The sequence below is a fragment of the Leuciscus leuciscus genome, assembly GCF_965113295.1.
Source record: "Leuciscus leuciscus genome assembly, chromosome: 3".
NCBI lineage: Eukaryota > Metazoa > Chordata > Actinopteri > Cypriniformes > Leuciscidae > Leuciscus > Leuciscus leuciscus.
Window position 1 is genome coordinate 37,387,149 of NC_138727.1, and position 144,179 is coordinate 37,531,327.

At 37.5% G+C, this 144,179-nt stretch overlaps 6 protein-coding genes across 23 annotated transcripts in view; 1 reads left to right on the forward strand and 5 right to left on the reverse strand.

Annotated features, from left to right (window-relative positions):
• Positions 1-1,975: 1,975 nt before the first annotated feature.
• On the reverse strand, positions 1,976-29,304 carry arhgef7b (Rho guanine nucleotide exchange factor (GEF) 7b). 2 transcript variants are annotated; one of them, XM_082164723.1, is made up of 22 exons: positions 28,815-29,304; positions 27,279-27,359; positions 20,839-20,923; positions 20,314-20,447; positions 19,876-20,077; positions 17,275-17,363; positions 11,138-11,232; positions 10,961-11,056; positions 10,723-10,845; positions 10,421-10,559; positions 9,022-9,081; positions 8,714-8,860; positions 7,930-8,016; positions 7,409-7,487; positions 7,201-7,334; positions 6,437-6,658; positions 6,150-6,243; positions 5,251-5,340; positions 4,012-4,179; positions 3,528-3,627; positions 3,285-3,339; positions 1,976-3,181 (listed from the first exon to the last, which is right to left on the reverse strand). In XM_082164723.1, the coding sequence occupies exons 1-22, from the start codon at positions 28,977-28,979 to the stop codon at positions 3,059-3,061; spliced, it is 2,568 nt and encodes an 855-aa protein (XP_082020849.1). In that variant the 5' UTR covers positions 28,980-29,304; the 3' UTR covers positions 1,976-3,058. The 2 variants fall into 2 exon arrangements, with proteins under 2 accessions (XP_082020849.1, XP_082020848.1); XM_082164722.1 differs by lacking the exon at positions 4,012-4,179 and having other exon boundaries at positions 28,815-29,292.
• Positions 29,305-31,940: 2,636 nt separating this feature from the next.
• Positions 31,941-54,915, reverse strand: eif5b (eukaryotic translation initiation factor 5B). The gene is made up of 24 exons (XM_082164720.1): positions 54,804-54,915; positions 51,267-51,386; positions 47,901-47,979; positions 47,114-47,765; positions 45,930-46,141; positions 45,699-45,849; positions 45,525-45,617; positions 45,364-45,450; positions 44,545-44,613; positions 44,126-44,439; positions 43,934-44,041; positions 43,748-43,858; positions 40,905-40,972; positions 39,971-40,112; positions 39,764-39,895; positions 39,454-39,636; positions 38,153-38,314; positions 37,912-38,043; positions 37,613-37,744; positions 34,481-34,557; positions 34,238-34,402; positions 33,691-33,829; positions 33,386-33,547; positions 31,941-33,124 (listed from the first exon to the last, which is right to left on the reverse strand). The coding sequence occupies exons 1-24, from the start codon at positions 54,836-54,838 to the stop codon at positions 33,017-33,019; spliced, it is 3,633 nt and encodes a 1,210-aa protein (XP_082020846.1). The 5' UTR covers positions 54,839-54,915; the 3' UTR covers positions 31,941-33,016.
• Positions 54,916-55,891: 976 nt separating this feature from the next.
• Positions 55,892-57,178, reverse strand: lipt1 (lipoyltransferase 1). The gene has a single exon (XM_082164969.1). The coding sequence runs from the start codon at positions 57,020-57,022 to the stop codon at positions 55,904-55,906; it is 1,119 nt and encodes a 372-aa protein (XP_082021095.1). The 5' UTR covers positions 57,023-57,178; the 3' UTR covers positions 55,892-55,903.
• A 1,888-nt stretch (positions 57,179-59,066) lies between these two features.
• On the forward strand, positions 59,067-94,698 carry pnpla6 (patatin-like phospholipase domain containing 6). 14 transcript variants are annotated; one of them, XR_014204558.1, is made up of 34 exons: positions 59,067-59,150; positions 65,020-65,102; positions 70,631-70,687; positions 71,177-71,264; positions 71,398-71,569; positions 72,052-72,192; positions 72,312-72,471; positions 73,656-73,736; positions 74,018-74,146; positions 74,243-74,323; positions 74,450-74,579; positions 76,228-76,302; positions 76,896-76,999; positions 77,618-77,785; positions 77,920-77,997; positions 78,556-78,761; positions 79,111-79,242; positions 79,881-80,004; positions 80,116-80,305; positions 80,520-80,669; positions 81,314-81,377; positions 81,467-81,635; positions 82,338-82,732; positions 83,284-83,440; positions 83,565-83,681; positions 83,885-83,954; positions 89,448-89,564; positions 90,763-90,911; positions 91,107-91,259; positions 91,416-91,532; positions 91,628-91,715; positions 91,823-91,989; positions 92,096-92,980; positions 93,151-94,698. XR_014204558.1 is itself a non-coding variant. In XM_082164705.1 (34 exons), the coding sequence occupies exons 2-34, from the start codon at positions 65,058-65,060 to the stop codon at positions 92,174-92,176; spliced, it is 4,062 nt and encodes a 1,353-aa protein (XP_082020831.1). In that variant the 5' UTR covers positions 59,067-59,150; positions 65,020-65,057; the 3' UTR covers positions 92,177-94,698. The 14 variants fall into 14 exon arrangements, 11 of the variants coding, with proteins under 11 accessions (XP_082020831.1, XP_082020830.1, XP_082020832.1 ...); XR_014204559.1 differs by having other exon boundaries at positions 93,235-94,698; XR_014204560.1 differs by having other exon boundaries at positions 92,096-92,978; positions 93,245-94,698.
• Positions 94,699-99,013: 4,315 nt separating this feature from the next.
• map2k7 (mitogen-activated protein kinase kinase 7) lies at positions 99,014-112,872 on the reverse strand. 2 transcript variants are annotated; one of them, XM_082164727.1, is made up of 12 exons: positions 112,700-112,872; positions 109,956-110,003; positions 106,794-106,938; positions 106,634-106,700; positions 106,427-106,540; positions 105,333-105,452; positions 103,459-103,566; positions 103,155-103,334; positions 102,827-102,907; positions 102,264-102,406; positions 102,116-102,161; positions 99,014-102,013 (listed from the first exon to the last, which is right to left on the reverse strand). In XM_082164727.1, the coding sequence occupies exons 1-12, from the start codon at positions 112,821-112,823 to the stop codon at positions 101,873-101,875; spliced, it is 1,317 nt and encodes a 438-aa protein (XP_082020853.1). In that variant the 5' UTR covers positions 112,824-112,872; the 3' UTR covers positions 99,014-101,872. The 2 variants fall into 2 exon arrangements, with proteins under 2 accessions (XP_082020853.1, XP_082020854.1); XM_082164728.1 differs by lacking the exon at positions 109,956-110,003 and having other exon boundaries at positions 112,700-112,870.
• A 2,855-nt stretch (positions 112,873-115,727) lies between these two features.
• The window catches only part of pkn1a (protein kinase N1a), a 48,715-nt gene continuing 20,263 nt past the window's right edge, over positions 115,728-144,179 (reverse strand). The window contains exons 1-22 of one of the 3 annotated variants that reach the window (XM_082163509.1): positions 142,654-142,956; positions 134,165-134,465; positions 133,533-133,681; positions 130,815-130,935; positions 128,122-128,267; positions 127,135-127,348; positions 126,836-127,030; positions 126,056-126,165; positions 124,866-125,009; positions 124,633-124,708; positions 124,262-124,391; positions 123,237-123,324; positions 123,075-123,151; positions 122,878-122,953; positions 122,692-122,783; positions 121,017-121,193; positions 120,352-120,414; positions 120,193-120,269; positions 119,926-120,068; positions 119,738-119,845; positions 119,538-119,618; positions 115,728-118,694 (exon numbers count right to left, since the gene is read on the reverse strand). In XM_082163509.1, coding sequence (XP_082019635.1) covers positions 118,491-118,694; positions 119,538-119,618; positions 119,738-119,845; positions 119,926-120,068; positions 120,193-120,269; positions 120,352-120,414; positions 121,017-121,193; positions 122,692-122,783; positions 122,878-122,953; positions 123,075-123,151; positions 123,237-123,324; positions 124,262-124,391; positions 124,633-124,708; positions 124,866-125,009; positions 126,056-126,165; positions 126,836-127,030; positions 127,135-127,348; positions 128,122-128,267; positions 130,815-130,935; positions 133,533-133,681; positions 134,165-134,465; positions 142,654-142,743 — 2,862 coding nt within the window. In that variant the 5' untranslated portion in view covers positions 142,744-142,956 and the 3' untranslated portion in view covers positions 115,728-118,490. Of the gene's footprint in view, positions 118,695-119,537; positions 119,619-119,737; positions 119,846-119,925; positions 120,069-120,192; positions 120,270-120,351; positions 120,415-121,016; positions 121,194-122,691; positions 122,784-122,877; positions 122,954-123,074; positions 123,152-123,236; positions 123,325-124,261; positions 124,392-124,632; positions 124,709-124,865; positions 125,010-126,055; positions 126,166-126,835; positions 127,031-127,134; positions 127,349-128,121; positions 128,268-130,814; positions 130,936-133,532; positions 133,682-134,164; positions 134,466-137,418; positions 137,803-142,653; positions 142,957-144,179 lie in introns of those variants that run through there. The other 2 variants (XM_082163510.1, XM_082163511.1) reach the window with 2 other exon arrangements.

Sequence of the window (144,179 nt, forward strand, 5' to 3'; positions counted from 1 at the left end):
ATCTGTTTGTGTGTGGTGTGCTGTCTTTGTCACATCATGGCACACCACACACTATAGGAGCAAAACGCTTAAATCTAGGATTTTTTGTCCTCATGTTTGTGGTCTGTCACATTTTGAAAATCTTATAAGATGTAAAAAATCTTTTGGTGTGTACCCAGCATTAGCTTTGAATGGCTTTGACGCACATGTAGGCTATCTAACATGTCCTTGTATTTTAACAAAATAGCTACTCGCAATAGACAATAATAGACCATAACATATGAAAGAGAACTTACCCGGCAGTGCAAGAGCATGACTGGTCCACAAGGCTGTGCTGGTTGCATTTGAGGTAACTTACAGGTCATGGGGTTTCTCAGATTTCGCATTAGCCTCGATAGTAGTCGTGTCTCCTTCATTGCGTATTTTTATATTTTGAATATATCCCTCCACTGCATATACTGTAACCCCTTTTGTCTCGATCTGGAGGATATCGCGGAGGTATTGCTCCAAAAAAGGTCATTGACACGCACGGGTATACCTCTTCCCGTCATGGCAATCTGTCGCGCTGGTCGTGTTTGACCATTTGTTTGTCGGACGTAGCAACAGTAACTAAGGGGGGCGGGGCTCGGCGAAAGGCTAATTGGCTGCTTCAAAATGACAGTAACAAAAGTTTCTTTGCGAACTCTCCATTACACTGTGCCTCATTTACAAAACAAAATGTTCTGAACAAACATGTAATCCTCCAACGCGATCCGGGATGCCATTAAAATAAACCATCAAAGAAGCAAATGTTCTTTCACTCTTCCATTTGTCCTTTTGACAGACTCAAGTGCACAACGAGTTGACACAACGCTCACATCCAGGCTGCGAACGAAATCTTATACTCTCTTGAGTATGTACTTATTTTAAACAAGTAATTACTTCACAACCGCTAAAAAAGTACGTTCTATATAATATAGTAAATGTAATCTGGATGTACTACAATCGCCATGTTGTCATTATCATGTGACTTACCAGTGTCAATTACATTGCTTCACTGCGATTCATAAATCCTCTCTCCCGTGGCCTCATGGGATAGTAAAGTGTCCATCGTATGTACACTTCAGAATCTCAGCGTAAGTAGTAGGGCATCCGGGTACTTTTTTGTCTACTCTTTTGAGTACTGTGAATTCGGACATACTTCTTTTGTCACACGCTGTTTTTTGCCAACTATATAGTTGCCAACTGTATAGATACAGCCATAGATATCATATAATAAAGGCTAGATGTCTCGTCCGCGCTGCTGGCCAATGGAGGTAAATAACCATAACTTGCTAAATTTTCAACCGATTTTCGAATGGTTTGGTTTGTTATAAACGTCAGAGATGTAGTTATGACACTGCATACTTATCAATAAATATATTTAAACATGTTCAAGCATCCAGAATTATAGCCACGTTAATAACGTTTGTAAGAAACCAAACCGTTTGTAAATCCATCAAGATTTCAGCGAGATAAGAGGATTTGTGTTCGTGCTGATCACTCACCTTACATCAGATACCACAGAGCTCGCCAGAAAGCTTCCCTGTGACAAGATGGCCGCCGGTGATGCCGTTCGAGACTCCGCCTTAAGACATCTAGCCTTATGGATATCTATGGATACAGCCCCAGTGTAGGCAAATGTCAGCCTTTAAGCGACTGAATGCTAGTGGGCGGGCCTATGGTGCAATGATGTGTAACTATTTGTCAATGACTTGCTCTGGAGGCAGTCATATGCAAATGTTTTGCCCATGTGACATCACTGGTCACCCAATATCAAAACGAGCTGTTTTTGGAGCTTGATTAAATAAATACTTTGTTTATAATGAGGACATTTTAAACTATGAAACTTCCAGGATTGTTTTTGTTTTTTTAATGGTACAAAGACCTCTTCGTACATGTCAAAAGATCAAGGCATATCTGATTTCTCATGTCATGACTAATAGTGCAAGAAAGGAATGAGACAAGCACAAATACCTTTTAAAGAGTCACAGTAAGAATTTGTATTTATTTAATTAAATCAGCAAGAAATATAGAGTAAGACAGCGAGAGTGCTTTGGGAAGAGAAAGTAGTCGAGGTTATCTGGAAATTTCACAATACACAGTCATTTTGCAGTAGACAATATTTCATTTAAATACATAAATTAGACAGACAACATAGAAGACTCTTAATCTGTCAGTTCCTAACCACAGATTCAGTGTTCATTTAAAATAAATCTTGCATACGGTTTTCTTACAAAGGTTCTTTGAAATGCTGACAGAGCTAGAAATGCTGACAAAATTCTGGAAATCTCTTTTTCCAAAAAAGGCACATTTCTGAGCATTAAATACAATAAAGGATTATTTCTGTACAAAACAAAAATCTGTGAATGCACAATTAGGGTTAAAGGACCATAATAAAAGTTTAAAAAAAAAGATTCAAGCTGCAAGGTGCAAAAGATCAACCGGACGAAATTAAAACTGAGGTTATTGTAAAAGCAACTTTGAAATGTAACCATTTAAGACTAGTTCCCTCAGATTTGTCTCCAGTATTGCATTGCAAGGTTTTCCATTGGAAAAATTCGACTGAATGTCATCACTTATTGAACATATTGGCTAATGATTCTAAAAGTCAGAGGACGCAGGCAGTGATGCAGGCCTGGCAACATTTGTAGGTACAGTGTGTCTATCATCCCTGAGACTCCCAGTTTTAGACTAGGAACCAATGACATCTGTGACGGTGAACTAAGTGATCGAACTGCAAGAAGTTTTTTTGGCAGATTTGCCAGACCACATCTGATCCGGTAGAAACGAGAAGTATGTTTCTGCTAGATGATGTCTAGCCTCAATACATTTCCTTATATCATTAGCATATCTGAAAATGGGTTAAACTAGATACTTGGCACTGGCAAACAAAAAAAGGCTTTAAAAGGATCAGGTTCAAAAAAGGCATACTACTGTGACCGAGGGGATCAAGTCCAATTTTGTCACAATTTTTACAAGCATTTTTGGTCAGGACTTAGGAATACACAGAACACACAATTATCAGATGTGGTTTTCATTTCTAAATGCACAGATGGGATCACAAATTAGTCTCGTCCCAGGACGGGTCGTTCATACTCTTTAACACTTTCCTGACAATCTTCTCCAGCTCTTTCCGTGCCTTTTGTTCTTCTTCAAGAGTTCGCTTCATTCTCTTGTTATCCTGGTGATGTAAAATCAGAGCATCCGGGTCACGGCACCAGATTTAGACTTTCAACAAAATGGCATCACATTAAGCATAAAGGAACATTTGCGTGTGGACTGACCTGCTTAAGTTCTTGAACCTCATCCCTTAAGGCATAAACTGTATCCACCAGACTCCTGCAATGAATATCCAGATGAAAAAACCATGAACAACTACAAGACAATTAACTTTTTTATGTGCAACATTATTGTAAGATTAATCATGATAAATGATTGCATTAAACTGAGAGCCCAAATGTCAATTCCGCAATATTTTAATGCAAATTAAATTAATGCAAATTAACTGCATAAAGCTGTGATCGAACCTTTCTTCGAGTACGGTTTGACCATTGCTCTTTGTCTCTTCCACAATGATTTTCTCCTCCTCAGGAAAAAGCATATGTGGCCCTGGCTCCTTCCTTGATCCTGAAAGAAGTTTAACAATGTAAGGTTAACAACTGAACTGTAACTGGTTAACAGACTCATTGACAGACTGTCAATTGTACATATATCTTTATAGATTTTACTCTCTCTTTTTTTCAGTTTTAGTTAATTATAGTAACTGAATCGTACAGAATTTTAGGATGGGGCACTATTAAATGTGAATGCTTCTGTCCTATGAAAGCCATGGAGCAAAAGCAGTGAAAACATCTTTCTTGCTCTTTCATGTCAACCATCTCTTCAATATGTTCCCAACTACAACTAACTTATATTAAAGCCCTCAAAAACGGCTCGTCACTTTCAATGCAAACAAAAGAAAAGAAAAAAGTGTTTTAATTTTGATGTGTATATACGAGCAGCAGCTCTTACGGGACATAGAACCAATTCTGTTAGTGTGAGTTATCCATATAGTGTCATAGTCCGAGTCTTCGGATTGGTCAGAGGGAAATCCGCTGCTACGACAACCCACAGCATCCACATACGATTGGCCAACATCAGCCAGCACATGATTATGCATCAAATCAGTGCCCTGCCATGCTAATCAGGGATGGGGAAATCAAACCAATCATATTGGAGAGGACGGGTGGGTTGAGAGGATGGACCAAACCAAGATGAGTAAAGTGAGGGACGCCCAATAAATTATATATAAGTGACAAAAGGAAATAAAAAAATATAACAAAAAGCAATAATAATGGTAGGACAACATAAGAGAGAAATGGGTGAAAAAGAAAGGAATGAAGGAAGGGAGAGGAAAAGAGACAAAGATGCATGTTAAAAGAGCAGAAAATATTAGATTGAGCAACATGGTAGAGAGTCAACACACATTTAAATAGAGAATGCCACAAGAATTTTAAAAAATAATCAAAAGATGTTGCAGTATTTTGCAGACATATCGAAGAATTTTTATCAGAGACTTCAGTGGGACTTAAAATATGGGTCTTCTAGCCCAAACACACTACCGTTCAAAAGTTTGGGATTTACAAGATTTTTTAAAAATGTTTTTGAAAGGACTCTCTTATGCTCACCAAGGCTCTATTTTATCAAAAATACAGTAAAACAGTACTGTTGTGAAATATTATTACACATTATTTAAAACAACCGTTTTCTGTTTTAATATATTTAAAAATGTAATTTATTCCGGTGATGGCAAAATGTTATTTTTGACAAATGATGACAAAAATTATTTTTCAGCATCATTACTCCAGTCTTCAGTGTCACATGATCCTTCAGAAATCATTCTAATATGCTGAATATTGCTCAATCAATGTTGAGAACAGTTGTGTTGCTTAATATTATGTCAAAACTGAATTTTCTTTGATTCTTTGATCAATAGAAAGTCTTTACTGTCATTTTTGATCAATGTAATGCATTCATACTAAATAAGGAAATCATTTCTTAAAAAAAGAAAAATAATACTGACCCCAAACTTTTGAACGGTAATGTATATTTGAACCTTTAAATTGGGCCAAATTTTTTTGGCCGGTATTATGTGGGATGTTATATTTCCTTCACTCATTACACTCGTGTCACACAGTCTGGGACTGAAGTGAGATTTCAAAGAATATGAAAATCACAAGAGAATACATGACACACGTAAAGAGTACATACTTGAGTTGAGTGTTTGCCGTGTTTTAGCGCTTGTGCAGTATGCTTCGATCACTTTCAGGATCTGAGCATCCTCCTCCAGAGCTGCAGTGCCTTATGGGAAACAAGAAGTGCACAAAAGATGTAATTGATCAGGTAACACTGTGAGATGATTGTAAAGGGAATGTTTTCTTGCAAACAGTAAACACAGAAAGCCATGCATGTGACGTGTTAGTATAATAAATACGTCACATGCATATGTGAAAACTAAGGGCCTGTTCACATCTGGTCATTTCATGCGTTTCCTCTGTCCGATTAAGAAAAGACTAGGTGCAAAAGCCCTCCGAAACGCTTTCGAGACCGATTTAAATTCGATCACTCAAACCACTTCAGAAGGTGGCCTGAGACGCTTTCCAAACGAAGCTGGACAAGTGTAAATGCATCTAGTTGTTGAAACCACATTTTACTTCTCCCAAAATGTAAAAAAATGAACGTGTGAGAGCATGTTATAGGCTGTATGACATGTTATCACCTCAGCAAGCCGACGTGTGAACCGCTTCAAATGAAATCTCGGACGCTCTACACAAAATCATCTTCATTAAAAGTAGTGAGACTAAATGATCTTACCAGTGCTGATGCCGCTCTCTCTCCTATTGCGGTCTGTAATCTTGAAATTAGCTGATGACAATTAAAATGCAGTTGCTTTCGTTGACCTGAACGCCATTAAATTTGCATATAGCGCAGGGTCAGATTTATATCCATTTTGCGGAGACACATTTATGTGGCCAAGTGTAAATGGAACCGTTTTAACAAGTGAGATCGCTATCCGATCAGTAAAAATACGAAGTGACCAGGTGTAAACAGGCCCAAAAAAAGAACTTAAATTAAACACTTAATTTTTTATAGAGTCACGAGTGTCATACTTTTTCTCACAGCAAATTCCTCATCAGATGGCTTCCTCTCAGATTTTCTTTTGGGCAGAAGCTTCTTCATGCTTTTGGGACTTTTACTGAGATCCTGAAGACATACGGAAATTAGACGCAAACATCCAAATAAAACAGAAAACCTCCATTCAAAATAGGTTTATTTAATAAATAATGGTTAGCTAGTACATCATTTGTTTCATATGTGTGTATCATATGTGAATCACTGTACACATATTGGTTTATAGCTAGTCTTGTAAGTGTGTTAACATACAAATAACATCTACCTCTTTGTAACACAATGCGGCTGAGGGTTTTAGGGGCGGAGCAGGTCGGAGGCAGCTGAGACTCCACGGCTTCTGGGTTTTGGGGGGTTCAAGGGGCCCCCACATCATCCCACTGTGAGGAGTTCCAAGTGAAGAGAGATGAGGAAGAGTGTGGTAGACTGGAGATCCGCTTGTACTGCGATTCTCTGAGTGTCTGGACGGGGTGAGAGGGTGAGACGGCAGCTGAAAGGGAAAGAGTAGATCAGATGAGTGACTGAATATCACTGAATTCTGTCGTTTTCAATATAGGTAAGACTTCGATATTTTTTTTAAAGAAATTAATACTTTTATTCCACTAGGACGCATTAAATTGATCAAAAGTGACAGTAAAGACATTTATAATTTTTTTTTTTACATTTTCAACATCAAAGATATTGTATCACGGTTTCCAGAAAAGCACAACTTTTTTTAACACTGATCATAATAAGAAATGTATCTTGAGCAGCAAATCAGCATATATGATTTCTGAAGGATCATGTGACACTGAAGACTGGAGTAATGATGCTGAAAATTCAGCTTTTTCATCACAGGAATAAATTACATTACTATATATTAAAATAGAAAACAGTTATTCTACATTGTAATAATACTGTCCTGTATTTTTGATCAAATAAATGCAGTCTTGGTGAGCATAAATATTTTCTTTCAAAAACTTTAAAAGATTTGACTCACCCCAAACTTTTGAACGGTAGTGTATGCGTTTGTGGAAAGTGCATGTTTCTCACCGTATGGCAGGGAACATTCTGTGGTTTCAAGTTGCTGGTTGAAGTGCGTTTGGTCTGGCGGTGTAGATGATCCACCCAGTCCTGAAGATCTTGCTGGTTATTACAGATTACCTGGATCCGCTCGATCATACTTCCTGCATGCAAAAACATCATCAAATAGCAATATTAACATGTAAAAACCATGAGGACAACTGTCTGGGAGACTTACCAGATATTTCAAAAGCATTTTTTGTGGTGTCACTGTCCTCTATTTTATTAACAGCCATTCCAGTCAGAGGAAGCTTCCCCTGCGTAAGTCAATCAACCAATAAACTGTCAACATTTTAGAGCATACATGACCAACTAAACAGCCGATATTCATTCTGATGGAGTAATATGAGACAACAGCGTAATAGTAGAATAATATGAAGTCTGAGATCTGGTCCCTCCAGGATTTTGCAATCTTGTGATGAAATGTGAATTTATTAAATTCATTACATTATTTAACTGGATACGCAAGTTTTACATTTTTATGAACGCAATCATGTAAGCTGTGAAAATTGCTAAAAAAATATTACAGCAATGGACAATATTATAACTATTATATTGTCAAAAAAGCAGTATCAGTAATATTTCTAGTGTCACCATTTGACTTATGCATGGGAGTGCCAGGACCACAAGTGATTTCAGTAATTATGCAAAAAATATATATATAATTATTATTATTTATATAACAGCAAAATAATTTACCTGGTAAATGAACCCACTCATTCGAGGACTGGCAGACAACATGAGAAGAATGTGAGGAAACAGCAGGAGGTATCGTTCGTTTTTCTCCTGAGGAAGCAGAATATTACAATAAAGATTTCATTTTGACTTTAACATTTTCATTTTACTGAAATCAAAATCAGTAAATTAAAATCTTTTACAATGCTCTTATTAATATGGATGATATCTGGATCCTCTTAAACCAAGTTTTTAATTCAGGGGTCCATAAAGAAGATATGAAACATTTGGAATACGTTTCTAACTATTAACTAACCAATGATTTGTTAATTACTTTAAAAGGCATACTATGTAGTTTTCCGTTTTTCTCAAACAGCGCCCTCTAGAGTCACTGTGGAGTACTTGTATTTAACGTTACTGTCGTAAATACCACTCACGCAGAGCCGTCTCTGCACTCTTCCGACCGCGCTTTCTTGCTTTTCTTCGTCGACTCTGCCATGATTCACGTCTGAAATGTGTGCTAGTGTCTTCCATAGAGGCTGCTTCATATGTTGTTGATGTATGTGATGTCGTGCCATAAAGCAAGTCGTGATTCTGACGAGATTTGGCGGGGCGCCACCTCCATTGCTAGTTTTGCCAGCGGCGTCCCCCCCTGCTTTGCTATCGGGATGATTCGCGTTCGATGATTAGCTGTTATATTAAGGTACAAATCTTGCATAGTGTGCCTTTAAATGTAAATATAGCTTGTTACACTGGGTGTCCCTGATGGTTGTTTGAATGCTTAAAGATATTATTTGATGACATTCACCTCAGCGCCGTGGTTCTGGATGAGGACTTGAGACATGTAGAGAACCGAGCCCAGGGTCTTAATGCCCTCCCCTTCCCAGCCCCGAATAGACTCCATCAGAATCTGCAGCTCAAGCTCCTTCCTCTTCCTCACTTCCTGACACTGGGCCTGAAGACACAACAATAAACACACACAAATAAGCACAGCATCCCATCCTGAAAGATAACGTCACTCAGACAAACAGCTCATCATCATTCTCACACAGCTTTCATGCTTTAACACTGGTGAAAATCAAAGAAAATCCATGATGTTGACCTTATAATACTCACCGAGAGATTTTTAAACACTGTCATGCTCTTCTGAATGTCTGGATAATCTGGATGAAGCGCCTGGGCAGAACAAAGGAAGAATATGAGTGACTTAAACTGGTTTACTCTATGTTTATTCACACTACCAATAAAAAATTTGGGGTCAGTGAATTTTTTTAAAAATAAATAATTGTATTTAGCAAGGACACAATTAAATTGATCAAAAGTGAAAGTAAAGGCATTTATAATATATATCACATCTGTATCTTTATATTGCTGTTCTTTTTAATTTTCTATTCATCAAAGAATCCTCTAAAATTTTAATTATAGGTATGTCAGAGTTTGAGTTTTTTTAATACAAGTAATAATTTTATTCAGCAAGGACACAATAAATTGATCAAAAGTGACATTTATAGGCAGGGGCCGGTTTCGCAAAGCTATTTTAGACCGGTCTATAGTGTAAGACAAGTCTAAAATTTGCTCATAGACTAGTCTAATGCAAGTTAGACTGTTTCACAAAAATAAAGACTGACTTAATTTAGACCAAAAAAATTAGACACCTTACCCCCAGGCTAACTTAGGTCTAAGACTCTATGTTACCTTGGCAACCAGCAGTAACAATCAGTTACATTACAAACAGCCCCCCAAAAAAGGGAAAATGGCTCATAATTTAAACATTTCTTCTTGTTACTACATTCTCCGCTAAATTTCCCAAGTAAAATGTCCTTGTAACTGTTACACTCCTCCAACAAACACATATTTTCCGCTGGGGTAAACTGCACTGAGCGGTTGAATGCTCTTACTCGATCCGCCATGTTTTTTGTTTTGGAAAGTGTCTTAATTTACCCAGAATGCATTGCAGTGTAGTCCTACTTAAGATAGTCAGAGTCTTAAGTGCTTTGTGCAACGGTCTGATTTAGAGGTCTATCTGAAGTCTGACTATCTACTATATCTAAGCCATAGTCAAAGTCTATCTTTGTGAAACCGGCCCCTGCTGGTTTCACAGACAGGGCTTAGATTAAGCCAGGATTAGGCCTCTTGAGACAAAACAATGGCAGTAATATATTTTAAGATACGTCAGTGCAAGTTGCTTTCAGTATAAACAGTTAAAACATACATTTTAGTCTGGGACTAAAGCCTTGTCTGTGAAACCGGGGGCTAATGTTATGAAAGATGCTGTAAATGCTGTTCTTTTGAACTTTCTATTCATCAAAGAATCCTGAAGAAAAGAATGGAAATGTAGCTGTCATCACAGGAAAGAACTGCATCTTAAAAGATATTAAAATAGAAATCTGTTACTTTAATGTAACTTCTTTCAAAAACATCTTTGAAAAAAATCTGACCAATCCCAAACTTTTGAGTTTTTTAGTGTGCATACAAACTTTTAGTGTGCATACAGACAGTGAGAGCGGTCCAGTACCTCCATGTGCCGCTCCATCTCTTTCAGTAGTGTGGGGTATTTCTCCAGTCTCAGGAAGGGTTTGCTCAGGCCTGTAGTGAGTGTGAGGATTCCAGGGGTGTTCGCACCTTTACTTTCCATAAACTCTCCTAGTTCCTCACTGAAACATGCACAGATGCAAGAAGCCACTGAAGTCATTACAAATGTTGCATAGACTGTATTTTTGACACACACACAAAAAAACTTTGCCATATGTTAATCATCAATGGCTGTGTTGTTTGTGGACATTTCTAGCATCATGTGCATTGTGTTGTGTTACGCACCTGTGTTGTGTGAGAACGTTAACCGCAGATGGATGGTTGGAGCAGTAGGTCACGTATAGACTCCTCATCTGAGGAATGAGGGACAGGAAGAAGCCTCCTATTCTCTGCTGACTATCTGGAACTCTGCAAACAACACACACCTCATTTAGAAATAACTAATGATAAAGCTGAACAGAGCTGAATTCATAACTACCACTAGATGTCGCTGTTGACTGATTGAATGAAGGAGAACTCTTACTTGACGCTTTCCTCCAGTGAATGCACCAGTGTCTGCTGGAAAGAGCTGATCTCCTCTAGATTTCCCATGATGTGACTGATATCTGACACGCTGAGCCTAGAAAGAGAGAGAGAGAGAGATTCAGTATTCACCTACTGTCATCTCTGTTTATGTTGGACTCTTGGTTTGTGTTCTTACCTGTCGGTGGGCTGCAATGCTCTCAGATACGTGGAGAGGAGAGTCTGCAGCTCTTTACAGTATTCGGTCTCAGTTTGTACAATATTCTGAACCACCTGTGCATTTAACATAAACCAACAACAGTTACGCATGTGCGACAGCTAAAATTAATATTTTAGAAGAGATAGATAGATATTAACAGTTGTGCAAACAATGTAGGACATAATATTAAATGCCTAAAGTACCTAATGGAAGCTAATGACAGAGAAGTATACATACATGCATTATATAAATCTATAATGATCTATAATAAATATTTACATGTAAATTGACATGGCTGCTGCTGATCCTGAGGGTTAAAAGCATCAGCCTCCAGGGAAAAAAAGGGGTAAGTATATATGATTTGTCTCTTATTCTCATCCTAATGCTCAACATTCAGACAACGATATGTGGGAGAATGAATATTATGGTGGTAAACCCTTAAAAAGGAGAAGCACTTCACGCTGCACTTGTAGAACTGACCGGTCAAAAGCAAAGAGACTTGAGTCCATTTCAACTTGCTCATTATCCTCGCAGACAAAATACTACAGGCACACAGAGAACAAGATGACAGAACTGGGCCAGTCCTTGCATGTCATGATAAAGTCTGATTTCAGTCTAACTTAAGATTTAAAGACATCTCTGCTTGTGCTGAGCTATTTGACCTCACTGAATACATCCTGGCAGTTAAAACCTCACAATGTCACAATAGAGCCTAATTCTGTCCTCAAACAGAGAGGATGAACCTTGAAATGCAGCCAATAACTGGCACAGCGAAAAAGCATAATCCACACAAGCTGAAACAAATCAAACATTGAAACTTTTTTTTATTGTTAAGGTTTTGGGTGATATATTCTGCAGGTTATCTAAAGCCGCGTTTCCACCGAAATTACCCGGAACAATTTGTACCAGGAACTTTTTTCGCCCCAGACCGGTTGCTTTTTGCGTTTACACCGCGGTCTAAAGTACCGGGAAGGTAAACTGCGCGCAACTGCTCCTCCCAGTCTGCGACGGACAGTAATCAGTTTTGAGCGCCACATTTATAAGTATGGAGGAGATTCAAACTGTGCTGCAGTTATGTATTGGTTTAGGTAATTCACAAAACAAAATAGACGAGCACTGATACTAAAGCGTGTTCAGAAAGCTCGTATGCGTATAAAATTAGACAACGTATGTTATCAGTGTTATCATGTGAGATGCCTGGGACGAACGCGCAAAAAAAATTCCTCTTTCGCAAATAAGCTTAAAAAAAGCCCGAACCCCGTCTATCAATCATAAATAGTGAATAGTCTTGTAAATAGTTGTTTGTTACTAACCTCAAAGCGCTATTTCAATCCTGTTATAGTAAATTTGTAACATGGTTTGGAGTGCCTTGCAATAGATGACAATGTGTAAACATAATGACTTAATCATAAAAGCTGTGGCAGAAAAGAGACGAGCACTGATAAAGCGTGTTCAGTAAGCTCGTAATGCTAACGTTAGATATAAAATTTGTATGTTATCAGCTATTGCGGACATTGACCGTGAGATGGCTGGGACGAACGCGCAGAAAGTTTCCTCTTCCACAAATACCCTTAATAAAGCCTGAAACTCGTCGCCAGTCCACCAGTTTTTTTTTATTAAATTCCATATTTGCAGACAGACAACTCTTACTGCATGAAGCCACGACACGAACCGCAATAGATTTTTTAAAAAGTGAGGTTAAAAATAAATAAAATGCTGCGTGGAATCATCCAACCAAAATGCGGCGTGAACGCAACCAATCAGCTTGTGCAGCGCACAAGTCCCACCCCTGAAAGTTCCTGAACTTTGAAAAAGTACTACCTCATGAGCAGGGACTATCGGAGGGGGAAATATTTACCCGGAACTTCATTTAGACCCTGGTTCCTGCGGTGTAAACACATCGAGTACCAGCCCAAAGTCCCTAGTTCCTGGGGAAAGTTCCTGCGGTGGAAACGCGGCTTAAGAATGGTAAAAAAAAATTGAGAGGCTCAAAATATATATATTTTTTATATCATATATAATATAAATATATCATTTCTATATATATATATATATATATATATATATTTTTTTTTTTTTTTTGGACAAATAATTTTTTTTTTTATTCAATTCAAATTACAAAATTAATCCATAGTGATATTTGTCTATCAACATATTTTAGAAAATATATCCATGCTGATTTTTTCATCCATTTAATATTACCCACTTGATCAAATTAATCGGCAGAAAAACATTTACAAGACCAACCAATGTAAGATCTAGTTACAATGCAGCCATAAACTAGCTGAAATATTTAATAAATAAAGATGTAAGGGATGAGAAAGGCGTAGAACTTTTAACATCTAAAAATCTTTCATAGGAGATCTGCTTCCACATAGTGTATGTGGGCTTGAAACTTGAACTAAAGATACAAGAAATAAGCTTTTTATGTTGCAGGATTGGACACATTTCAACAGCCTCATCTTGAAAAATTCCATTTTTACCATCTGTCCCTCAAGAATTAACCAAGACCAAGTCAAAGTTTGTATGTAAACACACACACGGGACAACCACTGGCATAAACACTGGACACCTGGAGATGACAGCCTGACAGTTACACCCATTACAAACTGTGTCTTTAACATGAATCTCCTCCCCTAACGCTGCTGTAAAACACTGAACTCCGCCTGACCTCAATCTCTCGTCCAGCCTGAAACACGCAGACATACACTCTTCATTTTCAGCCAGTCTGCCTTACGCAGTCTTTAGAAGAGTAGGGTCCGTTAAACATGACACGTAACCAACACAGACACACAGACACAGACAGCGCAGGGCCTCAGGCACAGCTGTTCCCCTGGTCAATGAGATGGAAAAGATGACCTATATTACAGCACGACAGAGAGACAAACACACACACACACACACACACACACACACACACACACACACACACACACCAGTGAGAACTGATAACCAAATACAGACATTCATAACAACACATTTACATATGAATATGCAAACATAGGCCCAAACACACAGGTTTTCTATATCAACACCTCCAAAACACACTCGCAGAACTAATGTGTTCACATATTTGTTTTTCTATCATAGTGGAGGCTTTCCATTGTTTTAATACTGAGCTAATGATATGATTTCTATCTCCCAGTACCCCCCTAAAGCTAACCCTCATACAAACCTTTCCACGTTTTCAATCAAGATTGTTCATTTACTAAAGGCTGGAACACACTTCACAACTTTTAAAAATCAGAACAGATTTTAAAATACTTGGCATCACACACTTGCTGATTTTGTAAATGGTTTAAGAGAAAAACTGGTCATCTTAGAGGAGCACACACTTCCAGACTTTCAAGTAGTCCCAAACACAGCAGACTCACACAGAAACACACGCCCATTGCTATGAAAAGCATGACAGATGAGAAAAAAAAAAAACCGAGCCAAGCGCATTTTGGATGTAGACTCGTTCAGTATGGACTCCATCAGCTGCCCAAGATCTGCCAACTATTGTCGACTCATCTCGACTGCAAAAATCAGAGCAGAAGTCGTGTAGAGTTTACCAGCCTTAAGTCATTTTCTTCATGCAGATTGTGGACTGATCTTCACAATTAAATGTTGGATGTATAGTTTATCCTACTTTATTATCTGCATAGAATACACTCACATAAAGCAATATATTCTATACCAAACCTTAACTGTCGGTTTTTGTTTTGTTGCAAAATATAACTATTTTATTGCCCAGCTCTTTATATAAAGTTTACATAAGTTATATAATTTCTTTATATAAAATATACAGTAGTGGCCAAAAGGGATTTTGGGTTTTTAAATGGCCTTACAAGTTTGATTAAACCATAAAAATATGAGAAATATTTTTTAATATTACGTAAAAACAAAACAATAAACCAAGTTATGGTATTTATCTGAAAAACCCGCAATTTACCCGCAATCTACAGTTGCAGGTTTTATTTACCATGTAAAAAATGGTAACACTATACAATAAGGTTTCATTTGTTAACAATTAACATTAGTTAACATCAACTAACATTTCTGAAGCATTTATTAATCTTAGTTAATGTTCTCAACATTTACTAATACATTATTAAAATCAAAAGTATCTGTTAAGATTAGTTAATGAACATGAATTAACAAAGAACAGTTTTATTTTTAACAACTAATGTGAACAAAGATGAATAAGTACTGTAACTAATATCTTGCTCATTGTCAGGTCATATTAGTTAGTGAATTAACTAACCTTAACTAATTGTAAAGCGTTACCCAAAAAATGCATATAAAACCAAAAAGCTAACAGAATTTTTTTTTTTTTTAATACAACATAATTAGTTATTAATATTTTGTTGGTTCTCTCTCTCTTTTTTTGCACGTCTTCATCATTTATTTTTGTATGGCAGCTCGGCCAAAAATTATGTCTGCACAATTTGGCACGCATCACTTTTGGCCATTACTGTAAGTATGTATAACTTTATCCGCATACATACAGTATCCTTGAGTAGCGTGATATATACTACTGTATATAACATTTCTCAACTCCTTGGTTGCTTGTATCTTCGCAAAATGTAAACTATATGATCGCCCATGTCTAATCTGCTAAATGCGACTATTAAGACATGAATTTAATAAAACATTATAAACATTAACATCACGATTTTCTGTAAAGCTATACAATCCTTGTGGAAACATTTGGTCCGCACAATTAAGGCAAAGCCTGACCAACACACACACACACACACACACACACACACACACATTAATAACGGCTCATTGGGTTTGCAGAGGCTCAGAGGGAGGCTGCTGGGACACGTCACATGAGGAAATGGAGCACAAGAAAGGAAACGACGCACACGCATACACATATAAATGACCTGAAATTACATTCATTAGCAGAATAGCCATTGTCAGGATACTGAACTTGTGTCTCTCTTAGTTAATGACATAAAATCAAGACCAAACCCGGAGTAGCATCTGCTGGTGGGTGTTTAAACTTGGATTATTAACTCTTAAGTAACTCTGGTTTGGCAAGACTTTTAAACCCAGATTAAAGCCTTATGACTATAAATTCAAGGATTATTAGTCTAAAGCCAAGTCTGGGAAAACCGAAAACGTTGCTTCAAAATAACCCTTAAATCGAATATCCTCGCAACGCACCGTTTTATGCACAACGTTACTCAAAACATTCACCACCATTCAAAAGTTTGCGGCCAGTAAGATTTTTTAAAAACAGTAATATTGTGAAATATTATTACACTTTAAAAGAACTGTTTTTTATATACAGTACTGTGCAAAAGTCTTAGGTATGTTAATATGCATCATTACTCTTCAGTATCACATGATCCTTCAGAAATCAGACAAATTTTCTGATTTGAGGCTCAAGAAACATTTCTTATTATCAATGTTGAAAACAGTTATGCTGCATAATATTTTCTGGAAACAGCGATAGAAAGAATAGAATTTATTCGAAATAGAAATCTTTCCTAACGTTATAAATGTCTTTACTGCCACTTTTGATCAATTTACTGCATCCTTGCTGAATCGAATGATTCATTTCTTTAAAAATATATCTTGCTGACCCCAAATGTTTGAATGGTAGTGTATATATATTGACTTTATTATAGGCATATTGATGTTAATGTCAATAAGAATGGAAAGAGAAGGATTAGCCAATAGTATTTACTTAAGTCGATGGCGCTCCAGTTTAAGTCTAAAATAATTCATATCATATTACCCTGTTCTAACATTTTGGGTGTGCAGTGTAATGTCCAAACAGCTCTGGGGAAGTCCAGTAAAACAGACATAGGGATGTTTTATAAAAGTATTAGATGCTAAAATTGTCTTCCATCATGTGCAACAAGTCTGTAACATTCTCCAAAAACCTGACCCTTTAAAAATGACTCATAATGCAGCTATAACAAATCGCATTGTGATAGCCTCCATAATTTCTAATATCTTTAAACCTTAGTCTTATCTGTCAGGTATAGTCAGGGTTGGTGGTGTACTTGCCTATTTGGTTAGGGAAATACTGGTGCAATACAATATTCTGCACACAAATAATCAACTGGTTCCACATGGGAGGCGTTACATGCAACACTAGAGCACATCTCTCTTACCACATTATAGTAAGTCTTGCAAAAGTTAGTGGTCTCAAGGCCCTTGGGCGGACTCTTCAGTGTTCCAGACTTGGGAGACACAGGTTTGTCTGTTTAAGAGAGCAAAAACAGAACAAAAGGTAAGAAGGTCACCTTAGACCAACATCTGGAAGCATTTTGTTTCTGTTATTGAATATTAAAGTACATCTCTCCTGCAGTGAGCAGTCAGAGCAGCAATATTAGATTTAGATATCTAGAGGGGGAGATGTGGGTTTACAGGAAAACATTATACCTCTCACGTCAGTCTGAACATTTCAATCCATATGGTTCATTTACACTGATATCAGTAACATAATGTGTGAACTTCCAGGAATCATCAATATCAACTTGAACATTCCTCATCATGCTTTTTGCTCATGCGAACAATCAGATCATTAGCTACGTTTTCATCCAAACTTGTGCGCAAAATTGGAATATGGCATAAAACATCAGCGAATAAAGCAGAGTTTCCATTCCATGTGTTCAAGAGAATAAAATCGCCACTTCCTGTGAAATTGATGCAAAATATCTGTAATAAAAATGGCAGTTGCTGCAATCAGGTAAGCATATTTTCTACTGCTCGTACTTAGAGTTAGAGATTTGAGCAAATCTAGTTTTAAAGGACTAATTCACCCAAAATTCCAATTTTGTCAGCATCCATTCATTTACTCTTATTTCGTTCCCAGCCTGCAGCCATTTATGAGATTACATGAAATCAATACACTATTAATGTCTACTACAAGTGATGTATTTACCACAAGTAAATCATATAAAAGAGTCTGGATCACTAAGTGCTCAGAGAGTGGAGTGAACTGGAGTGTGAAGCCATATTCAGAGGAAAAGGGAAATGGTGTCTTCTGGCCGCTGCACTTCCTGTCTTTGTTGTTAGATTGTGTTTCCTTCCTGTTCAGCTCTGGATGTTCAAATTGTGATGTCATCCTAAACTATTTCCATTCAAACTGGGTTGAATACACATTAAGGCCATTTCCCTACATGCGAGGGAAGCATCTGTTTGGCATCATGATGTGTATATGCTATTTATGTTTGGACTGGAGAGCGAGGGTCAGAGGTTCTGTTTATACTACAACATGCATACACTGAGATAAAGCTTCGTAAGAGCTGGTTATTTAAAATATACAGTACCTACAGACATTAATACTTTTATTCAGCATTAAATTGATCCGTGAAGAATCTATTTCATTTTTAAAGATTTCTATTTCAAATAAATGTTGTTCTTTCTATCTTTCAATTCATCAATGAATCCTGAAAGAAAAAGTATTAGTTTCCACAAAAATGTTAAAGTCCCCACGAAATCAAGTTTTTTGGCTTTTGGTATGAATATATTAGGCTTAACTGATAAATTCAGTCAAACTGAATAGTTGTGATTTGCTGATCTTTCCTTTGCGTCGGTTTATCGGATACGAAAGAAAGCACAGAGAGGACGCTGCTTATTATGGTTTTGATTTAAGTCATTCGCTATAATCCTGAATAAAAGTTTTGTCATCAGTAAGACATTACAACAACACGTTTCATTTTATTTAAAACACAACACTGCAAATGACAATGTATACATTTTTAACTTTACTCAAAAGGATGAACTGAGAATATAAGAACAACAGTGTGACAAACAATGGTACATTTCATTCCTAATTCTGTTTACACGAAACACTGCACATTATCATTTGTCAACTATAACTGTGGTAACTAAGTACTTAAACAGGATAGAAATAGCTTATTACTTCTAAATTAGGATTTTTTTTAAATGTAAAAATCTTGATAACATTATAAGTGGACCTCAGAGAACATTATTTATGTTATGTAATGTAATGAGAGAGGGGGGGGGGGGGGGGGGGGGAGTCAAATCTTAAGTACAACTAGATCAGCAGAGTTTTGAAGAATTTGAGTAATTTTGGAACAATCGGGTCTTCAGATGAAGCGTCCTACCAACTACTCTTTTTATTCTCAGGTTGTTGCATTGTATCCAGCACCTGAACATGGAATGGATGAGCACACATATTTCCCAAGTAAGCCTGTAATGGTCACATAATCTCAGTTTTGGCTTTTGCAGAGAGCAGCCATTCAGTTCTCTTTTGGCACATTTTCATTAAGCCCGTAAGTCCTCCTCTAATCGCCCTTTTAATGGCATGGACCTGGACAGATTTTACATTCTCAACTCGTAGTGCCTCGTAGAGTCTCCAAATAAAAAAAATTTGACTTTAAAAAAAAAATATATCACTCAAATATTTTAAGCTGGCTAATATGTTGACAGCCTAACAAGCAGCTGCCCATTGCAATTTTCTGATCATACACATACTCAGCAGGTCTTTTATGAAAATATTATTCTAACACTAGGACACAGAAGAAAGGGAAATGGGGTCTATAAAATTCTCTGAAAGTTCCCCTATCTCGTCTGCTTTTCTTGGCAGTCTGTGAGAGGAGTATGAGTAAGACAAATCCCTCTAAGTTCACCTTGCTTGTCTGATGTTGCAAGAGCCTATGATCTGTTGTCTTCCCCTACAAGAATTTTTCAGGGTTCAACTTTTAAGTAAAACTTTTAAAGGTTTAAAAGTGGCAAATACTAACCAGAGCCTTTGATCTCTTTGACATAGTTGCTAGGAAACCAGCCGCTCTTGCCATTGAAAGACCCCTCCCACCAGCCGCCATCTTCCTGCCGCATCACCTGGATGATGTCACCCTTACTGAAGGACAACTCATCCTCATTGGTCTGCTGGAAGGTAAACTTAGCTTTCACCAGCACCTGAGGGACACTGTTTTCAGACATGTCCTAGAGAGAAAGAGAGGAGAAAATACAGAGAGCCATTTCTAACAGTTTCTCATTCAGCGTGTGAGGATTCAATTTTCTGGCGTACAATTGAGTTTTTCCACTCAAAAACATGTTGCACGCAGATAATTGAACAGTACCTTTGACAATCAATCTTAAAATAATTTCAGTCTGTTTTCCAGGAGCTTAGAAAAGACATTTTATTCTTCATAAGGGTGTGGAGTGGTTGCGATTCTCACCAGACTGCGGTACTGGTTGTTCTTGTGTCTGGATGATCTCCTGTTATTGGACGAACAGTTGAACGAGTCAAAGGACTTGATCCGCAAAGAGGACGAGTGACGAGAACACACAGAATTACTCCCACCACCAGACTCTACAACCAGAGAATAATGATCAACAAAACACACACAGATATTTAAATAGGGATATTCCAAAGAAATGTATTGTTTTTATATACAGCTAGTTAAAGAATTATCGGATATCAGTATCGGCCAAAATGTTCATATCGATGCATCCCTAGTACATTCTCAAAAGGAGGTTTTGAGATGTTTTGTCAGATTTAGCTCATTTCTGGGTACAAATTTGTCCCTAAAATATGGTTAAGTAGGCGCACACACACACACACACACACACACACACACTTAAAAATGACTGTTCTCACACACAAACACAGCTAGACAATGCTGGTAATAAATTAATTGACTCATTTTGCAAACTTCCTGTCAGACAGCTCTGATAATGCAGGCGTGTCAGACATATCTCACCTGAAGTTGCTTTGTTGAGTGCAACCAAACAATTCAAGACCTTGGAGAAGTTCTGGCCCTGAAACAAGTCATTGGCCTCAAACACCTGCAGAGAGAAAAATGCCACGATCACATAATGCTAAAAACAAAAACGTGAATGAAAGTACAGAATCTGCTGCTCTTAGGTCATGCTGGTAATCTTATCCTAAAGGAAATGAAATTATTTAAGCAGATGATGGATTGTAATGCATGTCATTTAATGCTACATATGTAAATCAGGAGGCCATATGCAAAACAGCAGAACAGTAACAATCATTCATAAACGTATGTACATATTCTGCAGAATTTAATTTCCTTTCCCAAATAAAACACAAGTCAGCACATTGCAGAAACTTACAAACACTTACGATGAACTTCTCTATCAAATGTGTCTGCTTCACTGAGGGAATATGGGAAGGGAAGGTGATTTTGCTAAGCTCAATGTTTGTGTGTGGGTTTCTGGCTCTCAGACTACCTGCTGCTCTCAGGGCCATCTGGACACATAAGCTCATCCCGAGCAAAATGAACTGCCCCAAAACTGGCCTGATCCGACACCAGCTTGACTTTAACTCTTCAAAAGATACATGGTAATTAGATGGAGATGGAATGGGGTCCTTGATCTATGTCCACACACAAAATGTTTCCTGTTTGATCAGCTTGTTTGCATTTCACTATGATTATTAAAATTTAGGAAACCAAACATTTTGGTAAAATAAACCTATGAACGGTTTACTTCATTGCCCAGCTAGGATATTTAGATTTTTTTTTTTTTTTATGCTGTTTGCAAACCATTTTACTTCCATATTTCCATGTAAAACAACAATGAAACACTTGATTGATAATTTATTTAGCATGTAATTTGGGTTAATTTGTCTTAAAAGTAACCTGTAACTTTATCAAAACAATTTTTCTGCTATGTTGATTGGAGAGATTTTGTTTAATTTCATAAAACGAACAGCCTACACTTTAAAAGTTCAAAAGTTTGGGGCCAGTAAGGTTATTTAAAAATAATAATAATAGTAATTTTATTCAGCAAGGACACATTAAATGACCAAAAGTGACAAAGACAATATATATTTTTTAAACATTTTAAATGATTTCTATTTCGAATAAATAATGTTCTTTTGAACTTTCTATTTATAAAAGAATCCTGAAAAAATGTATCATGGTTTCCACAAAAATATTAAGCAGCACAACTGTTTTCAACATTGATTATAATAAGAAATGTTTCTCGAGCATCAAATCATCATATTAGAATGATTTCTGAAGGATCACGTGACACTAAAGACTGGAGTAATGATGCTGAAAATTCAGCTTTGCAACACAGGAGGTCTGAATTACATTTTAAAATATATTCAAATAGAAAACAGTTATTTATGAATTGTAATAATATTTCACATTATTATCTAAAAAAATAAAAATAAAAATCTCACGAACCTCAAACTTTTGAATGGTAGTGTACATTAACTAAATTTGACACTTTTGCTCCATGGGAATGTAGCAATCTAAAAACAGTTTACAGTTATTTAAAGGAACCGTATGTAAGATTGTGGCCAAAACTGGTACTGCAATCACTTTCAAATTACTGTAGAGCGGTGTATCCCCTCCCCCTCCCCCGACTCGAGGTTGCCAGTTAGGCTGCAGGATCCAGCAGGAACGTAGGCTGCTACAAGGAGCTTCCAATGGCAAGTGACGAGTCCTACACAGTACGTTTTTTTTCGGACTTTGTCACGACGTATTTCGGATTCATAACGAGGTCTTTTAGGTTTCGTAACGTTAGACATTTTTTATCCGACACGTTTGTAGCAGCAGCTGTGGTAACTAGAGCAGAGCTGGCAACCCGGATGCCGAAACACTACTGACTTCGTGATTGGTAGATAGGTGGAGGGTGGAGCATCAGGCCAAGACACAAGATGACAACATCAACATCAGTTGAGGGCTGCAAATTCACTTTTAAATGACAATATCCTGGCCGGACTACTGTTGTCAGTGATATAAGTATTTGAAATGAACATGATTTCTTAATGTCTAGTGACATATCAGGGCCATTTTATGATTCATTGAAATACATTTCTTACATACGGTTCCTTTAACACAAGGATGAATTTATCAGGATAAAGCTTCTTTCATCAGTTTGTATCACTGAATTAAGAAATGTGTTTATTTGCTCAAATGAATTGGGTGAACCAAATGAACACAAAGACATTTCATTAATATTCAGTGCTTGATACAAGCCTAAAGTCCAATCCCCAACACTCAAGCTCCATCAACAATCACACACATCTGAGTCTACATTACATCATCTGCCATCACTGTAGTGGAATTAAATTCCCTCCTGCTCTTTCTCCTTAAACTAGCCACACCATTTGAAAAAGTAGATTTAGTGGAGTGCCTGCCTCTCTTCATTCCGGCCTGTGCCAAACCCCACAACACGATTAATGAGCTGGCAGCTCTGCCCATTCAAACACACAACTCCATTCGCCACAATAGAGGGCTTGTCTGAACCTCTCACAGCTGGCTAGAAGAACCGAAGACACTGGCACTCATGAAACACACAGTTACACACACACAGAGCCATATCCGTCCCACACAACAACACTCATATAGAGAAACAAATGGCGCACATAGCAACATACGCAGACAGCACCTCTGTTTGCTGAAAGATCTCAGTAACACGATCACGCTGACAAACATGAAAGGCCGATAATAACTATAAAGATATAGTTCTAAAACTCGTTCTAACACACAACACACAACTCAGGCCCGTCGCCGAGGGGGGGGGGGGGTCATTAGGGGGCAGTGCCTAATCGGAGCGCAAGGCTTACCTTCCCCTGGCCACGGGCTTGTCGAATTTTCATATTCATTTGCCTGCTAAAAATACTGTTTCCCCGTTTTAAAAAAAAGGGTGATTTTTCTCAGAATTTAATATGAACTCAAAATTGCAAGTTATAAATTTAGAGTTGTGTCATATACAGTCGCATTTGTGTGTTATAAAGTCAGAATTGTGAGATAAACTCACAATTGTGAGAAAAATTCCCAATTATCTTTAAAGAAAATTTGTATTACATGGCGAAAACAAGCTTCCATTAGCTTCTGATTGCTTTTAGAGGGAAAAGCTGTCCATAAATGCTGGTCTAGAATCAGTTTTCTCCGTAATAAAAGAATATTGGCGAAACCCCGGTTGTTTTGAGCGGTGAGTGGATTAGTTCTAAGAGCATGCAAACCCTCTCGTTACAACAAGCAGTTAGGCTATGTAAATAAGACATTATTGTGCATCATCTTTACTGATAGCCTAGTAAATAGTTTTAAAGGGGAAGTGCATATCTTCATGGTGTTGGTCCGCCTATGACCAGAAATTTAATATTTTATGTTTTGGTGTTGTTTTAATATAGAATTTGGTCTATTTTAGTTATATTAGGCTAAATATGGGATGTTATTGTTTTGGTGACTGTCTGTTTTGTAGATCATAAAAAAGTGCCCCCCCCCCCCATTCTATATGTTCCGGCGAAGATCCTGACACAACTATGGCGATAAAGGTACAGAGAAACGATATCACTTTCAGAACAAATTTTTCCAGCTAATAAATGATAAAAACAACAAAAGCATATCAGAATCCAACAGACTTTAAGATGCGTTTTGATCGATCGGATCACAAGTGGACGACGCTAAATACAGGTGTAAAGGCGGTCTAAAACGTTTTGAGCCTTTCCACTTTCGACCACTTCCAGAGGTAGTCGAAAAACGCATTCGACCGGATTACTTTCTTAGTGTAAACGTTCATGTGGTCGAATGCATTCGAACAGCCACAAAATACCGCATTCTCTCCGCCTACTGAGTCTGACCTAACGTGTAAACGAAAGGTGTGTTTGACTTGAAGCAGCGCTGCGCAGACCGATCGGTGTATGACATCATATGCGATGAGAGCAGACATATCCGTATGCTTTCGCATCGCTCTCGCGGTACTTTGGCGTCATACATCGATCGGTCTGCGCAGCACTGCATCAAAGCCAAACACACCTATTATCAAGTGGTATACTCACTGCAGAGTTAAATGCTCTTCCTCTCTGGATGTCATGAGTTGAGCTTAACCTAGTCCAGCTTCACCTCTGTGGATCTAATGGGTGGAGGGATTTGGGTTATTGTTAGGGTGTGGATGGACCTTCTAGATCCGCCCATTACGGCCAAATTACATCCAGAGAGGGGAGCTGGACTTCACACTCCACCCGTGGCTCTGCAGTGAGCAGCCGCTCAACATTATGGAAAGCACATTAGTATGACGGGATTTAAACTTTGTCGGCTAAAGACACAAGTTTGGTTTGAAGACGAAAAACATACCAAGCACAATGTTCTCTCACCATTCCTGATTTCTAACACACACTCACAGCGTTCGGTGTGGTCTTGCGGATATCAGTGCAGAAACAAAAGCTGATGCTCTACGTATATTTTTCCGCCTCCAGTCCGTCTCCAGTCGTGTTCGTAGCCAATGTAAAGCTTTTTCAGATCTTTCGATCTAATGGACGAAATAATTTCATTATTTAACTATCTCCGCTGGTGTGTGGAAGCTAATATAGTTTTCGTTCTTGGTGTGAACGGGACTTAACAAACACAGAAAAATTACTGTTGGCTTTCCTAAAAACACTCAAGAGTGACAAAATAAAATATAACATTCAAAGATTCAAAACAGCTTTTACTGACGGAGCAGCAGTCGTTGAGAAAAGCGTCATGAAACTAACACGTTACCATATTATATCTGAAAGAAATGCATTACACAGCCAGTGCAAGACTTCGGGCATTGCAGTAAATCAAAGGTCATGTGATTGCACTGTAATGTGAATAATTTATGGCTGCATACTGTGCTCTGTATGGCACGCTTTTTCAAGAAAAGACGTGCAGTCGCCTGTACAGACATAGAGAGCTGCAGGAAAGAATGGGTAGAGCTGGATATGAATCCAACATTCAGGCATAAAAATAGGTTCAATAAAAGCACTGCTTCAAAATCCAATAAAATAACAGCGTGTGGGTGAGGGATCTGATCCAATCTCACACCAACACCTAGTGGATTAGCATGAAGAATGAGCTGCCAGAACGCCATGTTTACAAACATATTACTGCTATAGTATATTAACACTGATATTTTTGTTACAATACACTGCAATTTTCAGCAAAGCCCTTATCTTGATAAACAAGTCTGGACGACTCTGGTTAATTTTTACCTGGAATTGAGAATTGCCAGAAGCAACACCCATTAACAATTGGCTACACCCTGTTAATTACTGAAGGGAAAGTGTTCATTATGAAATTTTAAACTCAGATAAAAATTGGACTATTTACGAATGTAATTCAGCAGTCCCTGTTTACAACAGATTCACTAAGATCACTTTTCCGTTGCAAAATGTAAAGTATATTATTGCACAGCTCTACAAATAAATTGGATATATCCAACTAGATCTGCATAAATACAGTACAATCAAGTACAGCTACTATATAGCAAATAAAGCTACAGCTTGATTGTTTATTTGGTTGCAACATTTAAACTATATTATCGGACAGCCATATATTTTAAGTTGGACATATAGTACATCCAACTCTATCCTCAAACATACAGCATACTAACGTAAAGCGATATATTTACTCTGCAGAAAATCTTTACAAAATGTAAACTATATTATCACCCAGCTCTTATCTGTTGAATCTGACTATAATAAGGTATGAAGATATTAAAAATATTAACATCCTGATATTCTGTAAAGCTGCTCTGAAACAATGTGTATGGAGAAAAGCGCTATAAATCAAAGTGATTTGATTGACATGCACATCATTTCAGATTAAGGTCCACATTCTGTTTTATTCTGAAAAAATATTTCATATGCAGGTAAATCAGCATATTGTGAATAAACTAAGGCATGTACATTATTTTCTTGAAATACTTGCCGTTGGGATTTATTGTCACATTTGCGTAATTTTAACTCAATTAATTCTCATTTAAGTCTGCGCTTTTAAATAATTTATTGCTGATGATTTTTATTTTAATGTTTATTTATTTATTTTTAATTAAATCTGTCTTCAACAGCTTGACTGTTCACAGCTGTCAGTACAGCAAGCTTCCTGGACATCTACAAATGAGACATTGTTCTGCAGAAAGAACATTAATGCAATGTTGCATAAATCATTTAAGGAATTGTCACGGTTAAAAAAAAATTTTAAATACCACAATAACACTAAATACCACTGTAACCTATGTAGTAATAACTCTAAAACCAAAACACAAAGGATTAGTCTGTTCTCAACCACAGCTGAGACTCAGTCTGGCGACCTGATTTACTTCAAACCACACAAAGTCACTGAATCAATAACAGAAATATACATGAGAGCATGCAAATGAAATGACCAACACAGAAGCACAAACATCATGCAACACTCACCTCTACTTGATATAATGCACAGCCTTTCACAAACTCTCTGATATTACTCAAACACTCGTCCTTCCTCGGGTCCTGATAGATCTGAAAATGAACCGAACAGATCAATCCTCTCACGAGCCGTACTTTTAAAAAGGTTTGTCAAGAAGTAAACAAAAACGTATGCGATTACGCCATTTGTTTATATCACAGATCATCGCCCCGCTCCAGCAAAAAGCCACTTATTCTCCACAGGGAAGTTGGCGGAGGAATAGCGGAAATGACGTGCTCTATTAGCTTATGGTTGGGTTCAGTGAGAGGGGCATGTTGGCACAGGCAAACATTACCTGACCTGTCAGAGCAAAGTCTAACATCTTCTTCATGATGGGCTGCCTGTAACTATGCGACTTATTGTTTATACAACAGAACGTTTTCAACAATAGCACTGAACATTTTAGTGCAATATTACATATTCCCAGAGTTTATCACAGTCTTAAGTCATACGATTAATGTCAGCATCGAAGATTGTATTGCTTGTAAATTAGAATACATTTTTACCACACTGTCTGTCAAGACTGTGGTTGATATATAATTCACAAAACGTTTTTGAATTATTAATTTAAATACAACCACTTAATCATTTATATCATATGTGAAAAAAATAACCGGCAAAAATAAGGATGCTCAACGAGAATGTATTGTTGAAATGTGCTCAAATGAAATCCAATGATCTGCTTCCTTGGCAGATTTCTATTTATAATTAAAAATCTCTAATTATAAATCGTGTTCCACCACCGACACGTGTTAATATAAATATTTAGGAAAACATATATAAATAAATAATAAGAAATAATATTTTAGACATGTTTGCGTATTATTTGTTCACTCATCAGTTCTTAGACATGTCCGAATTATACGGTTCGATTCAAAGAATCAGATTCGTGAACGATTCGATGAAAAGATCCAACCTAAAAGAATTCTTTCACAAACCGGACATCGTCGTTTCCTCTCTCTCTCTCTCTCTCTCTCTCTCTCTCTCTCTCTCTCTCTATTCAATTCAGCTTTACTGACATGACAAAAAAAATACATTTTGTATTGCCAAAGCATTAAAACAGCATATGGTTTAGAAAATCTTAACATTTAGTAGGTATATAGAGAAAATAATAATAAGATAATAATCTTTCTCTCTCTGACAGAGTCAATGGCGGACGACTCGTATGGACGAATCCCAAGGTTAATTTCCGTTGATATGTTTTCTGCCACACATCACGTGCGTTCATTATTCCTGTAATCTCTTGTCACCGCAGATAACACGAGGACTTCTTTACATATTTTCTATTGATCCCCTTTCTCTCAGCTGATATAAATAATAATAAAAACAGTCGTATTTTATTGTACAAACGTACACTGGTTCATCATATAGCGCGTGCAGTGAACACAAAACGCGCGCGCGAAGACAAATACAAAGGTCTGTGTGTCACATCTGTGTTTTTGTGTAACTGTGTAATATTTACTCGAATATGAAACTGCATGGACTTCATGAGCACATTAACAGCTTACCGTATAAACTGTACCGGGTCGCAGTCGTTCCAGTAGTTTACACAAAACCACTCCATCTCTGAGAGATGCCTGTAAAAAGCCTTCAGGATCCGATAGTGTCTTTTTGGGTGATTCCAGGACACCCAGCGTTATTAACCATGTGATGGTCTGTTCCGCCGAATTCATGACCTCATGCGTCCAAAGCTCAAACGCGATAATCCTCAAGCAATCGAATATGAAATCTGTATGGAATGACAGCAGAAATCCTGTGTAGTCCACAGCAGCAGCAGCAGGACATTAGGAGCCAGGGCTCTGGTCCCTCCTTTTTCCCTGGATGTTAGGGATGACGATTTGTTTAGGGTTATCTGGCAGGTCCGGTTTCCCTAGCCTCTTCTTTTCATCTGGCAGGATGTCAGCAAGTGTTAAACCAAAATCAACAACCCACAATTGTTTTCCGCCACATGACACCCAGTTCAAGCAGCCTGGGTCGCTGAATACATGAAAGACTTCAGAAAAAAACACACTGACATATTAGGCTTTCAGGAGCATTATACTGAATATATGAAAGACAAATATTTTTTCCATCACACGCCCACAGGTGGAGAAAAACACAAACTATAAACACAATCTTGAGCAAAAGCCATATTTGTATTGTCTACAGACCCTGCTTCCATAAAATTCAGCGCTTTGTTATAAAAGACGGATCAATGCGTCTAAATTTATTCAAAAAAAGCGCTGATGCCAAGAATTACTCCATTAAAATCCAAATGTACCTCTAGCGCCCCCTGCCGGATTCCCAAACCTTTTTATTTATTTATTTACTTTATCGGAATGGTACGAAGCTTGGTGAATTGTTCGTGGTCAAAAATGACCGCATCGGAAATTAATGGGAGACGAATTTCATCTATTGGAGACGTTTGGTATTGCGCACAAACAAATTCTTACTTAGAGCTATTTAAATTTTTTTGACATATCAACATTTTGGAAAATTCCTAAATATAAACATTTCATATAAAAATTTAAAGTGGTATTTTTGTGCATTTTTCATAACAAAACCTTTTAGGCCTATAACTTTTTTTAAGTTCACCCTTCTTTTTTTTTTTTTACTTTAGCAATAATCTGCCAAGTGTCGTCTTTAAAAAGAGACCAAACTGGATTCAAGACTTATGATAGTTTAGGAAATTTCATTTTTATGGTCCATGCTCAAAAAGTGAATAAATGGATTATAACTACTGCATAAATATAATTTAGTACCATTAAATAAAAACCATTATCAAACTATAATATAGTACAACCATTTCATTGTACCAGAACAGTACCAGAGGGTTCATACACATAATAATTCTATGTGCTGTAATGAAGTGACTAAAAATAATATTTTATACAGTGGGGAGAACAAGTATTTGATACACTGCCGATTTTGCAGGTTTTCCCACTTACAAAGCATGTAGAAGAAGTCTGTAATTTTTATCATAGGTACACTTCAACTGTGAGTGAAGTCACATTGTATGATTTTTAAGTAATTAATTTGCATTTTATTGCTTGACATAAGTATTTGATACATCAGAAAAGCAGAACTTAATATTTGGTACAGTAGCTTTCCTGTAGCTCAGTGGTAAGAGCATTGCCCAGGGGATTACACATGCCTATGTATAAATGTATAGGATAATGCAATATAAGTCGCTTTGGATAAAAGCGTCTGCCAAATGCATAAATGTAAATGTAAATGGTACAGAAACCTTTGTTTGCAATTACAGAGATCATACGTTTCCTGTAGTTCTTGACCAGGTTTGCACACACTGCAGCAGGGGTTTTGGCCCACTCCTCCATACAGACCTTCTCCAGATCCTTCAGGTTTCGGGGCTGTCGCGGAGCAATACGGACTTTCAGCTCTCTCCAAAGATTTTCTATTTGGTTCAGGTCTGGAGACTGGCTAGGCCACTCCAGCACCTTGAGATGCTTCTTTCTCCTTAGTTGCCCTGGCTATGTGTGTTTCGGGTCGTTGTCATGCTGGAAGACCCAGCCACGACCCATCTTCAATGCTCTTACTGAGGGAAGGAGGTTTTTGGGCAAGATCTTGGGATACATGGCCCCATCCATCCTCCCCTCAATATGGTGTAGTTGTCCTGTCCATTTGCAGAAAAGCCTCCCCGAAGAATGATGTTTCCACCTCCATGCTTCACGGTTGGGATGGTGTTCTTGGGGTTGTACTCATCCTTCTTCCTCCAAACACGGCGAGTGGAGTTTAGACCAAAAAGCTCTATTTTTGTCTCATCAGACCACATGACCTTCTCCCATTCCTCCTCTGGATCATCCAGATGGTCATTGGCAAACTTCAGACGGGCCTGGACATGCGCTGGCTTGAGCAGGGGGACCTTGCGTGCGCTGCAGGATTTTAATCCATGACGGCGTAGTGTGTTACTAATGGTTTTCTTTGAGACTGTGGTCCCAGCTCTCTTCAGGTCATTGACCAGGTCCTGCCGTGTAGTTCCGGGCTGATCCCTCACCTTCCTCATGATCATTAATGCCCCACGAGGTGAGATCTTGCATGGCGTCCCAGACCGAGGGAGATTGACCGTCATCTTGAACTTCTTCCATTTTCTAATAATTGCGCCAACAGTTGTTGCCTTCGCACCAAGCTGCTTGCCTATTGTCCTGTAGCCCATCCCAGCCTTGTGCAGGTCTTCAATTGTATCCCTGACGTCCTTACACAGCTCTCTGGTCTTGGCCATTGTGGAGAGGTTGGAGTCTGTTTGATTGAGTGTGTGGACAGGTGTCTTTTATACAGGTAACGAGTTCAAACAGGTGCAGTTAATACAGGTAATGAGTGGAGAACAGGAGGGCTTCTTGAAGAAAAACTAACAGGTCTATGAGAGCCGGAATTCTTACTGGTTGGTAGGTGATCAAATCCTTATGTAATGCAATAAAATGCTAATTAATTATTTAAAAATCATACAATATGATTTTCTGAATTTTTAGATTGTCTCTCACAGTTTAAGAGTACCTATGATAAAAATTACAGACCTCTACATGCTTTGTAAGTAGGAAAACCTGCAAAATCAGCAGTGTATCAAATACTTGTTCTCCCCACTGTATATAAACAAATAATGTAAGTATAAATTAAAAAGCCTACAACAAACACTATCATGATGTATACTTAAATTTTTATTTCACCTTTTCCACATTACAGCTGGTTATATACATTTTGGGGGAAAAATTGTCACAAATCTTTGCTGTCCTCAGAAAAAGGGCTCTTTTTCCTTTAAGCAAAATATAATCTAGTATCCATTTAATTTGATGACATTTTGTAAGCTTCATCTGTGCATTCATTATCACCAAAAGCAAAACAAAAGGACAACAATGTCTATAAATAGGCCATCTCTTTATTGTTGTTGATTTTCATATATCAATCTCTGAAATGACATATTCAAATTGATTAAGGGAAGAGCCTTTCATCCAAGTTCACACACCCAAGAGAGGGAGAGGAAGAGAGTCAATCTCTGGCTGGAGGTTTTTTTTTTTTTTAAAAAAGGTCCGTTTAAGAACTGTACTCCAAAAACGAATGGAAAAAGCAGGGCAAAATGAAAATACTGATAATGTGACTTTTTATATATATATCTAAAATCCTGGTGTAACCTCCAGCAGTCATTCATGAAAGCCACACGGTCTTCAACTTATACCTTTCGATTTAAACCTAAATCTAAGGTCAGACCTCAGGCCCAAATCAGCAGCTCAAGTTTAATCCAGCCATACAATGAACTTTGAGATGGTGGAAAAAAAAAGAAAAAAAAAACTGGATTGATCAGAGAGAACAGGCACATTTGGAATAATTGTAAAGGTTGTCTAACATTTTCTAACATTTGTCACTGTTTAAAACAGTGGTAATAGTTTCAGTTTCTCACAGAAAAACATTTTTTTCCTTGCTTTCTTTTTTTTCCCATCTTTTTTTTTGTTTTTGTTTTTTGGTCTCCAACACTCCCCACCACGCAAAAACAGCTGGAGGAAAAGGGTAGTGGTGTGAGTTTTCTCCCATGCACACACGAGGAACGAGTCCTCGATACGGGACTGTGCAAGGCTGAGTGTCAGAGTACGAATGTCCTTAAATGTATGAGCAACACTGATGACTCCATAATCACGTGACCTTTAGGAGTGTACAACGTATAGCGTTTGTATGTGTGCACGGGGGTCGTTTGAGATCTAAAATCAGTCAGTCACATGTGTGTTCAGATGATTTCAAAGGTTTTCTTCAGTTCCATGATTAACTGCCAGTCTGATTTCTGCATCTCGTCTCTGAACCAGTTCTTCAGAGTGTCGATTGACTGACGGGTGATCTACAAGAGATGCAGGAACAAATGTGCATTAGATAATACCAATCACGTTTAAGGGGGCAGCAGATTGAATACAGACACTATTGTAGTAATATCTGTATACTATTATAGTATTTATTCATATTTTGAATTAACTTTTATATATTCCGTTTTTTTTGTTTTGTTTTGTTTTGCTGGCGGGAAAAGGGTCAACAAAAACAACACTATGTCTTGGCATCACATGAGCTCCGGTGGCTTTATTTCAGGATGTAGGAGAGAGCTTACCTTGCTAACAATGAGGTCTACAGACTCAAAGTGTCGGCCGTACATCTTGGGTGATTCTCCAGGAATTGGTTCTATTTTCACACAGATCTCCTGTCCTTTCTTAGCGATGTCTACAGATTTGTGATTTATTTCAATACCGGTCACAATGCCAATGTCTACAAACTGAGAAGGAGAGAAAAATGTATGCAAACAATAGCACTACATATTTGATTTTTACCGTAAAATAAAATGACAGTAGAGGAAAGCAGTTTCTCTGCTTCTTTATTTATTGAGCATATAATGTGTAAACTGTCTAAATGTCTCACCCCTTTGGTGGGCACACACACCGGAGTGCCTGTTCTCAGAACTCCAGCATCCACAATGACGCCCATGACAATGGGATCTCTGGAGTTGAAGATGAACTGGGGCAATATACGCAGCTTACAGGGAAACACGGCTAGTTGTCTGAAAAAGAGAGAAACTTTCAAATATTCAGACTGCAAACATTCAGGAAAAATTATGTGTTTTTTCAAAGTAACAACTTTGACACAGTCTTTAAGAACCTAGGCTTGTTTGTGAGGAGTTAAATGTTAAAACGTACACTACTATGGGCTCAGTTCTCACTATGTGGAAACTGTCCATTTCTATTCAACAAGGAATTGTGAAGTAATATATCAGTGTCCACAAAAAACAGCATTTATTTGAAACCGAAATCTTTTGTAACATTATAAATGCCACTATTTATAAATGTAATGCACTCGTGCTGAATAAAAGTGTTAATTCTTAGTATGAACTAAAAAAAGCATTAACTTTTGAACTGTAGTGTATTAAATTGAGAAAAAAGGGTGAGGATGAGGGCAGTAGATAACGCACTTGAACTCATCCTGTTTCTGTTTCTTGTAGTCTTCTCTGTATTTGGTGAAGGCGTCAAACAGATGGTAGATGATCTCAGCGCTGAAAATGCGCACGCCGAGACTGTCAGCCATCTCCTGAGAATCTCGCTCTATTTTCACATCAAACGCCAGGATCACTGCATACCTACAGAAAGAGAGAGAGAGTGATTAGCATGATATAATCCATAATAGGAGATAATGATGTATCACTCAGAATACATACTGTTGATCATGCTCCAACATAGTAGAAGCTTTCATGACGTCTTTCTTGTGGACGGGACCGATGTTGATGCCAGCATACTGAAGGACAGAAAGAGAATCTAAGAGGAGATGCAAACAACTGAAACACTACAGCTCAATTACACTGCAACAAGCTCAACGGAGAAAACAAAAACAATGATTATTTTGGTAATCAAGTAATCGGTTGACATTTTGACGATTAATTGAGTAAACTGATAAATTTTTTTGCGGTAATACAAATAGACCCAAGCGAACAATAACGTGTAAAATGACTTAAAATACATATATAATAACAAAAAGGCAATAATTACTGGTTCAAATAAAGTATAAAAATCAAGTAATCATAAGGTTTTAACACTGTTAAAATACATAATGTAATATACATAATATTAACAATCAACTTATGTATATTCCGTATTATATCAAATTTCTGCAGAAGGTGCTAACTGATTGTGATTGTTGTCATATTTAGATATTCTCCTGTAGGTTTACGTTACAAATCTGGTGAAACGGCACACGTTGTGTTCCCAGATGAACGTTATAAGCAACCCAAAGTCGCAGCATACAGGGTTCCTGCAGGTTTCAGTTAGTCAAATTTAAGACCTTTTTAAGACATTTTAAGACCATAAAGATTGAAATTTAAGACCTACACGACGCATTGCCAAAAAAAAAATATTCAAAATCAAAGAATTAATTTTATTTCAATGAATTCAGTAATTGAAAAAGCATTAACTTAATTTACAGATAAAGCAATCACATTAGTAACCTTCCAGACCCAGCAACGCGTGTCAGAGAAAAGAACAGAATCAGATATAATTTTTTTTCTAGAAAATTGTACTTTGCATATTATAGGCCTACTGTAAAAAACACATAATTAGTTGATTTTAGTTGATCATAGTTGATCATAACTAGAGATAAAATGGCATGAACATTTCATTTAATTATTATAGTACCAAAAATGATCACTGTTATCACAGAATCCTGTTCAAAAAGTACTATTACTACACAATGAAATCAATTCACCAAGTTTTATGTCGAAAAACAGAAAATAACAAATTAGCATCAATACGCACTAACATAAACATTAAAATAATACGATTAAAAATGATAGCCAGATTTTAAAAGTGTCTTGCAACATGTTATATACTAACATGTACAAGTTCAAATAAAGTTGACAAAAAAGGTTTTTATAAAAGATAAACCTCACATATTTCAGACTTCATATTTCATATTTCAGACAGAAAAAAACTCTTTTGACTCATTCTTTTTATAAAAAATGATTTACTGACATTTACAATACACTTTAGCTTATCTTTTATTATTAATAGTAAAATTCGGTCCGATTTTCCCGTGGCGTCTGTCGTTGCTATGCAACCAAGCCCTGCGCTCTCCACAATGACAAAAAAGTTTTAGTGGCTAATGGATTTCCAACGCCGAAAAACGCTTACTGTAGCTCTGCTACAAGATTTATTTACGGAGAAGAGAAAAACACCCGTAGTGTTTGGGTGCACCCGCATCCTTCATGTCTTTTTTCATGTCGCTGCGCCTGGAAAAAAACGAGCGCGTCGCTTACCGCGCGCCTACATTTGAATGAACTTGAGCGCGAAAAAGACGCGATATGTGAACTGCCTCTTGGCGAGCGACTTCGATACTTTTTTGCTACGTTGTAATAACTTTCTGCGGCCAGCGTTTCTGGAAATGAACGAGGGTAAAATCTTTTTTAAGACCTGACTAAATGAAATTTAAGACCGCGGATGAAAATCTGCCTGTTTTTAAGACGTTTTAAGGCCTTAAATTTAAAGTTCAGAATTTAAGACTTTTAAAGACCCCGCGGGAACCCTGAGCATATGCAGAGATGGAGTTTGTTAACCGAGCTGCAAAGACGCGCTCCGCGCATGCAAATGATAACAGTGCAACCCTTCGCTATGAAACCCAAATCGTGTCAGACTTTATATGCGTTCCCAAGCGCACGTTATTGGAAACCCAAACAAACAGCACATGCAGAGACTGAGTTCTAGTGGAGCAGCATTTACTGTGAACGGAGATGCTCTGAGATACATAACCTGCACATATATGTAAATAAATAAAGCATCGCACTTCACCAAAACCCGCAGTGCATATACTTATTTAATTGAATCACTTTGTGATTTCACAGTAGTGAAATATATATAATGCTTTATTATGATTTTTAAATGGTTTAAATATATCGTAAAGCCTTAGAAAACTGTCTTATAACGCTGTTCATGGATTCTCGTCCTTGGAATCAGGTCCACTTAAATCAACACGTAATTATATTAAAGATGACTGTCAATACATGTAGGGTAAGTGCAAATGCCTGTATAATCTGAGCTATCAGGCTAATCGGGTATCTGTATGCTATGCTAGTACATAAGCTAATACAGAAATGAATGGTCTTTATAACAGTTCAAACAGCATTTATCATAACATGATTTTGTAGGAATTGTAATCAGGCGCTAAAGAGAGTACCTATTAAAAGTAATTTGAGCCAATGAGATCGCTTGGAGTCCTAACAGAGACCCGATTTCAAGGGAGGACCTGATTTGTCACCACACAGGTTAATCGAAACATAAATTGCAATCAAGATTTTTAGTACTTGAATTTAATCATGGTGATAGCCCTAAAAACAATACTTTAAGATGGCAGCCAAGATGAGAGTAATGCTGATTATAAATATATTTGCATTTAATACTTTGTACTATTATATATGAAGCATAGTACATTATATATAATCTTACTAAAACTTGACTACTTTGACCAATATTTGTGCACCATGTATTGCTCATTAGAGTAAGATGTTACCATCAAATACCAGCAAATCTGGAATCTTTCATTTGCTTCACGTGAGAAGAGAGATTTGTGCGTCACACAGAGTTGCCGCCAATTTAGGGTGCGCTAACTCACTCCCTCACTTACTCTGCCACGGCAGACAGGATGTGGCCTTAGAAGGCAACTGCTTATGTAGGCAGCTTGCTTGGTTTTGAAAGAGCTTAGATACAACACGCATCGCAAAACCATAATAAATCCAAGCAAGTTCTTCAATAACCGATTAATAAAAAGGGTTTTACGAGAGTGTGTGAGGTGGTTGAAGACTTACAGGCACTTTGGATGTACGCAAGTACTCCAGTAGAGCCTCCAGAGAGCCGAGTGTGGAGGCCTGCACATACACACCCTTCTCCTCCAGCTTTATGGCATTCAGAGTCTGTTTCAGCTCCCGGATCAACTCGTCCTACAAAGAGCAAACATCAGGATGCAGGAAAGCTCACCAATGTAGCAATTAGATTAACAGTTATTACTGACTTGATTATTGTATGTGTGAGAAAAGAGGAAAGAAAGAAAAGTACAGCGTGTTCTTAAAGGGACACAACTGATTGGTTTGTAGAAGAACATGGTTACCCTCAGGACAGGAATTTCATCCTCTTTATGAGCGACGAGGAGAGGCAGACCTGCCAGTGTCTTCTCCAGATCTTTCCCCAGGATCTTCACACCCTGAGCCGTAGACACTTCTTTATGCTTCTCATATGGATTCTGTACACAGAGTGAAGGAACATGTAGCATGTGATCTAGTGAGACAAGCTCAGAGCTCTATTGCAACATAACGGATATGGCGAATTAAATATATAATTGGGCATGAGACCTTTACTCGGAGCTCTTTCAGGGGTGGAGGGAGGAGCAACCCTCTGATCTGAGTGACGATTGGTCCATCCACACCAGGGACGATAATGGTCTCGCCCTCCCGCAGACAACCATTGATCAGGATCACGTCAATCGTCGTACCCATGCCAGGCAGAGCTTTTACCTGAGATATAGAATATGGACCGTAGAGGTTATATTACAGCTAGGATCCATGGGTAAAAAGAAAAAAAAGAAAAAAAGTACCAGACACAAAAATTTACTTTTCAAATGAGGGGCAACTATTTGTTTCTTTCCCTTTATAAGGGCAATATTTAAGTACTTGGTTAAATTTACATATTTGACACAAGACAACACAATTACTTATATCAATCAGAATACTATAGTATAGACAGTTACCAATAAAATGAACAACATCAACAAAAAACATCTTTACATTGCAAAGGTGGAATAGAAGCTGCATCTGACATGGCATTTAAGGCCCAGATATAATATCATAACATCATTTTTTTTTTTATCAGGCCAAAAAACTAATGTTTGTTTGGAGTTCATTTCGGCAGTTTGAAACAGCTTGACAAAGCAAACTTTCTGAAAAAAGCTCAGGCTGGTAAACTCCTTCAAACTACCATTGGTCTGTGGTGGACACTGGACAGCGATTACAATATTATGACAAAAATCATTGTTGTCGATCATTACTCTTGAGATTGTAATAAAGAAAATTAATGTTGATTAATAAAATATATTTTAAAAAGTTGTGTGTTTGGGGAAAGGCACATCATATTCTGGCTAGTGGCTACACAGACAAAACAAGCTAAGAAATGTTCACACATAAGAAAATAAAGACTTCACATTGGTTATTTTAGTAGCATGAAAAACTAAATAGCTAGTCAAACTTGGAATAAATTATATACAGAAAGCAAACAAAGAACATTCTTTATCACTGAAGCGGTCCATGATTTCAGTCTAGCGCACGCTACGCACTCAAATATAACCGCTATAATAATGTAAACGGTCTACACTGCAGAATCAATGTACTTGCCTCATATCTGCACTTAGTTGTTTATTCACAATTTAGGATGCAGTTATTAAGGGCGCACACCGAACAAAGCTCTGGCCTTTTCAGCATTGACGAATCTAAATGCCTCTGATTGGCCGTTGCGTTCATATACTCAACAGAAATGTGTGTGATTGGTTATAATGCTCAATGCTGCAAACAACTTGTAAAAGGAAAGCCGTTGCAATGTGGTCAAATCTAAATGTAATGTCATAATCAACTCATTAAAGCTTTTCCTTTTGACCACTTACCTCCATGACCTGTGCCCGAAGTTCGTCACAGTGAGCCAGTCGGCGGGCCAGCATGGTTTGAGTGAGCTCAACCAGCAGGGCGATGAGGTTCCCCATCCCATCACCCGAGTGGGCCGAGGTGGGAACCAGGGACACAAACGTACGAGGATCTTTGTTCTCGTAGAACAGGGCGGCATTAAGACCCTGAAGATTGAAAGACACACACAAGACAACATTTAAGCTAAGCTCACTTCTTATACATGTTAAAGTCAACAAGAAACAGCATTTGCAAACAACATTAAGACTATACAAAAAGATCGAGACAACAGACCTGCTGCGCGAACTCTACGATGACAGATTTAGCCCTCTCATCAAACTCATCCTTGGTGTTCTTCTTCTGCTTCTTCAGTGTGGCCACCACGTCTGTTTCTGGACTCTTTTTCCAGTCATACAGACGGTCGATCTGACAAAGAAACATTAGAATTCAAATACTTGTTGTAATGATCAGTATCAGCATTCAGTAGTCACTATCTGGTACCTTGTTAAGTGCTACTATGAAGGGGCATTTCTTCTCCTTCAGCAGGTTGATGGACTCGAGTGTCTGTGGCTCTAAACCGTGCATGATATCCACCACCAGGATGGCGATGTCACACAGAGAACTACCCCTGTTCCTCAGATTACTGAAGGGTGGAGGAGAGTGCCATTAAACATACAAATACTATACAACTAGAATTCAAAAATTCAGTGTTGACTGGTATGGATTTTCTAAGTTAAGTTTTTTTTTTTAGTTTATAAATATACACACACATAAACCATTCAAAAGTTTGGGATTGGTACGTCTCTTATATTCACAAAGGTTGAATTTATTAATCGGAACAAAAATACTGTAAAACTCACGATGTAACAAAAGTGTTTTTTTGACTTGACTACCCTCCTTGTATTTTACGTATCAGGGATATTTGTCTGACATTTCTTACATTATTTTGTTTCCACTTATTCTGTATATTTAAATGTATACCATACTGTTGTTTCACTTTTGGACCTCACGTTGGTTGAAGTTTAGGCTTTATCAGAAAATGAAAAAAGGTATACATAAAAAAAATCCAGTGAAACAATTTATTACAATGTAAAATAACTGTTTTCAATTTGAATAATATTTTAAATATATTAAAATGTCATTTTATTCCTGTGATGGCAAATTTTCAGCATCATTACTCCAGTCTTCAGTGTCACATAATGCTGCTTAATATTGTGGAAAACATGATTATTTTTAGTAATCTTTGAAGAACAGAACTTTCAAAAGAAACAGCATTTGAAATCTCTTTACTGTCAATTTTATACATTTAAGGGATTCTTAAATGTATTAATTTCTATCTTAAAAATTAGAAAAAAACTTTTGAATGGTAGTGTATATATTCTGTCTATCACTTTTCCATGGTGCGCACACACACACACAAAAGTATAGTGTGTACCTGAAAGACTCGTGTCCAGGTGTGTCAATAATGAGCATGCCAGGAATCTTCACACTCTCCAGCTCAAACTGATAAAAACATACAAACACCAGGGTTCACTTCATACACATCTTTACCAATACATTTCCATGACTTTTGAGGCAATATTCATGACCTAATGTTCCATGAAAGTCTACGTACACATGTAAAATAAGAATACAAATCAATGTTCAAATTTATCATAGTATATCTGAACTAAAATGAATGACTATTAATGCTATTTGTTTGCTTTCTATTTGTTTTAATAATAAGAACAAACTGCGTGCAACTGTCCCAGATGTCCCAGCTGTTGATCACAAGATCAACAGCTCCTCCAACACACGATTACTCTTCAAGACATTCAACTCTCTCCTCTGTCCACCTCCACCACCTCCCGCCTCCTCCTTAACTGCTGACAATTTTGCGACCTTCTTCACCAACAAAACAACAGCTATCAGCAGTCAGTTCTCAGCTCCACACACACAGGAACCCAGACCGACCCCTTCCACAGCCAATACCCCTCTGTCCTCCTTTTCTTCGCTAACCGAGGAAGAAGTATCTACACTTCTCCTCTCCAGTCACCCTACCACCTGCCCGCTTGACCCCATCCCCTCACACCTTCTACAAGCCATCTCTCCCACACTTCTACCATCACTCACACACATCATCAACTCATCCCTCCACACTGGCACCTTCCCTACAGCATTCAAGCAGGCTCGGGTTACTCCATTGCTCAAAAAACCAACGCTAAACACATCATTTGTAGAGAATTACAGACCTATCTCTCCTACCATTCATTGCGAAGACACTTGAAAGAGCTGTCTTCAACCAACTAACATCCTTCTTGTCTCTAAACAACCAGCTGGATGTCAACCAATCTGGCTTCAAGAAAGGACATTCAACTGAGACTGCATTACTGTCAGTCACAGAAGCCCTACGGATCGCAAAAGCTGCTTCCAAATCTTCAGTCCTCATTCTCCTGGATCTGTCTGCTGCCTTCGACACGGTGAATCATCAGATCCTTCTGTCCACCCTCTCATCACTGGGCATCACAGGAACTTCACTCCACTGGTTTGAGTCCTATCTCACAGGTAGGTCCTTCAAGGTCGCATGGAGAGGTGAGGTATCCAGAGCACATCAGCTGACCACAGGGGTTCCCCAGGGTTCAGTTCTTGGTCCCCTCCTCTTCTCCATCTACACCACATCACTGGGACACATCATACAGGCAACACGGTTTTTCCAACCACTGCTATGCTGATGACACGCAGCTCTTCCTCTCCTTTCAACCAGATGATCCCACAGTAGCTGCACGGGTCTCAAGCTGTCTGGCGGACATCTCCACATGGATGAAGGAACATCACCTGCAGCTCAACCTGGCAAAGACTGAGCTTCTCGTCCTCCCTGCCAATCCATCTCTACAGCACGACTTCACCATCCAGCTAGAGTCATCATTAATCACCCCATCAAGATCGGTCAGAAATCTTGGAGTAACGTTTGATGACCAGCTGACCTTCACAGATCACATTTCAAAGACAGCTCGATCATGCAGGTTTGCACTGCACAACATCAGGAAGATCAGGCCTTTCCTAACTGAGCATGCAACACAACTTATCGTCCAGGCCCTGGTCATCTCTAGGCTTGACTACTGCAATGCCCTTCTGGCTGGACTCCCAGCATGTGCGACCAAACCCCTACAGATGATCCAGAATGCTGCAGCTCGTCTTGTCTTCAACGAGCCCAAGAGGGCCCACGTCACTCCTCTGTTCATCTCTCTGCACTGGCTACCTCTAGCTGCTCGCATCAAGTTCAAGGCACTGACGCTTGCTTACAGAACTATCACAGGCTCAGCTCCCTCCTACTTTCACTCACTCCTACGAGTCTACATCCCTACCAGACACCTACGATCGGTCAACGAGCGACGTCTCGTGGTTCCATCACAGAAAGCCACAAAATCACTTTCCAGAACATTCTCATTCACAGTTCCATGCTGGTGGAACGCTCTCCCCACCCTCATCCGGAATGCAGAATCCCTGACAACATTCAAAAAACAGCTGAAAACCAATCTCTTCCGTGAGCACTTAACCTTATAAAAAAAAAAAAAATAATAATAATAATAATAATAAAAAAAATAAAAATAAAATAAAAAAAAATTCCTTTCCCTTCGAAACACCACTTATCAGGCTTATGCTACTCTGAATAATACCTGAACTTCATATTTTGAGCACTTCCTGCGTTGTTGTTGCTCTTGCCTCTTTATGATGACTCGCTGAATTTAGTCCTAATTTGTAAGTCGCCTTGGATAAAGGCGTCTGCTAAATGACTAAATGTAAATGTAAATGTTACTCCACGCAGATAACATAACGTCACGTGACTGAATGCCGAATGCTAAATATAGTAATTTCCCCCCTCATTTAGGCTGATGTCACTTGAGGAGCAAGCATCCAATATACTGTTACACATGCATATTTTTCTCAAGTTTTTACATTCACTTAAGGCATAACTGATTTTGTTCACGTAAATACTCGCAAAGACATGCATTTTGACAATTCTTTTGTGTATTAGGAAGTTTAAGCGCAATATGCCACGAAAAGAACTCAATTTGGCCCTGGCTTTTGACACTGAGCTTTTTGCGAGGCGGCTTCATCTCTTAGAGAGCAAACACGGTACAGCTGAATCACCCACACTGTTTTCAAATCACTGATTTGATCTGATATTCTGTGTGGATTCATTTATCCATCTAACCTACATGCTATGACTGTACAGATTGTACGGACGCATGGGAAAAAAACTGAATGAGAGAATGTGCGTTACAGAAAGATACTCACATTTTTCACCATCTTGGTTTGTTCTAGAATGGTTTCCAGGGGCACATTTGTGGCTCCGATCTGCTGTGTGATCCCACCAGCCTCACCATCCTGAACATGTGTGTGTCTCAGCTGATGGACAGAGAAGAAAACAATAATAAACACACAAAATCCACACAAGTCCACATCAGTCACTTTAAAACGCACCTTATCCAGGATTTTGGTCTTCCCTGTGTCCACATGACCCAGTACACAAACCACAGGAGAGCGGAGCTTGTCCAAATTAATGTTCTTCAGGTTTTCCTGCCTTCGTTTCTGCACACAAAGGAAAACATGATTGATTTCAACTCCACTGACTAAAATGTGCGTATATCTGTACAAAACACTGAGTATCTGTACCTCTATGCGCCTCTTGGCCTTGTCGTAAAGTCTCTCCTCTTTGCTTCGGTCATCATCCGAATCGCTCTCGCTGCTCGACTCTGAGCTCGGCTCTTTTCTTGCTTTGTTTGTGGTCGTCTTGTTGCTGCTGTCTTTGTTGTCCTCCTCATCCTCACTCTCTTCCTCTCCTTCACCCTCTTCTTCTTCTTCCTCCTCCTCATCATCCTCCTCCTCTTCATCCTCCTCCTCTTCCTCACTGCCATCCTCCTTGTCTTCAGCAGGTTTTTGTGTAGCTGTAGTGGGTTCCTTCACCTCGATGTGAACCTTCTTCATCTCTGAGTGCACAAATGTCAAATTAATCAGAGTCCGTGGAAATCTACCACCAAATGACTTTGATTTTAAAAGATATGCATCTGTGGGACAGGTTGCTTTAACCCCACCTTTCTCCTCATCGCTGGCCATGGCCTCCCAGTCGTCCAGATCAGCAGCCTCTGCCTTTGGCTCCTTAACTGTAACAATGAAAATAACAATTTTAAGAAGCCATCATACTTTCTTACAGACATACATTTATGAACAGACAATTTTACTGTATAGCATGCAATGTCACGGAATTTGGCAAATTTTGGATTAATAACTCAAAAGTAGGGCTGCAAAATGTATCATTCAAATTGCGATATGGAATAGTGTCAGTAGTTATTAAACCACAAAAATTACTATCTGCATGTCAAAAACTCAGAAACTCAAAGGTCTTCATGACAGAATGAAAAAATCAAAGTATGGTTAACATGAAATTGCGATAGAAATATATTACTCTGACTAAAATGTACTTCTCAAAATAGTAGTAATAATAATAACAACAACAACATTGATTTTAGATGATTACTTTTTTTTTTTTATATTGAGGAATAACAAAAAACAATATTTTTACATTCAAGTTTTAATTTAGTTTTGTTTTTTTGTGCCGACTTGACAGACCTGATAATTTTTTGTAAATTATTTTTTATATTTTGATTACATTTAAAAGACGGATTCAAATGTTACATTTTCCAATTTCAATTGATCAAACACGCTGTTTAATGACTAAAACACAGTTAAACCATTAAAAAATAATAATAAATAAAATAAACAGAAAACAGAATTTAGGGGGAAAAAATAACAGATTTTATAGGGCCCTACATTTGAGAAATCAAAGTCAAGCTTAATACTTTTCATTTTAAACCTAAGTAAATCTATCAGAGCTGGCTGTGATTGGTCGTTACCTGGCTCCGCATCAGGCTTGTCTACTTCCATCTCTGTTGTGATTGGCTGAGGTGCCTCTGATGTAGGTGCTGTCACTTCTGACGTTTCTAATATAAGCCAAAAAAAAAAAATCTTAGGACATTTGACTTTGATCACAGCAGGAAGCAAGTCAGGATCTAACCTTCAGGAGTCTGTGCTGTTGGCTTCTTTTTTCTCTTGTCAGAGTAAACCGGCTTCTTCTTTGGCATTGCATCTTTGGATGGCACTTCAATACCTGAAAGGAAGCCAACGACACCACCAGGTCAAAAAACGATCATCATAACTTCATCATAAGCACTATGAGTCATGTTCTCACCCTGAGCCTGCAGTGCTCGTAGTGTGGCTTCAGCTCTGGCTCGAGCCTCTTTCTGGGCCTTGGTGAGGAGTTTTCCCTCCTTCTTTAGTCTCTCTTTTCTCTCCTTTTCCTTTTGCTTCTTCTTCTCCTTCCTCTCGGCCTCTAGACGCTCCTGTGGATGAAGGTTTCAGAGTTGAAGGAACCATACTCATTTGACACCATGATCTTGAGTGACCGTGTCTTTGCACTGACCTGCTCCAGTCTCTGAGCCTCCATCTCCTCCAGCAGCCTCTGTTTCTCCTCCTCTTCTCTTTTGATTCGTTCCTCCTCTTCCTTCATTTTGGCCAGGGCCTCCTGCATGGCTTTCACTGTCGCTTTGCTGGGACCCTTTTTCTTGTCTTTCTCCTCCTTTTCACCTTTCTTCTTCTTCTTGTCCTTTTTCTTTTTATCACCCTCAGCCTCCTCTGTAGAAAAGCAGAGGAGAGAGAGAGAGAGGGAAATTAGTTGGAGAATAAAAAAAACACTGATCATGTGGGCTTGAAATAACCCAGATGAGCATCTTAGATATCAACCAGTGTGGCTTAGATGTTATCAACTAATGTATGGTCTTAAAGCTTGGGACTTTGTGATGTATTGAATATTCACAAATAATCATGATGCCTTTCATCATCATTTAGAGCATGTTTGACAATTTAGCACTCCTCATCTAATGACTTTAATAGTGTTTGATTTAAACTTCAGTAGCAGAATTGCTAAATCCTACAGTTCAATATTTTGAACTGTGACAGCTAAAGACATTAATAATGGTACAAAAGATTTTTATTTCAAATAAATGTTGTTCTTTTGAACTTTCTATTTATAAAAGAATCCTGAAAAAATGCACAAAAATAAAATAAGCAGCAATAACGGTTTTCAACATTGATAATGATAAGAAATGTTTCTTGAGCACCAAATCAGCATCTTAGAATGATGATAAAATATATTCAAATGTGATAACATTTCACAATATTACTGTATTTTTGTAATTAAATAATTAATTTTTCACAATATTACAACCTTGGTGTGCAAAAAGAGACTTCTTTCAAAAACAAAAAATATATACATTACTGGCCCCAAACTATTGAACGGTAGTGTGCGTAATATAAATTATTTTTTTTACTGTATTTTAACTCCTGCATTGCATATTTAATAAATGCTATGTTATCACTGAGAAAAAAAGTAATACAAACAAATAATAAAAAATACACTTTTGAAATCATTCAAATCAATCAGAAAATACCTGAACACAAATATGTGAGATATATATATATATATATATACACTGTATGTATGTGTATGTATGCATGCATATATATACCCATACATACAGACAGTATGTATTATAATACACATATAGAAACACTCCTGAGTGGACAATGTACTATGGAAAATCTGACCTTCTCCTTGGACATCAGCTTCATCCTGCTCCACTGAAGCTGCTGTCTCTAATGTCTTGCTCTCTGTTGAAGGTGTGGTAACTGGTTTCCCTTCATCCTTTTTTGAGGCCTCTTCCTCTTTTTCTCTCTTAGCCCTCAGCTTGGCCCTCTCCTCCTCTTTCTTCTTCTTATCCCTCTCTTTTTTCTCTGCTTTCTTCTGGGCGGCTGTCTTCATCTTGAAGGTCGGGTCTTCTCTTTCGTCTTCCTCACTCTCTGCTTTGGGTTTGCCTTTACCTTTCTTCTTCTTGCTTGAGGTTTGAGAATCATCATCCGATTCGTCATTGTCGACCGTTCCTCCACCCTTCTTCGCACCACCATCTTCATCATTCTCCTCCGAGTCAGACCCGCCTTTTCGCCCGCCTTTCTTTTTAGCCTTGGGTTTCTGTCGTGACTGGGAGCCCTCGTCCTCAGAGTCTGAAGCAGGACCAGCAGGAGCGGGAGCCGCCACCGTCTTTGTATCTTTCGTCCCGTGCTCGTTTTCCATGTTGTTCTGACTCTGATCTTCATCACCTTCCTCATCCTCCAGATTCGCCTTCTTACCCTTCTTGGCCTTCTTCTTGTCTGCTTTCGTCAAGGTGGGCTCAGGTTCAGGCTCTTCTACTGAATCGGATTTCTAAGAGGGAAACACACGTAGGGAATTGCTTTCAATGGTAAATGACTCTACTTATAGTATCTGCACTATTAAAAGAGGGAGGAAAAAGAAAACGTGTGCTGAACGTGTTTATGGGTTTGTGTTACTAAAGAATACCTTTGCTGTTTCTTTTTCTGGTTTTCCTGCTTTCTCTTCTACTGACAGCCTCTCTAGTTCTTTCTGGATTTCATCCTCACTGCAATAAAAAGAGGTAATCAGTTATTTCCAAACATTTACACTACTGATATTTTCATGCAAATTAATACTTTTATTCAGCATTTTATTCACATATTAAATTGACAGTAAAGACATTTATAATGTTGCAAAAGATTTCTATTTCAAATAAATACTGTTCTTTTCTATTCATCATTAATACTGAAAATAAATGCAGTGTTTAAATGTGATAAGTGTTTCTTGAGCAGCAAATCAGCATATTAGAATGATTTCTAAAGGATCATGTGACACAGAAGACAGGAGTAAGGATGTGGCAGGGCTCCAGAGTGTGACCAAATGGTCGCATTTTGGAAAAAAATTTCTTCCCGGTGCGAGTACATTTTGTTGGAGGTCACACTGGTGCCACCACCACGTTGCCCAACTGATAAGAGCTGCCATTTCTGTTGCATATGAAAAACATCAAACGGCAAATGTGAGGAAAGCAGAACGAAACCTTCTCGTTTTGAGCTGTGCAGCGCGGAGAGTTTATCAGCTCAGATCAAGTGAGAAAGTGTTCGAATTCGCCGCAGTATCGCTGCCAGATGTAGTGAGAAGCATTCAAATTCTTTGTTTAGGGATGGGGCCGATCCGATCCAGTATCGGGACCGATACCAGCGTAATTCACGTATCGGATTTTCCCGATCCAACCTGCGGAGATATCCGATATCCATGAGTCATGTCTGCGCTTTAACGTTGTCTGCTGAAATGACTCCAAAAGTGATTCCCGGCGGCTTGTCTGCTAGCTGGCTGCAAACTGCGGAATAGATTTCCTGAACGGAGGTGCGGCTCAATGAGACATAGAGTTATGAGACACGCCCCCGCTCAGGAAATCCATTCCGCAGTTTGCGGCTAGCCAACAACGTTCGCTGTGTGGAAATACTTCACACTGAAAAACACCGCAGACGCAGAGCAAGACAGCAAAATGCAATGTTTGCAAAGCCGTAATTCAGAGCTCTTTGAAGCTCCCTCGTGTCGTACAACACAACGAACGCAATCAAACATTTAAAAAAGCACCACGTTACTGTGCGTTCACACCAAACGCGAATAGCGCGTCAAATTCTCGTCTACCGCGTCTAGTTGGACGCTTGAATATTTTAATCCATTCGCGCGTCCAGAGAAAAATTGACGCGCGTAAAAATCCGCTTGTCTGTTTGCAAGATGCTGATGTTGATCGAGCATTCATCGAGTTACCGCATCGGAGCGAGGATCACCCTTCAGATAGTGTGTGTGTAAGATGTTTACACTTGCACTTTTCTTATATTTCAAGACTCAAGTATTTGACATTTTGGGAATGTAATAAATATTGACATGACAATTTATTTGAAACCCTTACAGTTGCATAACGTTATTTGTTTTCAGAATGGGATTTTTCCTGTTAACAGGATTTCCTGTTTTTCTGACATCCTTTTCTGAACTTATACTTACCTCAAGTTGCCTTTTGGGACATACATGCATACATACGTACATATCATACTTGCCTGTTGAGAGAAGTTTATTTCAGCATCATATAAAATAAACAATAATGATAATAATAATATTAAAGCAAACACAGCTCTGGTATCGGAATCGGCCGATAACCAAATTCAGGTATCGGGATTGGATCGGAAGTGAAAAAATGTGGATCGGTGCATCCCTATCTTTGTTATAAACTATAAACATCAGGGGCCGTATTCACAAAGCATTTTATCTTACCACTAGGAGTACTCCTAAATCGCACTAAAAGATTTTAGCTAGGAGTTTTCTCTTAAAAGTTATTCACAACGCCTTTCAGACCTACTCTTAGTAAAGAAAAATGACAACTCCTAAACTAAGAGTGAGTCTTTGTTGCTATGGATGACGTCATTACTCATGCACGAGCTTGACTGAAGTGACCACCTTGATTGGCTGATGATTGTAACGCAAACGCGGGAATGATTCCAAACAGCTCCCCTACGATGATGAGTGACAGGTGACAGGTCTGAGAATGCGTGCGCTACACAAGAAGTGCGAAGGACGGAAGATGATGAATAACTGAATAAATAGCCTAAATGAATAAAGAGTAAAGCAAAACAAATAGCCTAGTAGCCTAATGAAACATATGGATTGATACAATATCTTTGCAACATTATTGAATTAATCTGTCACTATATGCCTCTGCCTACGTTTGCAAAGAGAAGAACATTTTAATTTGATTCACAATGAAACGTTACAATTAGTTTACATGCAATGAGTAGCCTAGTTTTGGTTGTTGTTGGTGGCGTTATTGCATCCCTAGTTATGCCTACAATGCAAAATTGTTCCCTCGCGATTGGAAGCTCCTGAGCCGCCGCATACGCATTTCAAAACATCGCAACATGAAATGCCACAAAAAGCAGTTTGTGAATAAGTCTTAGTGAGTTAGGAGTCCTCTCGACTTCTTTTAAGCTGTCCCAGGCTTAGGTGCTACTTTTAGGGCTAAAATGCTTCGTGAATTACTCTTAGTCAAAAAAATTAGGAGTCCTAAAGTTACGAGTGACACGCCCATTATTTTTAGGAGTTGCTCCTAAATTCGCCAGTTAGGAGCTACTTTTAGCCTTAAAATTCTTTGTGAATACGGCCCCAGATCAAACAGTGCTGACGTTGAAAGTTATAGAAGTCTTTACAGTCTATAAATCACCAACATTCACCATGGATTTAATGTAGTAATGCTAACTGTAACCATGGTATTGTGGCAGAAATAGTTGAATGTTTTTACATTATTCATCTCAGGGTTCGTACAGTTGTGGTCAGAATTATTGGCACCCCTGGTAAATATGATCAAAGATGGCTGTAAAAATAAATCTGCACTGTTAATTCTCTTGATTTTTCATTCAAAGAATACGCAAAAATCTAGCCTTTCATTGAAGTAAAAGAATTGAAAGTGGGGGGTAAATCACATTATGAAATAAATGCTTTTCTCCAAAACACATTGGCCACAATTATTGGCACCCTTATATTAAATACTTTTTGCAAACTCTCTGAGTTTTCCCCTATAATGCCTGATGATTTGGAGAACACCTGACAGGAAATCAGAGACCATTCCTCCATACAGAATCTCTCCAGATTCCCAGCTCCACGCTGGTGCTCCTTCAGTTCATCCCAATCATTTTCTATAGGGTTCAGGTCAGGGGACTGGGACGGTCATGGCAGAAGCTTTCAACAATATTAAATAAATCTTGACCCTTAACTATTTGAGCAGTAGGTTAACTTGTTAGGGAAAATCTCTTTAGGCTTATCAGCTGTCAGTGTTGGAGGAAAGAGACGAAGACTTACTCGTAGTCTTCTTTCTTTCCTTTCTTTTTCTTGCTCTTTGATTTGTTCTGCTCCTTGCCTGCTCCTGCTCCTTCAATCTCTGCCGCAAGTGCGTCGATGTCAACCCCGTCGTCTTTGGCACTATAAAATTGACAGAAAAAGATGAAGAATACATTCAATTTGACTGAGGACGTTTACCATGCATTTTAACTTTAAGGTCTTCTACATGGTGGTGTATTTCTAAAAGTTGACTAAAAAAATATATCGTCAAGCACAAACGCACTTAACATTAACAGTTTTCCTCTTCAAGGACATTGGACTAAAACTATAACTTTCACGAATCACATGATTCCCCCTAATAGTAATCTTACTGTTTGAACAGGAAATATGTCTCTACAAGAATAGATTTCACATCTATAGATTTCACAAGGTCTTTTAATGGTGTAAATTTACAATAAAATATTTTGCATTTAAATAAACGTAGAAATGTAATGAGAAAGCGAATAGAAATGTACATACAACTAAAAATATTTGATGAAATCAGGTTAACACACATGTACGGTGCAATAAAACAATTAACCTCTGAGTAAATGCAGACCACCAGAAATGATTAACTAGCAATTGGCCAGGAAAACTCACATCTGTCAGCAGAGATTTGGAAAAACAACAACAACAACAACAACAGGATGTCCTATTGTGACTTTACATCATACTTTCACTAAAAAAGACTACCATTATAGACCAGTGGTGTAAGACAATATATTTCTGACAAACTCATCAATCAATCGGCATTACAACAGCAGCACAGATGCATATTACACCCCAAAAACCACTCTAGACAACCAATGAAAGCATAGGCCTATACCAAGATTTACAAAAACTGAGCATATTGAACACCTAAACACGTGCACCTTACCCGTCAAGTCAAACACAGCAATAAGGAGGAAGTGAACTTGTGCTGCTGCTTATATAGTGGAGTCTAAAGCCCTCCTTGCATGCTTGTTGCATCAGAAAAAAAAAGCACCGTTTACTAGCCTCAATCACAGGGTAGAGCCCTCTCACGTACATAAACCTGCTGACCTCAGCTAACACAGAGCAGATGATGAAAGACCAGCTAATAGACAGTTGGACAAATTACTTGAATGGATGAAGGAGAGATGGGGGGGGACGTTTAATAAATTCAAAAACGTGTTTTAGCAGACCAGTTCTTTGATGCAATGCAAAGCCTTTTCAAAAGTCAGTAATGGTTACAGATAATCTTGTTTTGATGCATCTGAAAGTGCAATAATTCATGGCTGGATCTCATGACATCTTCTGAGACTGAACAGGGAATAACATAGCAACCAGCACTGAATGGTTAGCAAAGTTTAACACACTCATTAGGGCACTAATCTACTTAACCACCTCCAGCAAGGCCAGAAGAGCAAGAATCTGCTCAGCATCAGACCCGCCTAAATTTAGACATTCAAGCGACTATAAAACTGAAGGAGAAAACAGGTCAGACCAGGTGAAACTACTGTCCCACATTGCCCAGTAATACAGCAAAACCTAAAAAATAAAAATTATTTCAACCTAACAAACTAAAAACATTCCACAGCTAACAGAACAGAAGAAACATAAAAGATTAGAGTCTGACATAAAAATTACAATAAATTCCAAGATTCAGATTTTTATCAATTAATTTCCAATAATATACTGTATAGGGATTTTAAGTATATATATATATATATATATATATATATATATATATATATATATACACTTAATGTATTTTATAATATATATATATATATATATATATATATATATATAAAATATAATTATAGTATATTCATATATTTGTATTCATTTAATGCAATCTGAACCAGTTTAAAAACATCAAAACAAATGATTCATCCTGGATTCACCAAAATCACTATGGCGTACGTACAAACATGTTTTACTCTAACCAAAAACAATGTGTCTGACATATTTATTATTGAAGTTTGAGACATTTAAAATGATATATTAAATAAATTATACACTCAATTAAAATGATATGTGACCCTGGATCACAAAACCAGTCACAAGTCGCACGGGTATGTGGCAATAGCCAACAATACATTGTATTGGTCAAAATTATCGATTTTACTTTTATGCCAAAAATCATTAGGATATTAAGTACAGATCAAGTTCCATGAAGATATTTTGTCAATTTCCTACCGTAAATATATTAAGCATTTATATTTGTGAGTGAATGCAGCACAATCGCGAAAATAAATGGACAACTTTAAAGGCGATTTTCTCAATGTTTCGATTTTTTTGCACCCTCAGATTCCAGATTTTCAAATAATTGTATCCCGGCCAAATATTGTCTTATCCTAACAAACCATACATCAATGGAAAGCTTTCGGGTGCTGTATAAATCTCAATTTCGAAAAAAATCAAAAAAGGTTTTGTGGTCCAGGGTCACATATGTGAAAATTTATAGAACTGTAATGTTTATTTATGTATTTTTCCATGATTGCGAGAAACATTTAGAATACCACTCAATTACTCAAATCAATGAAGTTTTAATAATTTCTCTCATTCCAGAACTGTGGTGAAAATATATGCAATATTTAATCAGATCAGATGTTCACACACACACACACAAAAGTTGATCTTAAAATTTTAAATACAGCCTGAATCACTTTTATTATTTATCATAAGCTTCACAATCACACCCCTTGATCTCAGTGGGAAAGCCCAATCCAGCTGGTGAAAGACTGTCACAGTCCTGCGAGCATTTTAACATCTCCACAGCTCGAGATTTCTAACCGTTACCGTTATTGTGCCGAATTCGACCCCCTCCTTCAGATCATGACCCCCCTGAGTCCCAGGTAGGTTTAGGATTAGGTGTGTGGGTGGGGTAAGGATTAGGCAACCAGGTAGCGGCCTCAACGAGGGGGTAATAATTTAACAGGGAGTTCAAATAAGGCAAAACACCGTTTCTACATGAACAAAGATCGATGGCATCCCATAGAAGAGCGTTTTACCGAAGACAATGCGAAACCGCCAGCCAGCACAATGGAAACGGATGATGTTGCACTGTCGGACGAGGAATCAGATACTGCGTGTAATACACAGAGGCCACTGCCCTTAAAAACTAATGTCTTCTGTGCTCGGACAGTGAATGATACGATATGACAGCAGATGTGAAGTGCGTCTAATCTAACACTCACAGCTGGAGGACCTCGACTCAGGGGGGCTGGCCAAACCTACTCGTGTCTCATTTTAAAGCCACAAACGCGACAAATAAGAAATGCTTACAATAAATTACCCAATCAGCCTCGTGTCTAGACCTGTATTAGTGAATGTCAGCGATCTATTCATGATATTCCTCTTTGGTAAGAGCGTCAGTATGGTAATGCTCAAGACAGGCCTAGTTACAGCGGCACATGAACTCATGCCCATCAGAAGCTAGCCAGGTGGCTAACAGTGTGTCTCCTTAAACATTAACGTTACCCTGTCAAGATTACAAACAGCACAGTAGGTCACTGTAGTCCATGTTGCGCATTCGCACGTGTTCTGACTTACCCGTCATCTCCCTTATTTTTCTGTTTCTTTCCCATTATGTGTGAATTACTGTAACCTCCTCGTTGCGATGCAGTGTAGTAGTCGGTGTGTTAGCCACGCAAGTTGGTCGTGCTCGTATTGCGCATGCGCACTTGACACTGCGTCATCGCGCACGGCGGCCTCAGCGCAGACCTTTAGCGCATCTGGATAGCCCATTCATTCGGCTACACATTAAAAGGATGAATGCGATTTTAATGAGATTTCGGGGTCTTTGACTAAAAAAAATGCCGTTCTTGTACTTTTTCTCAAACAAATCGCACAGAAGACAAAAAAGAAAACTATATTTAAAGAATAAAATTATAAGCCATCTACATGACATACTAATCTGTGCTAAAATTAGCGACAGGAGCGCCGCGCATGGCAAGCATGTTACCATCCAAACCTTATGTCAAAAACATGTATAATGCACTATATATATATATATATATATATATATAGTTATTTTTATTAGTGATACAAATAAATAATATTCATAATTGTTAAAAAATAATTTCAAAGTCTATTTTAAAAGTCTTTTTATATATCTATCTATATGGAGAATCTATCAATTATGAATATTATTTATTTGTATAATTAATAATATTTTATTATTATTTAATTATTAATATTCATATTTTAATATGTCCATTTATCCATCCATCCATTGGTAGATAGACAGATAGATAGATCATTATTTTGGGGGGATTTTAGTTTTTATGAATATTATTACTTTTAACAATACCATTTAACAATAGTATTTTTATATTAATACTTCTTACTAAATATTAATATAATCTGATATTATAATGTATTGCCCTATTAATATTTGCAAACACTAAATGGTTTAAATAATTAAAATATGCTAATTATATCTGCAGTACTAGAATCTCTGCCCAATCCTTTACATTTATTTAATTTCATCATAGAATTAATAGCAGCGTTTGTGTTTTTCATATCAATCTTAATAATCTATCTCTACATTTGTGGAAAAAGCGTGACTGTGCAGAAGACAACTTTAAAATGAATGTCCATGGTTTTTGAAACAAACGACACATAATGTTTATATCTGACTTAATTTTTATTCACATTACTGAAAGCACACCTTCACACAATCTATGAATCTTCCCAGCAACATCAGCGCTCATTGAACGAGTTCTCATGAACGCCGCCACCAGCACTGCGGCTTCATTTGGACAGTATTTGCTGCCATTGAGAGCTGATATAAACTCGTTCACCGTCTCTGGAGGAAGCCAGTCTTCAGGGATTTCCACCGCACATTTTTCTACAGTACCACTTTTGATGTCCATGTCAAGCTTAATATTCACATCATCTACCACTAAAGATGTGCAAACGCTGAATTTTGGAGTTTTGCCATAAATCCACTCCCACATTTGAATATCATTTGTCATCTTATGAATGCCAGGCATAAGAGCTTCATGAGCAGGGTCAACTGTGATGACTGGACTGTCAAAGCCAAATTCATTATTGAACTGGGAAGCAATAGCCTCCATGATAGTGTCGGCGTCCAGAGTGGGATCCACATCCGAAAGGTTCTTGACAGGGGAAGGAACGCTTAGGGTGGCATTGCTCCTGATGACTTCGGAAGTGTTACTCTTCAGAACCGAGGACAATATTGAACGATCCACAGAACACAGCAATGTACAGTGATGATAAGCAGAGGTTCTGCCTAATTTCGCAGCAGTGCCTGAAATCTTGTGATGCCCATTCAACAAAATATCAAATCTGTCTGTTGCAGTGACATCTAGATCGGGTCTGAGTGCTTTCAATGCACTGGTAACGACTTTGAGATTTCTGTGACGGTCGTATTTCTTCTTGGAGGTGAAGAAGGTCATGTTGATGTTCCCAAAATCATGGAAAACCGTCCCACCTCCACTGCGACGTCTCGCTAGCGGGATCCCCAAGCGCCTCATCAGGGGAAGGTTACACTCCTGCCAGGGGTTTTGATGTCTGCCTATGACCACCACTGGGGAATTTCTCCATAATAACAATATGCTTCTGTTTTGCAGGTCAACGTGATCGTGAATCCAGTCTTCTAAGGCTAGGTTCTCAAATATGCCAGCTGACGCAGATTTTAGGATGATACCAGCTTTTCCCATCTCATCGAAGTAGGTGGACAAAGTGCTTTTGAGGCGAGCTGACCCAGAGAGGACACATGCCCTATTTGACAGTCTCAAAATCATCGCTAATCCCTCGAAATGTTGGTAAGGCTCGAATACATCACATATTATTTGATTCTGAGGTGTATAGCGAATACTTTCGAGACAATGTCGCACCTCAAAAACAAATCTGTACAGTTTACGTACCGCTTATTCCCATGCCTGCAGTTCACATTGACAACCGGGTCAACAGGATCACATCTCCTGGCAAGTCATAATAAAAGTCCTGCACGACATAATTGAATTATACAAAATTAGAATATTAAATGTTTGTAATGTTAAGTAAATAATAACAATATTTCAATAATAATATAAACGCTTAATCGGGTAATGTCTTAATAATTTAATCACAAAAAAAATTATTCGTGACGGACTTTTATTTTGACATGTTGTTCTAGAGGCAGGCGTTTGATTTCGTGTTGCACAAAGTTGGCCAAATGTTTTAGGAGGTTGTATTTTTTCGAGTTTTGTTTATAATTATTAAAATTTTAACAAACAGAGGATACAATAACACACAACGAATCTTTCAGACAACAAGTTATGTCTCAATATTCAACAAGTGAAAATATATAAAGAAGCCTAATTATCCTATTGAAAAATATTTCTCAAGAAATGTAAAAAAAAAAAAAAAGAAAAGAGAAAAAAGAAGAAAAGATAAAGAAAAAGGGGGAGGGGCACAATAAATAAAATAATTAATAAATTAATAAAAGCATATTCCGAAAGAATATTAAACTTGACACAAATTCTGGATGTTTTTTTTATAGCTTTCTTATTAATAGACATTGTGATTGTATAAAATACAAATGTAACTCTTGTTGGAAGATGTTAAAGCGGGATTTACTTTTTGTATATTTACATGCATGGATATAAACTTTCCAATTAATAAAAGAAGGTTTATGCAAAAACTTGCTTTGATTAGATTATTCTCATTAATATAAAACCCAAAAGAATGTGTATATAAGACATGGAAAAATCACAAAAGTTGTTGCTGTATTTTATTTCCACCAAACATGAAACCACTGCCTCACTTTACCTAAAAATTATAATTTTTTTAAACTTCTGAAGAAGAATTGGAACTAAGTAGCCTATTGAAAACGCTTATAATTATTATTTTGATACGCTTTAAGATCACAAAACTTTTTTTTTTTTACCATGAAAAAGCTTTTTACCATAATATTCTTTATAGCTGAATTGAAATTGATTAATATCATCATCATCATCATTTTTTCTGTCTAAATGAATCTGTGTGCGTGCTTTTGTTCACACTTGGTGTTTGTCGCACTGTGGGAAGAGTCTGTATATTTAAAGACCACTAGGTGGTATTAGATAATTCCGAATGCATAATTCAGTTTGACAGCTGTAATTTGATCAGTACAAGATCCATGTTACTCTTCTCAAAGTAGTTAATGATTAAGATTCAGAATGAGATGAGGACATTACTAAATTCAATCAGAAAGAAAGCATTTTGATAAATAGGGTGCATTTTGATCAGTTGATCAAGCTCACCAGTGTCCTAATGTAATCTGACTTATTCAGAGAATTTGATCTTCCTTGAAACAAACTGCACTTATCTAAATTCTGTTCCTGTCATAGATCAGAGTTAGTGATATGTACCTGAAATTTAGATTTAGCTTTGATAATGCTTGATTAAATGGTAGCCTATAGCTATTTTGACCGGAGGCATTTACTTCACAATAAGGTATATTCAAACATTACAACTTTTAGTTATAATTGAATTTTAGTTAATCATATATATATATATGTATATTTTATTATTATTATTATTATTTTTCAAAAGATGACTCGATAAGTCATGCAGAATGTTCTATGTAGTAAAAAAATCTGCAAATAATTTAAAAGTTAACAATCAGTTAATCATTTTTTATATTTTCTTTTTAAGTGTTTCTGTTAAGGTTAAATCATTAAAACTATCAAGTAAATTTTATGTTGGAGTAAGCTGAAGACTAAAAACGTTTTTGTAAATAACAATGTGGGAGTGAATCGGTGAAAGTCAATTCTCTGAAATCTGATTGGTCAGCTTCTCATCTCTGATTGGCTGTTGCACTGACTGAGTTGAATCTACGCAGAGCTCTGAGCGGATGCTTCCGGTATGACCGTTGTTTGACAGATCGGGACGGACCGTCGCTTTCAGGTAGGGTTATCAACGACACACCATGTACAGTTTTACTGGTCATCCGGATTATGTGACAGCACGTTTTATATCTAGTGTAAGTTTATTGTGTGTGTGTGTGTGCCGTGAGAGTTTCCCGGTTGAGGTCGCAGACGGTGCTGTGTGTTGATCTGCTGAGGTCACCGCACAGCATCACCGCCAACTGCAGCCCGATGGACGGATCACTTTACAACACTGAATGCAGAGAAAAAACATCAAGACATGACGATTTAGTCATGGGTTTCAATAACGGGCAGATCTGCAATCACTTTCTTAAATGCATGCGTTTAGCTTCAGTGTAACGTACTGCCATCCAGGGCTTGTTTGCTGACATGTTTTAACCCGTGATCAGCTGATGAGACCATTCGTGTGATGATGCTGTTTCATTATTCCTACAACTGATGACATGTTCTGCTTTTCATATGACATGGGAATGAGCATAAATGATGTCTCGTGGACCCTGACTTCTTCTCAGGTATAATGTGGCCTATATAGCATGTGATAGACTTTGGGCAGTGGAAGACACAGACCTCTTTGCTTGACCAGCCCGCTTCATCTGTGGCTGACACTTTTAATGAATATGGTACACTTGAGTGTCCCATTACTGAGCAAAGGTGCTACTTCCATTAGCTATCCGGTGTTTACTTTTAGGTAAGTTAGACAAACTATTAATACATTTAATGTAGTATGAAAATAGTATGAAAAGTAGCTTGTTTTAAACACGTCAAATTGTGATTTGTGGTCCATCCTTCCTTAGAGGTCTTGACTGTCTTTACTGTATCTGATAATTAAAACAATAAAAAATCATAATTTTAATATAATAATATGCTGAATTGAGGTTTAATAAATGTAGTAAAACACAACCTCTTTTTGTCATGCTAGCCAAGTAGAGCAAAAAACATATATATATTTATGTACAGTACCAGTCAAAAGTTTGGAAATATTACTATTTTTAATGTTTTTGAAAGAAGTCTCTTATGCTCATCAAGCCTGCATTTATTTGATCAAAAATACAGAAAAAAACAGTAATATTGTCAAATATTATTACAATTGAAAATAATGATTTTCTATTTTAATACACTTTAAAATACAATTTATTTCTGTGATGCAGATCTGGATTTTCATCTACAGTTTCTAGTGTCACAGAAGTGTCAGAAATCATTCTAATATGCAGATTTATTATCAATGTTGGAAACAGTTGTGCTGCTTAATATTTTTTTTATAACCTTTGATACTTTTTTCAGGATTCTTTGATGAATAAAAAAGTTTAAAAAAGAACAGCATTTATTTAAAATCAAAATCTTTTGTAACAATTTAAACTACCGGTCAAAAGTATGGGGTCAGTAATAAAAAAATAAAAAAAATTAATTGCCATGTATCAGTTATTTATGTATTTTATACATTTGATCTATATTCTGTGTGTTTATTTAATGTGTACTGCTAGAACAACACCATTGTAAACTGTATACAGACATTTCCCAAATTTTAGGTTATAAAAATTAGTGATGCACTGAAATAAATTTTTTATCGAAACGCCAAAACTGAAATTAAATTTAGCTGAAAGTACTGAAAATAAAGTTTGGATCATTAAATTTAAGTGCATTCAGGTGAGTTTAATTCAACTCTGTATGCTGTTCTGGTGTCATTATCTCAGGTGATAAATTAAAACAGTTGTCACAAAGTTCTTCAGCTGCAAGCCGCTTCTTAATATTTCAGACAAACAAACTTTACGTATTGCTACTCTATTTTTTTTCTTTTTTTTAAGTGCATCCACAGGGCTGACGTGTTTACCTGTTGTAACGTGTCGTAGTGCGGACATAATATATGCAGACACGGTCAAAACGGTCTGTGAAGCACTAATAATTTCATTGTCAGAGAAATTTCTATTTTTGACAAAGTTAATAAAAATACTTTAATAATTTGTGTTAGTACTAAACAGTAAACATACAAATTTCAAATCCACTCGATGTTAACTGGCAACATTGTCTGAATTAAGCACCTCCTTTCACTGACCATTTGTTGAAAATCTTTTTTTTTTTTTTTTTTAAGCGTTTCGGCCCTATTTTGTACTGTATTCATGAAAGGTGTCAGCAATTGTTTCCATCAAAGTCCTGCTTGAGTTTATGCATGAGTTGTCTTTGTCGCAGCAGCATCTGTATGCATAACATTTGAAATCAATGTTCACAGTGTGTTGTTTAGGCTGTTGGTCACACTTGACCGTTGAACATGTCTAAGTGTGGCTTAGTTTGTTTCTTATTGAATCGTTGTGTGTTGTATTTGTCAGTTGGGGGCTTTGAAACAAAACTGTGTCTGTAAGTGTGTGTGTGTGTGTGTGTGTGTGTGTGTGTGTGTGCCCATCTTTTCTTGTTCTCTCATGCTTAAGGGTGCATACTAAGGGCATTGTTAACTGAGGACAATGGCCATTAGAAGGTTCCCATTAGTGAGTAACGAATACATGCATTTCAGCTTTTCTTTCTTTTTCCCCTGTCATTATTGCCCTGTGGTTTCCATTTACTTTCTTATTATTCTATAGTGTGTTATTGTGTGTTATTGAATGTCAGATTTTCAAAGCTATCTCTGTCTATAATCAATCTGAATGTGATACAGTCGCCTCTTTTATCTGTATAAGCCGTAAATCTCTGATAGATGCACCGTAAAAAAATTAAAATTACAGGAAAAATGGTTTCCAGAATAATTGTTAAAAATGTTAAACACATGTGAACAACCTGTACATTTTACAATTTAATTTAAATTGTAATTTACACAACAAAAAAAAAAAAGGTAAATCTAACAGCTCTTTTCTGCTGAATTAGCAAGGCCATGCTGCTACTAAAATCTGTTTTTGGCCTTTACCATATACTGACACAGGGATGTGATTTATCTGTATTTAGATCCATTATTATTACGGATTTTCATATTTTCCGATGACCCAATGTGAATCGCGTAAATCCGAGGGAAAAAAATGGTTGTGGGGGCAAGGGGGTTTCTGGTTACTGTATGATGAAATCGTGAAATGGCCAAATAAACTGCAAAGTGTTACTTTTTCTGATGTTTATTTCATGCACGGATTGCTTCTGACAGAGCTGCATGTTAACCAGTGTTCAAAGGGCCAAATGCAAGTAAGAATCTGCGTTGAAATGGTGTTACTCGTCAGTTGTCTGGTAACTTTTTATGAATTTTGACAATGCATGGTTGTGAGAATGTCATGTGGCTTAATGCGATCATCAAATTGCGACGGTTGTGATGTCGTTAAATAAATATAGTCTGACACGCTGCATGTTTCATTGTAAAGCACAACACTATCAGGTTTTCCTTCTTCTTTTTTGCTTTAGCTGATCACATCCACCATAATCACACAGGGGCTAAAGAGAAAGACATGATAAATCGAAGTTCATCACAAGCAGCTTTTCCACAAGCTGAGAGAATAGAGATGACATGCACACAAATACATTCATGACACTAAAATAATGCAATAAAACTTCATTTAACAAGATGTAACAGAACATACAGGAATAAGATGTAACATGAAACCCTTATGTACATAATTGAAAAAAAGAAGAAACATAATTATTAAAATGTGACGTGTTAAGGCCCTTTCACACCAAGAACGATAACTATAAATATAACTGTAATGTTAACTATATTAGCGTCCACACCATGGACGACATCTTTCTATTTATAACACGCTGCAGTTTTGTCGTTTGCCGCTTTAAATGCTCGAGCTCTTTAAAGCAGGATGGATTCTGATTTGCTTTCATTGTTTTTATCGTTCATCAGCTTGGAAAAAATCCTGCTTTTAAGTCTCCTACAGTGAAAATTACATACATTTACAGTCATCTCCAGTCATTACCAGTGCGCTTTATACACGCTCACAGTCAGATATGGATATGTGGATGAATCCCTTGATGTCTGCTGTGATCTCAGTAATCTGATCCTCTGTCCACCCCCATTGTGTTCAGTTGTTTGCCTCCAGACACTGTGATGACATCACTGAATGGCTTTAGATGGACTTTAGATGCTCAGTATTTTATTTTATTTGTTTTTTGGTGTGGATGGGAGATGCAAGTAAACATGCAATTTTGTTGAAGGTTTGGATTTTGCCTCAGTCTCACGCTATAAACGTGCTCATGTGTGTAATGAATGTGAAGGGCTTTTATTGTATGCTGCAAAGGTCAGCAAAATCAGCGAGCGTGTGGTTCAGTGCACATGCAGTCTGCTTGTGCAACCCTGGATGTGAAAGGAACTAGTGAAGATGGGGTTATGGTGGGTATAGAGGAAGATCATGAGAATTAAATCATGCTGTAGTTAGGCCAGATGGATGTGTGTGTGTGTTTGGGTGTCTGTTAGGGATGATGACGTCAGCTTGGGGAGTTTCCTCTGCTGATTGTGATCATTGGCAGACCTGTTTTTCAGCCCTGTTTACATTAACATTACTATTATTAAAACAATATTTAAATTTTTTTAAATACTGGTTTATTTGTTTTTGTGCATGTGTGTGAAACACAATAAGGGATTGAATGTTATAATAAGCATTATATTTATTATAATTAAGTGTTATTTTAGTATTATTTGTATGCTATTATAGTATTTATTCATATTTTTTTTTTAAATTTCTATTTCTATTTAGCTTTCATTTATTTTTATTCCAGTTTTAGTTTTAGTATTATTATTTTTTACTGTAACCTAAACGTATTTTATTTCTGTTACAAATATACAAATGATCACAGAAGTACTGGGATAAAAGTTTATAGTTCGGATAGAAACAAAAGCAAATCCCCTTTTGAAAGTAACTTGACGCTTCAAATAACGATTGTATCGATTGCATCATTACACCAGTAGGTGGAGACAAGTGACTGTTAAAAATGTATTTGTCATTGAATCATTCATTCAAGAGTTTCGTTCAAAAACGCTGATTCATCCAGTAATGAAACATGTGAAGTCTTTATGAGTGAGTCATTGAATCTTTTATTTTATTTTTTATAATTCATTCAAATTAAAGGGATGGTTCGGAGTAATTTCAACCTAGGGTCCTTTGCACCATGACCTCAAGCCAAACACCCCCCAGAAGCCTCTTTTCCCTTGGTCGAACATTATTAAAGTTAGAGCTTATTTAGAGAAATCAGCCGGATGGCTTAGTGCAGGCGCTAATGGATCCAAGGTTGTATCTCGTAAATTACCCCACTAATAATGCCCAGAATGGTACCAAACTTCTACAGTAGTACAAATAGGTTCTGCACTCATAAAACAAGGCATTGGAAAGTTTGTAAGTACATCAGGAGTTTATTTAAATAACACTTGCCTGGCGGCTCATGCTACCGCTAACCCGGACGTCAAGGTCACTTCCGTGATTTGGGAAAAGCCCGTAAAAGTGTTGGATGTAGTGTAACGTGCATTTTTTTTTATTGTTTTTAAATAATAGTGTTGACAACTCAGTGTTAACTAATAATTCTGGTTCTACCAACAAAATATTAGTGCATTCCTGGAAATGGGCGTCGTTACACTACATCCTTATGCATCGCTTTCTGCCAGGACTTTAACGTGCTTTTCCCAAATTACGGAAGTGACCTTGATGTCCGGATTATCTATTAATCAAATTGCGTGCCATAACTGTTATTATATTGTGTATTTTAGCATGGCTGAGAAGCTGTATTGACCAATCATCATCCATGATCTGTTTTTTAATCTGGTGCCATTTTCTTTATTTTAGTAATCCATCCGGATGAATATGCATCGACTTGAACTGAATATGTGCATAGAGACCTTTTTTTTCAGCCTGTAGTGATCCTGATTGAATGTGTGATGGTGATCTTTGCATGTTGCATTAAGCCTGTTGTCTTGCTCTATGTTGCAGTGCCTGTTGTTGATGGCCCAGCTGAGCGTTGAGGTAGAATGGGACAGAGCACATCGAGCCCCGAGTCTGCAGAACCTCCAGAGGTGAGCAGCACCACCATAATGCTTTTTCTTATCCACAAATACACAAAACTTTACCTTCTCAGTATGAATTTTTCAGAAGTTTCAATGTGAGTGCAATGGAGTACCTAAATTCTGAGAACAAATTAGACAAATTAGCCCAATTTCCTAAACTCTCTTTGCATGTCTTGGATTGTTGGCAGTTATCTATCAACATCTAACCCAATCTGCTTCCTGTATAAAGGGTGACTATTATGCTTTTCACAATTGTTCCTTGCCATTTTTAGCCCTGTTCATACTTTACTCTGGGTTAGTAATTAAAGCAACACTATGTAGCTTTTCAACCTTCATAATATATTTCCAAGACCCTTGTGATGGTACATCGACTTACAGTAGGTTGAATGACACGTCTGCCATAGCCTGACGGGGTCTGTATCGCTTTTACTGGCACTACGTAACTTCGGGGTTCGGGTAGTAACCCGAGCACAAAAAGAACTACAAAATTCGACTGCTTTACGCCATACGTCACTTCCCCGCCAACCGGCGTTTGTTTTCCGGCTTTCGTGCGTATGTTTTTGTCGTGGCCAAAGCAGCAACGGACAAAAAAAAAAGTCAGAAGTAATGTCTAAACGGCGTGTACAAGTTTGGTAGGAGCTACATTCTTGCAAGTAAATAATACATGATTAGACGGACAAAATTATCTTTTAGGCTAAGTAGCCTAATGACTGCAGGCTGATAGTCATGTTTGTTTATTTATTTTTCTGGTGAAAGTGTCTTGCCTCAGGCTATAATGCAAATCGATTTTTCAACTTGGTAGCTTGATATTATAATATTGAGGATATATGGCTATTACCTACCACACAAACATTGAATTGAATTAGCATTCTGTAAAACAGTAGCCAATAGGCTACTATAATGACGCTGGCTTGTGAGCTACGCGATCTTTTGGCGTTTGAAAAAAATAAAACCCATGAAATTATATTCATATGACATGCTGAAATATATGCCACTGTACCTGGGATGAAGACATTTCACACGCAACGCAGGCAGTCTGCCCAAGACGTGAGAACTCCTTCTGCAGAGTTCGGGGGGTATCGGCTTGTCAACAAATGCACGTGTATCCCCTGGTGTAACTATGGCTACGTTCACACTGCAGGGCTTAATGCTCAATTCAAATTTTTTTGAAAAAATTAGATTTTTTTGCAAGGCCGTTCACATTTCCAATTAAATGCGACCTTTTGTGATCTCCTGTGTGAACGTGAAATGACCCAGAAGTGACCCGCATGCGCAGAAGAGTACTCAACGGTCAACGACGTCACTTGTTGTTTGCGGAAGTAGCTAAACATGGATGTCAACAGTGGAGCTCGTTTAGCGATATTAAAGTTATTTTCCCAACGGAGCCAGCACAATTACAATCTTCTCGTTTTAAGAAGAAAATTAAAAAGAAGGAGGAGAGCAAGGTTTTTGGCCATGGCGTTTTGTGGAGCAGTGGTAGCAACGTCGGTACAGAGAAACGTGTGGGTGCGGAGTTGCAGCCAGGAGTGGTGGGATACTGATGTGAGTGTTACTGTTGTTTATCTTCTCATTCCCGCCTACTTCAACGCAGAATTATGACGTTTGTCGCGTATCAATGATGTGCGGGTCGGATACATGTGACCTGGCCGTTCAGACTGAAGTCGCATTTCAAAAGATCGGATACGTATCGGATTTGGACCACATACCCAAGTGGCCTGGGTCGCATTTGAAAAGATCGGATCTGTGTCGTTCAGACTGTCATGAAAAGATCAGATACAGGTCGCATAGGGGCAAAAAAAATCGGAATTGGGTCGTTTCAGCCTGCAGTGTGAACGTAGCCTTTGACAGATTTTACGACCGCAGTAGAAGACAATACTGTTTCCCAACTGTAGGGGGACCCCGAGAGCAAAAGTTACTTGGTGTTGCTTTAATAGTAAACTTTTGAAAATTTCACACTGTTTGTAAACCATTGGTTAATGTGCCATTTGCATATGCATATAGTTTGTTGGCCTATGGAAAAGTCAATATGTAAATACGCTGTGTAATAAGCGCATGAATATTTTAGAGGTATTTTATGAAAGGTTGTCTGTTGTTAAACAGCTTGCCGTTACATTTTAGTTACACTGTACAGTACACTGTATATTATTTAGTGATGCACCGATCATGATTTTTCATGGCCGATTTTGATACTGGTTGCTGATTTTGCTCTATAACAGGCAAACTGGCCTTAAAAAAAAATCTGTAGCCATTTTAAATTAGGGGCAACCACTGCATTTTAATAATTATCCAAAGAAAGATGCTACACACATGATGTAGCATAAGCAGTTGTATAATTTCAAGATTTAAAGAAAAAACAGAATGGTCTGATTTTAGATTTGTGAAATGATGCTACATAAGACACCTGCACAAAACAAAAAACAGCAGAGGGACCGAATGAAAATGCAAATTCACTCTCTGACAGTAGGTGGCGCTTATGGAACAGCAGCACTTTTTGGGGGTAATGCTGAACACAAAGCAGCTCTGTGCTTATAAACGCTTCTTTATTCGGAGGTAAGGGGAAAAGAAAATGCCATTTTCTGAAGACAATCCGTTCCCTTCAGAGATACATTCATATAAACCCCCACCGCCAATTCAGTATTTATGTTTTTCTTCCAATATTTCGAGCATCGTGAACAGTGAGCTTGCTGTGCCTGGTACAGTATCGGAGTTCTCTTCTTTGCATCCGTTTTCAGCGTGTCCCATCTCTGGCCTGTGTTAACATCCTGTTTACAGACGTCGTAATATTTCCTCACAAATTACATTTTGAGAAATGATTGCAATGTAATTTGTCCAGAATAGAAATAAATCTCTAAAATCTAAAATAAAACTAAAAAACGATTTATGGACGTCGACCAGTACATCTCTAATACTTTTGAATCCACAACTGCTCTGGTGCGAAATTACTAGTATAAAGTGTTTGTCAGTCCTGACTCCTGAGTTAAAAAAGTAGTTTACCATAGTTAAGAATAATGTGAATATCCCTCAAGTTTTGGACTCTTTTTCTTTGCGGAATGTCTTCATTCACACATACAGATAAGCAGCTGCACTGCTTTCCCATCATGCACTTTGCACCTCATTCACGTTCCTTCACAAACCCAACCCCGCTTTCTCCAATCTGTTCACGTGTCGATATCAGCAGCGGTTTAATTTTAAACTTGAACTGTTTTACCACCTTCTTTTCCTTCTCTCATAAATCTTCTTTGTGTAGATCCTTAGCAGCTGTGTTTTGTAGCTGGACAGATTGTCTGCAGCTAATCTGATCATGTGCTTTTTTAGCTCTGTCATGATGGGCAAAGTGAGAGTTTAGAAAATACAACTAGATTCCTGGAGTAGGAATACAGAATTGCACAAATCCATATCTCAGTCCAAAGATTACAAATCGCAAGGGTGCATTTGCTTACGAAACATCACTCTGAATGTTGGCCTATCAAAGCAAGTCCATTAACAGTTTTATTAAGGTGCACTAAGTAATAATAGCCTATTTTCATATCTTAAATTAAAGAAAATAATAGTAATTTTGGAAAATATTATTAAAATTATGTACATTCACTTAAAGGGTTAGGCTAGTTAACCCAAAATGAAAATTCTATCATCAATTACTCACTTTCATGTTGTTCCAAACCCGTAAGACTTTCGTTCATCTTCGAAACACAAATGAAGATGTTTTTAAGGAAATAAGGGATATTTCTGTCCCTCCATTAAAGTCCTCATGTAGTCACTAATTGTATCCCTTAAAACTCATCTTTAATCACCGAAATGACATATTTAAATGTTTTTTCTTGAAAAATAAATTCTTCATGCCTAAAGATAGCTTGAATGTAACTCTACACCCTTGCCTCATTTAGTATATGTGGTTCTATGAATATGCAAATTAGCCCCGCCTCCACTCACTCGCACCAGCTCAGAGATCCACACATTGACGTGATTGGTTACAAGGTAGTTTGTGACATCAGAAACACCAGCGATTTCAAACCGCGTTTTTGAGACTCTTTGGTTCACTGCAGTTTTAAGGAGAAAATACTCAACAATGGTGTTGACTTATTAATTGCACATGGTTTGTCTTAAAGCATATTAAAAACCCCACATAGACAAATAAACAACATTAAAAGCTTGATTTTCACCATAGGGATTTTCTCCAACCAAAAATCTGACGATTCAAAAAGTTTAATCGTAAAATAAATCCTTCCGAAGTCTTCTGAAGAGTGATTTACATGATTCATATGTTTTACATGATTCAATTTTGGCTTTTTTTCACATATAAACATTGATCAGCGAACATACATAGAGCACTCAAATATGATAAACCGACGCTTGACTGTACTTGCTTGACGGGGTTTTTTTACGGGTTTGGACCGACACGAGGTATGACATGAGTCAATTTTTGGGCGAACTATCCCTTTAAGATGATTAGTGCATTAATATCCGTGGCCTAGAAAAGGCTATTTTTATTGTACATGGGGCATTGTACATTGTACTGATGAGATCACACTTCTCACTCACTATATTTCAATAACCCCAAAAAAATGTAGTGCACCTGTAAGACGGCAGATTGTCCTGTAACACAATTGGAGTGACATTTGAGAGAGATTCTAAATTCTGCACACTTTGAAGTCACACATAAGTATGTTTTGATAATGTCAGAGGATGTGTTGACATCCACATGGTTATGTGGTTTCCTAAAGACACCCTGATAAAATCTACCACTTCTGTTTTAAAGTACTTCAACATTTTTGAAGAATGTTGCACTTCTTTACTAAGTTAATTAGCATCATTCTCACTGCAAAAAACTCTCTTCTTCTTTCCCACCCACAAATATGTAAACATCCTTAAACGAAACGTAGAACAACTGCATAAGATATTAAGAATGGTTTATTTTTCTTAGCCCATTGCAAAATACACCCCCCCCCCCCCCCCCCCCGTTTTAAATATAATTCAAGCAAAAATCTGCAAAAATGCTTTACAAGAAAAATCTGCTTAGATGAATTAGCTTCGTAGTATTTTTATCGTAGACAAATTGTCTTGTTTTAATGATGTTCACATATTTTACAGGAGAACAAGACGAAAAATACTTACGAAAATGATTTTCGCAGTGTGTAAGATTCATTATTATTCAGAAGCTAGAAACAGTTCTGCTGTTCACTTCGGATACACTGTGGGCCTTAACAATGCTTTATTGAAAATAAATGAGCCGAGAAAGAGAGAGGGAAGGAATGAGTGTAGAAGAGTGACAGTGTGGGAATGCTTGAAGAAATGACGGCACGAAGGAGAGAGAAGAGAGGTTTACATAATCAAGGGACAGGAAAATACGGTTGTGCTCGAGTAACAAAATGGGATTATCTTGTGCAGATTTCTCTTCCTGTCCCTCACTCTTTCATTATCACTCTCCTCATGAGCCAGATCAAAAGCTAGTCTTTTTTTTCCCTCATGTTCTCACTTTTAACCCCAGTGTTGTGTTCTCATCCGAATCTGGTTATATTAACATCCTGTGTGTTTTACAGCAGGACGGATTTGGAAACATCAAGAGTTTAGTGGAGGATCAGCTGCAGACCAGCATGGTCAGTAAACACGCATTTAACACGATTACACTGAATCATAGTCTTATGCAGGATTGTGCAAATATTTCATCTTTCACTTTGAATTACCAATAAACATGTTATCATACACATGACATATGATGTATTTCCTGAAACCTTATATAATTTTTTTGGTCTGTAAAAAACAAAAAACAAAAAAAACGGATAAATTGGACAGATAAATGTCTTTACTGTCACTGTTGATCAATTTAATGCATCTGGCTTAATAAAAGTACTATTTTTTCTAAAATGTTTTTTGAACAGTATTGTGTAATTATCATTGTGTAATATTAAACTAACTTAAAATTTGAAATCATTATCAATTTTGAATAAGTTAAAATAAATGTAGCCATAATTAATTTTTGTTTAGAATTTTGCCCAACCTTGGTTTAATGACACATATCTCATACTGTTCCTCATACACATATATCTCATACTAAACATCACTCTCTTTCTTTCTGTTCCGCATAGGTGGTGGGAATCATAATCGGCGCTGGAGTCGCCATCCTTCTCATCGCTGTCCTCATATTCTTTGTCCTGCGCAGGATGCAGCTCCGCAGTTAGTTCTCAAAAACGAATTAGTGAAATTTATATTTATTTTTGAACTTTTTTCTCTTTAAAGTGATCGAGTAATCTAGATGTATAGAACAGTCATATCTTATTTATCTTGTTTGTTTGGTGTGTTCTCTCAGAACTCGAGGCTCAGGAAGCCCCGAAGTATCGTTTTCGTAAAAGAGACAAAGTCTTGTTTTACGGGAGGAAGATTATGAGGAAGGTGTCTCAGTCCACCTCCTCACTGGTGGGCTCCACCTCCTCCAGGCCCCGCCTCAAAAAGAAACAGAAGATGCTGAACATTGCCAAAAAGTGAGTTTCTGTAGTGTCTTTATGACGTCAAAACCCAGATGACTAATTCGCCAGTGGTTCCCTCAAGATTGTCCTATGGGATTTTATAATGGGGTTTTTCAATTTATTAGTAAAATGAGGCAAATACACATAACTTGTAATATTTTAATGTTTCGCTCTTCAACGTAAATGACACACACCCATATTGAAACGTTTTTTTTTTTTTTTTTTTACCTATGTTTCTAATAAGAAACTAGATAAGAACGTTTGGTGTGTGAGTGTGTGCATTTTCCATTGTAGAACAAAATGTGTAAGTATCGTCAACTTATATTTACCACAGACCTTATTTTACTCATAAATTGAAAAACCCCATAGGAAAATCTTGAGGTAACCAGTGGCAAATTAGACTTCCGAGTTTTGACGTCATCACCGCACCACACTATTTGGTTATTTGTATCGTCTCAGAAGATTCCCAAGCATCATGTCATGCCTCTATCCTTCAGAATCCTGCGCTTTAAGAAGGAAGTGCCCACTCTGCAGATGAAGGAACCTCCTCCGTCAGTGCTGGAGGCAGATCTCACAGAGTTTGACGTGGCCAACTCTCACCTGCCGTCTGAGGTGCTCTACATGCTCAAGAACGTGCGGTACGCTCCCATTGCGGTCGTTGAGATACATTTGAGTTTTTTCACATAGAAAATGAAATCAGACACTGGATTATAATGTAAAATATGACATATAATGTCTCTGTTTTTCTCTCCCACAGCGTGTTGGGTCACTTTGAGAAGCCATTGTTTCTGGAGCTGTGTAAACACATGGTGTTTCTGCAGTTCCAGCAGGGTGAATATGTCTTCAGACCCGGTCAGCCTGATAGCAGCATATATGTTGTACAGGATGGCAAGCTGGAGTTGTGTCTTACTGGACAGGTGTGTGTATGTGTGTGTGTGTGTCAACACTGTTGTGGCAAAATTAATATAAGGCACTGCAATCTGTATATGTGATTGTTTGCAGGTTTCGTAGAAGGTGCTTGAAGTAATTAGTTTAGATTTTTTTTCCGAAAAAACACAAATACAATCTTTTCATGCGAAATTTACACTGCATCCCGTTTGAAATGGATATTGAGCCATTTCTCATGGCTATGGGTGTGATATTGCACATATATTTCCAAGTAAATGATACAGCTTTCATTCTTCAGGTCAATCATATATTTATGGAAGAAAATTCAGATTGAATGAGGAAAGCGATATCTTTGTCATAGTATCCATTCAATGGTTAAGGTGATTTTGAAATCCTATTCAAATCGCATTTCTGGAATTCCGTTTCAGTCTGACCGCTCTAATCTTTTTAATTGCAGTTTATTTGTACCATTTTGTTTTATTAGTATGTTTTGTATTTATCTATTTACCTTTTTTAGAATTTGAAAGATAATAAAGATATTGTTTGATAAGTGAGATCTCTGATTGTAGTCCTTGAAAACCAAAAAGTCCTTGAATTTCATTTTACAGTATCTGTACGAAACCTGTGTTTTGTGTGTGTGAGTGTGACTCACCCAGTGTTATTTTAGTATAATTGATAGACTATTATATATTTTATTTATATTTTGAATTAGTTCTTATATTTATATTTTCTGTATTCGTTTAAATGTAAAGTTTTAGTAAATTGTTGTTTTTGTCATGCTTATTATTTTTGTTGATATGTCTGTATTTGTATTAATTTTTTATTCAGTTTTAGTTATTTTAATACTTGAAGTTAAACTAAACTAGATTTTCTGTTAACTTTTATTTTATTTCAAATAAAAAAATGTTGGTCCCACTTTATATTAGGTGTCTTTAACTACTACGTACTAACATTTAAATTAATAATTTGATACATTGCACTTATCATACAGGTTTTTACATTGTACTTGTGTTATAAAAAAATTATTTCTGTAATTACAGCTATAATTACACTGTAACATAAGTACATAGTTGTTAAAAACACTTAATATTAAGTGTGACCAACATTTTTTATGATTTTAGTTAACAATAATAATCTCTCTCTCTCTCTCTCTCTCTCTCTCTCTCTCTCTCTCTCTCTCTCTCTCTCTCTCTCTCTCTCTCTCTCTCATTAGGATGGGAAGGATGGAGTGGTCAAAGAGGTTTACCCTGGAGACAGTGTTCACAGTCTACTGAGCATCCTTGATGTCATCACGGTGAGTCACACCCACAATTCCTTTCTCTGTGTAACATAATTATTTTATAAAATGCATTAAATGACCTTTGTCTCTATTTTTCCGTATCCTTTCCTATTCCTGTTTTTTCTTCCCCTTTCCTTTTAAATATTCCCTTAAGAAAGTCAAATAGCAATTTTTGTTAAAAAAAAAAGCACTTTACATGGGAAAAGGCTCACGTGAGATTACATATTCTGGATATTATGCATAATTCAAGGATGAAAGTGCTTTGAACGTTTGTGTGCATGTGTTTGTGATTTCAGGGTCATCAGAGGCCGTATAAAACCGTCTCTGCGAGAGCGGCAGAGGTGTCCACTGTCCTCAGACTGCCTGTTGATGCCTTTCTGTCCATCTTTGAGAAATACCCAGAGAGTCTTGTGCGAGTGGTTCAGGTCTGGCTTTATGAAACCGCTCAGAAGATTCTGTCGTTATCTGTAAGGACACTGGATGTAATTGAGAATATACTTCCTGTTGTGTCATCCCTGCAGATCATCATGGTCCGTCTTCAGAGAGTGACGGTTCTGGCCCTGCACAACTACCTGGGGCTCACAAACGAACTCTTCAGCCATGTGAGTCAACACGCATATACACTCACACACACTTTCTTTCTCATGATTGGCTGTATTATAAGTGTTTTACAGTATCCAAAATATTTTCAGGTATTTTTCATTTCCTTTCTGTCTGCTTTCCTTTAGGAAATGCAGCCTCGTCCCTCTCCTCTCTCTCCTCATCCGACACGCTCCAGTCCCGTGCGACACAGCAAACGCTTTGGCAGTCTCACCGTTCCTGATAAACACCGTGATGCCGCTGTCCAAAATGCTGCTGGTGAGGCATAATATTATCATTATTCACACGTATTTATTTGTAAACATTGTTTTCCCTTACTTTAATGCAAATAAATAATGATATATTACTTATATTCTCTACTGAGAATCAGAATAAGAATCAGAATAATTTTATTTTTTGAAACATACTTTAAAGGGCACCTATTATGACCCTTTTCACAAGATGTAAAATAAGTCTCTGATGTCCCCAGAGTATGTATGTGAAGTTTTAGCTCAAAATACCCAACAGATATTTTTTTACAGCATGTTTAAATTGTCATTTTTTGGGGCTCAGAAAAACGCGTTGTTTTAGTGTGTATCCCTTTAAATGCAAATGAACTGCTGCTGCCGGCCCAGGGGGCGGAGCCTCACGAGCTCGCGCTTCAGTCAGGACAATCTCTTCTGATAATATCAAAACAGAAACTTTCAGTAGCGTGTTCATTTTGACTCGGAGTCGGACAATAATGCCCACAGCGCCAGAGAATATATGCTGTATGGAGATAGAACAGGTATAGTTTAGCTTAATTATGGTTATAACTTATTTGTCATCTGCTTTTATCCACTATTAATACAAGCCTGCTGTAGCAGACCTCGTCCGAATGATGACCAAAATATACTGATGAGTTCAATGAAGTTTATTGTACATCACACAAAAGATGAAGCGTTAGTTTTACTCCAGAGAATCACTGTAAGAACAGCTAAATAAACACAGTATAAGATGTGAGCATTAAAGTCTTATCCATTAACTCTCTCTTTCTCCCTTTCATTATCATGGAACATACACAGCGAAGTACACAAAACACTCGTTACAACTAACAGCAAACAAATATATACACACCTTTTCAGTCTGTGCTTAATAAACTGGTACACTGTAAATCCGTAAAACTATTCGATGAGCTGTCATAAAGTGCGCGCTCTCACTTTCATTTCTGCCGTGGTCAGTAACGTTAGTCCTGTCGCTTCGGAGAGTGTAATCTGGATCACGAACAGTTGGTACAGATCCATCCTCGAGTAAGAACGAGAGTAAATGAAGACTGAAATGTTGATTCTGACATCCAACAACAAAACACCTCAATCGCTTAGGAGACATTCTTGTCTACAGCTGCTCAAGCGTCGAACAATGGCGGACTGTGTCCAGCTCACTCAGGGTGGGTCTATGCTCAAACTGAAGTGTCACTCAACAGTCGTGGGAGGGGCCTGCACAATTCTACGTCACATTGCGCTGAATCTGAGAACAGCTCATTCTGAGACAGTGCTTATGATTTATTGAGATTGTAAAAAAAACACTGGGTGGATTTTTATCATTCTAGGGTGGTTTTGCTCACACACTGCCAACACACATTTATGTTCAAACACCATGTAAAAGTGAATTTTGCATAATAGGTGCCCTTTAAATTATTATAATATTAAAAATATGCCTCACACTAATAGTTCTTCTGAAAATCAGACCACGTGGTAGCGGATTTTTTATTTCATCAATCTTGATAAGCATTGGTTTGTTCATTTGTTTAAGAATCCTTCCCTAATTATGTAAAACACTTTGCAGTGTGAGTCAGGCATAATGTCGCTTATCTAGGTGTTTGTATTGAGCGATATTAGGCCTTTACATTTGTTTAACAGTGAGAGTTTTGATGCACCTCTGTCTGCAGGTGGGGATCATGGGAAGGATGGCGGCACTATACCAACCCTCAGTAGGACCATATCCATGCCAGTTGACATCGCGGGTGGGTGCTTGTGTTTTACAAAGAAATTCTAGGTCAAATATATTAACTTTCTGTTCATCAAAGTATCCTGAAAAACTAAAATATTTAGCAGCACAACTGTTTTCAACATTATTGATATGTTTCTTGAGCAGCAAATCAGAATATTAGAATGATTTCTGAAGGATCATGTGACACTGAAGACTGGAGTAATAATGCTGAAAATTGTGCTTTGACATCACAGGAATAAATCACATTTAAAAAACATTTTTAATAAAAAAACAGTTATTTTAATTGTAAAAGTATGTCACAGTATTACTGTTTTACTGACTAAGTAAATGCAGCCTTGGTGAGCATAAGAGACTTCTTTCAAAAACATTAAAAAAATCTTACTGACCCCACACTTCTGAACGGTAACATACATTATAGAATATATAAAATATAATAATTATATAATTTATACAATTATAATGTATATATAATGTAATTTATATAATATAGAAACATGTATAGAAATGTAAATTGTGTTGTACTTATGTTATGTTGGTGTATGTATACTGTAATGTTATTGCTGACCTTTTCATAAACTCTTGTTGTTGTATATGTGTGTGGTACAGGAATGCAGAAGAGTCTGCGTTCAGATTTCGACATGGCATATGAGAGAGGCCGTATCTCTGTATCTGCCGAAGATGGAGCTCCCACTCCGCCTGCTTTCACACGAGTGAGTTTATTTATTTATTTTATTTTTTAATACGTGTACAACATCAGTCAAAACATATTTTTTTTTAAGTGACATGTTTTGGTTTTTACCCCTTACCCCAACTTAATCAACCATCAAAGTACTCAAATATATACTCAAAAAGTGTGTACATATATATATGTTTGTACATGAATACAATTAAAAAACTTAAAATAATTAAATTGCACAATGTAGAATAAAATGTATTAAACAGCACAGATAAAAGGAACAATTACATAAATACATTGAATAAAGGGTTGGGTCAAAAAAAGAAAAATTGTTTAGACTTCACAGAAATAGCAGGTAACAACAACAGAGAGATATAGGACATATCTGAGTTTTTTCCTCTTTTATATTACACTCTCAGTCAGGGAGAGAAAGAGTTTTCATAAACAAATCATGACGTCCTGAGGCTCTAAATATCACACGTTCATACACATATTTTAACTAATTAACAACATATTTTGTATTACAGTATCGGGAGTCTAATGAGAATCATAATTTAGATAATTGCATCTTTTGATATTAGGTTGAAATGAGCCAGACAAAAAGATTTGAAACATTGAGAGACATGGTGCTTGTTTTCGTTGTGTGTCTCAGGAGCAGCGTGAGAGGAAGGTGACTGTGGACGAGGTTCCTTCAGGTGTGTATTTGTATCCTGAGGAGGAGTCAGGGATGGAGAACATTTTTTGCCCGTTTCAAGGACGACCTAACGCTACAGTGTTCGAGGAGGCCCAGAAGGAGATTCTCAAACTCATGAGGATTGAGGTACATTATATCTGTTTGTGTGGGACAGTCCATTGCCCAGTAAAACGAAGTGTACTTCAGTTTTCTTCTGATTTCTGACGGTCACATCTGTGTCTCTGTTGACACTCTTTCCTCATATGCTCTTTCATCATCAGGACCCTACGCTGCTCAATGGGAGGGTGACGTTTCATCATGCTAAAGCTGGATCTGTGTTAGCCAGACAGGGAGACCAGGTGCTCATCCTCTCTAATCTCCTTTCCTTTCTTCCTCTGCTGCCCAATTTTGTTGGCGAAACTTAGATCTGTTGTATTGAAGAATCAAATGCTTGTATTTCCTTCCACCCTAGGACTACGTTCACACTGTCAGTTCAAGTCCGATTATTTGTGTATCCGATATGAATCTGATCTAAAATATCTGTGTTGGTTTCTATGACAAGTACCTGCACATCAAGAACAACACAACTTTGTTTCTGCAAAGACATCTGACATGTTTATATGTTTTATGTGGGGTGAGAAAGTTACATAATAATACATTTAAAAAATGCAAAATCCAATCAGAGCAGTCAGACTGAAATGGATTTCCAGAAATTAGGTTTGATATAAATTTAGCTTGAAACGGATTTGTAATTTTGCCATTAACACTTGCTAAATATGATCTGATGTACACAAACATCATATTTGGACTGACAGTCTGAACAGTTGATTGGTCAGCTTTATTTAGTTCCACATTATCACTCCATGTATTCTCAGTTTCTTCTTTGTGATCCTGTTTGTTCCTCTTCTCTTCTTTAGGATGTGAGTCTGCATTTTGTCCTCTCTGGCTGTCTTCACGTCTTTCAGAAGATGATCGACAAGCAGGAAGCAGTGTGTCTGTTCGTGACCCAGCCGGGTGAGATGGTAGGTCAGCTGGCTGTACTCACAGGAGAGCCGCTCATCTTCACCATCAAGGCTGAGCGTGACTGCACCTTCCTCAAGATCTCCAAATCCGACTTCTATGAGTGAGTGTTTCCATACAGTCCTGCAGCTGATTTGATCTGTCAGTCTATCGAATGGCACTCAAGCCATTGCAAATCTGGGAGAACTTTATTTTACAGTCCTGTTCTGCATGTACATTGTGTGTACTTATTGTAGTAATGACTACCTGGTAATAACTAAGTACTATTCCTGAACCAACCTCTAAACCTAACCTTGACCTGTGTAGTTACATTACATTACTCAGTCATTTTGTGGGTAAGTACACTGTAAGTACATTGAATGTGCATGTGTAAAATAAACGGCAACCGTGAATCTTATAAGAACAAAGAAGCAGTTTTGTAATATTGTCTGTGTTTGTGCTGCCCCCTGTAGGATCATGCGTGAGCAGCCTAGTGTTGTTCTCAGTGCAGCTCACACCGTGGCTATCCGCATGTCCCCGTTTGTACGACAGATGGATTTTGCCATCGACTGGATGGCTGTTGAAGCTGGACGAGCCCTTTATCGGTACCATCACTCTCTCCTTTAAACTGACCTGAACTGTTATTAAGTTCAGTATAATATTTTTTTTTAGCTGACAACAGTCACAGTGAATAGTGCAAATGTACTTTGTAATTTGTTTTATTAATTAATTAAGTTATTGTTGTGATAATTCAGCTTTTTAATCTTCAGGGGTCCTTGCCCTGAAAAACGTTGAAGACCATTTTTTAAAATAATATCTTAATCCGCAATCAGATTTTTTATGTAAGCGTGCAGGAATTTTATTTTTATTTTTCTATTTGAATATATTTTAAAATGTAATTTATTCCTGTGATGCAAAGCTGGCTTTAAGCATCATTACTCCAGTCTTCAGTGTCACATGATCTTTAAGAAATCATTCTAATATGATTTGCTGCTCAAGAAACATTTCTTATTATTGTCAATGTTGAGAACAGTTGTGCTGCTTAATATATTTGTGGAAACCGTGATGCATTTTGTAGGATTCTTTGATTAATAGAAAGTTCAAAAGAACAGCATTTTTTTTTAAATAGAAACCTTTTGAAACATTATAAATGTCTTTACTGTCACTTTTGATCGATTTAATGCATCGCTACTAAATTAAAGTATTAATTTCATCAGGTCATTACATTTGTTGTGTTCTGTAGGCAGGACGATCAGTCTGACTGCACCTATATTGTGCTGAATGGACGACTGCGTTCCGTCATTCGAAAAGCCAATGGGAAGAAGGAGCTAGTCGGAGAGTACGGACGGGGAGATCTCATCGGAGTTGTGAGTCTAGAGCTCTGACATGAACCCTAGTTTTAGGGTCTTAGCTAGTCTAAACTGGATTTAGGATTGCTAAATTATGGCTAACCCTAAGTTTTGTATATTTCCTCTCAGGTGGAGGCTTTGACACGGCAGCCTCGTGCCACCACGGTCCATGCCGTCAGAGATACCGAGCTGGTGAAGCTTCCAGAAGGAACGCTCAATAATATTAAGAGAAGATATCCACAGGTGGTGACGCGCTTGATCCATCTGCTGGGGCAGAAGATTTTGGGAAACCTCCAACAGCCCCGTGGACCTTTCTCAAGTACGTTTAGCCCAAAAACCAAACGTTAATCAGTCAACTCGCTTCAAAAGCGTCAGTAAAGTTGACCTTAGAGAAGAAACATCATCTTAGGAGAGAAAAGGAGAGGAGTTCTGGTCAGGTCATCATTTTAGATAAAACGAGTAAGCCAATGAACATGAAGCAGAGCTTTTTCGTGTTTAATAAAACGTTTAAAATGTCACTTTCCTTTCTCTAGGCACTGCGCTGGGTCTGCCAAGCATGGCGTCCAGCCCGGACGTCACTAACCCAGCCAGTAATCTCTCCACGGTGGCCGTGCTTCCTGTTTGTGATGATGTGCCAATCAATGCCTTCAATTTGGAGCTTAGCCACGCTCTCAGCGCCATAGGTACACTAAAGCAGTTATTGACATTTAAAGCCCATGATCTAGACACATAATCTAAAGGCACCAATATACTCACAGCAAAATTATTTTTAGTTTATCACTTAGGGGTAAACTTTTCACTTAGCAGCGGTATACTGTTAGCGAATATCCCCACGCCACCCACACTGCTGAGAGTGACGTTTAGGTGGATATGTAAATATGTGCTTCGTGCTTTCTTTTCAGTTCATCAAGTCAAGTCATCTCACCTTTATATATAGCACTATATACAATAGATTGCTTTAAAGCTAGCAGTTTTACAGTATTAAACATGAAAAACAGGGTTAGTGCCACTTTCAATTAGAATTAAAGCTTTAAATTCTACTATAAAGAAGCTCTCCAGTGTGTTCATGTCTGACCTCAACGGAGTGAACAAAATAAATGAACTAGAGAAGATTTCCATGTCAAAGACGTTGGAGCCCCAGAGCACACCGACCTATTTCATAATCACCACAGACCAATGGCAGTTCCAAGGTGTTTACCAGTTGGCGAACATTTTTGAATTCCTGAAACACTCAAACTTCGTTTTGGCCTTATTTTGTGTGAAATGACATTCTTCGATTTCGCTTGAAGTATATCTGGGCCTTAACACATTCTCATTCTTCAATCAGGACCAACCCTGCTGCTAACCAGTGAAATCATCAGAGAGAGACTTGGCGCTTCTGCTTTGGACAGGTATATAAATGCGAGATCAGAACGTCTCATTCTCATATCTCATTCTTTCTCATATCTCATTGTAATCTGAAATGCGTCTCTTTCTCTAGTATCCATGAGTACAGGTTGTCAGGTTGGTTGGCTCAGCAGGAGGACATTAATCGTATAGTGCTGTATCAGACGGACAGCGGTATGACCCCATGGACTCAACGCTGCATCCGACAAGCTGACTGCATCCTCATTGTGGGGCTTGGAGACCAAGAACCTGCACTTGGAGAGGTATTTGTCGAAGCTTGTGTTGTTTCTGTCCACGTTCATGTGAATGTGTGAGGTGGTGTAGTGGTTGAAGATCAGAGCTGGTAACGCAATGTCGTTGGTTCAAACCTCACAAGGAAAGATTAATTTGACCTGTCACCTCGAGCAACCAACTTCAGGTTGTGCATCTTGGCACATTTGATATACCACCAACATGTAATTTTTGTCAGACTCGTCTGTCTATAAAGCATATTTTGTTTGAATGTACTGCTTTAAATGCCACTAGGAAATGTTTTTACTCAGAAAGTTCACTAATGGATGTTTTCAAAAACATTTCACCAGGAATAATCTTACTTTTTTTTTATCAAATATTGAAATGAAGAATCATATTTAATGTTTGTTATGATGATGAGGTGGTTGTTAGTTGTTGTTTTTAATTATTACTGTATGTTAAATATATTGATCTTGCCTTGAAAATAGCCATAGATGCTGGTATGGCAATAAAAACAAACCACAAAAAGGTGTGGTCACTAGGGGTGTAACGGGGTGTAAAAACTAGGAATTGTGAATTTTAATCGATTTGTTGTCTACCCAAAGATGCACACCCCTAGCGGTCACAGAGTTGTGTTCGAATAGCTTCAAACATGGATTATCCAATCAGAATTTAGATTCAAACTTAATGGTAAAAGGTTGTGTTTTGATTCTCCCATGTTCTTACCTTCTCAGTTGGAGCAGATGTTGGAGAACACAGCCGTACGGGCACTGAAGCAGTTAGTTCTGTTGCATCGCGAGGATGGGCCGGGTCCTTCGAGAACCGTTGAATGGCTGAACATGCGAAGCTGGTGTTCTGGACACCTTCACCTGAAGTGTCCCCGTAGAGTCTTCTCACGAAGAAGCCCCTCTAAACTGGTAAAAACAAAAACAACAAAAAACATGTTTAGCTTTCTGTTGATTTACAGAACAAAGATTTTTAGTAACCCTTGTGTTTGTTGTGTTAAACAGCGAGAGGTATATGAAAAGGTTTTTGAGAAGACTGCGGACAGACACAGTGATTTCTCCCGGCTGGCCAGAGTACTCACAGGAAACAGCATCGCCCTCGTGCTGGGCGGAGGAGGAGCCCGGTGAGCCACATCAAGCAATCGTTATACTCTCATTTACATGCAAACCTGAAAAATAGACTAAAGAGTTTTTTTAATTCACTTATTTTCAAATTTGTCTTTGTCAGTGTTACTTTAGTCATACTTATATTCTATTATAGTTTTTTTATACTTGGAATTAGCTTTTATCTTTATATATTTTTTTTGTTTAAATTTAGTTTAACTTTTAGTTAGTGTTATCTTCTTTTGTCTTCTGCATTTTTTATTATTATTACTATTTAGATTTAATTTTTTTATTTCAGTTTTTATTTCCATTTGCTAATTTTAGTGCTTCAACTTAAACAACATTTCTCTTTTTTTTATATATATTTCAATGAACAAAAATGTTTTTAGTTTTAGTTAATGATAATAACCCTGGTTTTTGGGTAACACTTTAGAATAAAATAAATACTGTAACAAATGTTTTGCTCATTGTTAGTTCGAGTTAGTTAATACATTAACTAATGTCAACAAATGAGACCTTATCTTAAAGTGTTACCGTTTTAAAATGGTCAACGTTATGTTCAATCTTGCAGGGGCTGCTCTCATGTTGGTTTAATCAAAGCCATGGAGGACACGGGAATTCCCATCGACATAGTGGGAGGAACCTCCATTGGCTCTTTCATCGGTGCTCTGTATGCAGAGGAGAGAAATGCTGTTCGGGTCAAGCAGAGGGCGAGAGAGTGGTCCAAGGTAACGTCAATTCTATCCGTCCCCTCACACCTTGCTTTGAGAAATTAGAGAAGATATAAGATCTTGAGTTATTAATCACTAAAAAATAGTTTTAGTTTATTTAATCCATTTCTCTTGCCCTCAGGCCATGAACTCTGTGTTTAAAACGGTACTGGATCTTACTTATCCAATCACGTCCATGTTCTCTGGCTCTGCCTTCAACACCAGCATATCCAAAGTCTTTGAGGACAAACAAATCGAGGTGAGAGGTCACCACAGCTCTTTTAGAGTGCTTCAGTTTCAGAAATCTAACCCAATGTTTCTGAAACACATATTTTGCTTAATTTAAATGCTCTGTATAATAACTTGATTGTTTAATCTTCAAAATAGCTGATGTAATTAATAAGAGTGATTATCATATGCACGACAACTCTAACATTGTGTTTTTCGTGCTTGTATTTGAAGGACTTGTGGCTGCCTTACTTCAACGTGACCACAGACATCACAGCTTCTGCTATGCGTGTTCATAAAGATGGTGAGTGACGACTGAACTGTTTCCTCTTTACTTTCAGCTTTAATGTGGGGTTCCACAGGGCTCCATGTTAGGGGCATTTGACTTCTTGAATATAAAACATATTTTAAGAATTATTAATCATATAATGATTTAATAATATATGAATTTAATAATTAAATAATCTTGGCTAATGACAATGTCAAATATTGATGATAAAAAAAAAAAAAAAAAAAAAAACTTTACAATAGTGATAAATTGAACACTATTAAAACTTAACTCTGGTAAAAGGCTTTTCAAATGTTTACTGTTAGTGTTAACATTACCTTGACAGAAATATGGGATGTTCTGGCTGTGAATCGCATGCATTAGGAAAGAGGAGTTGTTGCATGTGGGTTGTGCAATTTGCTGAAAGGTCTGAAGTAACGGATTGTTTCTAAGAAAAATCTAGAAAATGCCCATTTCATTTTGCCTGTTAACTCGCATTTACACAAGTGAGATATTAATGCAGCGATTAATTTCCCTCTCTGTGTTTGTCGAATGCATAATCACTAATATGCATTTTGGGATTGACCAATGGCATGCATTATCTCTAAATTCTGGGTTTGGTCCACAAATTCAGTCAAACATGTATTAATCAGGGTAAACAAGTATTAAACAGATACTATAATATAATATAAACATACTGTAATATAAGTTCTTTCACTCTGGATAAATCAGTTAATGTTCATGTTAACATCACTGACTACAGTTTTGAGCTGTAAAATGCTGGATTTGGGGGCCTTATAATGGTCATGTGGTCACCCCTGTTTGCCCAAATGGATTATGGGATAGAATTTGCATGTCTTACTAACTGCAAGGACAAAGCTTGTCTCTGTTTTCTTTCCCACTCCATCCCTTCTGTCCTACCTTCTGTCTTAACCTGCTTTTGTCATAGAAACGGCTAATCTCACATTCATTCTCATCCTTTTCACACATCTTGATCTCACTGTTTTCTTTCTATTATATTCTAAATGCCCATCATGTCAAAGTAAACACCATTAGCTGTTGTAGAAGGTAAAACCCCTGTTAGTGGTGTCTGTAGGATCCAGAACGCATTACCACTTGCTTCCCCCTGCTCTGTTAATGTCGTTTCCTCTTCATTCTGCTGTTGTAGCATTGCTTAGGCTCTTCTAATTCTCACACTGCACAAATAAGGAATTACAAACTATTACAAATTACAAAATTACAGAAAGTCCAAACGCTTTACTGCAACATTTTGCCTTCACTCAGCTGTGGATGTTGGTCAGGTTGTGCCCATGTGTTAAAAAATAGAAAGTCTTCTTATATTCAAGCAGTTTCTAAATGTAAGAGTAAATAATTGAATACCAGGCCACCTGTCTTTCACCTTTGTGTCAGTGGTTATAAATCAAGTGACTCTCAAGAAACACAAATCACACTGTTGTAGTTTTATTAAAGGAGAACTCCGGTCAATTTTAACATTGAGCTAATTTTTTGTAAATTTGGAGTGCTGTCAGTACAGAGAACAGCGACAAAAATCGGTGTTGCCTACACCGTGTTATCCTCTTTTTAAAATTTGCACCCTGTTGACTTCAATGGGGCAAGTTTTAAACCTGCTTTTAGCCTCTTAACATCCTTGATGTGCCCAGCCATGTGTATTTTCTTCCCGTTTTCGGTCGAAGTCCACAGTAGTCGATTGTCGAGTTCACGCGCATAGGTTATCACGCGCGTGAACTCGACAATCGACTACTGTGGACTCGACCGAAAACAGGAAGAAAATACAGGTATGAGCGCTGGCTGAATTACCATCATTTTTATTCATATCTTTCACATCTACTGCAGTCAGATTCACCCGTGTTAACTCTAAAGGAATCACTCACAATGGCTGGGCACTTGTAATGACACATCAAGGATGTTAAGAGGCTAAAAGCAGGTTTAAAGTTTGCCCCATTGAAGTCAACAGGGTGCAAATCTTAAAAAGAGGATAACACGGTGTAGGCAACACCGATTTTTGTCGTTGTTCTCTGTACTGACAGCACTCCAAATTTACCAAAAAATTAGCTCAATGTTAAAATTGACCGGAGTTCTCCTTTAAGAGGTTCACAAGATCAAGGCGACATGATCATATCTTTAGTTTCACGTCCTGTGTGCTATAATACTTATAACAGCCTGCATATCTCTCACTCTCACCTTATTTGTGCTCTTCCACCTCTTCTGCCTCCTTCTCTAATCTGTTTTATTTGTCCATGTTGGCATGGCTTAGATTGTCATCTCTAATAAATGCAATTTTAGCTTTCAGCTTTCTTTCCCTCTTTTGTTTGGAAACCACATAGTTATGTTACAATCTACTTTCAAGTTTTGTTTTTCTTGTTTATACTGATTAGAATAAGATGTCCGATTGGCATAGCCAGATCTCAACATGATGTCCATGAAACTACGGAGAGTTATCTGAGAATTTTGGGTTCCCCTCTCATTCTCACTCATCTGTTTCCTGTTGTTTACTGTCCCTCCCTCCTCTGTCTCTCTCCACGTCTTGTCCAGTTTTGATTTACTCTCCATCTTCATTTTGCCAGGCTGTGTTTGGCGCTATGTTAGAGCCAGTGCCTCCTATACCCCTTATCTGCCTCCTCTCTGCGACCCCAAGGACGGCCACCTCCTCGTGGATGGTTGCTATGTTAACAATGTCCCAGGTCAGGATTCTGCCCCCTTTCCCCTCTCCACCAACTTCCAGAAGCCTAAAGGAGGTTATAAAAAAACAAAACAATATCCCTGCGACAACCAACCACTCAGTTACCCTTTGCTTTTATTGTCTCTTGTACTGTTTAAAAAAAAATTAACCCCCTGCTTACATTGGGAACCCATGGCTTGGAAGGAATGTAGGATAGTATTCAATGAGAGAAAGAATAGAGGAGAGAGACTGTGCTTTCAAAATCACGATAGACATTACATTTGGCTGAATCTTTGGGAAAACATGTTCATGTCTCATTGTATCCCAGTCAAAAGAAAAAATAAATGATACTTCATTTTGCATAAATAAAGTAAAGCCTATTTTAGTTTTGTTTTAGTTTTTTTTGCATTGTGGGATTATTTTTTATAGCAATTAAGCACAATTATCCCACATGTTCTCATGACCATATAGTGTTTCCGGATGTTTTATGTAATTTCCATTATTGTTATTAGATTTTCATTACTGTAATACAGTTTTTTCTGCATCTAATATTATTTCCTTGTGCTTAATTGTCATGAGTAGTAGAAAATGGGCTTAATGGTAGTGGAATATAGGCTTCATTTTTAGGATGAAATATGACCCTCATATATTTTCAGTTTCATAAGATTCAACCATTAACTCTCAGGACCACTAGGTGCACAATTTCCATTTTTCTTTTCAATCCCACTCTTCCCTGTTTAGCTCTTTTGTAAAGAACACTTATTTTTTACACACATAGACTCCCGATGTACGGTTACAAATGTGCATATATTGGTTATTTTTACAGCGGCATTTTTTTAATTTATTTTTTTATGTTTCAATTTACATTAATAGGTTAACAGTAAGCTTCTGGAGAATATGGCACTGTTAAATTTAGAATGATTTTTGCTAGGGTTGTCATTCACTGAGATATTAATAAGGTAGTATATTAATAAGGTCTCTGTGTCAAGATAGTTGGTGAATATTGTTTAACAATCTCTAGTGTCAGTTGCTCTAGCTAAACCACTGCATGATTATATTGATTTGCATTAAGCTACAACCAGCATTAATGCTGCAATGGGACTTTTGATGTTGACAAGGTTAATGATGGCTTTTTTTTTTTTTTTTTTTTGCCTCCTGTAGATACTTGTGTCATAGTTTTCCTGTTTAGGCTGATGTATCTTCCCCATGCACTTCTATCATGCACACATCACATGCACTCGTCCCGTCTACCTTGAGCTTGGCTGTCATCAGCACACCAAACACACTTTGTGCATGTCGTTGCATGTTTATCTATTGAAGGCCGCTATTCTACATGTATAAAGTATTTATGAGGTCAAGGGTCACTGGGAGGTCTTGTTCTGGATCCTACAGCACTGCTAGCTACATAGGCTAACCTATTGGGAATTTTTAGGAGATTCCTCAACACCGCCCCCCACCCCACCGAATTTCAACCGAGTGGGCCCAGAAACACCCGGCTCCGGGAGTACCGGCACTTTTTCCCCACTTCACTGGGAATGTCACAATTTTAAACAGACAGATCTTTTTATGTTGTTTCACCTTTATCAATGGGCACTCTTTTTGCTTTAAAGTAGTTCACCCCAAAATTAAAAATCTGTCATTATCTACTTTATCAAACATGAAGGTGAGTAAATAGAGTACTGAAGTGATGACACATTTTTTGTAGGCCAGCCAAGAAGTTCACCCTGGTTTTTCCATTGGCTTTTGGATTATTGCAGAAAATATGCTTTGTAACTCAACAAAAGTTCATGATTATTACACGATTTGTTCATCTTGATTATCTTCACAAATGAACACAACTTTTATGAATTTTGAAGCCTCAATACAATCGGCAGAAATACAAATCTAAACGTAGGCTTCAATGTCACCACCATTAAGCTTCTTGCAATTCTTTCAGTCTTTATTAAAAAATAATAATAATTCCCTGAAAGTTTTCCCTCAAAAGCATGATTATACACACAATGAGGCTTTGAAAGCAGACTAGTGAGTAGATGAGTTTTCCTGTTCAGCTTGATGCCGTTTAATGTCCCCCTCAACCTCTGTAGTCCCATTTAGACCCTTGTTAGCCTATTTCAAGACAAGTAAAAGGATAAAAAAAATCACAAGGTATTTGTGTCGAAGAATAAAACGTGAAAATATCTTGAGCGTGTGTTAACAATACAGGCATTTAACCAAAAAAACAACTTACTAAAATGCGAACTAATTTCTGGGTTTTGGCCTATAAAAATGCATCACTCTATAGTGACAGAATTTTCATTTTTGGGTGAACTATCCCACATGCTGAATGCACTTGCCTCTCTCGATTTTATCTCTCTCCTTCCAACCCATGTCACTGTCACGCCTCTCCTAACACCTGCTGGTCGAGTGTGGTACTACAGGCAGGAACAGGCTGGCATTGCCCAATATGTTCACTGACTTGTCTTTTAACTCTGTCTCCTCAAGGCTCTCAATTTAAGATGAAAATAAGCAAATTAATTGTTAGAATATTGGCATGAGTTTTGCAAATTAAAATCAGAATCAATGACAAATTGAACATTTTTGTTCGAAACAAAGGCGGAGTTGAAAGATAAGTCAGCCTTACCTCATGGGTGTTTACTCTACTTCTGTCAAGGTCGGGTTCACTGTATGAGGTAGGCCAAACTAAACCACCGCACACCGTCCTTGGGGTGACCATCACTGTATCTCCCTGCTGGTCTGTGCGCTACTAACCAAAAATGTGACTTCAGGGTCACCTCCAAACGCTGCTGGGGCATTACGTATACGTTCTTTAGACGTTATTAAGAGGTTATTGTCCCCTCCCGATGTGGTAGGCTCCCTGTGGCGCTATGTCAGGGCGAGCATGACCCTTTCCGGGTACCTGCCACCCCTCTGCGACCCTAAAGATGGGAACCTGCTCATGGATGGAGGATACATCAACAACCTGCCAGGCAAGTACGCCCCAGAGAGAGAGGGCCACTGGGGCCAGAAACACAATCTGGGTTGGACAATTACTTAAGTTTAGGCTTTAAAGAGCTATGTGGCTCTAAGTAAGTATAATGTGATTTTCTTTGCAATTTTGAGGGTAGAATGAGTGGTTTTGCTTCATCCATTTGAACTCAGAATATGTGTCTATTTTAATTGGCTAATTGGTCAATTTGGCATCTGGGAGATTTCCAGTACATTTTAAATTGTTGTTGTATTTTGGACGAACAGTTTATGAATTGTTCAGAGACAAATGGATAAAGTTTTGCAGGGATTGGGTGGTGTGGACAAAGATGGTCAGCTGTTTGACCTCTAGTCTTCACCAGCCTATTAAAAACTTGAAATTTGATCAGATTGTAAATGTCAGTCATTGTAAGTTGATGATGTTGTCTGGTGTATGATTGGTCTTTAAATGTGATTATAAATATTTGATGTCTCTTCTTTACAATATAAGTAAGTGCAATTTAATACATTTAAATGAAAAAAGAAAAGAATAGAAAAATGGCCCTAAACATCACCAGACAGCAACAGCGTCCTTGAGTTTGCAGTGCAACATAATAGGAAGAAAGACAAAGTTCACATAGTTCAGATGTTGCATTTCAACTTGGGGCATCGTAATTAAACGGAAAAAGACAAGATTTTGCATGTGACATTCCATGTTATAATTTGATCTGATATATTTCGCAGCAATCGAGCAGTTTGCACTGCCAAAGACAAAATTACTCCTTGCATGAAGATCACCTGTGTTTTATCCCTCTGAACATATAAAGCTAATTGGAAAGATTGCATTTTGTAATGCACAACTTACTTTTTTAATTGGGTCATCATTGATTGTCTTTTTCCATTCTTTGTTTCTCTTGAACACCTGCAAGGCTGTTTCACCACAATTCTCATGCAGCGAAAGCTTTTAGAAATCATTTAGTTTTAAAATGTCTTACTTAATTTGAACATAGATGTTTATCCGGTCATATTCCTGATGAAAATAACAGCTTTCCAATTTTGGGTTTGGTGAAACAGTGTTGATTGGTGATCAGTTATTACTTGAAGGATTTTGTCTGAAATATTAACAGTACTTTGATTCTTCCCGCTACCTTGTGGACGTCTGTCTTTGTGTGTGTGCGTGTGCATTTGTTTGCATTCATCTGGCATTGTAACGCCCTGCAGCGGACATAGCTCGTAATATGGGCACAAAAACAGTCATCGCCATCGATGTGGGCAGCCAGGATGAGACTGATCTCTGTAACTACGGTGACAGTCTTTCTGGCTGGTGGCTGCTATGGAAACGAATCAACCCGTGGGCCGAGAAAGTGAAGGTGAGTCAATATTGTTGGATGTTAAATGTAAAAAATGTGTCCGATACCGATAGCCGATTACTCAGAATGATATCTACTGATACTGATTTTGTTTAGGGGAAAACAAAAACCTCTCCAAATGAATGCTGTAAACTATACAGGGAACCTTCTCATTTGGTACATTACTGTAATAATAGAGGTTCCTCTGTCTTTCAGGTGCCTGACATGGCTGAAATCCAGTCCCGTTTGGCCTACGTATCCTGTGTACGACAGCTGGAACTTGTCAAGAAGAGTGCATACTGCGAGTACATTCGCCCACCCATCGACCGCTTTAAGACTATGGACTTTGGGAAATTTGATGAAATCTATGTAAGAACACAAAAGCCTAAGTTATTATATGTCGTCTTGATACTGTATAGTTAATAATAGCAGTAGAGTATTTATTATAGTGTGCATATAGCTGTTATTCCGAGCAGTAAATGACCTCCCACAACGGCATAATGAAAGTTTTCTGTCGTCTTTCAGGATGTGGGTTACCAGCATGGTAAACTGGTGTTTACTGAGTGGGCTCGTGGGGACATCATTGATAACATGCTGAAAGACCATCGCTCAGCGGACTATAATGACAGCAAGAAGACCGATGTGAGTTTTCTTAGTACTCATTTAAACAAGCCATCATTCAATCACCCTTTTTTGACTATTAACATCATTCTCTTGTGATTGGCTGTTTGTTTCAGTCGTGTACGTGTCCTAGTGCAGACTTCACTGATCTAGCTGAAATTGTGTCCAGGATTGAGCCAGTACAAAGCTACGTAGGAGCTGATGGTCAGTTACCCAAAGAACATTTCTTCTGCAACTCTTGACAGAGTTAGTATTATATAATGTACTTGCTGTACATTGTACTTCTGGTTAACTGATGTTTCTGTGTCTAGCAGAGGAGTCTGACTATGCGACAGAGTACGAGGAGGATGGGATGGACACAGTGAGAGAGGAGGAGGGTGAGGGTGAGGGTGAGGGTGAGGAAGAAGAAGAAGAGGAGGCTGAAGACCCTGAGGACCAGTCTCCTGGAGAATGGGGACCAAATGGGATCTTCACAACAGTGAGTGTATACACACACAACCTTTTATATGTGGTGTTAAAAGTTAACCCACAGTTAACACAATAACTAACCTCATAACCGGTGAAATTAAAAATATTTTTTGTAGGATGAAGAGAAGACGGTGCGTCAGAGGAAGTACATCACAAGGGACCTCAACATGGACTTCTCTGGAGTGTCAGATTCCTGAAAAGGGAGTAATGCAGGGTCCAGAGGTCAAAGGGCACTGGAAAGAGAAGCAGAGACTCGCCAGTGGCTGAGGAGTGTAAAGATAGATACAGAAGAAAAGACTTCTGAATTAATAAGATTGTGGGGAATTCACCAAAGATACTGTGATTTTGACCCATTAACACTACAATAACCACAACTTGTCACCAAAACTGTGACTCCTCTATTATCGTTATCGTTTTGCCTTTGATTTTTTTTTTTTGGCTCAAGACTCTGCAACAACAGGGTCCAGGAACTGTGGGGGCCCACCTAGGCAGAGGAATCACTCCTTGAGAAACTGTGCCACTGAAATTAGGGGCTCTATATCTTTTGAGATGTTTTGGTATTTTACATCTAAAATGTAAATGTCTAAAAGGGAGTTTCATGAGAGTGATGTCTACAGTGGCAGCCAGTGTACCACTATACTTAAGTTCTGGTCTGTTTCCAGACTATGCCAGTTCATTTGAGAGTGTCTAGTGTGCCTGGTTAGTGATTTCTATTTTATGTTATTTAATTGAATGAAATTTTTTTTGTGAGGGTGTGTTTGTGTGTACGATCACAACCTGAACATTCATTGGCAACTTCTCCCATAAAATGCCATCTAGACTCAGAATGGTTTTCCCCGGATGCATTGTTAAAGGTGGCATAAAAGATGGCATATGTTCAGAAAGACTTCAGAGGGAGTGAGGCTGCTTCCTGGAGTCTTATCATTTCCATTACAACAATCAGATTGTAATGGTAGATTCGTTTTGATGGTATTGGATGCAAGGTTGCCATGCTTGTGAGTGTGAAGTGAGTGTGGAAGGGAGAGCGGCAGAGTGAGGAAGTGAGAGCGGCAGAGTGAGGAAGTGAGTGTGGAAGTGAGAGCGGCAGAGAGTGAGGAAGTGAGAGCGGCAGAGAGTGAGGAAGTGAGTGTGGAAGTGAGAGCGGCAGAGAGTGAGGAAGTGAGAGCGGCAGAGAAAGTGAGAGCGGCAGAGAGTGAGGAAGTGAGAGCGGCAGAGAGTGAGGAAGTGAGAGCGGCAGAGAGTGAGGAAGTGAGAGCGGCAGAGAGTGAGGAAGTGAGTGTGGAAGTGAGAGCGGCAGAGAGTGAGGAAGTGAGTTTGGAAGTAAAAGCGGCAGAGTGAGGAAGTGAGTGTGGAAGTGAGAGCGGCATAGAGTGAGGAAGTGAGAGCGGCAGAGAGTGAGGAAGTGAGTGTGGAAGTGAGAGCGGCAGAGAGTGAGGAAGTGAGTTTGGAAGTAAAAGCGGCAGAGTGAGGAAGTGAGTGTGGAAGTGAGAGCGGCAGAGAGTGAGGAAGTGAGAGCGGCAGAGAGTGAGGAAGTGAGAGCGGCAGAGAGCGAGGAAGTGAGAGCGGCAGAGAGTGAGGAAGTGAGAGTGGCAGAGAGTGAGGAAGTGAACAGGGAAGAGAGTGAAAGATGAGTGACAGTGAGGAAGCGTGTGAGAAAGTGAACACAGAAGGCAGGGAGCTTTTATGAGGAGTTTCATATGCTGCGTTCACGCCCTGTCACTATTACTGTAGGCTCAAGATGACAACACGTGACGTTCTATCCGTAGCTGTTCACGTCCTCGGACTGGGAATTATTCGTTTTTATGGTGACACTATCAAGACCTAAATTAATCTGCAGGGGTCAGGTGGTACAAGTAGGAGCTCTGAGAAAAGTCCCATTTTACAAGCTGTAAAAACGAGCTCTACAAGGATGTGAATGCTTTTCACAAGTTGAAACCTTGAGATTACGGTAATTTCAACATGGTGTGAACGCACCTATAATGCCAAAAATATCTCATGTGGATTTGAATGGGTGTTTGTCTTTTTACAGTGTTTTTTCAGCCTTTCAGAAATGCAGAGCTACTTGTGCTTCAGGTAGACGAGGTGGTTGCCTTATTTTGTTATTGCACATTCACAAAGCAAAAAAAAAGAGAAAAAAAAAGAGAGAAAATGAACAAAATGGATACCTGTAATATTATACCAGACATGAAGATGTAAGGAGTTTAAATTGTCATATTGCTGAATGAGTGCTAGGAATGCAGTATCTAGTACTGGACCAGATTTTCCTTGCACTCCAAAGCCAAATATCATCCTTACCATATTCACCAACCCAAATGTTGTTCATAATCAATGTATATTTCCATGAAACCTCACTAAGATGTACAAATCCCTTAATTCTTGATGCTTTTGCTTTGTTTCAGTCTTTTATGCTGAGACATCTGAGTTTTATATGTTTATGAGAACTGAAAGGATTGCCAACTACTATTTAATTTATTTATGTTACCACTGGCTTTTTTAAAAACAGCTTTTTAAAACACTTTAGAGTTTGTAGAGAATAACAGTAAACATTTTATTTAGCTTGATTAGCATTTTTGCACTGATGATAATGAAGAAAAAAATGATGAATGTCTAATATGAGAGGCTGTTGAGGGTCAGACAGGTCACATATGCGACCGCTTCAAGCCTCAGAAATAAAGACTGAATAACGGAATAATGATTAATAAAATCTTATTTAATGCCATGCTGACTAAGTCCCTTTTTTAAATAAGATGTAATGTTCCTGAGTGATTATTCATGTCTTTTTGAATTGTAAAGCAACTTTTTGCATGGGAAAGTATATTTATATAAAACCTTTTCTATTACATTCTTGTCAAAGTACAGATTTAGCTTCTTTTTTTTTTTTTGCAGCACTGTTGGTTGTCATCATAGAGGTTTATTCACATCAACAAACCTGAGGAAAGGAATAAAAATCTCCTTCGACATGTTTCATCTTTTTTTATCAGACAGTCAGAGATGAGTGTTTGTGAGATCACAAGTATCTGTTGAAATTAGTAAAGAGAACATTCATATTACCTAAAGGCAGGTGAGTGTTTGTGTATGGGTGGTCCTAGTAAACCCTAAAATGTGGATGAGTAAAACATTCCCGGCAAGTCTTGACCGCATTAAAGATCCAGATCACTTCGCCAAACGTCCTTGCAGATAACAGCAAAAGAACCAAAACCCACAACGACACTGACCAAGCAAACACTGTGATTTTTTGTCACAAAATTACATTTTCTTATATACAGAAAACTCATAATCTCTTTCTCCAACTCTTCACTTAAATGCGCACACACATTTATATATATTTTTTATATATTTTTTTTTACATTATATATATATATATATATATTTGACTATCAAACATCTACTAAGTTGACCGACGTCATATAGCCAGAGAACTTGACTCATATGAACATTCAAAATTTTTTTGAGCATTTTCAATAATGATACTGGCAACAGATTATGGCAGGGTGAAACACCTCGGAAATGGTGATCGCTCCCATTAATTATTCTGCAAACAATTTCAGTGAAATTCATTGTGGATAGGTGGTGCCATTCTCTGTTTTATGGTATGGCCCAACAAAGACCGTACAAGGCCACAAGCATGAAGATTTTGCCGCCTCCTGTTTCAGTGGCAGAAGAGAAAGCTCGGTCTGATTACAGTACATAAAATAAACCACACAAACACTTTTTTTGTGTTTTATTTGTTTTAGGTTTTTGAAAGTTTTGTAATTTTTCCCAAAAGAAAAAAAAAATCCTGAGGTATTGACAATATAATGGCATTTCTTTCATTTGAAATGAAAAAAAACAAACAAAACAAAACAAAAAAAGTGGGGAAGGGGGCATCAGAATGATGATAAAACTGTAATGGCTGTATCTCAATACAACAGTTTTGGGATATTTCTGCTCCATTCGAATATTAAAATGGTACCCAAAAAAAAGGAAACAATAAATAGTAAAAAAAAATAGATATATTCACAAAAGACAAGCTGTTGTAGTTGAGTCTTATTTTTAAAATACCACATCAAATATCTTAGTTTAAATCAAACTAATCCCAAAAAGTAAAAATGTTGCATCATAATATCTATATTCTATAACTTTCATATATCCATATACCAGAAAACATGAAAGGTTGTCTAAGTTTGTTGTTGGCACAAAACATTTCTAATTCTTACAATATATTTTCCAAGCTGTATCAAGATGCCAACAACAATAGAGTACATTATGGAAATCTGTTCTTTTGGACTTGAACAGCTTGTCAACGGCCGCTTCAAACAGAATTAGCAGGTTTAAACACTTCTAAACTCCATCTATTAGAGTCAAACAGAATTTGGTGAACTACATGGTTCTAAACTCCATCATGACAATTTTTAATAATAATAATAATAACAACAATAATTTAAAAAAAAACTCCAGTGCAACAGCAGCTAAAAATTGTGAGATTTCCACATAGACACATTGTAACCATACAGCAAAACAGAGCTGTGATAACAGCTCTAGGGGAAAGAAAGAAAACGAGCTACACAAAAAAAAAAAGAGGGGAAAAAAAGAAAGAGCAATAAATGATTGCTTAGCTTCAACAGAAAAAGACACACCTTTGACGCAACATTCCCAGGAACCACTCGTGAAACAATAACTTGCAATCTGTTCCACTTTTCTCATCTTAATTTGGTGTGATCTTAACCCTGAAGATAATAGTATAACAACAATAATAAGAACAAACAAAATGGTATGAAAATAAATGGTTACAAAGGACCAAAACAGATACAAAATAATAGACTTTTGGTTTTCTAACAGCTGAAGACAAAATGTCTTGCTAAAACCTCTCTTAGCACTCACTCACTCACTCACTCACTCACTCACTCACTCACTCACTCAGAAAAACAAACCAAAGGTCAATAATCAATACAAATGACAAAATATCATCACAGCTTGAAATCAGCCAACAATGATGAAAGTAAAAATTGTATAATGCATATTAAGATCAAAAAAGTCAGGAGACATAAAAAGGCAAAAGTGTGTCTTTTTCTAAAAACACAATGTATTGAGAAAAAGAAAAAAAATACAGAATATATATGTAAAAATCATAAATAAAAGAAAATACTTGTCTCCCCTCCCCCCAACAAAAATGTAAAATCAATGGCAGTTACTTCAGAGATCATAACATGCAATTGATATACTTACAGCACTTGACAAACTATTTCTCCGAACTACCAACCCCAAACACACCCCTCCCACCCCATCCCAGTACAATCCTTAAATATGTCAGCTCATTGAAGAAAAACTAAAGAAAACACTCTCTCTATTGATCGCTCTAGCTGAGGAAGTCATATTCACTCGCTCGTCACAGAGATAAAAGAGACTCCAGTAGTTGTGTATGTACAGGGGGGGGGGGGGGGGGGGGTGCAAACGGACTTGATTTGAGTGACTGCATAGTGAGTATTTGGTTTAATTACAGATGGGGCATTATTATGATCTAAAAAAAAAAAAAAAAAATCTAAAAAAGTAATAAAGACTCATTCAACATGACGGCAAAGTACACGCCCGAGCACACACACACACACACACACCAAAAATAACAGTGATGCTGCCACACACGCGCTTACAGATAAACAATAATGCAAGTGAAACAGCAGCACGCACTGGTTTAGTTAACACCATTTGGTGTTCAGGGATGTGTACTACTACCGCCCGCAGAACTGGGTTCGGTATCTCTGTCCTATTCACAGAAACGCCTACTTTAGAAAATAAAACACACAAATAACTGATGCTTTGATTTCAGAATCAATAGAAATAAAATAAGAAAATTATGAATTACAATGAAAAACAAATTCAAATAGTGCCAGAAAACAGTGAATGGAAGTACACTTTAAACCAAGCATAAACCATAAAGATAAGCATCTCAGAGATCATTTTTCCTTAGAGGCGTGTACGGAAGCTTGTTGAGCCACAATAAAAAAAGTTTTAAAAAAAGGTAATTGCAACTTTTTATTTCGCAATTCTGACTTTTTTCACAGAATTGCGAGTTTATAACAGAAGTCACAATTGCAAGTTTATATCTCTCAATTTCCAAATTGTGACATATGAACTCGCAATTCTGATTTCTTTCTCGTAATTACGAGATTATATGTCGCAATTCTGACTTAATTTCTTGCAATTGCAAAGTAATCTTAAAATTCATTTTTTCCCCATTAAATAAAGTCAGAATTGCAAATATAAACCTGAAATTCTAACTTTTTTCTCATAATTGCGAGTTTATATCACAATTCTGACATTTTTCTCGCAATTGCGATTTATATCAGAATTCTGACTATTTTTTGCAAGTGCATTAATGCAAGAAAATCATATCTCGCAATAAATATCTCGAAATTCATTTTTTGCTTTTCAGATTTTCTCGTAATTGTGAGAAATAACATCAGAATTGCAAAATATAAACCTGAAATTTTTACATTTTTTCTTGCAATTGCGAGTTTATTTCTCAAAATTCTGAGGAAAAGTCTGAATTGTGAGATATAAGTTCGCAATTTCAATTTTAATTAAACAAGCTTCCATAGGTGTGTGTGCCAGCAAAATAAAAGCCCGACAGAGATGGGTGACGGACTGAAAAATAACATGTCACTAAGATGCCATTTCCAGTACCTCACCCGCCACAGTCTCGCAGGAAATTACATACATGAAGCTGTGTATCCCTCAGAACAATCCAGTAGCATCTAGAATAACAATAATCATCCTAATGACAACAACGCCACTGGTTTGAATTTGTTTTATTGATGACACCTTTGGTGTGTAATGCTGCGGTTATATCTGTAAGGTCTAATGAGAGAGTGACGGACAGACAGACAGGCAGGTACCACAGTATCTGTGATGAATATCAACACCAAACAGGAAACCAGTGTTATGTTGACAGCAAGAGTCCTGTTAGAGATTCTATTTGGCATGTGAAAAGAGCGAAGAAACTATTGGGAGATAAATAGTTACAGCTCATTGTTAAGTATACTATGAGAAAAAAATGGCCTGTTTTATTGTCTCTTTTGATTCATTTGTCAATCCAATTCGATGGAAAACTTCCAAATGGACTAAATGATCAAAGTGATGAATTTGGGACAAAATCTACAGAATTCTTTTACTAAATATGTGTTATTGCATAGTCAAACAAATTAGCATAAATCAAAGCAGCCAAAATATTTAATGAGGTGAATAATAACTGACTATTTGATGAATAAAACTCATGAATTCATCCACCGCAGGACGGAAACAGGAGGACAATTACAAACATATCTGTTTGTGTGACTCACAGCTAATGGTGTAATAAGGGAAATCTAGCTCAAATATATATAGATATTACCAGCTGGTGTCTATTATTTTGTACAAATAACTGGAAGTCGTTCTTATTAGTAGCTCGGAGTGAGTCGTGACGTTTGTGAGTTGGCATAGTGGCATAGTTTTAAAAAACAAACTATTGAGATATAAATATAGATATAGGTAAATAGAGATTCTCAATTTACTTCCTTGCTTGCTTGCTTTCTCTTTGTCTCTTAATGAATCACATCATGCGTTTTACATGTAATCATTCTCGTATTTGGTAAATGTGTAGAAGACATTGCAGTGTTTTATGCATTTGGTTTAGAAAAAAAAAAGAAAAAAAAGAATCGTCCTTTGGGGAATATAATCACTGAGAGCAGCATCTAAAGTAAACAGTAGCAGCAGTAAGATAATAAATAAATATAATAATAATAATAGCAGACAAAAATAACAAAGTTTCAAGGATAATGAACAAAACTGTAAGATGCTAAACAACACAAACTAAAAATAACCCTAAAAATAAAAATTGGTACATTGGTTCCAAAACGATTGAAAGCTTTTATGCAACGTCCAGCTAGCTCATAACACCGGGATCTATAAAACCACCAACACCTGTTACTCTCAGCCCTGAAATCTCATCAAACCTCTCAAAAATGAGCCAATACTTTCTATAAGACTTCACTGGAGACTTTCTTTCATACTTTCAAATGCCTTTTCCCTAATTTTCTCTCCCGTCCCATTATTTCCTCCGCAACATTAATCACTCTTTCTTCAGTCCCTTATATAACACCATACTCCCTGTCTCAACGTACCATCACCCTCTAAATCTTTCTTTGCTGATTTTAGTCTTATTTTCCCCTCCTCACACTCAGTCTAGCAGTGATTTGGCTTCTTAAAGCAGTGAATCTCGAACTCTACAGCTTTGGTTGTGAAAGTCGCTGAACATCTTCAGCGTGACCCTTGAGCAGGTGCTGAAATCCTCTGAGAACAACAGCTTGGCAGGAAAAAAGCAGTGCTGTGTCAAAAAAAAAAAATGCTTTGGTTTGCAGGAACTCAAATACTCATGGGAAAGAGAACGGTGAAGAGATTGAAATAATGAACGGTTGTCTGGGTAGATGAGTCGGGTGATAAAAGCAGAAATGTTCTACTCACAAAAAGAGATGTTTTATATTCTTGTGGAGGAAACGCTTGAAACAACCTGCAAAAAGTCCCCCGCTTGTCTCTGAGTGACTCTGACAACATCTCTCATGTTTGCTTTTGGTGACTTTGATTGTGGTTTCATCCTCAGACACTCCAAGACACAGCTAAATCCTGTTAAAAATCCCCATTTCTAACACTTGTCTTCCTGAGATGTGCATTGTTAGGACTTTACAAACTCTGGGCTAATTTTTTTGTGTTTTATCTAGTGATAGACCGATACATAGTGCAAAATTTGGCAATTTTGAGATTATCGCCATTGGCTGATGGACAGAATTCTTTCTAGATATCAGCATCGCCAGTAGAAGTGAAGTGTGTAATTTGTGCAGGACTACCATTAACGGAATTGCACAAATAATGATGTTATTGATAAACGGTATAATAATGGCTGGGTGAGGCTGCTCAAACAAACACAAACAGCTCATTTATAGATATTTTGGCATTTTAAATTGGGATAAGACGTATTGTAACATCGAGAAAATGATACACTTCACCTTTAAAAACACCCTTATCGGTCAACCACTAGTTTTTTCTTAATATACAATCTTCTTTATTAGCCAATATATCTATTTCCATACATGAAAGTCCAGGCCAAACTAGTTATAAAAATCTAAACATCAAGGATTAGAAGTTCTACCACTAAGAATCACTAACGCTTTAAGTACGTGTTACCATCACTGAAATGTCAGCCGATTTCTGCTAGCATAGAAAAGAACACTTCTAGAAAACATCATTTATGATATATCACGCAGCTATTATCTCGCTAGTTTCTATTTGCTTGGATTTAATTAATGGCTGTGAACAGAAGATGTACTTGAACCGTACAGGAAAGCGAAGAACTAGGACTGATAAACGGATAACACACACTCACACACACACACACACCATTGCACAGTGTTGTTCGACTACTCTGTTCAGTCCCTGAGTAAGGGGCTACGGAGGACCTCATGACGTGCGGATTTGGAAGTGAACTAAATAGACTGTACACTTACTCTTGTGGCTAATCTTTATATGACGGTCAATGCGCGGAGGTTTAGTGAAACAGTGTTACTGCAAATGTGCGTGCGCGCGTGTGTCACAGTGAGCGTGTTAGACTGCAACCTGTAATGGTCCATCCTGTTCAATGGGTGGATGAGAAGGACAAAAATATTTCAGATTTACATCAAACCTGCCCAGGATTGTCTGTCGATCAGTCAAACTCCAAAATGAACATTCTAGCTTTTGTTTCTGCCATTCCTCCCCTCTCAATCGGTCCATTTCCACTCCATCCTGTCTTTTTCGTTTACGTAATTTACATTTCAAACCTGTCCATCCGTGTCTCTAAATCAACTTCTCAACATCGCATCATTCTTTCTCTGCCGTTCTCCGCCTGGCTACCTGCTGAAGAGAGAGTGGAGCTGGTGATGGTTGAAGCACTGGCTGCTGCGAGGAGACTCTGTGCGCTCCATCACCGTCAGGAACCAGCCCGCCACGTCTACCTCGGACACCTCGTAACGACGGATAAAACTGTGTTCCTAAAGAAAAACAAGACCACCAGCGTGAACAAATGATCAGAACATGATACTGAACTGAGCACTACAGCTAATGCTCAAGTTACAGGCGTGATTGAGACTTACAAGCAGCTTGTGGTATTTTGGCCTTTTTCTGTGATCCTTTGTGAGGCTGCAGAGATAAAGAAAATTAAGATCTGTGCACAACTCTCACACAACTGACCCATACGGGTGCTAAAACTTTGTTATGTTTATGTAACTGTATGGGGTGTACCAGTCTTTGACGAAGGACTGAAAGTCAGGGGAAAAGCCCATGCCGAGAGGAAGGACTGGTGGGTCCTCTTGCAGAACTTTGGTGAGAACCTCAAAGTCTGTTTTGCAGTTCTTGTAAGGAAACTGTCCCGTGGCTAGCTCCACCTACAGGCGGGGAGGAATATACATAATCACTTTTAGTTATTCAAGTAGATTGTGTTTTGAAATACAGCTCTTTAATTACATTTACAAAACAGTCCAAAACTTTGGGGGTTGGTAAGATTTGTACGTTTTTTGTTTTTTTTTACAAGAAGTTTCTTATACTCAACAATGCTGCGTTTATTTGGTCAAAGTTACAGTAAAACATTAATATTGTGAAATATTTTTGTATTTTAAAATAACCGTTTTGCATTTTAATATATTTTAAAAAGTAATTTATTCCTGAGATGACAAAGTTGAATTTTCAGCATCATTACTTCAGTCTTCAGTGTCACATTCTCTTATGAAAGAAATGTCTTTACTATCATTCCTTCCTGACGAGGTAAACGAGGGTCGGCTGAACAAAATGTAGGAAGAAGAACTCACCAGAGAAATGCCAAGACTCCAGACGTCAGCTCTGATGTCATAATCTGGCTTACTGGGGTCTGGAGGGTCTATTCTCTCAGGCTAAACAAACAAAAACACAAGAGATGAATGTTTGAATGCATGATGCATAATATGGAAAAGGCTGCCACTGAGTAAAACAGTAATTCCCCCATTTTGTTCAACTTTTGCTTTGATGACAGCAGGATTAGCGATACTACAAATACTGCAGAACTTTATATATACACATTTCAAATTTTACCCCATAATGTTACTTTGTTACAGATTTTTCAAAATCCTTTAAGACTTTGAAATCCCAATGTGTGCTCACCGCCATGTATGCAGCACATCCGGCGCTGCGAGTCTTGGCCTTAGAATCCACAAGTCGGCCACTAATGCCAAAATCACACAGTTTGATCTGCCCTTTGTCATCCAACAGGATATTAGATGGCTTCACGTCTCGGTGAATGACACCGTGTTTCTCTTTCAGATAAAGCAGAGCCTTCACAATCTACATACAAACAGAAAAAGTGTGAGATGAAAAAGAATCTGAGAGTTTCAACTTGCAAACAGACCAATATCTAACCAATAATAGAAGTCATTCTGAATCAGGTGCATTTAAAACGAAGTCTTACGGCCACGGTCATCTTTCCCAGAATGGCCTCTGGTATGGGCCCCTGGATCCTCTTCTTCAGCTTCTCTGCACACGTCCCCATTAGTTCCATGGCGATGAACACATCCGTCTACCGAGAAAGAGACACCTTTAAATAATTCAATATATTTAAAGTGCCCCATTTATGCTATTTTAATGGTTCCTAATTTGGTAATTGGGTTGTAATTCCAGTAAGATTCAGTCTCTCTAAACCCCTCCTTTCTACGAGCCTACCCTGCTCTGATTAGTCACACGGACCAGTCTGTTGTGATTGGTCGACCGCTTACAGTGTGTGTCATAACCAAAATGACTATTACCATATCTGAATTTGTCCTCTGGAGGCTTCCTCAACGCTTGATACACAGTTATACGAACGATGGTCATGGTTTGCTCCTTATCAATTCCACCACATCCTCATCTTTTTGAAGAGTATGGAAAGATGATTCACAGCGCAGAAAACAGCGCCTTCTCGACATTTGGAAAACACAACCCAAACTCTTCCAGGCCTCCGCTACAAATACAGTGTTTGAAGGTGGGTCAAAGTAGACGTCGTTTATGGGCAGCCAATGAAGACCATAGACAGGCATTATGCAAATTTGTGAAATTGTTACGCAGGTATGTAACAGGAAGTGAGACTGGAATTACTGACGACTTGTTTCAGCAGTTCAGAATCGATTCTTTCTTTTTTAGGAGACAATAACTTTATTTGTCGTACACTTTGATGATTGAAACTTTGAAGACCTTTTACATTCACAAACAACTATATTACACACTGCATGAAATGTAATATTTGAAAAAGAATTAGCTCCAAAACTCTGGAACAGTCTTCCTAGCCTTGTTCGGGAAGCAGACTCACACTGTCAGTTTAAATCTAGACTAAAAACACATCTCTTTAACCTGGCATACACATACATAACAACATTATCATATTTCTATCATTCAAATCCATTTAAGGATTATTAGGCTGCATAAATTAGGTCAACCGGGAACACGTCCTATAACACCAGATGTTCTTGTTACATCGTAAGATGAATGGCATCTACGCTAATATTAGCCTGTCTGTCTCATCCCGGGGTTACCGTAGTCAGCCGGATCCGGGTCGTATCCAGATCAGATGGTGGACCTGCACCTAGACACGACCTCATGGCAGCCCTGAATGTCAGCAGAGACCGTGTCTACTAGAACAATCCCCTGTGAAGACCTTGTCGACACGACAGCCGTCGGCACAGATCCTCAGCAAAGACCTCAAGAACCAGACAAGTCCTCTGCACAGACCCCAATGGGCGGCTTCGTCTCCATACCAGCGTGATGAATCCCATCTTCAAGCAGAAGGAACTGAATGAAATATTTTGAATGCTACCGATCCACAATCTGACTTCTGATGCAGCCTGAATCATAATCACACCGTGTTCGTTCGTTGGCCAGAGGAGAACTGACCCCTGGTTTCTCCCAAGGTTTTTTTTCTCCATTTCTGTCACCTGATGGAGTTTGGGTTCCTTGCCACTGTCACCTCTGGCTTGCTTAGTTGGGGACACTTAATATTCAGCAATATTACTGATTTGACAGCACAGACACTATTGGATGAAAACTCAACTTAGCTGGATGATGATGACGACGACGACATCACTGTTTTCTGCAGATCTGCTTTATAACTCAAATGAACTTATTTCATAAATGATGCACTTTACACAGTTACTGAACTGACTTCAATTGAATAATGACTGTTTACGGTTGTCTTATTAGAGCAGAAGAAATTAATTCTGTTTGCATAATTTTCCTGTTTATCACTGTAAAGCTGCTTTGAAACAACCTGCATAGTATAAAGCGATATATAAATAAAGGTGACTTGACACTCACATTGGTGACTATTGCTCCATAGCACTGAATGATGTACGGACAGTCATGACTCTTCAACACAACGTCCAGATCCATGAGGATTCTCTTATTCTCGTCTTTATTACCCGTCCTCCTCATTTGCTGCACAGAAAAACAGGGGAACACAATCAAACACTACTAGAACAACACCAGTGATGTAATTAGTAAACAGTAATTACTCCTGCCTTAACTGCTGCTTTAATGACTCAGTAATTACAAGGAAAGATCAAGAAGACAAACACATGGATATACAAACTCCATCCAAAAAATAATATTTTCTGGAATTTCTTTTGGCTTTAGCACAATGACAACATAAATGGCAATTATTAGAATTTTTTATCTCACACCTACTATTTTTCTCAGTAAAAATCTTAAGTTTGAGTCTTAAAATAGATGTTTTATAATTTAGGAATGAGGTCCCTCGCAAAGGCATCATCATATTTAGGGGTCCTTGATCAAAAAGTTTGAAAACTCCTGGTTTAATCCCATCCAGGAAAAGACTAACTTTGCATTATCAGTAGTGATGGGAGAAACAAAGCTTTTCGAAACTTTGATTCGCAAAATGATTCACTGTTTTGAAGCGTTCGAAACGCCTTTTACCTTTAAAAAAAAAAAAAGTAATTAGCGACCGTTTCATTTAAGGTGTAATCTATTAAATTACCAAATCATCTAATACCACTAAATATGAAGTGTCTCCATAATATGTGTTATTTTATTAAATCGTAAAGCTTTTTTAGTTAGTTTTTTGGAGAGCTTGGTTAATCAGACCAGTAAGACACTTTTATCTACAACTCTTCCTTTTTGTTACACAAATGTGTCATTAAATGTTCACAGAGATCATCGCCCCCTCTAGCGATAAACCATTGAAATTTAGCAACGTTTCGAAATAGTTATGACGTACCGAAGCCTCGTTTACTGAAATCCCGTGACTATGGCAGTTTTATACATGCTCCAAATCAATGGTTCGAAGCAAATGATCCGCAAAGGTTTCGAAGCTTCACGAAGGGTTCGCAAAGTGCCCATCACTAATCATCAGCCACAACAGATCTAGCAGAGAAACCGTGCGCTGAACTGACCTTGACAGCGATGACATGGCCAGTCTTCTTAAAGCGAACTTTAAACACCTGTCCACAGGTTCCACTGCCGATCTCCCCCTCACTGATCAGATCCGTCACCTCTGCAGGGTAACGCTGGAGAACACACACACACACACGAGGTCGGGCACTTTTCCCACTTTCAATATCGTCAGGATCTATAAAGACAGACTCTGACTGGTGGCTCACCTGTCCGTCAATCTTCAGATATCCGGTTTGTTTCATGATTTCCTGAAGCTTTTGATCGATTTCAGCACTGAAGATAAAACCATAAGCAACAGATTAACACACCTTTACTTTCTTAAAATGAGAACTGAGCACACTACACTATGCTGAGCATGTGACGTACTTCTCTAGGCTCTTCTGTAGGCAGTAGGGTGGGGTGGGAAGCGTGAGCATTTGTCGGGGTCTGCTAGGGTACGAGGGGTGTTGAGGAGAGCTTTCTGAAGAGGATGAGCGACTTCCTCCATCGTTGGCCAATGGTAACTGTAAAGCTGTAAAGACAGAACAGAAGGTTGGAACGATTGGGAGAATGGACAGAAGACAGCAAGTCAGTGACCGTCAATTGATTACAGGGGCAAATGTTCACGACGGACCCTAATTTAAGAGCCTCAGGTCTGAGGGTCCAGAATCTGACAGCTGATCCAGATTCTCTCTGAGGTCTATTTTACCTCCTCATAGTACAGTAGACTACTAAAAATTGGGGGTAACGTGAAGGAAAAGTGTCAAACTGCAACATGCTTATTTTTAAATGCCATTCTTCATTTTCTTTATTAATATAATATATTAAAAGCTTTCTTCATTGAAAATATAACATCAATAATACATTATTATATAAATTATTAAATAATACAAATAAAATAATGTGTTTTCTAATAGTTATTGTTGGAATTACAACTAGTGTAATAAAAAATTAAATTGATTTGTTCAAATAATTATTATTGTTATAATAATATACAAATATAAAATCAAACATACTTGTTACAGTATCTAATAAAATAATTATTGTTATATAATAATATAAAAACAAAATAAATTTGTTTTCTAACAATTTGATCTTGTTGATGTTATTAAAGATAACAAACATAAGATGTTTGTCTCATAATAATAATAATTATTATAAATTAAATGTATGTTTATTATCATATATAATAACAAAACATAACAATAACAGATTTGACAATAATATTAACAACAACCATTTTTTCTAATAAAAATAAAAATATTAATCATCTTTTGAAATATGACCTGGGCATTTCTTGACAGGTTTTGTGAGATTCACTACATCTTGATTGTGAGTTGTGGAGCACATTTTGGGTCAATGTTTAATTAGTCCATGGAAAACCAGTCAAAGTCTGTTTTACGGTCTTAAAAAGACATTTGTGACAATTTAAAATCCTGAGGAAATATCAATCACACAAAGACAGTAATAACTGTCCATGTCATGCCGAGATCAGACACACTCACACACAGAAGTGACAAAGGCTGCCAAACAGTGAAAACCAGCCATTGGAGTTAGTGTTAGCATTCCCAGCATGCACCGGGGCAGAGTCTTATGAGAGACAAGCAGAAGTCACCACCGGGTGACATTTGGCATTCGCTCACAAAACCGTGCAAAACGAAACAATTGATACATTTTCTATATGTTGTTTGAGCATAGAAACGACACTGCTTTTTCAGGGTTTGACAAATAAAGAGGAAAAGGAGGAAGGGATAACCGTTGAACTTCTGATTCCTCCTCAGAAAAACCTGTTCATGGGAGAGAATCGGTTAGCTTGGGTTAGTCAGTGAGGTCAAGCAATTCAGTGCAGAAACACCTGCTGGACACACACATACAGGCGACTACGTGGCCGTAATTCACATCTGTGCAGAAAACAGAGCCGAAGACGTCTCTTCCGGAAAGAACGGACAAAGAGCTGAGAGACAGGAGAGGCCAGACAAGCTCAAACCCAACAGTTACTGAACACAGAACACCCTGTCGAGTGCCGCCATAGCTGTGTGTTTGTGTGTGTGTGTGGAGGTGTTCACTCAGTCGGGCCGTGCAGTTATAGCCAACAACATGCACAATGTCTGATCTTCCAACAAAACAAGTTAATCCTACACACAGGTCTCACACTCACACCACACACACACGCTCGCAGATCCCTTTTCATGTTCAGGTGGGAAAAGGAAATGAGAGAAGGAATTAAAGAAAGGAAGATGATTTTTGAATATAGACAAAGTGAACAAAAATAGAATGAGATTTCAGCACTGAAAGAAAAAAATTATGTTTTCTTGAAATATATATCATGCACTTGATGAAATTATAGAAACTGTTTATGTAAATGAGATTAACGAAAGAAAACCAACATGAGATTAAAATGGACCCTATTTAAGTGTGGGGTGAGGAGGATGTTGTTGTTGTTTTTAAAGAAATTAATAGTTTTATTCAGCAAGAATGCATTAAATTGATCAAAAGTGACAGTAAACATTTATAATGTTAAAAAAAAGCTTTCAAAATGCTGTTCTTTTAAACTTTCTACTCAAAGAATAGATGTATCCTGGAATTCACAAAAATATTAGGCAGCACAACTGTATTTAACATTGATCATTATTAAAGATATGTTTCTTGAGCATCAAATCATCATATTAGACTGGTTTCTGAAGGATCATGTGACACTAAAGACTGGAGTAATGATGCTGAATATTCTGATTTAATCACAGGAATAAATTACCTTTTAAAATACAATGAAACAGAAAACAGCTATTTTAAGCTGTAATAATATATATATATATATATATATATATATATATATATATATATATATATATATATATATTTTTTTTTTTTTTTTTTTTTTTTTTTTTATCTGTGTTTTGAGCATAGGCTACTTTCAAAAACATGTTTCTTAAACTTCAGAAGTGATTGTAATTTATTATGAAATGAATTAAAGGTAAATCCAGTAATGTTTAAATGTATTTAATTTAACACATCCACTTTTAATGTAAATATTATATTGCTTAAACTCTGCTCAATAGCAGCACACAGAAAATTAGCTAAATTAAGATATCGTATTTTGCTTCCATGCAAAATTGCAAACTTATTCTGAATGGGACATAAAAACAACATAACCCAGAGGACAACACATTTTTTTTCTGTTTCTAAAACAACTTTCCTTGTCAGCTGATGTCTCCAACCACCTTTCTTTTTACTGATAAATAAAATCAAGTCCTTTCCTGCATCCTGCATTTATTCTTGATGTTTCATGTCACACTACGAAAGTAAAAAGGCTGGTAAATGCCATTTCATGTAGACTTTTAGAAAGAGAGCGTGAGAAAGAGACTTAGAAGAGAAAGAGGGAAAGAAAGAATGATAGTTGGCAGAATATAAAAAAAAAATGGAGAGGAGAGAAAGAGAAGAGAGCAAAAGAGAGATGATGTAGTGAATGTAACCTGCAAGGTAAAGAGAGAGAAGGAGAGAGAGGGTGATGCAGCGTGATGATGGTGATGATGATGATGATGATGATGGTACCTGCGCGCTGGGAGGGAGCTGGAGCTGGACTGAGCTGGATCACGATGACTAGATACAGAGGAGAAAAAATACACACACACACTCATTACTAAAAGCCCACACACACCTACAGGAATCACTCTGTCCTCTCTTCAAATGTTATGATTCACCGGCTTCAACACGAGCACACATCACCAAGCCTATTTAATACTGACACCACCTAAACAAAACACACATCCAGATAATGACAGAATCCGATATGGGGGAAAAATCTGTTAGTTAAGCCGAATGGGTTTAAATATGGTCATTTTTCTTTCATCTGAGAAAGCACTACACACTTTTTGGTATCTGAAACCATGATCAATTAAAGGGATATTCTACCAAAAAATGTAATTGTCACCCTAATGTAGTGCTGTTGTATGCTAAAAAAATAAAAAAGATCTCTCGATATTTTCTGGGATTTTGACGATATTTTGCCTCTTCCACAGAAGAAAGAAAAAGTCATACAGTTTTAGTCCGACATGGTGGGGTGTAAATCATAACAATTTTAATTTTTGGGTGATCTGTCCCTTTAAATTGATCATTAGTCCAGTGGTTCCCAAACTATTTCTGCCAGGCGTCCCTTTTGTAGAGAAAAATATATTCAAACCCCCCACTTACATGCACCCATAAATACACTCTCAGACATGACCTTGCTTGCAAAATCCTATAGGATTTATTAGAAATACTATAATAAATACAGTACTACAACTTCAATGGGCTTCTATTTGTGTTCGTGATGTGAAGTCTATAAGTGCCGTCTCAACTTCGGCTTCATACTGTCAGAAGCTAAAATTTTGAGGCACACAACACACTGTGGTCGCTCTTCATTACCCACCGTTGTACTGGTGAATCCCAGGGCAAGATATTGCCCCTTGTCTTGAGGCGGTATACATTGGACTGTATACACTTCTTCAATCGTGCCATCTAGTTGTCTGTTATTCAACGACAACCGCTACAACCGATAACAGGCCACTCAAACGGGTATTGTGAGTAATCTTGAGGTAATAAAATATATCAAATTCACATTTTGTTCTCATTTACTTATGTTGCAAGTAGACACATAAGCAGCGGGTTAATTTCGCAGTGGGGTCTTGTCTCACCCTGAAGAGCGTAACAATCTGCTGACTGTACACTATCCCTTAGTCTTAGGCTGCATCCGAAAAACGCATACTACCCTGCTATATAGTAGACAAAAAACAGTATGTGACAAAAGTAGTATGTCAGAATTCACAGTACTAATAAAAGATACAGGCATAATGTCCCCGGATGACACTTGTTCGGGCGAGATTCTGAAGAGTGCATACGATGGACGGGACACTTTACTTTCCCAGCTTCAGCTTCCAAGGCTGTAAGCAATTGTAAACACACAGTTAACACTGTCGTCGGTTTTACCATACGAGTTCGAGCCCGAGTCGGATTCTGAAAAGCGGAAGATCAAGCAGATCGATAGGAACGAACCAACTTTGCAAGTACGCCTTGAGACAGTGGAAAGTAGTCTTTGTATATAGCCGGCGTTTTACTCTCCCAGGTTCAGGTCAGGAAGCCGTCCTCTGTAAAATGTGCTGTGCACAAGCAAAATTTTGGGTTGTACCGCTCAAGAAAAGCTTTAGAACTCAATATTAACCTCTGATTCCTAATTTCATCCATTTTCAGAAGGCCAAACAAAGCGGTTTTGCTTTCGCTCCAGGAATTAGTTTACACAGACATGCTGTCTAGTGTCTACCCACTTCAGTTACTGTCTATGACCATGTAACAGCATCAAGAGAATAAATTATTTCTGCATATTATAAATACACAAGCTGACAATCTGAACGTGTTTATGATTAGGGTAAAAAAGAGCCAGCACAAGACAACAATTGACAGCAATAGTGAGTGTACAGGAAAGTAATGTACTGGGACATCAGCACATCAAATTAAACACAATTTCAGTGAATATTTCTGTGTGGGGGAAGTTTGGGAACAGATAGCCTATATCACTTCACTCTCGCAGGAAAACAAGCAAATCTTTCACATAAAATGAATGTTAAAATACTTGAAATGATCTGAAATACACTCCTAACATGATCCCTTCGTATCTATAAAAACCACTACAACGTGGCCATGGTTTCAAGACAATTCTCTTACAGACAAAAGCTTAAGACGTTAAATTATAAAGGAGAAACAAAACATGTATTTTCTCATTCTCTAAATACAGACCAGTGACAGACTCAAGAGAAACACCAAACCAGCAATTCACAACAACAAATCTGCCATGACTGATGACTTTACAACACTAAACACCAACAGCATCTCTAAATGATGGTATTCCCACTGATACTGTGTGAGAAGAACAGACAAGAAAAATCTGACAGACAAACAAACACACAGATAAAAAGACAAAACAGTCTTTCAGACAGATAGAAGAGAATCAGACAGACATTCAGTGAGAATGATATGCGAGTATCAGGGCCTGCTAAACAACTAACGTTAGCCGCCAGGCTAATGCTAGTGAGCTGACTGCCAGATATTTTTATTTTTTTATTTATTTTAAAGAACATATCCGTAGTAAACAATTTGAAGTACAAAACCCTGGTAAACAGAATCCCCCAGACCTTTAACAGCGAATCCTAAAAGTAAATGTGAGTGAGGTGTCAGGATTTTATCGGTTTGTTTATATCATGTAGAAGGTATTTCATCTCTCCGTCGTTATGATCAATCACGCGTTCACTCTCTCAAACACTCACTTGGCCTCGGGCGCGTCCGCTGCGGGCTCATGTCGATGTTCAGGTCGATTCGTTTGCGGGCTTCTTTATTTTCCTGCTTGAGTTTCTCCTCGATTCGGGAGAGTCTCTGCTCCAGCGACGACATCTTGAAAACTTCAGCGGCCCCATCAAGCGCCGCGACTCACTGCTCTCTAGCGGCGCTGTTGAGGAAACACACCGCGCCTTCACAACCGCCCTCTAGCGACCAATGAGGAAAACCGAGCCGAGGCCAAATAGTTTATATTTCACAGCCACATTTATATATAAAATTAGCTCCCACGGGCACGGACACACAAAAATAATACGAATAACTAATCATATAAAACACAATAACTATTCATATTTTTTGTTTATGTATCCAGAAGAATATTCTTACTTTTCATCAATGTCTTTTTAAATGTACACTTTATTTTATAATTATATATTTTTTTACTGTTCCTGGTACTTTTTCCTGACATTTTATTGAATTGATGTTTAGGCAATATTGTTTGTAACCTAGCTGCTTAAAGGTAGGGTAGGTGATTTGCTCCAGAAAATTATTTTTGTTAGTCTGACTCTCTTCACATAGCAATCACTAAGTTAAGTGGTCTAAATGTATTAATATATATATATATATATATATATATATATATATATATATATATATATATATATATATATATTGTCTGTGGAAGGCATATGATCATAAAATATTCATCCAATCAGTGCATTCGGTCCGAATGCAAAGGTATGATGTCCTACCTGCATGTCAACATATACCTCAGATCACCCACTTGGTAGACATCACAGTCATCAGCGCGGCTCATGCTATGCAGAGTTAGACAGACTTCAGTCCCTGAGCTCCATCCGCAACCGAAACAGTAGCCACCATCAGTTCCTCCTGAACCAAAACAACGAGCTTATGCTGCATTCATGCCATAACTGCTGTAATTTGGAAGAGATGGAAACCTAGCTGTGACGTTATCCTCGGAGCGGTTCATGACTCAAAATGATGCAATTCAATGGCAACACTATCAATACCAAAATTAATCTGCAGCAGTCTGATGGTACAGGTTAGTGCTCTTCAAGTTACGTTAAAGGTTGTATCAGCGATAGTTGATTTTTAGATAGTTGATAGTGTTTTGCGCTTGTGCACGGCTGCACGCGAAGTCGGAGAACACGAGCGCAAAACCTCACGACACCCACCCCCTGTCGGTGATTGGTTGGAACACTATTTATTTTGGTTTTGAGTGGTTGGTGAAACCAATTGTTTTTGTGTGCAGATCTCACGCGTCTTTTTGACGGCCTGCTTATGGGGTGGGCAGCTAGCGGATCGTTAGGAAAGATTAGATGAATGTGATCATTTATGTTTGGGCCTGAAATCGCTGATACAACCTTTAATTATTATTGTAATGTTATGTGCTTTGAGACGTGAGGTAGTTTAACGCCGTCTCTCGGCTTGTGATACTTTGCAGACTCTGCTGTGTGCGTTCATGTGTTTTGAAGGAGTGGCTTTGGAGACGCTCTGAAGGGAGGGTGGGATCTCATGCTTTCAAAGCTAACTTGCTATTGCTAGGCGCTCCAAAAATTGCCTTCCCTACCTTTAACCAGAGTCATAGAGAGAGAGAGTTGCGACACTCCCATAGACCTCCGTTGTAAATAATGGCGGCGCTTTTAACCGCCTACTTCCGGGATATGAAGATCGGAATAGTTCCAAACACTGTCATTTGGGCGTTGGACACCATTCACTTACATTGCTGCGCGTCGAGTTGTTCCAGAGTTAAGTTGCCGAAATATCGACCTCTTTTGAATTGTCAACTGTCTATATTGTATCAGAGGCCCTTTGCGATGCTTATACTGGTCTTCATTTGTACATGCACAGCGTAATTATTTATATTTTATGTTGGTTGTTTCAACCAATTTTCAAGCACTGCCTGCTAGCTAACGTTAGTTAGCTAGCGCGACTTCGTCAGCTAAGAGTTCGGTAATGAATCGCTACCACCTTTATAGCAACTTTTATTTAATTTAATTTTTTGGGATATACTAACTTTTCATTATGTTATTATTGTCTTGAGTGAAGCGGCTTGTGAGAACAATGCTGGACCTTTAGGATTGTTATGGCCATCACCAGTCCTGTCTGTTTCATGGATCACCTGCCCCTGGTTTTTGTTTTTCTTGTTCACACACACAAGCACACATTTTTGTTGTCTGTTATTGTTTAATAAAAAATATTTTATTTGAAAACCTTCATTTGTATCAGCCATGCTTAAATTCGTTTTTAATCTGTTATAGTTTTGATAATGTGTATGGCTTAATCTTAAAATAATATTCTTAGTCTTAACATGATTATGTTTCACGTTGTGGTCCTGGGGGTGGCCACTTTCATCAGAAGAAGTGAGCTAGCTTCTAAGCGAATTCTGAACGGACCGCCACGGCAGACCTCTTTGCGTGATCACAAAGGTAGGCTAATGGCTAAATCTAAATTTATAAGCAAAATCACGGGAATCAATAGCCTAATACAGCCCAGTTGTGCTAAAATAAATATCATGAGACGTCCATCATCAGATGAATGATATGGAAAAGTTAAGTTAGAGCCGCTAAAGCCAGTGCTACTACCCATGCGAACATGAACACTAAGCTTTTCCCTCCAAAAATATAGCTTAAAACTTATCTCCAAATGCAAAACTGACATTAACAAAATGCAATAATGCAATAACAGCTGAAAAAGTACTTGGGTGTGTGTTTTATTTTATATTTACCGTTCAATAATGCAATCGCTGCTGTCTGTCCCATAGAAGAACATGACAGCCAGCGTACGTTTTGGAACTATTGGGGCTTACATGAACCACGTGACAGCCATAGCGGCGACATCAAAGAGTGTCGCAACTCTCTCTCTCCATGGCTCTGCCTTTAACATAACCTTGCCCCTAGCGGCCACTGTGGGTAACAGCAACACTCAAAGTTAGTCCATGTATAATTCAGGATAGTCTGTAAAACAATTTATGGATAACACAATAACACAAACACATGATCATCTCGACAACAGTTTTATAAATACAACTCATGTAATAGGTTTGATGGATTGTATAATTGTACAGAACATGCATTGGTCTGCAGTCAGACACAAAGGAGGAAATATGTTGTTAAATGATACAAAAGTGTTCATTTGCAAACATTTTATGTATATGTTTGACATGATAGGGCTGCAGTTTTGCTACACATTTTTTCACAGTGTGCATCTTTTATTTTTTGGCTTCATCCGTGTGTGTGTGTGTGTAATCAAATGCTTTAAAAAAAATCAAAAACAATTTAATCATCAGCTCCTTGCAAATAACAGATATGACATGGTGTGTCATTCGCACAAACGGTCTAATAAAAACTGCACATAATGTTTCAAAGGCATCAAAATAGCTCTGAGGTAATAAAGGGTGAAAAACCAGAACTAACACACAACAGTCACTAGTTGCCAGTCATTCACATCATAGCTAAAATAAACAACAGATAGAATTTTCTATTGAAAAGAGATCTATTTAAAAACATTAATGAAATAGAAAAAAAGTATCTGTTAATTGAGTCCATAGTCTTTAAACAAAAGTGGTTTTATACCCTTTTGCTCAGATTCATCATAGCATCGAACTAATGTTAAAAAATGTTTACAGGTGTACTTTCAGTGACAAAGTCAGTGATTGGAGCTTGTGAAAATATTCAAACAAACATTCTTTCTCCTTTACTCCAGTACAATAATCACATTCAAAAGATACAATATTTGAGTCCACAAAGAACTTGTTAGGTCTGAATATAAATGATCTGTCCTTTTATCACATGACACTTGATTAGCATACTCTAGTTTTACATATGCTATTGTAAATGACATAAATTCATTTTTCAGACAAGACAATTCTCCCATGCGTGTAACATGATCCACTCTCAGCCTGAGAATACAAAAAAGACTCAGGCAACCAAGAAAAACAAGAGCGGGGGGAGGGGGAGGGGGCACCCGGGGCAGGGCTAACAGGAACATCTTTAAGGCATTTTGTTCAAATCAACCTTACATGAGAGGTTTATTTGTTTTTGTACAAATTCATAAAGGTAGCCATACTAAAAGTGCACTTAATGAAGGGGACCAAGCTGTCTTCAAACCGTGCTGCTCTCTTAAATCTCAATATGCTTGACTTGAAGATGAATATTTTGGTGTGATATAGCCAGAATGGACAAATGTAAAGAGGCTTTAACTCATTAACCACTAACTGCAAGAGCAAGTACACATTCATTAATGTTCAAGCTTAAATTAGCCTAATTAGATAATCCTGCTCTCAACGTAACGCTCTTTTTCCATCTAATGCCACAGTGTCTGCAGAGATGCGTCTCTTAAACGAGTTCCTTTGGGTTCCTGGTCCACGTCATGTCAATGAAAATTATCCAGTTCTTCCTGTTTGAATGTAGACTGGGTAAACCCAGCCCGATCTGCCGGCGGTTTGATTTCGCCCTGCAGCTCAGGCTGGAAACCTGTACATTCTTCTATCCTGCTTCCCGTTACAAATTTGCGGGGACTGATCACAAACTGGCTTATCCACCTGGCGCACTATTGGTGGGTTTAATCCAATCCGATTCCTTTTAACCTCTTGACGATGCTCAATGGCTACTTTAGTTTAGCAAACAAATCGCTCGAGTGGGTGTAAATACCACTTACTTTCATGTTTGTTTTTTTGCACAACCTGCAAAAATCACTGGATGCCATTGCTGCTTCTGCAAACCGCTGATCAATGCTACAAACCAACACGTTTGTAGACACATTTCCTGCCTGGAGTTTTCGCTGCAAAGTACTGGATCGTTGGTCTTATTGGTTGAAGGACTATCCAATTGCGTACAGAGTCATTTGAACTTTGCCCGTTGAAAATACAGAGCAGACTCCCCAGACTAATGTTCAATCTTAAAAGATTGAGCTTGGTCTGGTGATAGCCAGACTAGTTTGAATGGACATTGTTTGAGAAAGATTTTTGTAGATGTTACCAGTTGGTTCCTCAGAGGTCATGAAAGATACTTTTCTTCCCTAAATGTCAGAATGAACAGAGTGCATTTTCCAACATGCTCTTGTTCGTATTTTCACAAAAGTTCACAGAGATGCTTCTGTGTGGCATTTATTGATTTGCTTCAAGTTTTAAAATAGATCATCAGATTGTCTTCGATAAGACAATATGCATTTTCCAAAAACAGATGTGACACTTGAAGACAAACCAACAATTTCAACAGGTTTAACGGTGCACTCTTTTAAAAAATTCAGCCCTAAAGAATTAAATATTACTTTTGAATAATGTTTAAAATGATGATGGGATGAGCACTCTAGTCTTATCAGTAGCCTAATAAAAGCTGTTTTATCCCACATGAAGAGGGTCCCCTGATGGGGGGCGCCATTTTGAGATCACATGACCTCAACACCCATTTCAGTAACACACCTGTTATTGGACACTTTCATTAGTAGAATAAATGAATCATGGCCGACTGCGAATAATGCATTTCTACAATTGCATTGATAACCGAACACTTACTTTTACTAGTGTGATGCTTCATCCAAACCACTAGGTGTCAGTGTGAGTCGAAGCGCAACATTAATAAAAAGATTGAGTGCACCTTTAAACCTGTTTCTAATGGTTTTCCAGAGCTTTCTCTCTTCCCTCACAGTGTTCACAGGTCCAGCTCATTCACAATTCACTTAAATTGGCCACTCTTGTCCTCATCGTCACTGAGTCACGGAGCAGATATGTCTCTCAACGGCATTGTCACAGTGAAGACGCTCTCAGCAGAGATCAGAGACATAGTCAAAGTCTCGGAAGCTGTCCTGATCCTTCCTCGAGAGCACCCGCGGTTCACGAGGCGGAGTGAGATTCGCCGCTTCTGTTGTGAATTCCTCATCAAAGTTGCTGACATCTTCTTTTCCTCCGATAGACGGAAGGAAGGGAGGAGGGAGTTTACGGAGGAGAAGAGCCTCCCAGTCCATATTCTGAGGGAAAATAGAGGAGCACAAGATGTTTGTTATTTTTCTTATTGTGGCACTTTGTGTTAGAAGTATATCTATGAGCATATAATTAGAATATAAAAAATGCAAACCAAAAAATGCAAATGCAGCACCAAAAAAAAAATTCATAACTTGAATTTAAGCCAATAACTTTTTTCTTGTTACGGCTGAAAAAAAAGATAAATCGTTGATATAAAAATTTCTATACTATAACTTAAATTAATCATTAAAACTAAAATAATTAAACAAAAAATACTATTTAAATGTTACAAGTGAATTTAGGCTTCACAACATTATAATGTACAGCAGGGGTTCCCAAACTTTTCTTCAAACTTAAATTAAAATATTTACTTGAAGTACCCCCTGAGATTTTAAGGCAATACTTCAATAATTTAATGACACATTTTAATTTTCACAGTTCTCCAATATTGATAATATTAATAGTTATTATTAGTTTTAATTAGTTTCTACGTTATAAAATCGAAGACAGAAATATTACTGTTGTAAATTACAATTGTACTGTAAAACTGTTTTTTTTATATTTGATAATTATAATAATGAAATGTGCTCAGACTATACAGTTATTTCATTCAATTGCAACCTTTGATTTGATAATCGCACTAAGCTATATCACTATTATCATGCAGTCTAATTTATTTACTTAAATTTTTATATTCAATATAATTAATTATTAGATTATCATCAACTCACAAACCCTTGTTTGGGAAAGCCTGATGTACAGTATGAAGAGAGGGATTTTTATTTTGAGATTTGCTAAAGTTCACATTTTAAATAATCAGTGTTTTATAGATTAAAAATCTTTCCCACCCTGAAGAAAGGTTGTTTCTTAACATCCTCTGCATCTTTCTCACTGGAGCCCAGTCGTCTTTCTGGATTTCTCCTTAGTAACTGTATAAAACAATATGCAAAATCAAACTCTATTCTTACATCAAATTAAATGAAGAAAATCATGAGATTCAGCAGGGCATCTCCGCAGCTCTAAATGAATAAAAGAAAGATCTGTTTACCCTCCTCAAGATGCCAATGGCCTCAGAGGAAAGAAACCGTGGGTATCGAACTTCATCGTTCACTATGCTGTCAAAAACCTCCTCTTCATCATCACCTGGAAATGGGGACTAGAAAGACCGTTTTAGATCAGACAGATGCCAACACTGTATGAACGTTTCAAAACATTTCAAAAGCTCAAATCTCTCACCTCTCCCACCAACATCTCGTATATAAGCACTCCGAGTCCCCACCAGTCCACGGCCCGCGTGTACGACGTGTCTGTTAGAACCTCTGGAGCCAGAAACTCTGGAGTCCCACAGAACGTACTGGTCCGGTCCCCAAAACCCATACCTGAGAAAGAGACAAAAATGTCTGACACATGTTCCTGGCTTCATACCAAGCCCAATCGACATGACCAGGCACATCAACAGAAACAAACAGTGAAAGAGAGAGAGAAGTCTTTTAAAGTCTTTACCTTCTTTACACAATCCAAAGTCGGCAATCTTTACGTAACCCTCTGTGTCAAGCAGCAAGTTGTCCAATTTAAGATCTCTGGAGAAGAAACACAAAAAATATATGAAATATAAAGTGCATTTAAAAAAATAATTTTGAAACAGCCAGAACATGTACTCACCGGTACACAATCTTGTTGTCATGTAAAAATTGAAGTCCTAAAACTACACAAGCAGAATAGAACCTGAAACACACACAAACACAAATTAAATTAGGCACTAAAAAGCTGGAAACTTTTTTTTTATATATTAATATTTTCTATCTTCTACCTTTAAATCTAAATATCACACAAATCCCTTTTCTAAGTCAATTAATAAAGTTGTTGTTTTTAAAGAAATTATTACTTTTATTCATCAGGGATGATTAAAATTTATCAAAATTGACAGAGATTTATAATGTTAGATTTCTATTTAAAATATAACATTATTAAAAAAAATCAGTTTTCATGAAAATAGTAAGCAGCACATTGACAACATTGATAATAACAATGATAAATGTTTCTTGAGCAGCAAATCAGCATATTATAATGCTTTCTGAAGGATCATGTGACACTGAAGACTGGAGTAATGATATAAATAGAAAACAGCTATTTTAAATTGTAATAATATTTCAGAATATTAGAGTTTTTACTGTATTTTTGATCAAATAAATGCAGCGTTGGTGAGCACAAGAGACTTCTTTCAAAAACACTTCAAAAATCTTTTGATTGACAGCTGATTTCAGGTTGTTTGATCCTTGTGGGGACATTTGATCCAGACAGTGTAGCCAAAACCTGAGAAAACATACACAGCCCGTGGCTCGGTGAAGACGTCTGTGTGTATGTGCATCATCAGGTCTCCGCCTGCCGTGTACTCCATGACAAAACACACATGTTCTGGGGTCTGGAAACATGCAAACAGGTTCACGAGGAACGGGTGTTGCGTACTGTTCACCGTCTCAAAAATGCGCTTCTCACACATCAAACTGAGGGAAAGACAGAAAGAGAGAGAGAAAGAAACAAGAATAAACGTCTGAAAAACTCAGATCCTAACGATTGCTAACGATGAGCAATTAATTGCTGATAATAATTGAATCCATAAAACGTATCGACGGTCGATTAAGCAATGTCATATTTAGAGTGTGTTGTTTTGAGGTGTGTGCGGCTCATGCGCAAAACAAATGCAGCACGAAGAAAAATGAAGCGAGCCCATAGTTGTGTATTCTAAATGTATTAATGTCTTAAAGTCATGTTTCAAATCAAGACTCATCAATCTGAGCGATTAAACCAATCCAAGCGCGCTCCAGCTGTGAAACAGTGTCCAATTGGTAAACATCATCCCACACACCACAGTTTCCATTGGTTGAACTATCAAATGACGTTGGAAAACACTGCGTCATGATCGCGAAATGATCGGATCCAGGAAGTCCTATAGCTTTAGCAAAGCAGCATGTCATGTCACTGATCTACGCATTGTCTTATGTTTGGGCTCATTCCAGACCACCTTCTCTAAATAAAGATATGTGATCTACTATGGTTTACTAATGTTTAGCGAAGTTACAAACAAAAACGTGGCGCAAAAAGCATGTGTAAACTGTTTACACGCGAGTCGGCAGCGCTTTTTCATAATACACAAATACTTAGTAGAGTTTGGTCTCTAAGTGAAACAAACATGCTTGTTGTATTCTGCTAATCGAGACATTTTTAACAATATATGACAGCTTTATCTTATGTACGATGATTTTTCAGATCACATTTTAATTTAAAGCAGTTATTTTTTCATGTCATCAAATTTAAAAGCAAATGTTAAGTCATGGTCATATTCTCAATATTCACTGTAAAGCCAAGCTTCTAAGCTTTTAAATGACACCTATTTTGTGTTGGTTAAGCAAGTGGTTAAGTAACGTCATAACTTAGTAGCGCCCCGGAGGTTAAGTAGGGTGACCATACGTCCTGTTTAACCAGGACATATCTGGCCAGGATTTCGAGAACGCCCAAAATGCCCGGGATTCGGCTTTTGCTTTCTACAGTCACCATTCATTATGTTTACATTATTACGTTATTTGACACTGACACGTACGTGCCAGCTTTGCAGGTCATGCATTCTGATTCACACGGATCCCGATCGAGACGAAAACACAGGAATTTTCTTAGCAATGCTAGAACGCACATCAACCGATCACTTTGTTTAGTGTTCATGTAAACACTACATTCAGATTAACCAATCGGAAGTAATTCAGTACTACTGAATCAAAAGGTGTACATGTAAACAAAATGAATGGCGACGAGAAAGTAAAAGCCGAATCGCGGATATTTTGGGCGATCTCGAAATCCCGGCCGGACATGACCTGGAATATGGTCACCCTAGGTTAAGGTTAACGATTAGTCGATTAAATGAACGCGAATTTAAACAATGATCGATTATGAGAATTTATGTAAATTGACATCCCTACTCAAAACAAAAGAAAAAGTTATTTTGTTTACCTTTCTACTTCATCTCTGGCCACAATGTCTCCTTTCTTTAGGGCTTTTATGGCGTACATGCTGCCGGACTTCTTGTATTCTGCCAACAGCACCTAACAGACACGCATATGATGACAGTTTCAGATAGGAAGAGAGCTAGGGTGAAGTTGACAGTTAAAAGAAGTGGTTAAAGGCGAAGAAGATCACCTTTCCAAAATGGCCTCTGCCAAGAACAGCAATTAGTCGGAAATCCTCCAGGCTCAAAGGGGTCTTCTTCTGTTTACTGCAATACACACAAACACACACATACTTAGGAACCACCAGATAGAGTTGCTTTATGTGTAAAAGGAAGGTTAGCCGAGAACCCTTATATCCTAAGCACATGCATGTGTGTCTGAGTGTACCCGTTCAGTGATTTGATTTGTCGCTCAGGAGTGGTGAGGTCAGGAGCAGAGAGGGGCTCAGTGGCCGCTTGTCGTTCCTGTGCCAAAAAGCAGAGAGAGGGGAGAGGTTACAGAGAGACGAGAGGGGCTAGACAGAAAGAGGAGTTGTGGAGAGTCTCTCACGGGAGTGCTTGTATCCGTCACGTCTCGCCGGATGTCCACCTTCATCGGTGAGTCATAGTCTAAACTCAGCTTCTCCACTGATATCTCCCTGTAACACATCAAACGTATAACTGCAACAAATCCCACATTCCAGCTGGTTCATCAGATCAGATCCACACTTATTTTTACATGAGTATAATACTTATACTAGTGTGCACTGCTTAGTTGCTCTCTAGTTTAGATTTAGACTTGGGTATCAGGCAAGCATTTATCTGTGCTGATATAAAGGATAGCTTACCTGAAAATTTTAATATACAAAATCCTGGCCATTCTTTTCCATATCATTCAAGTAAATGAATGTGATTTAAAATTACATAATAACAAAGAAATTGACTTTCTTTAACTGAAATAAAGTTGTATGAACCAATTTTATGATCATTTTATGGAAATTGAAGCAGAGATGAAAACTCATCAGGGGCGAAAACAGACAAAAAAGTTTCACTAAAATGTATTAAATATCAGCTTTAAAAATGTGGATTAATAGATGATTTTAGAATGAGGATATAGGGAAAAACTCTCCCTAGACAGTTTTTTTTAAAAAGAAAGAAAAAAAAGTTAACATTCGCACTTTTGTTTTTAAGGAACCATTCAATGATTGTAAAATAATAATAATATTAATAATTGTATATATTTTTATAATAATAATAATAATAATATTTTAAATATTTTGATTAAATTATAATTTAAAACCAATAACGAGAAACCACTATAATAATAATACTACTGTAAGTACAGTACAATACTGTTAAAGTACTGTAAAATAAAAAAAGAATTATTGAATTCAATTTACATTAAAAAATTACAATACCGATATTCATGGTTTTTTAAAAAGTCTTAAAAACTTTTACTTTTGACGGCCTTTTTCTCTTTTGTTAATGACAGATTAATCCACAATTCTCAGATGATACAGGCTTTAATTATTTTTACATGTCTATGAATACCGGTACACATGTATTGTGTGTGCACTGAATGTGTGTGTGATTTACCCTGTCTGTACAGTGTGTGCGTGCGGGCTGTAGGTTCCTGTGTTGTTGACAGTTGGTATGGCATTCCTCAGTAACCTCACCCATGTGCCGATATCAACGTTCATCTGCCGAGCTCGCAAGAAGGCCTTCCCTGTATGTGACCGCAAACACACACACACACACACACACACACACACACACACACACAAACACAAAAGAAAACAGCTTTGTTTAATCTCTGACCACTAGATGGAGCTCAAAACCAAATGATTCACATGCCAATGATTAAAGTCAACATGAAATGCCATTCTGGTCAATTTTAAGTGCATTTGGATAAATGAATCAAAAGATTAATGCATTTATTTTCAATAGAGAGAAATTGTATCTCTTACCCTGTTGTTTGGAGAAAACTTTCTTCTGCCGTTTTAGCCGCGGAACCCTCTCGATCACGGGGTTAAAGAAGGTGACCTGTGGAAGACAGATGCCATTTTAATGGTGCCCAGTAGTATCAAAGATTTTATTTGGTTGGAGTGTGTTTGTAAAGCAACCAATGCAATAAGCAGGAAGAGTGATTCCCTTTATGAACATAAGAGACATATTTTTGAGTGTGCAGTTGTGTGCGTACCTCTGCCAACAGCAGTCCCTGTGGTTCTAGCTCTAGTTGTACTCTGTGTTTCTGGTTGTCCAGGAAGTCCTCCAACTTGAGAAATTTCAATGCACACAGAGAGCGGTAGTCTTTCCAGTACACAGCGATCTCCATCTCTCTGGACTGCACACATAAAGACACACACATTGAAATATTTTAGTATTATTTAAATACTATTGCAGTATTTATTCATATTTTGAGTAGCCTTTAATCTCTAGTTTTTTCAGTTTTCATTTTAGTTTATTTTAGTCATTTTGATATGTGCTTTTGTCTTTTTTGTTGTTATTTTATATTTTATAATATATTTATTATATCACACAAACACACACACATATACATATCTTCATTTTTATTTTTATTTTTTTTAGTAATTTTTTTTTTTTTTTGTTAGATGCCAAGACAACATTTCTATTTTTTTATATATATTTTTTTTACGATTTTCATCAAATATTTATATTTCATTTTGCTTTATTTCAATAACCGGAACGATTTTTAATAGTTTTAGATAACAATAGTTTAGTTTAAGTTTTAGTCATTTTGTTACGTGCTTTTGTAATTTTTATATATATAGATAGATAGATAGATAGATAGATAGATAGATAACGATAAAAAAAGACAAAAGCACATAACAAAATGACTAAAACTTGAACTAAAACTTGAACTAATAAATATATACAAGCATTATTTTTTATTTGTTTTAGTCATTTTTGTACTTAAACTTATTTTTAGTTAGATGCTAATATTTGTAAGTTTTTTTATAAAATAGTTATACAAAAGTTTATTTCAGTTTCATTTCAATAACCAAAAATTATTTTGAATAGCTTCAGTTAACAATAATAACACTGACCAGAGAGATTTAAAAGTATTTGTTCAGCACATAGTTTCAATTAACAAATAATCGTACCGATATTATATATCCTGGCCAAAAAAAGACAAGCATGTCTTAATTTGCTTGGCTGTTTATCATTCTGCATGTTCAGTAAGCTTTCCCCTCTCCTAAATAGACAGAATAGCGTGTCATTGCTTGTGTAAGAGTTATCTGAGATGCCCCAGTTGGCGGTTAAGTCACTGATGCTTTTTGTAATTATAATTACAGCCTATTGCCTGGAGCTTTAATTAATGAAACAGACATTGAAGCTCTAATCTGTGTAAATCTACTATAAACTCACTCTCTCCAGCTCTATGGTGAAAGTCTGATCCCAGCCCTGTTCTCCAACCATCTTCCATGCCGTTTGGCCCACGACTGAGTTATCCATCTTCAGCACCGCACTCACCTCCGCTGCGAACACACAACAGACATCATTTCAGAAGTATGCCTATTAATTGAGATCAAATTAAGGTAACGTGTTATAAGCCATGAACCAAGCCAACCAGCTATGAGGTGAATCATAACATAAAGCTTTATTAAAAGCAAAAAAAAATAGAAAATTGGACAAAAAGACAAAAGGTACAAGATTGTGTACTTAACGGCTTTTATGAAGGAAACAACTACAAGCCTATGAACCATTGTGATCAATATAACAGACTGAAAAACAATGGAGAAATATAAAACTACTAATTTAAAGTTGTTGATTATATCTATAGAAACAATATATTTTAAGTTTATCGTGTCTAGCTTGGTGCTTGGACTCTTTGATTGGTGGAATTTTTGCACAGCATCATGGGTAATCTAGTTTCCCACCACAAATTCATCTGTTAAACATGATTATTTAAAAAAATAAGCTGAAATCATGCAATCCAACGGCTTCAATGGAAGCTAACACCATCGATTAGCGACCTCAGAGCTCACAGTAGGTCTGTCTTCAATAGGCAATCACCCCAAGTGTTATAAGCTCTGATGCACTACATCCTGTTCTGTTCAATGCAAAACTGTCATCGCACATGACAGACATAACTCACACATCACCACGGACTAATCACATTGCGAATGTTACATCCTCTACACTCACAGGAAAGTTCGTCTGTTTTGGGGGGTGTTTTTCCGCTCACACTGCCGCTGCGCCCGTACAGGCCTTTTCCACTCCGCATAAAGGACCGCCCCTCTCCCGGACTGTAACACGGCAACAACACCTGGCTGCCCCGGGAACGGCCGGGAACCACCTCCAGCACACCCATACAGCCCAGCAATGTGACCTGAAGAGTGCCTGCACAAAGATACAAAAAAAAATTAGGAAAACAATCAGAACTTAGAAGCCAGTAGCTGACAACTTCTACTAAACTAATTGAAATAAACATTGTGTTTGAATACCAGTGAGAGGAGAGGGTTTGGAGAGGGTGCTGTACTGGTTGTGCAGGTAGGGGGCGCCGTGTCGGGAGCTGAATGCTGGTGAGGAGGCTAAAACCAGCTCCTCTTTAATGACACATGCTTTGGGATGATCCTCAGGAAGTTCTGCCAACCGCCGATCTAATGAATCTCTCAGCAGATCCAACCTCTGAGACGACTCGCTCAGACGACACTGAGCCTGAAGAAGCAGAGAGAGGAAGAATTACTCAGTGCATTAGACTTAATTACTCACTTAATTGGAAAAGACAGTGTTTACCTAAATAATAGGAGATAAAGATGTAACTGAAAGCTACATGCCATTTTTATAATACAATACAATACAATACAATATAATGTAATATACACTACTGTTCAAGTTTGGGGTCCGTAAGATTTTTTTAAATGGCTTCAAAAGATTTTATATAATGAATTATATAACATTTATTTAGCATTTATTTGATATATACAAAAATACAGTAAATACAAAAATACTATGAAATACTATTACAATTGAAAATAACGGTTTTCTACTTTTAAATATTTTGAAATTAAATATAGTAATATGGTCATTTATTCCTGTGATGACAAAGCTGAATTTTCAGCATCATTACTCCAGTCTTCAGTGTCACATGATCCTTCAGAAATCATTATAATATGATGATTTGATGCTCAAGAAACATTTCTTACTGTAATCAATGTTGAAAACAGTTGTGCTGCTTAATATTTTTTTGTGGAAACTGTGATACATTTTTTCCCAGGATTCTTCGATGAAGACAAATAAAAAAACAGCATTTGAATTTTTTTTTTTTACAATGTAAAAAATCTTTCCTGTCACTTATGATCTATTTAACGCATCCTTGCTAAATAATGCATCCTTGCTAAACAAAAGTGTTAATTTCTTTTAAAAAATTACCAAAAAAAAGTACTGACCCCAAACTATTGGAATGACAACGCAACACAATATAGTTTTACCTCTGACATGGCCTTCTTGTCCTGTACTTTACTGGCTCCGAGAAGTCTGAGGACATTTTTGGCTCCTTCAGCGACAGCGTGCTCTACACGGTAATGGTGTCTGAGCTCCTCAATCCGTAGCTCCATACCACATGGGTCAGGCTTTCCTGAAGAGAAACACACACACACAAACATATTTAGGCAATCAATATCACTCACATTCTGACAGCAAATTACACAAACTATCACATAAGCCAGAATGTGTCACAGCCATTGTAACCCCGTAATTAAACAGCAAGGGAGAATTTATTTCGAAATCAAATTGTTTGAATTAGAGAACATTTATAATAAGTGGAAAAAAAAGAAAAAGAAAAAAAAAAAGGTAAATATTTTATTTTGCTTTTTTAAATTTAATAATCCTTTCATGAACTTTGAAATATCTTAGAAATAATGCTGAATGTTAAATATTTGTTCTTAATTTCATGTCATAAAACGTTTTCCTCAAATTGAATTAAAACCCTAAAATTTAGGGACATGTCATTGAAATGTCATATCAACCACCCATTAACCGAAATGAAACTGAAACTGAATGTGATCTCAAAACAGACATTAAATCTAAGATGCATTAAAAGGTACACAAGGTCATGTGCATCTATCAGACTTTGAAGAGGGCGAGGGATGATGTTGGATCAGGACAGTGAGCTTCCATATAGTAATTACTATACTTATGCAAACTGGGGGAGGTGATTGTATATCATCAGAGGTCTGCCATGCTGCCAGCTACAGACTTTTAGAAATAAGAGGATTATTAGAGATTATAAACTGAAAGATTAAGATGCTATGGTGTTATATTATTCTGTCATACCATCAAAAAACATTGACATGCTGTTCTGGGTTTATATAAACATTTCTCTGTGTCTGGCTGCAATCCAAGCAGTTCAAAGCATTCCCGAGTACAGGGAATATTGTCAATCTTCAAACATAAACGAGACTACAGGCTGTTTACAATTTCTGATTTACATATATTTTTAATATAGTTGAGACTAGATGAGCCTGCTTGTGTGTGAGAGAGTGCGTGTGTTTGGACCGCCTAGTAAACATCACCCAACCGCCTAGAGGCAAAAAGAGACAAAAGGACGAGTTTGAGCGAAAATGTCACTTGAATTAGTGGATTCATAAATATGTTTAATAAGACAGAGAAAAAGAAGTAAAGAAGGATTGACTGCGCCAGTTTTTGTGTCCTAATAAGGCATAAAGCTGAATCAGGTGACAATTTCATAAACAGACTCTTGACGAGTGCATGTGTGTACATGTACACATTAAAGGTGTATGTGTGTTTATACGGGAGTATTTAAGAATGTGTGTGTGTGTGTGTGTGTGTGTGTGTGTGTGTGTGTGTGTGTGTGTGTGTTAACTAATGCTTCTATGAGCCTGAAACATGGAAGCCTGTTTTTAAATCATACAGTCCCTGGTCTATGTCTAATGATTTCATAAGCTATAATTACTTTAAAGCATATACATTTTTGGTTTTTGTGTTATTATCATAACGCAAGGGAATTTTCAATTAAACCAAGATAACATTTCAAATGACAATAAAAAATTATAAGTATTAGTCTTGTTTTCCAGGACAAACATCCTTAAAACCAGATCCACTTACGTTAGAAGTAAATCTGCATACGATATTATTAAGACACTATCTTATAAGAATGCATCTTTCTTAGGAAAAATAAAGTCTTTAATGCTCACCAAGGCTGCATTTATGTGAGCAAAAATAGAGTTACATTTTAAAATAACGGTTTTCAATTTCAGTACATTTTAAAATGTATTTTTTTCTGTGTTCTAAAGCCTAATTTTCAGCATCATTACTCCAGACTTCAGTGTCACATGATCTTTCAGAAATCATTCTAATATGCTGATCTGCTGCTCATAATGCATTTATTACTATTATCAATGTTGAAAACAGTTGTGCTGCTTAATATTTTTGTGCAGATCGGGATTCTTTCATGATTAGACAGTTCAAAAGAACAGCATTGTAAAAGTCTTTACGGTTACTTTTGATCAATTTACTGCATCCTTGCTGAATAAAACTATATAAAACAAAAACATTTATTGTAAAAGAAACAAATTATTTTATGGTAGTGTATGTGGACAATGGATAAAATACTGTGTACTAAATAAAATGTACTTTAACTTACAAGTTAAAGCTATTTATTTAATGGTTACTGGGATACATTTACTTCATATGAAAATGAACCAATTAAAAGTAGGTAAATTATTTGTTATTTATTAATCTATTTGAATGTGACCCCTTATTTGTTTGTATTTGTTTTATAGATTACTGCTTTTTGGTGTAAAATCAAGTGGTGTGTGTGTTTCTCAGGAGTAAAGGAAATGGAGAGCGGGAAACGACTAACATCAGTTACCTGATCTTCTGTGTGTGTGTGTGTGTGTGTGTGTTTGATTCACTCTAAGCCAAATGGGGTCATAACATACATTTATTGATCCGTATGACCTGCACTCACTGCTTGTGCATAACACTGTACACCTGACCAAACACACACACACACACACACACACACACACACACACACACACACACACACACACCTCGTGAGATTCAGGTGGTTATTGATCTGTTTATTTCTCTGCTCATCTATGAAATCAGACTCTAAAAGCAACAAAGTAGTAGCACACATACACACACTCAGCCGTACCTGGTGTATCATCATTGTGTTCGTAGGCCTGCACTGTTTTCCGGATCTGCATGCGGATGATGTCAATCTTTGTCTTGCTGTCCTGTAGCATCTGCTGAGCTGTCTGCAACATCTTCTTATCCTGACAACCCACACACAGACACACACACATCATTAAACAGCAGTGTTGGGGAAGTTACTTTTAAAAAGTAGTGTTTGCTCGTTACTCGTTACTTTTTAAAAAAGTAATCCGTTACTTTACTTAGTTACCCCGTTTGGAAAGTAACTTTTTACGTTACTCGTTACTTTTACGTTACTTTTATGTTGCTTGACTTTGGGCAGAACCCAATATCTGTTCCTAAATATGTAGACATAAAGTTATACAATGGAGGACATAGGCTAACAGGTAATTATTTTGTGCTCTTTATTATAAAAAATAGTATCAATTTCAAAAGAAAAAAAGTCCTTCTCATTGGCGCTGCTGTGTGCGGCAACTTTTATTCTCAGCCGGCTCTGCATCATGGGGTAGAGTGCGACACTCCGCGATGAGCCGCGTGCTCGCGCCACTTCTCTCCGCTCCGCTTCCCCTATCCACCGAACTTTAAATTTCGGCAACAGCCAATAAAGCTTCCCTGCTCTCTAACACCGGTGCGAATCGCGTCTTGATAACATAGGACAAAATGATATAGAAGACATAAGCTTAGTTTTCAGACATACGACTCACTCTATCAAGGGAGTAGGAGAAAAAAAAGAGATTTTGAGAGAAAATTTTTTTTTGTTTGTTTAAAAGTACACATATTCAAGCTTTCTATATATTTCTCAGGTCTGTGAGACAAGTAGCTTATGAGTTTCGGTTCATTTACAGTATGGAGAGGAGCTCCAGTTCACGCGCTGGTGCCGTCATGATTATTTTGCATGCCATATTTACTTATTTATTAAAATCAGGCAATTAATTGGTTGGTAAAACATTGATTAAAATTAAGATACAATTAATACAAAACGAAATTCGTTTTAAAGAAAGTCTTTCTACAAAAACAAACTTAATAAAGTGGTCTAAATCATGTCTCCACACTCCATTTATCTCCCGATATATTGCACAAAATTATGATCTTACTCACGCTTTTCACTTTTCATATAATCAACATAGATTAAATTATTTATTTATTTATTTTATTTAAACATAAATATGAAACTAAATAGTTTTCTTTAATTTACTTCTTATTTAATTCAGCCAACTGGTTGATAAAACATTGATTAAAATTAAGATACAATTAATACAAAACGAAATTCACTTTAAATACAGGTTTTCTACAAAAACAAACTTAATAAAGTGGTCAAAATCATGTCTCCACACTCCATTTGTCTCCCGATATATTGCGCAATTTTTTAATTTAATTTAATTTAAACATAAATATGAAACTAAATCGTTTTCTTCAGTTCTCAACAGTTCTCTTCTCTCAAGCGCGCAGCTGAGGCAGTGTCGCTGTCAAATATATCCATGGGAAAAGTAACGTTGCGCCGAATTGAAAAAGGAACTACGTTTCGTTACCAAATTTTTAGTAGTAACGCGTTACACTACTTTTTACCCAAAAAAGTAGTTACGTTACTGTAACGCGTTACTTTGTAACGCGTTACACACAACACTGTTAAACAGTGAGTAAACATCTTTTGACAGACTGGCTCCGTTCCAAAATTTAGTGAGCTGCCTTGCCACCTACATAGAGCAACTTCATGAGCCATGCAAATAGCATTCAGCGCTGGAGTTTGACATTAGCTGAAAATTCAGCTTTCCCATCACAGTAATAAATTACATTTTAAAACATTTGAAAATAAAAGAAGTTTTTTTACTGTATTTTTGATCAAACAAAAGCAGCCTTAGTGAGCATAACTTTCAAAAATATGCAAACACTCTTACCAACACCAAACTTTTGATCGGCAGTAGAGATTAGAGTTCTCTACGGGCCTGAAAATTACAACCCGACCCGACCCGGCCCGTGGCTTTTAAAGCCCGGACCCGATGTAACCCGACACATCAACATGAATTATCTGACCGAACCCGGCCCGCGGCCCGACGCTGCGTTATATCCGTTATAAACGGATCAACGCATTTTTTTTTTCTCATACGCGTATTATCATGACCAGCAGACGGGAATTCAAATCAACCTTTAATGTTCACGCCTTGTAACAATACAAACAACTGAAACAATAAACTTTAAATATATAAATAGGCTATATAAATATGACTTAAATAAAAATCTTCACACAATAATAAATAAAAAGAACTCAAACATGTAACATTACCCAGCCAGCAGGCGGGCTACTTTTCACACCACACAATTTTTGAAGAGTTTTTAAACAAAATAGGCCTAGCCTACAAACATAATCGTATGCTTACTTTTATTTACTTTTGACCAACTCCATCTTCTTCTCCAGGCCAGGCTAAAGGCGTGCACGCAGCGGCATCAGGTCTGCCTCCGCCCCTCTCCATGATGCACGTTGCACGCAGTAGCCAGCCTTTCTTTACGGTGCGATGATTAATAAATGTTTTTTTTTTTCACTGAGCGGAAAAGATTAAGCCCGACGTCCGACCCGACACGAGTCATTTGTTTATATTTTCGACCCGAAACCGGCCCGAACCCGCGGGTCCCGTCGGGTTTGTCGGGCCGACCCGACCCGTTGAGAACTCTAGTAGAGATCACTACGTTTTGGAACAGAGCGTTTGTGTGTGCATTTGTCTACCTTAGTGGAGCCATTGGCATAGATGGGGATCATATTTTCAGCCCCCTGTTTGACTTTGAGTTCGATGTTTAACTGCCTTTCCAGGGCAGCGATTCTCTCCTTATGTGCCGACGATCTGCTCTCTGCTCCTGGAGACTGAGGAACATCATCTAAACCGCAAGAAGTGAAAAATTACAGTTAGCCGTGGGTTGAGGGATTTAAAAATGGGACTTGCAATGTGTAAAATCAGTTTTTTTATGAAAAAACATGAATTATTAATATTGCAGTCATCTATAATTTATTTTTAAACATATGTGTTTTTGTTGGATTTAAATATTTATGAGTACTGGAATAATGGATGAGCATAATCTAAGTAAATCAAAACATGACATCAAATTGTTAATTAAATCTTTTATGTATGCATGTACAAATATATATACACGTGTGTGTATGTATATATATATATATATAGATAGTTAAAATGGATTAAGTTGTATGTTTAAATCTTAAATCTCGTTGACATTAAGCGGTTTATGTAATAATATTTTGTTATTGTAAAACAAAAATTTGACTTCTTAAAATGAAATTTTTTTTTTCTTTCATGAAGTCACTACGTCATCTTCCCTCATATACAGCAGTGCCCGACTACTAACCACGTGAATCATCCGTCCCTTTGACGACAATATGAGCATCCAGCTCTTGTAGTTGATCGTGGAGCGTTTCCAGACGTCGATTGGAGCTCCGCAACTGACTCTCCACCTGCTGAGCATTTCGTTTATCTGTAGTGGCTCTGCGGAGATTCTCTGCCCCCTCTTTAATCTTCAGCTCCTTACGGATTTCCCTACGGATTCGCTCTCGCTGTTCATCCAATCGCAGCTGAACACTCGTGTCAGAGAAATCAGAGCTGTGGTCCAAGCCTAGCTGTTCTAGTACCGACAACCCACCAGGATCACTCTGCAAAACAGAAAGATGAAGTTTAAAGATAAAGCAGATCAAATTCAGCTTTACATATCCTAAGAGATCTTAGTAATTCACTAAATGCATTAAGATCACTTTGAATGTTGGCATGAAGTCTTATCCGCATTGTAGCTTATCTGGCTAAGAAGTGTCAACAGTAAAAGACCATCTGACCAATGTTCTTGTACATGCTTTACATGCTGTTGGGTAAAGCTGCACAATTAATCGTAAAGCCCGGGAAATACCAAGTCAATGTCAAAAAACTAGCGGTGACAAAAGCTGTGTTGTTGCCTGTCGTCAGCCAAAAAGCTGCGGATGAACACACCAAAAGGACTTAAGGAAACTGTCAACTAGCACGTGCATGCTAGACCAACGCTCAAATGTCTCAACACTGCCTGACAGCCGACCATTGGCTTGGTGCGTCCCAGCCTTTAATCGATCGTGATCAGCCTTTAAACGATCGTGATCAGCAATTTGCTGTCTATTAAACCTTTGACAAGTACGATCACAGCGAACATTCAAATCCGCCTTGGCGCTGCCCCAGAGAGAGCAGCTGTCATGTATGAAACTTCATAAACAGTTTTTTCAACCACACAGTACCATTATTTCTGTGCTATTATAATTCAAATTATCACAGAAGTACTGGTATAAAAGTTCTGATATAAACACTAATGTTTATGGTAGCGATCAAAATAGAATAAATCATCTTTTCAAAGTAAAGATCGAATCAATTATATCATTACACCAGTAGGTGGCAACAAGTGACTTAAATTTATTTGTAATTGAATCATTCATTTGAGATTTGTTAAGAAACAAAAGCCTTTATGAGTGAGTCATTGAATCATTCATTCAAAACTATTTCTTTTTTTTTAAAACATTTAATTCAAAAAAATTAGATTAATTTTATCAGAACCTCTAGCAAATTACGTTATTTTGTTTAGTTATCTATTCAGAATCGTTGGAGAATTGTGATCTCTATTTAAAAAAAACAAAAAAAAACATTGTGATTCTCAATGTATCCAGAATCGTGCAGCTATAAAGCTGTTAATCTGAAATCTACAAGATCTGAAAAAAATATAAAAACAATGTTTCCAAGTTGTACAAGAAATTTGGATTATAAAATGGTCAAAATCAAATCAATCTTTATAATGTCTTAAAGGAGAACTCGGTAACTCTAGCGAACTCTAGTCACTTCTTCGCTGATTTTCCCTTTTGTTGTCGCATGTTTTCCCCACGAGCTCCCCCTACAGCGTATATTTCACAACACAGTCGTAAAAAACTCATTTGCGGCGGCCTCCTCCCCCTCTCTACCGCTGCTCATGTGCGTTTGTTTTGATCGGAGCAAGCCAACTGTATCGCGCGGAGCTATGTCTACCGAGGTGGGTAATCTGGTAATACATCATACATGCGTGTGTGTTTATGTCGAATTGCCGTAAAGCAATTTGTGTTTCGCGCTCGTTCTCGTTCTAGTTCTCGCTTCTCACGAGACTTCCAATTTCTAACTTGCCGGGACGGTAGTGTTGCAAGTTGCAAGGTTGGTTTTCCGCCTGGGAACGCTGGGGGGAGCGGGGAAAGTCACCAATATCACCAGAACAGGTTGTTTAACCATCCAAATGATTTCTAGACAGTTTTATTAAGTTAAAAAAGTGACCAAGTTCTCCTTTAATATCTTCATGCCTTATAGTCACATTTAGCAGAATTATGGCAGAAACGTATTTAGCAGAAACTGGGCGTTTATATAGTTCACATTTTGTGATGATACAAGCAATCAAACAGTTTAGATAAATTGCAAACTTTCCCATTCCACTGATTAGCCTACTTCTATCTTGGTCCCTTTAAACACAACTTTGATTCCTGGTGGACTGATATAAACGAGCACCTTGACTCCTGTAAACTGCGTGGAAGTCAGCCAATCAAATTGGAGCGATTTTTTGACTAACTTTTGTGTGCAATATACACCAGCCTTATTCTCAGTAACATAACACGAAAAAAATTGAGAATATACTTAAATATCTCTCAGGAATTTTGTGAACATTGTGAACTGCGTTCTCAAATACATGTGTCCAGAAACAAGCTAAAAAAGTGAGCAGCACAACAATGTCTCTAACATTCCACTTCAAGTTACTCATATTAGATTAACACATTTTGAACTACAGCTTGGAAACATCTAACATTAACAGTGGATTTTGGGTCACTTGCCCTATTGTTTTCCATCCTGCTAGTCATGACTTCCACGTTGGGATGCTATTCATTTCTTGCTAAGATACCCCTGCCTGCCAGAAACAAATTACTTAAAAACATTTGCATTTCAGTACATCAGCGTCTATTGGTATAAAAACATTTTTTTTTTAAATTAAATATGCTTCAACTTATCAAATCTAGAAGGAAAAAGAAATTCTTAAACAAAAGAGATTTTTAAAAGCAACCACCATTGATTACAACAGTTAAATGTAAACTGTCTGTAAATGTTTACTTTTGTAAATTATGACAAAAAGAATCAACACTGTTTTCGGAGATAATAAAAAAGCACATGTATCAAACGCAGCAGGAACAGAATGGATCTTATACTAAAAACAGACACAATTGGAATCCTATGTAAAAATACACAAACAACCACAAAAAGAAAAAAGAAAAAAAACTTCAAAAGGACTTTGAAAACACCAAAACCACTTTATAAAACCTCAAACAATTGTTACACAAGTTTGCGCACTAGTCAAACCCACTAAACAATCAAGAAAAGTGACCACAGCAAAACACATTTTTCAACAACTACGAATTTTTTAAATCTATTTTACTATCTTAAATCCAGTCATAATTTGTGAAACTGAATACAAAGGTGGCAATAAACTCCTATCGATTTGCTATATCAATGTTCTCCCTTACACAACCGGAAAACCTCATCTGTAGAAAATATTTTGACGGCCAACGATCCTGTCAAATAGATTGTCACCTGTATGACTAGATATTCCCAGTGATCCCATTCACCAGACCAACACATTCTCCTCTCTCCGATAATGACACCAATATCCAGTAGCATAGAAACAGAGAGACAGAGGGAGATGGAGGAAAAGAGAAAGAAAGAGATGAGGGAAGGGAAAGCTGTGGTCGAGGGTCGCCCTCCCTGTGCAGGATATCCGGTTAAACCTCTGCTCGGTCTCTTCCTGTTTTCTGCGAGACTTGGCTTTACTAGATGACACGAGCGTGAGGAATAAGGCTATTGTGCGTTTGTGTGTGTGTGTTTGTGTGTGTGCGCATGTGTCTTTATTTCACTTTCGAGTAATATTTCCCATGTTTCGATCAAATTTAGCATTCAACATGCAGCCATTGTTCATTTATCAGTTTATAAAAATGTGGTTTCATTCCATGTGACAAAAGACTTCTAAGAAGAACCCGAGGCAGGAAGGACCTTCATAAACAACATTTCCAAGGAACATGGAGAAAAGCATGAGCACGTGTGTGCGAGAGGGGGAGATATCGATATACCAAGATAAACTAAGCAGTGGAGGTTGCTGGAATGAACAAAAATACAAAAGTTTGGGGTCGGTATCATTTTTATTGTTTTTGAAAGAAGTCCCTTGTTCACCAAGGTTGTATTTACTTGATCAAAAATTAATATTACTGTTTTCTATTTTAATACATTTTAAAATGTAATTTATTCCTGGGTAGGGATGGAACGATTACCGGTTTCACAATAAACCACGATAAAATGTCCTGACGGTTAGTATTATCTTTTAAAATTTAATTATTACGAAAACCGTGTTCGATTATCGCGATTTTGAAAACCCGCGGCTTATTGTTAAGCCCCACTAAAGTTTTCGTGCACTATTATTCCAAGACTTCTGAAGCCATTCGATAGCTTAATGTGAGGTACAAATGAATAATTAATTTAAAGATAAATGGACATTTTTATCTCTCCTCACTGTCCTCAGTCATTCTCCATTCAGCATTCAAACAGCGCGTCGCGTTCGGTTACGACAGTAACACGAGGAAACTCACTCCAAGATCAATGTTCTCATTATTATACTTTATTTGTAGAAAAAGGTCTATGGTATTTTATAAAAAGTACTTTATCTTGCTGGAGTTTATTTATGTTTCTAAATCATGAGAACTTCTTTCTCCCGGGTGTCAGATCACACTTGAGTAGAGAACACTATGAATTGTTCTTCACGCGCACAGTAACTGAAATTTACAATTGTTAAAAGAAAAGGCTCAATAAACTGTTGCATAGATATACACTAAGCATATAAGATACACTAGACACATTAAGCATCAATATATATATTCTCTTCCCCTTGTTTTCTGAACTTTTCAATGCGAAGAGCTGCGCGCAATGACTCAAAGCACATCATTCTGCACACGGGATATGCATAAGCCGCTCTGGCGCTCTATATTAAGATTATTAATGGTCTTTCTTGTTCTGTCCTATCTATCAAATGTTGTTGCCTCATGAAAAAGCTACGCTACACATTTAAAATAAATGTCTTTTCATTTAATATTATATATAAATGCATGTATTTGTTTTTCATCAATGTATTTTAGAACAATACAAAGAGCAATGTGGAACATTTGACCTTTTATTTGTTCCAAACTAAATTATTTTATTTTTTCACTATAATAACATTTGCTGCTGAAGAATTATCCACTAACCTCATTTATAATAGCATTTGAATGAAACGAGAGAGCGTGTCCGTGGCGATAGAAGAGATGTGCAGTGTTAACGTGTTGCTATTGACGACGGTCATATAATTTAATGTGTATGCTTTAAAAAAAAAAAGTGCATAGAGCTTCTAATTTTATGTTGTTTGTTGATTTCCAAATATAAAAGGTGTTGAAATGTTTTCAGTGTGCGTATCAGTTCTTTTTGAACATTTTAATCTCATCTGAACAAAACCGTGATAATTTCGATAATCGCGATAATTTTGGTCACTTGCTGAATAAAAGTATTAAATAAAATTACAAATTATATATTACAATATTACAAAAACTTTTTTCTGAAACTAAGATGAGACTTAAGATAAAAGTAGCCTTTGTTCTGTAAAATGTCCAAAAAAATATTCCAATGATGAGCAAAGAAAGGGTCTAAACTGTAGTAGCGGTGGCCTATTCCCCCGGTGCGGTTGGGTATAATTCATTGTTTATGAGACGACGGCATCAGCTTTCTAATTCTCAGCTTCTCATTTCCTTGTGTGATACTGTATGACATCAACCTAATTAATTATTACAACTAGAAATTTACCCAAATAGCTGGTTTGAAACTTGAGGAACGTGAAGTAGCTGCTTTTTGAAGTCTTTGATGTAACTCAAGATAGCAGCCTGCAGCTATTGTGCAACTGAAACTCGAAAACGGGTCACATAATCACAAATCAAATCAACGGACCAATTTTTTTTTTTTTTACAGCAGACACCCTGAAGAAGAGACCCTTTCTCAGTTAATGTGATCAAACTGCTATCTGATCAAAGACCAAATGAACACTGAGAGCCTGGGGCTCATGTGTGTAATAGCAAAAACACACTTTCAACACTGGCAGAGATTCTACCACAGATAAAGTAGATTACAGTGACTAGACCGTTGCAGTAAAGTTTAGTTTGCAAAAAAAACAGATGAGTCATTTACAGTAACAGAAGCAAAAAAAACAGTGCGAGAAAGATTTGACTCAGTGGCATCAAAATAGCCCTTTATTACAAGACCAGCTCATGCAAGGCTTTGGTTTGCACAGGTAATCCTAACGAAATGGTAATATATGTAAATGAATCTGACTTTACGACTAAACTATAGCTCAAAGGTTTGGGGTTGGTGAGATTTTTGTAATGTTTTTGAAAGATGTTCACAGAACGAGTCTTTGTGTTAAAAACATTTTTTAATGGTTTTTTAAAAAGAGCAGTGCAGAAAGCAAGGATCACAAGATGCGCTTTTGAGACGTGGTGCAATAACGGAAATAGCCAAACAGAAGCACAGATAGCTACTATTTTTGACATGGAAAAAAAGAAAATAATCTCACTGGCTAGAGCATTTGACCTTGATAAAAACTGGCACTGCTCAGAGAACGACCGAACGGAGATCTGTCTGGGTTCACACCCCTCCTCCGATGCCACCATTAAAACAGTTGCAAACTAGCTACTGTAAACAAAAGCTTGCAGCCCTCCAGGATCTTCTGATTTTGATCATCAACTGATATTGATGAGCGTCGCTGCGTGTAAAAGTTTAAATTCTTTTAACTTGACATGGCATCTTAAAAAACGCAGCGCTCATGTGTGAGAGACTGCAAAAGACGTGAGCGCAATGGTCATACACACCCATCTAGCACGTGTTTTCATAGAAAAACAATGGAAAAGTAGGGCATTGGAATGGAAAAATGTGTTCTGCATAACGGCCCCTTATGCTGCATTTATTTGTTCAAAATAATTTATTGTAAAATATCATATACAAATATTATTATACTAAATGTCATGTGGTTGAAAGAATGTTGAAATGTCTAATGTAATCATTTTAACCCCAAATGCCAGTTACAACAAAACATGAGATGTAAGAGATGTACAATAAATCATTACAATATCGGTATTGATTTTTTTTTATCAGTATTGGCAGATCGTATATTTAATTATGCATGCTAATTTCCCATCTTTTTATATTTAGATTACACAACTATTGGTCACAAAGGTTTTTTTTTACGTTTTTTTTTGGGGGGGGGGGGGGGGGTTGCCTTTTATTATGATAGGACAGTTTGTTGACACAAAGCAGAATTGGAGAGAGAGAGGGGGACGGGATTGGGAAAGGTCCATGAGCCAAAACTCAAACTCGGGACTCCCGAAGCGCAACTGCGCTATATGTCGGCGCGCTGCCCACAAGGATATTGGCACCGTCTTGGTCATTTAAAGTTAATATAAAAATAATAATAATAATAATAATATTTTAATAACACTGTTAAATGTAATCTTTAACAAATCTCAGAATAAATATGCTGAGATTCTTAAATAGTGCATTCAGAATATTAGCATTTAAAATGATTGATTTTAGTTCTTAGTGTTTTTTTATTCAGAAAATAGGTTAGACTTTTAATATCTTCCATTTATCATGAAATTTATATTTGGTTTATCTGGTACATACATATTTAGAGGATTTAGTGAGACTTCTAAATGTGTCCTGGATATAGATCGAACATATTCAGAAACATATGGACATAGTGTATTAAAACATCCATCAATTCCTACCACATTTCCAAACTTAAAAGTGCTGGCACCCAGAGGCTGACAGAAGTACCAGTTCACTGCAAAAACACCCCTAAAAACTCTTCTGTAGGACTCTTTCTGTGACATGATGACACCAGCGCTAATTGATGTGGTTACAACGATACGACTTCAGCAACAATGGTTTAAGCCTACAACCACAGCATCTTTTCGACCATTTCGACCAAACGCAAGTCATCAGATCTCATCTGAGACAACATCTGAAGCCAACTCAGTAGGTCAGCTCACATGCATCAATTCTCACAAAGGACTAAAGAAGAACCAAAAGAGAGTGAGACAGGATATAAAGAGTGTCAGGCAGAGGAAAAGCGTAAACAATGACAGAAAAACAGCACAAGGGAGAGTCATAGAGGAAGAGGGGGATGAGAGGAAATGACGTGATGCAACTCGCAAAGATATCAGATGTTGGGGGAGGGAGGGAGGGAGGACGCGGTCCACAAAGAAAACAAATGTCAGCCCACACAGGAAAAGTTTAACTCCTCGGGAACAAAAGAGATACAAATAGAGAAATAGACAGGAACAACAGAAAATTTGAAATCCAAAGATGGTGTATTTTTAAGGAAGTGCAAATTGACATGTAAAGTATTGCAATTTATTTTATAATAAATTGTACACATTTTTTATTTAAGATTATTTAAAGTGGCATATAAATGTATTTATAATTTTTATTTTTGAAATACAAATAGTAGATTTATGTAATACAATATTAATTTACTAGATTAAAGTCACAAAACATTTCTTTAAACTGAAGAAAAACAAAATGGTTTATGCACAACGGATTTGCATTCTTGCACAACATGTTTCACATCACTGCAGCTATGGTACACTGAATATGAACTCACTGAAAAAAGATCGACTAAGACTTTATGATAGAGTATGCTTCAACAAAAACTCAGAGCCAGTTTACGATCAGGATTTGGGGCGTCTTTAGCAAGCCTACCACTTCTCTGGGTGTCTCTGGGTGTGTGATGTCGTCGTCGACGTCGTGCTGCTCTTTGAGGGATGCATTTCTTCCCTCCTCGTAAGCCATGTCACACCCTCTATCTCCCTGCGCTGTGATAAAGTCTGCTAATAAAATCTCCCTCTAGAGCGGCGGTCAGTCCACCTCGCCCCCCCGCCGTAAGGCTCTTTATCAAACCCACTTCACTTCATGAAACAACAGAGACAGCTTCCCCCTCGACTAAAGAAAGGCGAAAAAACGGAAACGATGTGGGGGTGAGACGCAGAAGGAGGAGAAAAAAAAAGCAAAGCAACAGATTAAGTCAGTGAAAGAAAGTGTGACTAAGCCCCACCCCTCAACTTCCTTACCCTCTACAAGTCCATCTAAACTCTCTCCAGTCATGTTTGTGAGTGTGTGTGCATGCATGTAGCGTAGTCTACTTACAAACATGTTTACAAGGCATGATACAGAGACAATCATCTAAACAAAACGCATGAAGTATGTCAGTCATTTGAGGCCACAGGAAGAAAAGAAATGTCACGGTTTTGGTATAATGAAGGTTTTGCGTCAGTTGCCACACTTTCATCTGAACTAATCCTTTAATAACCGTATTACACTTTACCCCCCAAAAAACAGAATCAATTAGTGATAAAGAGTTGCAATGCGGAGGAAAAATTATGAGAATAGGACATTTGAAAGATAAACAAAAAATGAGACCAAGCATGAGGATGCAAAAAAAAGTGTAAGAAAGGGCATAATGGACAAATGGATGGTCACTTTTAAAGCCTATAGACCTTATGTAGCTCCGCCCCTTTTCAGCGATGCGCTCGTTGTCTTTTGACTTCCGGTCTGTATTTTCACAGCGATTCTGCGTGTTTATTAATGAACGGCTCGTTTTAAAATCTTCCCGGTCGACTGACATTTGTTAAGTCATCTGCTTTAAACATCACAGTCCTCATGATAACTTTCGTTAACTTTACATTAAGTAAATCCACTTCAAAAGCTTATTACTCCTGGACAGCAATGCCATAGAAATATACAGAGCGACCGCAAAAACAGAAGTTAAAAGACAATATTTTAAAGATGGCGGCGCCCTCGTTTCTCTGGCGCATAAGGTCTATACAGTCCAGAAAAGGTCTGTTTGAAAAGGACAATAAATTTGCAACGTCTTTACGGAGAGCAGACACACTTCAACAACAACTTTTCCTTCACAGCGGTGCATCCAAACTTAACGTCCAAATCAGCTAGAACAGTGATTGTCGTAAAATACTGTCTACTGTTGCTACACTGCAGGATTTGCTCGATAATAAAAAGTTATTAAAACAGCTTTAAGCCACAAAATATACTGTTTCCCAAGTGACTTTCTGTGCACGCGCTCCGAGACAGAGTTGAACACGGACATGCAAAGTGAACTTTGATCTTCAGGTTTGCACCTAAATGGTTAAAAACACTGAGAAATGTGTCAAAATGCCCAGCTTGGTGAGTATTCACTCAAACACTGTCGGTTATGTCTTATGTGAACATAA

Coding starts and splice junctions, on each gene's coding strand:
- map2k7 (XM_082164727.1), bottom strand. CDS start 112,823: ATGTCGTCGCTGGAGCAGAGACTCTCCCGAATCGAGGAGAAACTCAAG. Junction 105,453..106,426: donor GCCATGTCATCGCTGTCAAG/GTCAGTTCAGCG, acceptor TTTTCTGTGCAG/CAAATGAGGAGGACGGGTAA. Junction 102,162..102,263: donor CAGTCCTTCGTCAAAGACTG/GTACACCCCATA, acceptor TTATCTCTGCAG/CCTCACAAAGGATCACAGAA.
- eif5b (XM_082164720.1), bottom strand. CDS start 54,838: ATGGGAAAGAAACAGAAAAATAAGGGAGATGACGG. Junction 44,614..45,363: donor CAAGCCTGATGCGGAGCCAG/GTAACGACCAAT, acceptor TCATTGTTACAG/TTAAGGAGCCAAAGGCAGAG. Junction 43,859..43,933: donor AGACCAAAATCCTGGATAAG/GTGCGTTTTAAA, acceptor TCTGTCCATCAG/CTGAGACACACACATGTTCA.
- arhgef7b (XM_082164723.1), bottom strand. CDS start 28,979: ATGAATTCGGCGGAACAGACCATCACATGGTTAATAACGCTGGGTGTC. Junction 7,335..7,408: donor AAATGCTTTTGAAATATCTG/GTAAGTCTCCCA, acceptor TTTTGCATGCAG/GAAGTATGATCGAGCGGATC. Junction 4,180..5,250: donor ACGGCAAACACTCAACTCAA/GTATGTACTCTT, acceptor ATCCCTGATTAG/CATGGCAGGGCACTGATTTG.
- lipt1 (XM_082164969.1), bottom strand. CDS start 57,022: ATGATTTTGAGACTGTCAAATAGGGCATGTGTCCTCTCTGGGTCAGCT.
- pnpla6 (XM_082164696.1), top strand. CDS start 65,058: ATGGGACAGAGCACATCGAGCCCCGAGTCTGCAGAACCTCCAGAG. Junction 78,762..79,110: donor TCCAAATCCGACTTCTATGA/GTGAGTGTTTCC, acceptor TGCCCCCTGTAG/GATCATGCGTGAGCAGCCTA. Junction 83,955..89,447: donor TATGCGTGTTCATAAAGATG/GTGAGTGACGAC, acceptor CCGATGTGGTAG/GCTCCCTGTGGCGCTATGTC.